Consider the following 144,179-nt stretch of genomic DNA (forward strand, 5'->3'; position numbering starts at 1 on the left):
AGAGAGCAATATCCTTCTGGTCCCACCGAATCGCCGGCCGAACCGCCTTCCGCTGACGGAATTGCTCATCATATCGCAGCCACGCCTGACCCCCATACGCCCTATGAGCCTCCCCAATAGCATCAAAATAACAAAATAACGCCGAACAATTTTCTGGCGCCTTTTCCCCTATCACACTAGCCAATATGGCGAACGCCTGCGACCAATTAACGAACGTCTGCGGGATAAGCCTATACCGCCGCCGTTCCTCCTCGTCCTTTTTACTCTCATCCCGCTTGCTCTTATCCAAATTGAATTTAGCCAGCGGCAAGAGAGAAAAAATTTCAACATATTCATCTTTCCAGATCCGATCACGCACCTCCTGCTTTAAATGCGCCCCCAACGGACCCTCAAAACAAACATACACCTCCCCCCGAGCACGATCGTCCATGCGCACTCGATCGCCGTCCTTCTGTGCCTCAGTCTGCACCGACACCGCGACCGCCTCTCTAACCGCCACCACAGGACGCGCCTGCAACGCTCCCCCTTCCCTGGGGCCTTCCCAAACTACCGCAGGGGACACTTCCGTTACTACCGGCGCCGCGGCCCTATCCAGGCGCCCCACCAGCTCCCGTAAGCAACCCACTAAATCTGCCAAACCCGCTCCGTCGCGTCCGCCCGCGCCACTACCGGCCCCCGATGCTATGCTAGCAGCCCCCCCGCCGACACCCGACATAAAAATCGCTGGATAAGACAATAATGGAGTTATACACTCACCGGGCTGCACAGGCGCTGTGTTCCCGTCAGCCGGACCATCCTGACCTCGACGATAAACGTCCAGTTCACCTTCCTCCAGTTCTTCTCTCGCCGACGACTGTCCCTCCCAACGACCTCTTCGGAAAGGGGATGAGGACGCGCTGACCGATGGGCCGGCAACCTGCCGCCCGACCGCCGGGACCCAGACTTCCGACCGGACCTGTTGCCTCGACGTCGCTGCAGATCTAGTCGTCCGTCTAGACGATCCTGACGAAGCCTGCCCCCTGGCCGGAACATCACCATGCGGGGCGGCCGTACCTTGCTCTCGACATCTTCCATCTGATGGGGGAGGGGTGACAGGGAGCCCAGCCTGCGACTCCCTGCTTACCGCCGGACCCCGTCGCGGCCTGGGATTCCTGCCAGGACGCAGGGCCTGGGAAGGGGCGGTCCTCCCAGCTGCCTGGCCTGCAGCGTCCGGGATCGGGCTCCCTCTGCGACGCCGTGTCCGCGGGACTACCTCCGGACTCAGGCGCTCTGGAGGTCGGGACCGCCGAGAGGGACGGGTCGACACAGCCTGCATCGCCGTCACCCCTGCTACCGCTCTCTGCCTGCCCAGCGCAGGAGCGGTTGTTGCCGACTCCCCCCCCGCCGCCATAGCCATGCTCGTAGGGGGGCCGGGGGAGGGGAGCCTGTCCCTTACAACAGACCCCGAACGCCGTGCCCGACGTGGCGAAACGGCGTCCGGGATCCGCGTTAATGCAGCCACGGTCTCCTCCAGCCATCCGGGACCGTGGTGCACAGCAGCGGCACGCAGCCGCTCTAAAATCAGGGCCTCTGCCATACTAAAAGCCGGGCAACGGGGAGCTTTGCTTCTTGTGTATTACTCCTCCCGCTGCTTCCGGCTCAATGCCGAGAAACAGCGGGAAGCGCAGTAACGGCCCCCCCGTCCCCCCTAGCTCCTCCCCGTCCCTCCTTCAGCTTCTTCACCTTTCCCTCACCTCTTAACATTAACCCTTTCCCTACCAGGACGGTCATGTCGGCTTCCCTTAAGCCTGCAGCTGCGTCCAGCCTCTTCTAGACCATCCTTCATGCACAGTCTTCTCAACCATTTGCATATTGCTGTAATAAAGAACATCTAACAGCCTTGTATGCTACAAATAAGTCGAAAGTGTCCAAGGTCAAACTAGTGAGCTGTGGGGGTTTCCTACCTGAAATGTCTGTTCTAATAAAAATAATTCTGACTTCAAGGCGTGGGACTACAATGAAGTTTATCAGGGCACTCATGCAGGGAATGAGCTTGGGAAGGCTCATTGCACCTTCCAGTGAAAGGCATTTATTTATTGTTAATGGTTACGAGAGAAAGTTGCCAACAATGTAGGGCATGGCACAGAGTAGCAGATGGATGCCGGCTTTCATGAATCGGAGAGGTGGTGATTTACCATTACATAACAAAGAAGGAGAACAACTATTTGGGAAGACGGCACAATAACATATGATGCAGGGCTGTACCTACTTAATTTTACATTAATTGAGTTTGACAATAGACTGTAGAACATTTACACACCAAGTCATTAAGGCTTAAAGGGCTATTCCAGTTTCCGAAAATAAATTCTATTATACTTCGTATAATGAAAAGTTATACAATATTCCAAAATACTTTTATTTTTTACTTCCAACGGATAAAATTCTGTCCATGGTCATGTGATGGACACACAGGTGCACTGCTCGTTACAGTACGGTTGTCAAAACTTGTCTTTTAATGAGCCGGGCAACTGTGTCCATCACAATTTATTCACTGGAAGTAAACAATAAAAGATACTATTAAATGACAGCAAGCAGAGATATTGGAAACCGCAAAGAATTCATACAGACAGTATATAGGGAAATGTTATAACTTTTGAAAATACAGAGATTACACTTTATTTGCTGATACTAGAGAAGACCTTTCATTCACAAAGAAGCTCCACTTGTCAATGCCTGTGTCAATGTACAATTGTGTTGAGTAATATTTTTTTTATATTGTTATTTATACTTATTTTAAATTTTTTGTGCTATCTGGAACTGTCAACAAGCTGGCTAACTTATTATGACATCATTTTTATTATATTGATGGCTTTGGTAAATAACCAAGGTATTCTGGCTTATTAATACATAAGTATCTAAATAGTCCGAATATCAGATGAATAATAGATAATACTTCCATGTCCATTATTCATGTTAATCAACTGGGTTGGATGAGATTACGCTGTCAATGAGGCAATCCATAGCCTAGTAGTGTATACGGTAGACATAAAACGAGAATAACAGATCAGCCAACAGCATCTTGTTGATGGTTTTCAGGTCGAAAAAGGATTTTTTTTTTCTAAACTGCACAGCCTAAAACAAAAACAAACGAAAAACAAATATACATTCACCCCCTCAAATGGGGCTGTCTAAAACGAGAAATAAAGGGTCTGATTTTTTTTTCCAGTTGTCCATGGCCGTGCCTGGAATTGTAACCTAGACTGATTCACTTGAATGAGCTGAGCTGAGATACCAGACTGAACCTATTGATTACAGCGGTGCTGTTTCTGGGGAATAAAGCAGACCCTTTTTTTTCTTAGGCAATTATGACATTGGTCACTAGAATGCAGCTTATAATGTATTATCAACAATAATACAAACTATAACTCAGGACCAGTGCAGAAAAGTAAAGCAATGTATTTACAAAGTTTCTCAACTTTTTGTGTTCAAAGGTAGACATAAAAGTGTGTCTATACTTGTAGAACATGTGTGTGCTAAACTGAAGGAATGTCATCTGAAGTTCTATGCTCTGATGGCAGAATTACAAGGTACATATGATAAATGACTAAGCAGAACAATGAGATATACTGTATTACTGGCCCGCCATTCCAAGCTATGAAAATCCCATGAATACTTCCCTGGCCAAGGAGAAAGGCTAAAATCACCTAGTAATGTTTATCGTTTTTCCTACCTTCAAGCTCTGATCAATCATTAAAGTTCTACTACTTGGCCTTACAGACATGTTATCATCCCCGATAATCTCTAGTACTTCATTATTTCCATGTACCTCTGTCCATTGTACTTCCCAGATTATTATTTTTAACTCCTTTGCAACCATGGTTCATTGAAAAGAGACATTCTAAGGGTCAGTTCACACGCTGCGTAAATACTGCGGATTTTCCGCAATGGAATTTGTTGCGGAGAGACCGCAGCATAATACAGTAGCAGCAAAGTAGATGAGCTAGAACAAATCTCATCCACACGCTGCGTAAATACTGAGCGGAAAAAACGCTCAGAAATTGACATGTGGTGCAGAATTTTAGTCTGCGGCACGTCAATTGTGTTTGCGTGGGGAGGTAAAACAAATAGCAGTTGTTGAGTTTTTAGCGGTGGAATCGCTGCGATTCCGCCACAAAATATTTTTTTTATACTTAGTTATCCAGAAGTCTGTGTTTCCTTCTCCAGGCTGGCCTCCTGGGGTGACGTTTTATCCCATGTGACCGCTGCAGCCAATCACAGGCTGTAGCGTTGGTCACATGAGGTGAAACGTTATCCCAGAAGGCCAGCCTGCTAGCAGGCCGACTAAATGCTGCAGTTTTCCTAAGCGGAAATTCTGGGCGAAAAACTGCACCACAGTTTGGTGCGTTCTTTCGCCGGGAATTCCCTGCAGCCACCAGGACGGATACGCAGTGTAACTTTACGCAGCGTATCCGTCCCGTGTGAACTCAGCCTAAGGGCTCATCTACACGAGCGTGATATACGTCCGTGCAACGCGCGTGCTTTTCACGTGTGTCGTACGGACCTATGTTAGTCTGTGGGCCAGTGCAGACAGTCCGTGATTTTTGCGCAGCGTGAGTCCGTTGCGTAAAACTCACGACATGTCCTATATTCGTGCGTTGTTCGCGCATCACGCACCCATTGAAGTCAATGGGTGCGTGAAAATCACGCATGACACACGGAGGCACCTCCGTGGGACGTGCGTTTTTCACGCATCACTTGTTAAGTGAATGTAAATGACTAAGAAAACTTGTCCAAACAAGCACAAACCAGGAAGTGCTTTATTCTAGAACGTGTTTGGCCCATACCTACCTACACACACAGAAGTGCAGCCATGCCTCGAGCTCTGGATGTAGAGAAATTAATCTGCCTTGTGCAGGAGAGGCCCGAGGTGTGGGACACCCGTGCGGAGTCCTACCATGACGGGTCGGCCAAAGAAGTGGCATGGGACCACATAGCCCAGTCGCTATTCAGGAACGAATGGGATAAAAGAAGCACGCGAGACCGTAAGAGAATTGGTGAGTACATGTATTTCTAGATAAAATGTCATCCATATTCTGTAGTGTGTCCCTGTGCGAACATTTTCCCAAATGGCCACCGTTACTTTTGTGTCGCTGCATTGTCACCTTGTGGAATGTCTTTTCAGTGTAAGAACCGGAAATTTGGTTGAAGTACAGCTGTGTGTGCTGTAACACAATGACTGACCATGTTTTTGTGGTTCATCCTACAGTACATGATGTGAAGACCCGGTGGAGGAGCTGCAGGGATCAATTCCGTAGGGAGTACGGCGACAGAGGCAGAAGTGGAGATGGTGCCTCAAAGAAAAGGAGGTAGCTCTACACTGACCAGCTCATGTTCCTGAAAAATATTATGGAGATGCGAGCGTAAGTAATCCTACTGTCGCCTGAACAAATCTTTGTTTGCACATGTCATGTCCTCACACCAGCATGTTTGTTCGTTGTTGAAAAATTGTTTCTCATTATGCATTTATATTCTAGAACCTCCGACAATCTACACGAATTGGAAGAGGAGCCTGACCATGCGGAGTCCCAAGCGCAACTTCACACCAGTCGCCTGCTGCCCCTAACCCCGGAGCCGACACCTCAGGACCCTGCGCCACTAGTGTCCGGCCCAGCACAAGTCCCAACGGATGAAATGCCACAACATCGTGCACCAGCCAGACGCCGATGCACTCACATGGCTTCCGGTGGTGCGCAAGTGGACGGCAGGGTCCTGGAATACCTGCGTCGTGCGGCAGATGAGGACTGCTACGACTTTTCGTGCCACTACTGCGCAAGGTACCGGACAATAGGCTACCACGCCTCCACTCGGCAATTATCTCCTTAATTGACAGTGCAACACCACCCAACAATCCTCGAGGGGTGCTTCTATGCAATAGAGCATTGGCGAGAATTACCCGAGCCTTCAGTCGGCTCAAATTTACCAGGCCCATCCCAACCGGCCACCCCCAGCGCACGCCAACACCAGTACAGGCCATTGCCTGCCCGCTTTTCCCCTGGTCCTGTGGCTGGCCATGAGTGCAATTTTGCGCAATACAGCAGAGCATCAGAAACCTATGCACCTGCTTTCCAAAGCCACAGCTACCAGGCGTAGCATCAGCAGAACATCCACTGCAGGCCCGTGGACAGCATAGTGGTGCTGAAATGGGCGCCTACACTTCCCCGCCGCATCAATACCAGGACTTGTAGGAGTGCGTGTGGGATGAAGTAATGGTTTTTGTTTCCTGACTTCAGTGTTGGATTCTTATTGTTGTTGCATCATGTTGGTGCCAAGTTAACAATTGTTTTTTCATATGTTTGCACTTGGGGTTTTGTATGGCGTGAACATAAACTCTGCTGCTTAGATTTGCTATTGAGTGTGGACATTCTTTTCTACTCCTCATTTTCACAATGTTTCTCAATCGTCATGTTAGTGTACATTCACACACTGTTTACCAGGGCCCAACATTGTAGCATGCGTTCATTGAGGTATTAGTTCATCTGTTGGGGTTTGGCATTATTCAAAAGATATTTAAATGTTGCGTGAAGTGCTTTCACATTTGATGCACAAAGGACAGTTGGGATTGTATGAGAAATCAATGGTAGAGCCTATGTGTTTCTGATGCAATCACTTGTTTGCCTGATAAATGCCAATTCCAAACCCAAACAGATATAAGCTCGCAACCCACGTCAAGGGTCCTGATGTATTGCAAGTCCCTAACACTACAAGCCCCGAACATAAAAGACAAAACACGGGACACTAAGGACCGTTGGACACAATACTAATAACTATGGCACCCTTGAAATGGCATCGAGCTCCCATGGTACGGCTCCAGCAGAGCTATCAAAATATGCGGCAAAACTTTCCCGCACTCGGAGTGCAGATGTTACAGCTCTCCCTAGTGGAATTGCCGGCACAGTGTTGGTGGTGGCATTTGTTTGTATATATTCAGCATCAAAACTAGCGTCATGTATGCGGCTGAAGTTATGCAGAACTACACACGCTTGGATGATACGTGTCACATTCTGTGGTGACATTTGCATTGTTGTCATAAACACCCGCCACCTGTTAGACATAATGCCAAAGGCGCATTCGACACATCTTCGCGCTCTGCATAGCCGGTAATTGAAGATGCGCCTACGCTCATCCAAGCCCCTTCTTGCAAATGGGCGCATTACTTGCATTGTCAGGGCAAAACCCTCATCTGCAACAATGACATATGGGATTGGTGGGCTGCTGGAGCCAGGGAGGATGGTAGGTTCAGGCACAGCAAGTTGATTATTCATAAGACGTTTACCCATTCTCGACGAGCTAAATATGCGGGCATCAGCAGAGCTTCCATACGACCCAATGTCTACTATGGTAAAACAATAATTACTGTCCGCCAAGGCCAACAAGACTATAGAAAAATACTGCTTGTAGTTATAGTATCTGGAGCCAGTGCGTGGGGGCTTCTTCACACGAATGTGCTTCCCGTCTAGGGCACCAATACAATGAGGAAATTGTGTTGCAGTAAGAAATTCGTCCGAAATTCTAAGCCACTGTTCTGCCGTGGGCTGAGGCATGACCGTGGTCTTTAATCTCTGCCACAGCACGACACAGGTGGATGTCACAATGAAGGAAATGGTGGTCACTCCCAGAAGAAATTCAAAATGTAAAGAATGGTAACTATTGCCTGTGGCCAGAAATCTACATGACAGGAAAAACAGAAACAACAAAGAACACATGTTATGTGTGACTAAAACCAACACCCTCTGGGAAAATCAGCGCCGCATGTTTGTATCCTGGTAGGTGATTCCTGTACGAATCTGCGCAAGCAGCATATCAAACGTGGCCACAGACATGCGGAAAAATTTCTCTGGGTGACGCCGGAGGTCCTCATAGAGGGTATGAAAGTGCCCTTTGGAGGTACGTTGGGCCACAAGAGGATGAACCCAAATCCTCCTTCTTCTACGTGGGTGGTCCTGTAGCATGGGACGCCGTTCGCCAAATCTCAGCGAAATCATCCCCGCTAGCAGCACATGGGCCAGCGAGGACAAGGCATAAATGTGGATTGCAAGACAATTCGCCTGTCAACTGTGTAAAGAAACACTCTTTTTGCTCACGATGAAAAAAGACTCAGAACATGTGCACCCAGCAAGCAGGTGTTTGGCAAGGGTGCCTTTTTGTAGGCTGGCCTCTCATTAACGCCTCCCTCCTTTTTTTACGCGCGTTTAAAACGCAGGCCGCGCGCGCGTAAAAAACACAGAAACGCAGCATATACGCATGGCAATATCTTTGCAGGATGTCAGAATAGCCTACCAGAGCTTCTGTTTTGATGTGAACTGCCTCCCACCCTAATAGATATTTTGCTTGAGGATGCTCCAAAGGTTCTCAATAGGGTTGAGGTCAGGGGAACATGGGGGCCACACCATGAGTTTCTCTCCTTTTATGCCCATAGCAGCCAATGACACAGAGGTATTCTTTGCAGCATGAGATGGTGCATTTGTAATGTCCCCAAAACATTACTAGAAAGATAATGTTTAACAACAAAAATGTCTCTCAGGTATAGTAGTTGGTTAGGTGTCGCCAAAACGGTTGTATTACAACACCTCCAAAATGTTTTTACAAAACAGCAAACTCCATTTAATCATGAAAAACACTAGAGAACAAGGAGTCTTTACGCCATAGTCATAGAAAAATATCCATCTTTATTCTTTATTACATACAATAATATACATATACGAAATATAAAAAAACTCAACAAGGTTCTAAAAAATTAAGGTCTATTTGTGGATCAGTCACAAACAACCATAACAAAAGATGGGTAAGGTAACACTCTTTATCAATACAATTTTCACTGTTATTCAACCCAGGATAGTTTTGACAACCACAGTATATGTAAGATAGTAATGAGTAACAAACCATCACATACTGAAACCATCAAGCCTTATGATGTTAAGTACATATCCAATCTTTTTATTTTTTTTAGTCCTCTGCACAATCACGGACATAGATCAAAAGGAAAGGCAGAAACCTGAGGTAATAAGAAATTATGTTCACCTGGTAACACCAAGGTAAACAGTAAAGTCAGTCTTACCCATGAAGGAAGGAAGCGATACCGGTGAAGCGCGCGTCGGGGTGCCTAAACTACCGTGTGGATCACTCTCATTCCCAAACTTCATGGGTAAGACTGACTTTACTGTTTACCTTGGTGTTATCAGGTGGACATAATTTCTTATTACCTCAGGTTTCTGCCTTTCCTTTTGATCTATGTCCGTGATTGTGCAGAGGACTAAAAAAAAAAAAAAGATTGAATATGTACTTAACATCATAAGGCTTGATGGTTTCAGTATGTGATGGTTTGTTACTCATTACTATCTTACATATACTGTGGTTGTCAAAACTATCCTGGGTTGAATAACAGTGAAAATTGTATTGATAAAGAGTGTTACCTTACCCATCTTTTGTTATGGTTGTTTGTGACTGATCCACAAATAGACCTTAATTTTTTAGAACCTTGTTGAGTTTTTAGAAAGATAATGTGTTGTAATTGTATAACATGACCTTTTTCCAACTATTAGGTACTGTCACTTTTAAAAATAAATGTGAATTTGCAATGCACTGTTTTACAGCCTATGCAGGAGTGTCTTATACAGGGAAGTTTCCAGAAGGTGGGAGGAGCTTAGGAGATAGAGGAGAGTCCTGAGGCAGTTGGAGAAGTCAGTTGTTGAGGAAGAGAGTTGATGAGAGTGAGCAGTTGAGGTAACAGCTAAGTGGAGTTGCTCCTGGGTTTTATCCATCTTAGATCCAGAGACAGGCTGCCTACAACATCAGGCCATAGAAAAGCTCGCAGAAAGAAATTGAACAAGCTGAAGAGAAGTAGTTCTTAACACAGAGGAACCAGAAGCCATTAACACCGCCACCATGTATGTTGGTGAGTCTCATCCGTCATTATACTAGCCCTGTGTCACGGACACTGGGTTTGTGGACCCACTAGGCCGCTCCGCCGTAGCGGGGAGGCAGCTGACCAGGTCACAGTCTATGTGAACGTAAAATGGCAGACAGTAATGCTTGGGTACCTGAATTAGTCCGGGAGGTGGCTGTGGCTTCAGCACGGGTGGAGGCAGGTGCGGCAAGTGGCGCCAGACGTGGCGGGCAGTATCCGATGAGCGGTAGACACTTGACGTGGCAGATGACACTTCACGTGGCAGATGGCACGTGACGTGGCAGATGGCACTTGATGTGGCAGATGGCACTTGACGTGGCAGATGGCACTTGACGTGGCAGAAGACACTTGAACGCGGGTAGACACAGGAACAATACGGAATACAGGAACGGTAACAGGGCACGTGTAACAGCTGGAACGGGAGACACTAAGGGACCATTTGCGAGACAGACTGGGAAAGACTAACAACGCTCAGGCAAGGATTAGAAGGCCAGGGGCCTTCTTATAGACCAGGAAATTGTGGCAGTTGATGATGATGACGATTTCCTAATTGCGCGCGCTGGCCCTTTAAGGCCGGGCGCGAGCATGCGCGCGCACCCTACGGGACCCAGCCAGACGGAGCGGAAGTGAGCGCTGGCATCTCCTAGGAGGGAGACGGAGGCCAGCGCTCACAGATTCATGGCTGCAGGCGTCGGGAGGTGAGTAAACCCGACGGCCCGCGGCCATGGGCGCTACACCCTGACTACCCATGATAGAGGCAGAAATAGCACAGGCCATTACAGAGATTGAACAGATTCTGGATTGTCCCGCATACTATGGGGTCAGCTATGCCCTAGAATTGCCACGGGTAGTATCAGAAGAGGAGCAGAGAGAGAGGGTCACCCACTCCTGCGGATTAGATGAGAAGCAGAAAACTTCGGGGTCTGCATTGTATTGGAAGGATTGAGTTTTACTATAAGGAATTGTACCTCCATTCTATGTGGAAGATTGTAACCGCCATGTTTGAAACTGAAGTAAATTGTGCCGCGAGCTCGCCTGTTCAACTGCCACCTCAGCCTCCTGTCTTATTCTGTAACAAACTTAACCATCAAGCGTATTGTGCCCAGTAAAACTACTGTGAAAGTTTATTGAACCCTGTCTCTTGGAACATATTTATTTCGGGGTACACCACATAACATCCCAGGGGACCGAGAACAGTGTATCCCACAAGCACCACTTTTATTTAGCTAGTTCTGCGGCCCGAGAAGCGGGAGAGAGAAAGGGCGCTGCCGTGACCAAAGGGCGCCAAAACCAATGTCAGCTCCGAGAGCTCCTCCCTCCGCGACTCGGCACCCGCGGTTTACCACACATTGTCATGCATGAAGATAATTTTGCTACGGAAGGCACGGTTCTTCTTTTTGTACCACGGAAGAAAGTGGTCAGTCATAAAGTCTACGTACTTTGCAGAGGTCATTTTCACACCGTCAGGGGCCCTAAAGGGGCCTACCAGCTCTCTCCCCATGATTCCAGCCCAAAACATGACTCCACCATTTCCTTGGTGACGTTGCAGCCTTGTTGGGACATGGTGGCCATTCACCAACCATCCACTACTCCATCCATCTGGACCATCCAGGGTAGCACGGCACTCATCAGTAAACAACACGGTTTGAAAATTAGTCTTTATGTATTTCTGAGCCCACTGCAACCGTTTCTGCTTGTGATCATTGTTTAGGGGTTGCCGAATAATAGCTTTATGCACACTTGCAAACCTCTGGAGGATCTTACACCTTGAGGTTCGCGGGACTCCAGAGGCACCAGCGGCTTCAAATACCTGTTTGCTGCTTTGCAATGGAATTTTAGCAGCTGCTCTCCTAATCCTATTAATTTGTCTAGCAGAAACCTTCCTCATTATGCCTTTATCTGAACAAACCCGTCTGTGCTCTGAATTAGCCACAAATCTTTTCACAGTACGATGATCACGCTTAAGTTTTCTTGAAATATCCAATGTTTTCATACCTTGTCCAAGGTATTGCACTATTTCACGCTTTTCGGCAGCAGAGAGATCCTTTTTCTTTCCCATATTGCTTGAAACCTGTGGCCCGCTTAATAATGTGGAACGTCCTTCTTAGGCCTCATTTACACGAGCGTGTGCATTTTGCGCACGCAAAAAAACGCAGCGTTTTGCGTGCGCAAAAGGCACTTGACAGCTCCGTGTGTCATCAGTGTATGATGCGCGGCTGCGTGATTTTCGCGCAGCCGCCATCATAGAGATGAGGCTAGTCGACGTCAGTCACTGTCCAGGGTGCTGAAAGAGTTAACTGATCGGCAGTAACTCTTTCAGCACCCTCGACAGTGAATTCCGATCACAATATACAGCAACCTGTGAATAAAAAAAAGACGTTCATACTTACCAAGAACTTCCTGCTTCCTCCAGTCCGGTCTCCCGGCCGTTGCCTTGGTGACGCGTCCCTCTCTTGACATCCGGTCCCACCTCCCTGGATGATGCGGCAGTCCATGTGACCGCTGCAGCCTGTGATTGGCTGCAGCCTGTGCTTGGCCTGTGATTGGCTGCAGCTGTCACTTGGACTGAATTGTCATCCCGGGAGGTCAGACTGGAGGAAGAAGCCGGGAGTTATCGGTAAGTCAGAACTTCTTTTTTTTTTTTACACGTTCATGTATATTGTGATCGGAAGTCACTGTCCAGGGTGCTGAAACAGTTTAACTCTTTCAGCACCCTGGACAGTGACTGTCTCCTGACGTCGTGTCCCGGAAATTTTTTTGCCGGGTTCGGTCAAAACGAGTTCGGCCGAACACGGTGAAGTTCGGTTCGCTCATCTCTAAATTCTGACACTCCGTTTGGATGTTTGTAAACAGAAAAGCACGTGGTGCTTTTCTGTTTACATTCAGTTTGACAGCTCTTGCGCGAATCACGCAGTTCGCACGGAAGTGCTTCCGTGCGGCATGTGTGGTTTTCACGCACCCATTGACTTCAATGGGTGTGTGATGCGCGAAAAACGCACGATTATAGAACATGTCGTGAGTTTTACGCAACGCACTCGTGCTGCGCAAAATACACGCATTGTCTGCACTGCCCCATAGAGTAATATAGGTGCGTACGACACGCATTAAAAGCACGCGCGTCGCACGCGCGTATATTACGCTCGTGTAAATGAGGCCTTAAGTAGTTTTCCTTTGATTGGGCACACCTGGAAATCTAATTATCACAGGTGTCTGAGATTGATTACAATGATCCAAAGAGCCCTAAGACACAATACCATCCATGAGTTTAATTAAAAAACTAATAATTAAATCCAATGTGCATAATAATTTGGAACACGGTGTATGGCCGTGAAAAATTATATTTTTTCCAAAAAGTTGTCGTTTTAGCTAAAATAAAATCATTTCCACAAGGAATAAGGGAGAAAAAAGCCTAAACATTTGTAAATAAGTTTCTACTGAGTAGGGAAATACCCCATATGCAGTAATAAACTGCTATTTTGGCACACGGTAGGGCTCAGAAGGGAAGGAGCGCCATTTGAGAAACTACACCCCTTGAAGGAATTCATCTAGGAATGTAGTGAGCATTTTGACCCTATAGGTGTTTCATATATGTTATTAGAATTGGGCAGTGAAAATAAAAAAAAAGAACCCCATCAATTGTAAAGCAACTTCATTAGTGTACGGAAATACCCCATGTTGTCATAAACTGCTGTTTGGTAGGGAAGGAGAAGGAGTGCCATTTGGCTTTTGGAGCGCAGATTTTGCTGGATTGGTTTCTGTGTGCCATGTCACATTTGCAGAACCCCTGAGATACCAGTACAGTGGAAACCCTAGAGAAGTGACTCCATTTGGGAAACTACACCCCTTGAAGAATCCATCTAGGGTATAGTGAACATTTTGATACCACAGGGTTTTGCTGAATTTATTAGAATAGGGCTGCAAAAATTAGAAGTAGTTTAAGCTAACAATTTTTCGTTTTCACAAGGAATAAAGTAGAAAGAGCACCCCAAAATTTGTAAAGCAATCTCTTCCAAGTACTAAATACCCCAAATGTGGTCATAAACTGCAGTTTGGGAACACGGTAGGGCTCATAATTGAATTGAAGGAGCGCCATTTGGCTTTTGGAGAGCAGATTTGGCTGGATTGGTTTCTGGGCGCCATATCGCATTTGCAAAACCCCTGTGGGATTAAAACAGTGGAAACCCCCCTGAAGTTACCTAATTTTGGAAACTACACCCCTAAAGGCATTTATTAAGTTCTGTAGTGAGCATTTTCACCCCACAGGTCTTTTCCAGAAATGCATGTACTGCGGATAATGCAAAGAAAAAAATTTCCCTAGATATGCCATTTTCAGTGGCAAATATGTTGTTCCCAGCTTGTGCCACTTGAGACACACATCCCAAAAATTGTTAAATGGGTTCTCCCGGGTATGGAGATGCCATATATGTGGAAGTAAACTGCTGTTTGGGCACAGTTTAGGGCTCAGAAGGAAGGCAGCGCCATTTGGAGCACAGATTTTGCCTGGTAGTAGTTTTGTTTGAAGTTTTCTTAGTATTTCAGTTTATAATGTGGGCTCATATGTAAGCTGGGCAGAGAACATAAGGGCATAATAAGAGGGTATCAGTGGTGTAACTACCGCTGTAGCAGCCATAGAGGCTGCTACAGGACCCGCGGAATGAGGGGGCCTGGGATGTAAGCCGGCACGGCCCCCCCAATGCACGGAGCTCCGCTAGCAGCCGCTATAGCTGCTACAGCGGTAGCGACGCCACATTCAATAGTGTCTGCGTTCTTCGGACGCAGATGCTGTTGAACACTGTGACAGAGCAGGGAGGTATCTCCCTGCTCCGCCATAGGCTACTGTAACAGTAGCGTAGCTCTAGGGGTCGCAGCAGTCGCAATTACGACCGGGCCCCTAAGCCTGGGGGCCCGTAGCCATACAGCGCTGACCACGCTGGTCCCACTGAATGCTGCAGCTGATGGCTCCTTGCTCCAGCATTCTGGAGCAACTCCTTGCTCTGTCACATTGTTCAATAGCATCTGCGTCCGAAGGACGCAGACACCACTGAATGTGGCGTCGCTACAGCTGTAGCAGCTATAGCGGCTTCTAGCAGAGCCTCCGGGTATGGGCGGGCCCGTGCCGGCTGACAACCCAGGCCCTCATGCAGCGGGCCCCGTAGCAGCCGCTAAGGCTGCTACAGCGGTAGTTACACCAGGAAGACGCGATGTTGTGACGTCATCGCGCCTGTCTGAGCCGGGTCACACAGCACAGACCAGAGGAGAAGGATCCTCCACCCGTCGTGGGAATGGGGATAGGTAAGTAATTATGTTATTATTTTCTATTAGGCCCTATGGGGCATTATACTGGGTGGGGAAGGGGGGCTCATATGGTGGCAGCTATAGGAGCATTTTACTATATGGGGGACATTATACTGTATGGGAGGCATTATACTGTTGGGACAGCTATGGGGGCATTATACTGTGGAGACAGCTATGGATGGCATTATACTGTGGGGGCAGCTATGGGGGCATTATACTGTATGGGGGCATTATACTGTGGGAACATCTATGGATGCATTATACTGTGGGGGCAGCTATGGGGGCATTATACTGTGGGAGCAGCTATGGGGGGCGTTATATTATGGGGGCAGCTATGGGCAGCATTATACTTTGGGGACAGCTATGGGGGCATTATACTGTGTAGGGGAGCTATGGGGGGCATTATACTGCATGGGGCATTATGCTGTGGGGCAGCTATGGGAGGCATACTGTGTGGGGGCAGTTATGGAGAGCATTATACTGTGTGGGAGCAGCTATGGAGAGCATTATACTGTGTGTGGCGAGCTATGAAGGGCATTATACTGTGTGGGGACAGCTATGGGAGGCATTATACTGTGGGGGCAGCTATGGGGGCATTATACTGTTTGGGGCAGCTATGGGGAGCATTATACTGTACATTGGGGGCAGCTATAAAAGAAAAAAAATTTACGCTGCGCACCGCATCTTTGTGATACTTGAAAGTATAGCACTTCCTACAGGGGGCACTGTATATCACTGTCTACAGGGGGGGCTGTATAGCACTGTACAGGGGGCACTGTATAGCACTGTCTACAGGGCAGCTGTATAGCACTGTCTACAGGGGGGCTGTATAGCACTGTCTACAGGAGGGGGTTGTATGGCACTATTTACAGGGGGGCACTATCTACGAATGCGGGCTGTGTGTGGCACCCAGGGGAGGGGGCCCAGTCAAAAGTTTGATATGGGGCCAGTGTTTCTTAGTAACGCCCCTGGAGGGTATAATAATGCGGTAAATAAATAATAAAATTATCCATGGATGTTTGTTACGCTTTGAAATAATCCTTTATGCACAGACCAGTGTCGCACTAATAAATGGTATACTTTACTTTGGTACACACTCTACACCTTCGCAGTTTGGGGAATTTCCCTGAGAAAGTGTTGTCCTGGTATAATGTGGGCACCCTCGCTTCCAGCGAATATGTTTGAGCCCTCTCTTCCTGGTTCCCTTATATAAGGGCCTTGAGAATCGCCTCTTGAAACAGAAGAAATGTTCCCCTCGGTCCTGCACATCGGCATATTTTTTATTTACTGACTTATTTGGAAATGTTTGGCAACCCTGTGCCACACAGCCCTCCTGTAGATAGTGCCACACACACCCATGTAGATAGCGCCACCCCCTCTGTAGATAGCGCCCCCCTTGTAGATAGCGCCAAACAGACCCCCTGTATCCCTGTAGATAGCGCCACACATTCCCCACTGTAGATGACACTACACACACCCGTTGATAACGCCACACCACCTATGTAGAATGCGCCACACTCCTGTAATTAGTGCCACACTTACCTGTTCCCGATCCAGCACCGTCCTCTTCTCCGAAGATGAAGGCCAGGTCTCTTCTGACCAGTCCGCATCCAGCGTGCGTCACAAAAAAAGTCTGAACGGCGTGTGAAGGGAACCGATGGTCCCATTGCCTTGCCAGCAATGTCAATTGTATCCACATCCAAAGGACATGGATACAATTGAGTCCAGGGGCCTTCAGTTTTGTCGCGTTTTTTGCCGCGACTCGTGGCAAAAACGTGACAAAACTGTGATGTGGTCTCCATAACAAACCTAGGCGGATCCGCCACTGGGCATGGACTCAGCTTCTGAGCCCATGCCACCTATTTGTCATAAGTGTACGACATTTTTGCGGGAAGCACTAGTTTTCCATGATGTATACATATGACAAATGTCGGGAAGGGGTTAATGAAGCTCACTTCATATAATAGCAGCACCCAGTGGCGCTAACTACCGCGGTAGCGGCTTGAGGGGGCCCGTGCCGCCAGCCAACATGCCCCCTCATGTGCCTGGTGGCGCCGCTAGCACCGGAGGGGGCCCCAGTGCTAGCGACAGCCAAATACATGCGTTAGCGCTGAATGGCCGGGCATGTTTCGTGCCCGACCATTCAGCGCCTTACACTGACGCTGATTGGCTAGCGGCGCAATGATGTCATCGCTCCGTTTCCGTGCTTGAAAGGCACTGATTGACGGGGCAAGTCATTCTGCCCTGCCAATCAGCGTAATTGAACGACACGTCATTCAGCTCCAGCAGACCTACTCAAAGGAGAGCAGGTCTGCAGTGCCAGCGGACATCGTAGGAATGGGATCATGTGAGTATGTAAAGTTTTGTGAGTGCCATTATCTATAGTGGGGTCTCTATCTACAGGGGTGTCATCTATATGTTGGCCACTATATACAGGGGGGGGGGTCTATATGTGGGGCACTAGCTACAGGGGTGGTCTGTATGTGGGGATGTGGTGCACACTCTACAGGGGGGTCTATATGTGGGGATGTGGGCCACTATATACAGGGGGGTCTATAAATGGAGATGTGGGCCACTATATACAGGGGGGTCTATATTTGGGCCACTATATACAGGGGGTGGTCTATATGTGGACCACTATATACAGGGGGGGGTCTATATTTGGGCCACTATATACAGGGGGGGTGGTCTATATGTGGGCCACTATATACAGGGGGGTCTATATGTGGGGATGTGGGCCACTATCTACAGGGGGGTCTATATGTGGGCCACAATCTATAGGGGGGTCTATATGTGGGGATGTGGGGTACTATCTACAGGGGTCTATATGTGGGGCACTATATACAGGGGGAGCTATATGTGAGACACTATACAGGGGTGGGCTATAAGTAGAGCACTATCTATAGGGGAGCTATTTTTAGGGCACTTTCTATAAGGGTGGGCTACATGTGGGACACTATATACAGGGGTGGGTTACCTGTGGGGCACTAGCTACAGGGTGGCTATATGTAGGGCACTGTCTACAGGGGTGGACTATATGTGGGACACTATATACAGGGGGAGCTATATGTGAGACTATATACGGATTTGGGCTATACGTGGAGCACTAGCTATAAGGGAAGCTATATGTGGGGCAGTACGGTGGCTCAGTGGTTAGCACTATTGCCTTGCAGCTCTGGAGTCCATATGTGGGCACGATCTACAGAGGGCTGTATGTGAGACACTATCTACAGGGGCTTCTATGTAGGTCACTATCTACAGAGGCTCTATGGGGGTCACTATCTACAGGGGGCTATGGGGGCACTATCTACAGGGGGCACGGTGTGTGTGACAGTGTATGGTACTATAATAATCAGGGACACAGTGTATGGCGCTATTATAGTTAGAGGTGCAGTGTATGGTGCTTAATTATATTTAGAGGTAATGAGAATTTTAACTTCGTTTATAGGTGCAGAAATGTTTTAAAAGTGAGAAGCTGAAGACATCTGAGCTGAAAACTGCAGAAATGGGTCATGGACGGTAGAAATCCATCATAGATGTCTGGACCGGAGGTAGAAGAAAAGAACTAGAATCTGAGATGTCACCGGTGAGTCACTTAATGTAAATGCTTATTCTGCCTCTAATCAGCACTGTAGTTACTGTATGATCTGCAGCGAGATGACGGTGGTATGATTAGGATATGATTTTTTTTTGTGAAACAGGATCTCCCAGCATATCCTCACCATTGTTCGGGCCATGCTGGGAGCTGTAGTTTTACGCCGTACAAACCTATACGGCAGGGGTTGCACTAAATTGAGCTGTATTTGTTCTGGTGTTGTATATATGTACTGATCTTGGTTCTGATGCTGTATGTAAGTACTGAGCTTGGTTCTGGTGCTGTATATACGTATGAGATTGGTTTTGGTGCTGTATATATGTAATGAGTTTGGTTCTGGGGAAGTATATATGTACTGAGGTTGGTTCTGGTGCCGTATTTATGTACTGAGGTTGGTTCTGGTGCTGTATATATGTATGGGCTTGGTTCTAGTGCTGTATATATGTATGGGCTTGGTTCTAGTGCTGTATTTATGTACTGATCTTGGTTGTGTTACTGTATGTGTCAGGTCAGTATTTCACACCGAATAACCACCTCTGTAAATTGAAAGCTGAAGGCATGCCTGGAGAGAAGTACACCACACAAGTAATGTTTGGTACAGCTCCTCTCTCAGCCAGGAGGAAGACTGAAAACTTTTTATTCAGAACAAAGAAACACAGAAAGAGACACATGCCTCCTCCCCAGAGATGTGGGAGTGCCCAAGCCCCCACCATTATCTCAGACTCACTCTTCTTGCATTCCAGGGGGCGGTGTCTTCCATAGGTGTGTCCGACATGAACAAAGAACTTGTTATATATGTCAGTATATTACACAAAGAACTGAAATGTATATACATATGTGTGAGGATAATATTTTTCAAACAATATACATAGTATTGATCCCTGACAGTCCCCCCTAAAAATATTATTACTCTATCCCTGAGTCTTGCCTAGCAACCTACCACTGACCACTCGAACCAGGCGGGTAGGGGTTTTGGATTTCTTCACCAGCTTGAGACGAGCTACTCCTGATGAGTAACCCCCCTTTGTACCTGGACTTCCAAGGTGTCGGAGTGGTCCTAACTTTCCCTATTCTCCTCTGGATACAGGATGGTTGTCTTGATATAATCTACAAACCGCTGCTGGCTGTAATATATATATATAATTAATTCAGTCTACATTTTATTAATGGTAACAACTGTCGCACTGTCACTTACTGTCCTAATGGGACTTTTACCCCTGCAGATATAACAGGTCATGGGCAGCACAGTGACCTTCACCTCACACCTTCACATAAAACTCCTCAGATTGTAATTTGCAGCACCGTGGCATATTTACACACATTATAATTATAAACCTCAGACATTATAAACAATAGGGCCTCAACTAATAATCATAATGCTATCACCCTCAGGTTTCGGGTCCCATCAGTTCATTGCCAGTCCTGTACACCATCGTCTTCTTCTTCTCCTGTCTTCTGCTCTTCACTGACTGTCACCCTCAGGGTAACCCACACAATTGTGGAGTCAGACTACGTTGGTGTCCAGTGGGGGAGTTATTATTACCCCCTCCTAGCCACTTACTTATCAAAACACTTGATCCTGCTGATGGATTCACTCAGGTCTTTGGTCTTTACTTTGATCTTTGCTGATGTCATCAGGACTTGATTTGGTCCTTCTCATCTGTCCGACACCGTCTCCTTTAGTTTACGTCATCAGGCTGTACATAGCACCTCATGCTGTGAGCCTGGGGTGAGATCCCACGTTGGCGGATTAGTGGAGTTGTATTGTGACTATCAAACCCTCCGCATCTGTACTCTTCCTCTGGTAAGTTACTTGTCTGGGCGGCCGCTTAGAATTGTGACACTGCCGTCAGTTCATGATAAACGCGTTGTACTGGCTCAGGCTGTGCCTGCCGCATCTCAGTGATGGAGTTCATCGTGTTAAAAGTCTTTTAGTTCATATTTACTGGCACTTGCTGGGGACCCCCAACTCTTGTCAATTGTTAAAATAAATACTAATCTGGTGATAACATCATCCGCATACATTATAAACGTTGTTCTAAGTACATACAATAATGTCAGGCCCTTAAACGACATCAAACACCTTTTTATATATATATATATATATATATATATATATATATATATATATATATAAAAGGAAAAACTTCTCTGTTACAATGGACAGTGCACCTAGAAGATGTGTAATTATTGGGTACTTCATTTGCACTTGGTGATACTCTTTCAGCAGGATTTGTACCTTGATCTCAGCTGATTGCCTAGAACATCTCCACCTCACAGAAACATACACAGATTCCACATGTTTATTTGACAAGTGTCTCAAACCAATTTTTCTTACTCTAATCTGGTTCGTTCTACCTGGTAAGGCCTCTCAAGGTCTGTTCTCTTCGTGTGAGGCGGGTATGATAAGGTTGGCACCGGTCTGCCAGGACTGTTCTGTAGGCAAATCAAACAGCTCTAACAGAATTTAGCAGCGACAGCTGTAAAACCTGGGACATACCAATTAGATCTTACCAAATCGATCCTTGCAGTCTTGGGGCATATGTGAGGTCATACACCATCAATGCACGTGCCATCAAGAGTGCCTTGGGTGTTACCGGTTTACCTTCCTTTATCCGTCCACATTCTGTTAGACTCTGGTTCTCACGCCTTCTGCTCCCAGTTGGACTCTTCCTGTGGAGAACAAGCTTTTCATAGCCTAATCAGTAATTGATCTTAATCAGATAATTAACTTGAAGAAAAACATTAACAATGACAGATTTATGTTAAGCGTTCACACTGGTCAGTAACTAAAACTGATACCTACAAACTGATTCTTCTTTATATACATATCTATACATACACATATACACTGCACAGAATTCTCTGCTCTAAAATTTTCCTTTCACAGCAAAAATAAAAATAAACAAATAAAAATGTTTTCTAATGGGAATATTCCGCTTCTGTACCTTTTATCTGAAGCATGACTCTAATAGTCCAATGCTAAGGCTGGTCTAGAACTTTACATAAAACTTAACCTCCGTATTTAATATTCCCACAACACTTCTTAAATACAATTATTAAACAAACTAACTTTGGAATAACATCTAGAGAACTGCTGATATCTTATTGTACAAACATCAGGTCAATACTTGGGATAACATTGTTCCCCCGTCACTTACACACAACATCTGCAGTGGGGAAGATACAGGCCGGGCTTCAGGCCCACCTGAGAACAGGTCTACACACACGAGCACATTGTCATACACTTCTACCTCGGGTAGTTGTATGTCCTGCAGTCGCTGGGACTGTTAATCTGGCCGGGCTGCACTTTTCACAGGTACCTTTGCTGTTTTACCTATGTCATGCCGTACGCACATCATGCCAGCTGCTACAAACCAAGTGGTGGCATTATTGTATCCAGGGACAAGCCAATTTACTGACACCTGGCTGCACATCTCCTTGTTGTCAGTTCTGTCTTCTCTCGCTCTCTCAATTGGCTTACCCGATGATCCAATAAAGTTCCTACTACCAATGGGCCCATAATTGTGGGCGATGCCAAAAGCGTACCTAGTGTCAGTGTAGATGTCGGCCGTCTTACCTGTTGCCAGGTTACAAGCCTCAGCGAGCACCTCCAGCTCTGCTCCTTGAGATGAACAAGAAGGTGAGAGTGGTTTCTGGGTAATTTACCTGGTGCCTCGTATCCTGTCTTGTACATATTGTATAATAAAATATCTCTTTATTACAAATTTACATTAAAAACCCATGTCACATATAGATAGAACATCTCAAAGGGGGGGCGTCTTCATTCTCTAAAATAAAACCAAATGTTATACACTTCTCAACACTCATCTGATAATCCAGAATACTTTGAGAATCTCACTTTTATCAGATTCTGCAAATACTTGATTAATACAAAAACAAATAAAAATAAAACATTCCTAAAAACTTTACATCAAATTAACAATGTCCAGACAATTTTTGTTTTGCCTTCTCCCTCATCTAAATCCATAAAGACTCGTGTGATTGACATCACTTCTGCCTCCTGTGTAAATTTGCTGGAGGGGGATGGTCTCTTACACAACCATCTACACAGAAAAACCTTAAAATGTAGGTTACTCTCATACACATTTAATCTGGATTACTCATTGGGGTCTCTTACACATTTTTAGATCTCCTGAAACCAAATTAATTAACTCAAAACAAACCAAAATTGTACCTGATCAGTCCCTTCACCATTCCCCCCTTTGTGGAAAGTAATGTAGCAGAGTTCAAAACTACATCTCAACATAACACTAGTTTAACCCCCTGTAATGTACAACAGCCTGAAACAAAAATGACTTTTTCCTGACAAATACATTTGATCTTTACAATGACATAATTTATGTGTGAAATCAAAAACAAAACAATTGTAGTTAGTTATTCAATAAAACAGAAAATATTATCACTGATAACATTAATTACTGCAAACCAATAAACTGTATATAAAAATAGGGAACGGTGGGGGGCACATACATTTTCAAAACCCCGTGTCTCACAGTATCTGTAGTTTAATACATCTGAATTAACATCAAAACCCATGAAATCTGATCACATCATAACACATAAATATTGTAACTTTTATAAACAACAGCGCATGCGCAAAGAGAAGAAATTTATTTAGGTTTGTAGACATTACTGATATATATAGATCTCTCAGCAGTGCATATTGAAATCCCTTTGTCTCATCAGCCCTGCAGACTGCACCCAGTCAGCCCCCTCCTCCTCCCAAACACAGCACACTACAGGGGGGAGGGAGGGGGGTCACACACTCATTTCTCACAACTTCTAGTCTCACAATCTTAACACTTTCAATGCCGGCAAAACAACATACGTATCTGCAATCATTCATCACACCATTGTAAAGGAATTATCTACGTTCAAAACATCAAACATATAATCTGTAACAGTCTAATCTGTCGGCCACCATCTCTATATTATGATGACGTGTTGCTTCATCAGTGAACAGCGTCTAGCATGGAACCTAAAAATAGGAAAGACACTAAAAATGACAAAATTAACAAGGCGATTATTTCATACTGATTTGGTTGGGCCGGGCGTGGCCACATCAGGGGTGGGTGGTGGGGGGCAGCCTCTCCCATTGGAAACACATTGCGCAGCTGTGAGGGGGGGGGGGGGTTTCCCACCCACAATGAGGATACACTCAACATGAGGTACGGAAGCCATTACCGGGCGTCGGCTGGTCCTGTGTTTTCTAATACATATAACATACAATACCTTTCTTATTCCTAACTTCCATTCACTTCACCAAATCATGAATAGGATCGGGTGATCCTGATGATTTGAATATGGACCTTAAACCATCCATTCTAACAGTCTATATTATACACGTAACTTATATAACAATTTTCGGTCTACAACTCTCTGGTCTGGCCACTATATTACCTACAATTTAATACACGACTTAACAGTTTTTTGTTTTTTTTCGTTCTTTTCAGTTTATACACCCCGCATGCGCCTTATCGCATGACTTATCAGTGTTTTTGCACTTCTCACGTCTTATCGCACGTCTTATCAGTGCATTGCACCCCGCGTGCCCGCGTCTCACGTCTTATCACACATGTACTTATGCCCGCGTGCCTATCCACGACTTATCACACATGTACTTATGCCCGCGTGCCCCTGTATAAGACAGGTTATAATACTATCCACGACTTTATATATTGTGTCCGCGTATTTTCTATCTAGTCCCTAATTACCCAGAGGATTACCCGACTTACCCAGAGGATGGTTAGTCGGACGCGACTAAGGTCTCACAGGTTTTTGACCTCACAGCGGAAAATATCACCTCTGTCGCCAGAGATAATCCAGGAAATCAACAAAAGGGTTCTACAGATCGCCACAAGACTGTCCACTAACACAGATAAGACGAAGATTTATAAAATCAATTCGCTTACCGTGTTATTGCGGAGGTGATCAAATTCCTTCAGTGGGCAACTTTGAGTTATCTGTTTCACCCTGTGATTGTCGATTGTCCGGATTTTGATATTTCCTCGAGTGAGGTCCCATCTGGGGTGCCAAATGTCAGGTCCGTATTTCACACCGAATAACCACCTCTGTAAATTGAAAGCTGAAGGCATGCCTGGAGAGAAGTACACCACACAGAGTAATGTTTGGTACAGCTCCTCTCTCAGCCAGGAGGAAGACTGAAAACTTTTTATTCAGAACAAAAAAACACAGAAAGAGACACATGCCTCCTCCCCAGAGATGTGGGAGTGCCCAAGCCCCCACCATTATCTCAGACTCACTCTTCTTGCATTCCAGGGGGCGGTGTCTTCCATAGGTGTGTCCGACATGAACAAAGAACTTGTTATATATGTCAGTATATTACACAAAGAACTGAAATGTATATACATATGTGTGAGGATAATATTTTTCAAACAATATACATAGTATTGATCCCTGACATATGTATGTACTGAGCTTGGTTCTGGTGCTGTATATATGTCAGAGTTTGGTTCTAGCGATGTATTTATGTACTGAGCTTGGTTGTTATACTGTATATATGTCAGAGCTTGGTTCTGGATCTGTAATTATATAGGATATATTTATAATAACAAAATTGCAGGGCAGATGGAATTGTTCTTCATTGTATATTTCATGGAAACCTGTCTGGTAGTGATAACCCCTTGAACCACCACCATGTGGTAATACATGACCTGTCAATATTTCCAAACATTCCTTTGTATGTTTTTTTAAGATGCAGCAAAATCCTTAAAATCCACTTTTAAAACGACGCAAACTATATGATAATTACTCATTAGAGGGTCATGGGGCGGTGCCACTATCCTGAAGAGTCTCATAGTCCTGCCTCCAAACCCACCTTTCCATGTTTGAGTGACATCTCCCTGGCTGATGCAACTTTCTTGGATGCACCATTGCCTTGTGGCACTATACACAAAGGGGGCTGTGTGGCACTATACACAAAGGGGGCTGTGTGGCACTATACACAAGGGGCAGCTGTGTGGCACTATACACAAGGGGGAGCTGTGTGTCACTATACACATGGGGGAACTGTATGGAACTATTTACAAGGGGAGGGCTGTGGCTCTATCTACAGGGGGCTGAGGAGTGTGGCACAATCTACAGGGGTCTGTGTGTGGCATTATCTACTAAGGGGGGGCTGTGCTGCATTTCTACTAAGGGGGGACTAAGTGGCACTATATACAAGGGAGGAGGGCTGTGTGGCACTATATAGAGTGGGAGCTGTATAGCACTATATACAGTGGGGGCTTTATGGTGATATCTACAGGGGGGCTGTATGGCACTATCTACAAGGGGAAGGTGGGGACGCTATCTACAAATGGGGTGTGACACTGTCTATAGGCGGGGCTATATAGCACTGTCTACAGGGGCGCTGTATGGCACATTCTACAGGGGGCACTATTTATAAGGGAGGCTGCTTGTGGCACCCAGGTGGGGCCCCGGTCAAGAGTTTGCTATGGGGCCCAGTCTTTCCTAGTTACGCCCCTGGCAGCACCCCTAGAAAACAGAATATAACTACAACTGCTCTCTTTGTTTACAGCTCATAGTTGTGAATAGGAAGAGAGCGATGTTTGATGTGCACAGGACGATTTGCAAATGCACAAGAAAAAATATTTCCATGTACATTATTTATGTGGAGCAGGAAAATGTGACATATGACGTACGCATGCTCTTTAGAGACTGAGCAGCAGATATTAGTAGTGTAGAACTTGAAATACAGACAGAAACTGTATAACCTATATGCATGCCAACATTACCAATTTACCGTGAATTGGCATCAGCTATTTTATGAAAAGTCTGTATCAAATGTAGTATTAACTCTATCAATTATGTTTTCACTGCCCCATAAGATGCCATATTAACCTAAAGAACTTATTTGAGAACTATGCAGTATTGTGAACTGGAAGGACAGCTATTGCATGCATCTTGAAGGTATGTAGCTGCCATGATAAAAAGGACGCTCATTTCCTATAGTGTTGGACAGCAATCGATCGGACATTGAAATATGTAGAAGCCCACCTAGCACTAGATATTTTGCAAACCCATTGAATAACTATAGAAAACTAGACGTTATGGCAATGAACATGTTTAGCAAATTGAAACTCGGTCAAATGCTGGCTACAGTATCTTAGCCCTGAGGGGCATATTTTATATTGGCACTGCAGAAGATATTGTCACAGTGTATACTGGATGACTTAATGTTATTAACCCCTTCCCAACGTATGACATACTCACATCATAGCTGCGTAGGGGAAGTATTGAGCAGGCTCTCGGGCTAGGTACGCTACATACAACGCAGGTTTTGGCTGTATGTCACAGCCTACACTTTTCTGTAACGAGCAAAAAACGACAACTTGTCCAGCAAAAAAATTGACAGAAAAATAAAAAATGTATGGCTTTTGGAAAGTGGGGAGAAAGAGATTAAAATGTATATCTGAAAAATGGCTGCGGCGGGAATGGGTTAAAGTCATTATCTGTATAAGAACATACTTTATACTACCAGCGGTCATATTGATGCAGAGGGTGCCCTGTACTTGACATAGAGCCAGGGGCGTAGCTAGTGGGGGGGCAGGCGGGGCATGTGACCCGGGCGCAACTTAGAGAGGGCGCCAGCACCACCTCCTCCTGCACTACAATTGTACCTGTGTCTATAGGACACAGGTACAATTAGAAGCAATGAATTGCCGGGTACGTTCTGTGCCCAGCTATTTAGCGCTTTTGTACCAGTGAAGCGACTGGTACCTTTTGTACCAGTGAAGCTTCCGTCGCTGAAAGGCGCTGAATGACAGGCAAAGTCATCCTGTCCAGCTAATCAGCGCCTTTCATAGACTCTTCGTTCAACACCCAGGAGAGCTGCGCAGAAGAGAGCAGGTCTCCATTGCTGCCGGCCGGCGTGGGAGCGGGATTAAGGTGAGTTTGAATAGTTTTGTTTTTTTATTGTAATAAAAAAGTGTGTGGCTGTATCTACAGGCGGGTGGCTTTATCTACAAGGGGGGACTTTATCTATGGGGGGCTTTATATACACGGGGGGGGGCTTTATCTACAAGGGGGACTTTATCTATGGGGGGGCTTTATCTACAGGGGGGCTTTATCTACATGGGGCCTTTATCTATGGGGGGGACTTTATCTACGGGGGCTTTATCTACACGCAGGGGGCTTTATCTACGGGGGGTGTCTATCTACAGGGGGGGCTATATACTGGGGTGGGCTATCTATGGAGCACCATATACAGGGTTGGGCTATATCTACAGGGGGGCTGTATACAGGGGTGGGCGATCTAAGGAGCACTATATACAGGGGTGGGCTATATATACAGGGGGGCTATATACAGGGGTGGGCTATCTGTGTAGCACTATATACAGGGGTGGACTATATGTGGAGCACTATATACAGGGATGGGCTATATCCACAGGGAGGCTATATACAGAGGTGAGCTTTCTGTGGAGCACTATAGGGGGGAGCTATTTGTGGGATACTATATACAGGGGTGGGCTACATCTACAGGGGGACTATATACAGGGATGGGCTATATCTACAGGGGGGGCTATATACAGGGGTGGGCGATCTATGGAGCACTATATACAGGGGTGGACTATATGTAAAGCACTATATACAGGGGTGAGCTATATCTACAGGGGGCTATATACAGGGGTGGGTGACCTATGGAGCAGTATATACAGGGGTAGGCTATATCTACAGGGGGCTTTATACAGGTGTGGGCTATCTGTGGAGCACTATACACAGGGGTGGACTATATGTGGAGCACTATACACAGGGGTTGGATAATGACGCGGGTGGGGAGACAGACAAGTGAGCCCTAATCTACCCGCCACTCAGTCCCTGCCTACTTGCAATGACCCGCCCTAGGTACAACTGGGCAACGGTCCCTACGCTCAATAAGTGCACGACAGACAAACAGACAAGGGTACACAGAGCTAGGGGGAGAAAAGGGGCAGTTGCCCATGGCGCAACAAGAGAAGTGAACAAGCCGAGTCAAACCAGGAGAGTACGAGGTGCCAAACGCAGAGCAGGAGAGTAGTCAGCAAGCCGGGGTCAATATGAAGCAAGGACAATAGTACAAGAAGCTGCAGCAGGGCCAGGAAACCAAACGAGAAGAATCACAAGCAAAGGAGGAACAGGAAAGGCAGGTATAAATAGACAGAGGGCGGGAGCTAGCTCCGTCTGGCCAGGCTGTGATAGGTTCTCCCACTCCTAAGCCTGCCACCCTGAGTGGTGGAAGATGGAGTCAGTTTCACAGACATAGAAGCAGGTGCAGACTGATTATCTATGGGCGTTAACCCCGAAGCTGTGCCTGGCAGATCCTTTACAGTACCCCCCCTTTTATGAGGGGCCACCGGACCCTTTCTAAGTGGACCTGGTTTACTGGGGAAACGAAGGTGAAACCTCCTGACCAATATCCCAGCGTGAACATCCCGAGCGGGTACCCAAGTCCTCTCCTCAGGCCCGTATCCTCTCCAATGGACCAGGTACTGGAGGGAGCCTTGGACCATCCTGCTGTCCACAATCTTGGCCACCTCGAATTCTGCCCCCTCAGGGGTGAGAACAGGGACCGGAGGTTTCCTCGAGGGAGCCAAGGACGGGGAGAAGCGTTTAAGGAGGGAGGCATGGAACACGTCGTGTACTCGAAAAGATGGGGGCAACTCCAGTCGGAAGGAGACAGGATTGAGGACTTCAATGACCTTGTACGGCCCTATAAACCGGGGAGCAAACTTCTTGGACGGGACCTTAAGGCGCAAATTTTTAGACGATAGCCACACCAGATCCCCGACCATAAGCAAGGGGTTAGCAGAACGTTTTCTATCTGCCTGAGTTTTTTGTATGCTCTGGGACGCCTCTAGGTTCTTCTGAACCTGAGCCCAGACTGTGCACAGTTCTCGATGAACGACCTCTACCTCGGGATTGTTGGAACTACCAGGTGAAATGGAAGAGAACCGTGGATTAAACCCAAAATTACAGAAAAAGGGGGAGACCCCTGACGAGTTACTGACCCGGTTATTAAGGGAAAATTCGGCAAGGGGAATGAATGAGACCCAATCATATTGACAGTCAGAGATAAAACACCTTAAATATTGTTCTAGAGACTGATTAGTCCTCTCAGTTTGGCCAATAGTTTCAGGATGGAAGGCAGAGGAGAAGGACAGATCAATCTCCAACTTTTTACAGAAGGCTCTCCAAAACAATGAAACAAATTGTACCCCTCTATCAGAAACAATATTGACAGGGACCCATGGAGACGCAGGATATGTTTGACAAACAAGGTAGCTAACGTCTTAGCATTGGGTAGTTTCTTGAGGGGCACAAAATGGCACATATTACTGAAGCGGTCTACTACAACCCACACCACCGACTTGCCTTGAGATGGAGGCAAATCGGTGATAAAATCCATGGAGATATGGGTCCAAGGTCTCTGGGGAATGGGCAAAGAACATAGTAAGCCCGCTGGTCGGGACCTGGGAGTCTTGGACCTAGCACAAACTTCACAAGCGGCGACGTAGGCCTTAACGTCTTTAGGTAACCCAGGCCACCAATAGTTTCTGGCAATGAGGTGCTTGGTACCCAGGATGCCTGGATGGCCAGATAGTGCAGAGTCATGATTTTCCCTAAGTACCCTTAGCCGGAATTGCAGGGGAACAAACAGCTTGTTCTCAGGAAGGCTCCTGGGAGCTGAACCTTGATCAGCCGCAATTTCAGAGACTAAATCAGAATCAATAGCGGAAATGATTATACCTGGAGGCAAAATACAAGCAGGATCTTCCTCCGAAGGAGGGCTGGCCATGAAGCTACGTGACAGTGCATCAGCCTTAACATTTTTAGACCCAGCCCTATAGGTAACCACAAAGTTGAATCTGGTAAAAAATAATGCCCAACGAGCTTGTCTCGGGTTTAGCCTCCGAGCAGATTCTAGGAAAACCAGATTCTTGTGGTCGGTAAGGACCGTTACCTGGTGCCTAGCCCCCTCCAGGAAGTGGCGCCACTCTTCAAATGCCCATTTAATGGCTAAGAGTTTGCGGTTGCCAATATCATAGTTACTCTCAGTGGGTGAAAACTTTCTGGAGAAGTAGGCACAGGGACGGAGATGGGTGAGGGACCTGGTACCCTGGGACAAGACAGCCCCCACTCCCACCTCGGACGCGTCAACCTCCACGATAAACGGCTCCATTTGGTTGGGCTGAACCAGCACCGGGGCCTAGATAAAGCACTTCTTAAGGACCTCAAAAGCCTGGACAGCCTCAGGAGGCCAGTGGAGGATATCAGCACCTTTGCGAGTGAGATCCGTAAGAGGCTTAGCGATGACCGAGAAGTTAGCAATAAACCTCCTGTAATAATTAGCGAACCCCAGGAAGCACTGTAACGCCTTCAGGGAGGCAGGTTGGACCCATTCCGCCACAGCCTGGACCTTGGCAGGGTCCATGCGGAATTCATGAGGAGTGAGGATTTAGCCCAAAATGGTATCTCCTGCACCCCAAACACACATTTTTCGGTCTTCGCAAACAGTTTGTTTTCTCGAAGGACCTGGATCACCTTCCTGACATGCTCAATGTGGGAGGACCAGTCCTTGGAAAACACAAGTATGTCATCAAGGTACACTACAAGAAATACCCCCAGGTAGTCTCTTAAAATCTCATTTATGAAATTCTGGAAGACCGCGGGAGCATTACACAACCCAAAGGGCATAACGAGGTATTCGAAATGACCTTCGGGCGTGTTCAACGCAGTCTTCCACTCATCCCCCTCTTTGATGCGGATAAGGTTATACGCCCCCAGTAGATCAAACTTAGAGAACCATTGGGCCCCCTGAACCTGATTAAAGAGATCAGGAATCAGAGGAAGGGGATACTGGTTCCTTACAGTGACCTTATTCAAGCTTCGGTAGTCAATGCATGGCCTAAGACCACCATCCTTCTTCCCTACGAAGAAGAAGCCAGCACCTACCGGAGAAGTAGAGGGGCGAATGTAACCCTTGGCCAGGCATTCCTGGATATACTCTCTCATGGCTTCACGTTCGGGACAAGAGAGATTAAATATCCTACCCTTAGGGAGCTTAGCTCCTGGTACCAAATTGATTGCGCAATCATATTCTCTATGAGGAGGTAACACTTTGGATGCCTCCTTAGAGAAAACATCGGCGAAGTCCTGAACAAACTCAGGTAGCGTGTTCACCTCCTCAGGGGGAGAAATAGAATTAACAGAAAAACATAACGTCAAGCATTCATTACCCCACTTGGTAAGGTCCCCAGAATTCCAGTCAAACGTGGGATTATGCAACTGCAACCAGGGAAGGCCTAAAACCAAATCGGACGATAATCCCTGCATTAACAGTACAGAGGACTGCTCCAAATGCATGGAGCCAACAAGGAGTTCAAAAACAGGGGTATGCTGTGTAAAATAACCATTAGCAAGAGGAGTGGAGTCGATACCCACTACCGGGACAGGTTTAGGCCAATCAATCAAAGGCATAGCTAGAGACATAGCAAATTCCACAGACATGATATTAGCAGAAGACCCTGAATCCACAAAGGCACTGCCGGTAGCAGACCTACCACCAAAAGAGACCTGAAAGGGAAGCAAGATTTTATTACGTTTCATATTTACGGGAAATACCTGTGCGCCCAAGTGACCTCCCCGATGATCACTTAGGCGTGGAAGTTCTCCGGCTGCATTCTTGCGCTTAGGACAGTTGTTCACATGATGCTTGTCATCCCCACAGTAGAAGCAGAGACCATTCTTCCTGCTGAAATCTCTACGTTGTTGGGGGGACACGGAGGCCCCGAGTTGCATAGGTACCTCCGAGTCTTCCGGGGAGGAACGAAGCAACGGAACCTTGGGAGGCATCATGGGGGAGTCAGAGGAGAAAACATCAAGACGTTCAAGTCGTCGTTCCCTGAGACGTCGGTCAAGTCGTACCGCTAAAGTCAGAAGAGGGATAACTAACTAGCTGATCTTTCAGGGCGTTCGACAGACCCAACTTAAACTGGCACCTTAAGTCAGGGTCATTCCACCGAGAAGCTACGCACCACTTCCTAAAGTCAGAGCAATACTCCTCAACAGGTCTCTTACCCTGACGTAAGGTCACCAGCTGACTCTCGGCAAAAGCAGTCTTGTCAGTCTCGTCATAGATGAGTCCGAGAGCAGAAAAGAAAAGATCAACGGAGGAAAGTTCAGGGGCGTCAGGAACAAAGGAGAAGGCCCATTCTTGGGGCCCTTCCTGGAGCCGGGACATAATTATACCCACCCGCTGGCTCTCAGAACCTGAGGAGTGGGGCTTTAAACGAAAATAGAGCCTACAACTCTCCCGAAAGGAGAGAAAAGTCTTCCGGTCCCCTGAGAACCGGTCGGGCAACTTGAGGTGGGGTTCAAGAGGTGAGGTGAGGGATACTACCATGGTAGCATCAGGCTGGTTGACCCTCTGAGCCAGGGCCTGGACCTGTAGGGAGAGACCCTGCATTTGCTGAGCCAGGGTCTCAAGGGGGTCCATAGTGGTGTCAGGGACCAGGGTAGACTAGGTATGGGCTTGTGATTATGTAATGACGGGGGTGGGGAGACAGACAAGTGAGCCCTAATCTACCCGCCACTCAGTCCCTGCCTACTTGCAACGACCCGCCCTAGGCGACGGGGTACAACTGGGCGACGGTCCCTACGCTCAATAAGTGCACGACAGACAAACAGACAAGGGTACACAGAGCTAGGGGAGAAAAGGGGCAGTTGCCCACGGGAACACCGTGAGCAACAAGAGAAGTGAACAAGCCGAGTCAAACCAGGAGAGTACGAGGTGCCAAACGCAGAGCAGGAGAGTAGTCAGCAAGCCGGGGTCAATATGAAGCAAGGACAATAGTACAAGAAGCTGCAGCAGGGCCAGGAAACCAAACGAGAAGAATCACAAGCAAAGGAGGAACAGGAAAGGCAGGTATAAATAGACAGAGGGTGGGAGCTAGCTCCGTCTGGCCAGGCTGTGATAGCCACCCTTAGTGGTGGAAGATGGAGTCAGTCTCACAGACATAGAAGCAGGTGCAGACTGATTATCTATGGGCGTTAACCCCGAAGCTGTGCCTGGCAGATCCTTTACAGGTGGACTATGTGTGGAGCACTATATACAGGGGTGGGCTATATGTACAGGGGGCTATATACAGTGGTGGGCTTTCTGTGGAGCACTATAGGGGGAGCTATTTGTGGGATACTATATACAGGGGTGGGCTATATCTACAGGGGGACTATATACAGGGGTGGGCTATATCTACAGGGGGCTATATACAGTAGTGGGCGATCTATGGAGCACTATATACAGGGGTGGGCTATATCTACAGGGGGGCTATATACAGGGGTGGACTATATGTGGAGCACTATATACAGGGGTGGACTATATGTGGAGCACTATATACAGGGGTGAGCTATATCTACAGGGGGGCTATATACAGGGGTGGGCGACCTATGGAGCAGTATATACAGGGGTAGGCTATATCTACAGGGGGGCTTTATACAGGGGTGGGCTATCTGTGGAGCACTATACACAGGGGTGGACTATATGTGGAGCACTATACACAGGGGTGGACTATATGTGGAGCACTATATACAGGGGTGGGCTATATCTACAGGGGGGCTATATACAGTGGTGGGCTTTCTGTGGAGCACTATAGGGGGAGCTATTTGTGGGATACTATATACAGGGGTGGGCTATATCTACAGGGGGACTATATACAGGGGTGGGCTATATCTACAGGGGGCTATATACAGTGGTGGGCGATCTATGGAGCACTATATACAGGGGTGGGCTATATCTACAGGGGGCTATATACACGGGTGGACTATATGTGGAGCACTATATACAGGGGTGGACTATATGTGGATCACTATATACAGGGGTGGGCTATATCTACAGGGGGGCTATATACAGGGGTGGGCTATCTGTGGAGCACTATATACAGGGGTGGGCTATATCTACAGGTGGGCTATATACAGGGGTGGGCTATCTGTGGAGCACTATATACAGGGGTGGGCTATATCTACAGGGGGCTATATACAGGGTTGGGCTATACGTGGAGCACTATATACAGGGCTGGGCTATATCTACAGGGGGGCTATATACAGGGGTGGGCTATCTGTTGAGCACTATATACAGGGGTGGGTTATATCTACAGGGGGGCTATATACAGGGGTAGGCTATCTGTGGAGCACTATATACAGGGGTGGGCTATATCTACAGGGGGCTATATACAGGGTTGGGCTATACGTGGAGCACTATATACAGGGCTGGGCTATATCTACAGGGGGGCTATATACGGGGATGGGCTATCTGTAGAGCACTATACGGGGAGCTATTTGTGGGACACTATATACAGGGGTGGGCTATATGGGGGCACTATCTACAGGGGGCACTACGGGGGGCACTATCTATAGGGGGCACAGTGTGTGTGTATGGGTCACGGTGTATGGTGCTATTATAATTAGAGGTGCAGTGTATGGCGCTATTATATTTAGGGGCGTCGTGTGTGGTATAATGAGAACTTTATCTTTATTTAGAGGTGTAGAAATGTTGGAAAAGTAAGAAGTTGAAGACATCTGAGCGGCAAACTGCAGAAATGGGCTGTGACCGGGATAAGTCATCATAGAGGTCTGGACCGGATGGAGAAAAAGAACTAGAATCTGAGACGTCACCGGTGAGTCACTTAATGTAAATGTTTATTCTGCCTCTAATCAGTAATGTAGTCACTGTATGATCTGCAGCGAGATGATGGGTGGTATGATTATGATATGATTTATTTTTTGTGAAACAGCAACTCCCAGCATATCCTTATCATTGTTCGGGCCATGCTGGGAGCTGTAGTTTTACGCCGTACATACCTATACGGCAGGGGTTGCACTAAATTGAGCTGTATTTGTGCTGGTGCTGTATATATGTACTGCGCTTGGTTCTGGTGTTGTGTATAGAACTATATTGCTTGTAAAATGTACAAATGTTTTTATGCTCGCGTTACATAAAAAGAAATGTGGAAAAGAAATGACACGTCATTGATTGGTAGAGAAAACAAACACGGCGAGTTGGAAGGAGATGTCGGGAAAGAGGTTGGGGGGGGCGCCAAACTGAATCTTTGCCCCGGTTGCTGTAGAACCTAGCTACGCCTCTGCATAGAGCATACTATTTTGGGTGGATGACCTAATTAAAACAGATACCCTTTCAACAAATGTCAGCTGAACTTGCTTGAATTAAAACGATCTGTTGTTTATAAGGGCAGTTCAACTGTCCCCTGATATCTGTCGTAGGGAAAAATAAAAATTGGACATGTTGGATTTCAACATATCCGATCCTTTGTTGACATGTCCTATTTTTCACGGATCGGAGAATCAGGTCAGTTTTCACTGACCCGATTCACCCGCTAAAGTGAAAACTATCGGGTGCCACTCGGATGGCGTGAAAAAGGGCCCGAGTGGCACTCGGTCATGTGCAACTGAACTTAGTTAGTATGTTCTTATCTACCATCCATGTCACATGACTGCATTGGTTTTGCAGCTATACAGAGACAGCACCCAATATCCATGTTCAAATATGTGGTTACCCTGAATATAAAGAAACTATCCGTCCCCACCTCCCACCCTATGAGAATTTACATATGTAGCCACGTGGCTGAATAAACACCCTGAGCTGTATCTAGCGCTATATAGTTACTCTGGATTTAGCTCTAATTAAATCTCATGAGAATAAACAGGCTGCATGCAGATCAGTAAATGTGTCTCTCTTCTGGTCACATTTTCTACTTATTTCCAATAGTGATCCTCTCAATTTTTCATGGATTATTGTTGGGAGTGAATGTGTTATATTGATGCATTTAAAAAAAACATTTAGCGTGAACTGACTAGAGTCCCGAAAACTTGAGTATTTAAAATGCAAAATCCATTTTAGACTATTCCAAAGAAGACAAATATTACACAACACCAACCTGACTGTACACACAGATATTTTTTCCATAGTCCAGCAGTGAGGTAACCCTTTGATCAATTGAGAAATCACTGCAGTCTTTTATAAACACATCAACAGACTCCACACGTCCACGGTACACACAACCTTGTATTAGAGTGGGCATCATACAAGTAACACAAAATGCTATACCATCTGCGGACCATGCTCAGCACTGCCTGGGGACAAAGCAACAGGTCCTTTGTTCGTCATTTATGGTAAGTTGCTATGTTGAAATGCCTCTTTAGTTATATTTGTTTTGTCGTGGAAAGTTTTTTTTTCCAATATTGCATACAATCTTTTTTATTGTAATGTAATTTAAAAACTTGTAATATAGATTGGAGATACATATGTGTGCTGGCCACTCATCTATTACTGCTATAACTATTGCTGGTCAATTGGCTAAACATACTAGTATATGGGGTTGATAAGCCAAGAATTAAAGGGAACCTGTCACGTTGAAAATGCAGTCCAATCTGTGGGCAGCATGTTATAGAGCAAGGGAGCTGAGTAGATTGATATATATTTTTGTTGCAAAAGAGTCAGTATAACTTGTAATTTATTCATTCAAACCTCTGCTCTTTCCTGACTTAGGAGTCTAGTGGGTGGTCCTAATCACTGATTTACAGCTATCTCTGTATTCACACTCCTACAGGAAAGACTGTCAATTAAAGGGCCGCCCACTGGACTCCTAAGTCTAGAAAGAGCAGAGGTTTAAAGGGCTTGTCTAATCCCTATAAATTGATGGCCTATCCTAAAGACTCCTGGGATCCCCGCTGATCTGCTGTTTTGAAGGGGCTGCAGCGCTCCGATGGAGCACTTCAATGGGAGGTGGCTGTTATACTGTGAACCGCCGCTAAAAGCGTGTCGGCAATTCAGAGTACGAGCAGACAAGGAATGAAGAAGAAGCAGTACTCGTAATTTTTTAGGGATTTGACAACCCCTTTAAATTAATAAATTACAAGTCATACTGAATCTTTTGCAACAAAATTATATATCAATCTGCTCAGCCCCCCTGCTCTATAACATGCTGTTTGCAGATTAGACTGCATTTTCAATGTGACAGGTTCCCTTTAAAGAAAATAAAACACATTAGGGAGTCTGAATGAAATCCTAATTCAATACAATGATAAATTCCATTTTGTAAACCAAAGTTTCCCTTTAGAAGTAATTTGAATTGTAATGATTCATTATAGAGCCTTACAGACCCCCTAATAAATCATTTATTAGTTATACCGTTTTCTAAGCTTCATCGCTAATATGTTCAGGCCTAGTAATACATTATGTGGCCAATGTTGTCACTCACATTATGTAGATGGACTGGTAGATGGACTGGTTCGCAACCAGTTGCCAGTGAGAAGAAGATAGTGGCCAGGACTTTGCACTGGATCATGGGCTTCATGATAAGTATATATTTTCCATGTTTCATTTACTATTGGAGCTTTGGTGGGTAGTGACTTTGCGTTGCTGTTTATATTGTATTTGTTACTCAGGAGTAAACAACTACTTGCTCAATACTGAAATATGTGCATTTTTTATTTATTTTTTGTTTCTTTTCCTTTAAACACTGTGCAGCTACAACTCATTGACGATAGAAAATACGTTTATAATACATCAAGGATGTAACTACTAAGGATTGACATTATGTGCCCTTTGCAGCTTTTTATTAAATATTCATACTTTTTCCTAACAGTGTTGACTCATCCTTTACATTAAGGTCAAATAGAAATAGGACATTAAGTTGCAGTGACACAAAGCAGATTGCCTCTAAAATTCACTTTTCAGACCAGTCAGCCTTGCAGAACAATTAACTGTGCGAGGATAAATTAGGTCATTTTCTGATGATTTACCGTTCTATACATTTAAATCTGATTTTAAGAATAATACTAAATACTAAAAAGATGGAAGTACGGTTTATACAGCATGACACCTCCGTGGCATCGGTCATGCTTCTTTCATCTAGGCCTCATGCACATAGCAAAGTCGTGTGTATGGAGCCTATACAGCGGTATATAAAGTCCCTACGGCTCCTTTCTATTTTATATATTCTGTTCTGTATTACATATTACATGGATAGTTTCCCCTAGTGGCAATGCTTCTAGAGGAATATACAGTTAGGTCCAGAATTATTTGGACAGTGACAAAATCTTCATGATATGGGCTCTGCATGCAACTACATTGGATTTGAAATGAAACAACTGAAATGCAATTGAAGTGTAGACTTTCAGGTTTAACTCAAGGGGTTGAACAAAAATATCCTGTGAAACTTTTAGGATTGCAACCAATTTTCTACGCAGCCTCCTCATTTCAGGGGCTCAAAAGTAATTGGACAATGTCATGTCCATGGCCGCGGGCCGTCAGGTTCACTCACTTCCTGACGGCTGCAGCCATGGGTCTGAGAGCGTTGGCCCCAGTCTCCTCCTCAGGAGACGCCAGCACTCACTTCCGCTTACCTCGGCCAGCTCTCGTAGGGTGCACGCGCACGCTCGTGCCCACTCTTAAAGGGCCATCGCGCGCACCTGAAGTTAATGTTAAAATTAGCCCATGAGTACCATGGACTATAAGAAGGGAACAGCCCCTTCCTCCCTTGCCTGAGCGTTGTTGTCGTACCCTAAGTTTGTCTAGTAAATGGTCTCCTAGTGTTTTCCAGTTCCCAGTGTTCCTGTACCTGTATCCTGTATCCTGTATCCCATGCTACCTGGTCAAGTGCCGTGCTGAGCTGTAGTCGTGCTGTGCTGTATTCCACGCCTGTCCTGCTACACCACGCCTGACGTCTGCCTGCTGCCTAAGTCCCAGCCAAGCCTGTCATTGCTACTCTCCGAGCTGCCACAGTTACACTATACGAACTATAGACTGTGACATCCGTCCTGTTGGCCAGCTGCCATACCGTCAAGGTGGTATGGCCCAGTGGGTCCACGCACCCAACGTGACAGACAAATTAACATTACCATAAATAAAATGTTTTTTTTTAATACGTTGTAGAGAATTCTTTACATGCGATGACTGCCTGAAATCTGGAACCCATGGACATCACCAAATGCTGGGTTTCCTCCTTTGTGATGCTTTGCCAGGCCTTTACTGCAGCTGTCTTCAGTTGTTGCTTGTTTGTGGGTCTTTCTGCCTTAAGCTTTCTCTTAAGCAAGTGAAATGCATGCTCGATTGGGTTGAGATCTGGTGATTGACTTGGCCATTGCAGAATATTCCACTTCTTTGCCCTAAAAAACTCCTGGGTTGCTTTCGCAGTATGTTTTGGGTCATTGTCCATCTGTACTGTGAAGCGTGACCCAGTGCCTTTGGCAGCCAAGCATGTCCATGCCATCACACTGCCTCCACCATGTTTTACAGAGGATGTGGTGTGCTTTGGATCAGGAGCCGTTCAAAGCCTTCTCCATACTTTCTTCCTCCCATCATTCTGGTACAGGTTGATCTTAGTTTTATCTGTCCAAAGAATGCTGTTCCAGAACTGGGCTAGCTTCTTTAGATGTTGTTTGGTAAAGTCTAATCTGGCCTTTCTTTGAGGCTGTTTAATTGTTTGCACCTTGTGGTGAACCCTCTGTTTTTGCTCTCATGAAGTCTTTTCTTTATGGTAGACTTAGATACTGATACACCTACTTCCAGGAGAGTGTTCTTCACTTGGGTAGATGTTGTGAAGGGGTTTTACTTCACCATGGAAAGGATTCTGTGATCATCCACTACTGTTGTCTTCTGTGGATATCCAGGCCTTTTGGAGTTCACGAGATCACCAGTGCGCTCTTTTTTTTTTTTTTCCAAGAATGTACCAAACTGTTGATTTGGCCACTCCTAACATTTGTGCTATCTCTCTGATGGATTTCTTAATTTTTTTCAGCCTAACGATGGTCTGTTTCACTTGCATTGAGAGCCCCTTTGACCTCATGTTGTGGGTTCACAGCAACAGCTTCCAAATGCAAATGCCACACCTGGAATCAGCTCCAGACCTTGTACCTGCTTAATTGATGATGGACTAACGCGGGAATAGCCCATTAAACAGCTTTTGAGATAATTGTCCAATTATCTTTTCTCCCTTGACAAACAGGCAGCTACATATTAAAGTGCTGTAGTTCCTAAACCCTTCCACAAATTAGGATGCGAATACCCTCAAATTAAAGCTGAGATTCTGCACTTTAAGCCCATATTAATTATATAACTGTATATTCAATATGTTTTGGTAAACAGCTAAAATGCCAAAACTTGTGTCACTGTCTGAATAATTCTGGACCTAACTGTACCTCTGTAATAAGGCATATAATGGGGCACGCCACTTTTAAATTCAACAGAAAAAAAAAATGTGCATGTATCTATATGAAATCAGAAGCTTGTGGAGGTACAGTATTAAAATATATCAATAGTATAACTGATGCATAGAGCTGAAATCGAAAGATGAGGCACTCTGAATAAACCACCCTGACAATAGTTTACTCTATGAACATTATTATACACAACAAAATTAGAATATCGGTGGACATGTTAAAATAATTCCTATACCGGTAAAGCTGATATCGATATAACTGATTAGAATGCATGGATTTTGACAGTAATGTCATACACAGCATTAAAGGGCTGTAATTTCATAATGTTATGGTATATCACTATGATAAATTCTTATGAGTGGGGTCAGACCCCTGGGACCCCCATCAATCAGGGAAACGAAGGGACAGCGGTGAAGGGGCTGTATTGTAGCTCCCTGCACAGCCATAGGCCGGCTGATCAGGCGAAATCATGATCAGTGGGGGTCCAAGCAGTCGGACCCCTATCCATCAGTTAGTGATCGCATATCCTTGTGATAGGTCATAACTTACTTTAAAGGGAAGGTGTCACAATTTTTTTTTAAATATATTATGGCTTTTAGTATGTAATTAAAATAAATTTTATTTATTTGTGTTTTTGTGTTGTACGTTTTTCTTTTTTCTTTCTTTTACTTCTCTATGGGGCTGCCATTTTTTTTTTCATCTCTGTATGTGTCGATTAACGACACATACAGAGATGGAATACGGCACATACATCCCCATAGAGGATGGGAACGGGAGCCATTCCATTCACTATAGCGTGCGCCGTCGGTGTGGGAACGGCGCATGCGCCGCTCCCACACAGACCAAAAGGAAGGTCTTCGGCAGAGCGACATCTGGCGCCATTTTCATGTGGACCGAAAGCCGCAGCCGTACAGTAAGATGACGACTTCCGGTCGCGGCTTCCGGCCATATGGTCAGACGCAAGGACTAGGAGCGGCGGCGGCAGGAGCAGGTAAGTTATGTTTGTGTTTGTGATGTGTGTGTATGTTCGTGTTATACTGTGTGATTACCACTGTATCTAATCCTCCTACACTGTGCATTCGCTCAAAAAATGGCGGCACACAGTGTAGGAGGTCTGAACATTCAACTCTCTCCTTTCTCTTGGCACTAGCCAGGAAAAAGGAGGGGGGATTGTGTGAGGACACTAGAGCGAGTGTGTCTTCTCCAAATTTGCAGCATAAAGCAATGAGGTTGCTTTACCACATGCCAATGCAGCAATTTTGGGAATTGCTCCCTCTAGTGACCAGCACATGGAAATGTTATAAATTAGAATCTAATTTATAATATTTCCTGACTTGTGAAAAAAATTAAAAAAATTCAAACAATGTGTAATCATTTATATACTAACTGTTTAACTAAAAAAAAAAATCTAGCGACACATTCCCCTTTAATATGCATTACCACTTCTGTTTCAGTTAGCAATAATTTGCTTTACCATTTCTCTGTGACATTTGCCCTGTAACACTATGCTGCAGTTATAGACTTGTAAGAGGAGGTTCCGAATAAATTACAGATTGTTGCAGATCAATGGAATTATTAATTTGACACAGTATGACTTTACAATGCAGCCACTTCACGTAACTTGCTTCTCTTCCATTCGGTCCTTACCAGGGTCGTACGGCCTCATAGGATGCTTAAGGTCTGACCAACTTGGGTTGCACCAAAGTGACTGTCCACTATTAGCCCATACTGCCGTGCCAATGTGGATCTATGAGAAGTCACGCTCTGCCACGGCCTACCCCCCCTATTTGCCAGCACAGGGTTACTCCAGTCACTTAGTATTGGAAACATCCTGCACCTCATGGTTGTTATACCACTACCTTAAATGGATCACAACTACCCTCGTCTGCAGACGTGCAGTATACACATTACATAATACACTGCGCAACCAGTAGTACAGCCCTCAAGCCATGGTGCAGCACACACATAGTTCTTAGTCCAAGTCTGTGATACAAAGGGAGTTACCCCACTTACAGACTGTGAGGCATTGGTTCCTGGCCACTATTTTCCTTGACGTACAGTATGGCTCTATAGACACCTACGAGCTCTGTATTACAGGTCCGTACAACTTGGAGCTTGTATGGTGACATAATATGGCCATGTGCATAAGCACTTATACTGAGAACAAATGGGCCTAATTATCATATAGATTCCTTAACGGTATGCAAAATGTCTGTGCTTGACAGTTCGAAGAAAATAATCAGTAATTCATACTTATTAGGAAGTAGATTCTTTTCTAGAAATAATAAGTCACAATAACTAAACATTTTATAATTGGTATAGTATGTGCATGTCCATTGCCTGGTGTCCAATATACTATAAAGTGCTCTTTGTGGCCAAAGTTCTAGATGACCAAAGGTACCTACATATGCTCCGAGTCTTTAACTGTTTAGTGGTAGTGTATTTACATATGTACCAACGCTAAGGCCTCATTCACACGACAGGGTTTCCCGGCCGGGTGCCGGCCGTTCATAAATCGTCCGGCACCTGGCTGCATTAGGAATAATAGACCCCTAATGGGGCTATTCACGCGACCGATTTTTTGACGGCCGGGAAAACCGGGCGTTAAAAAATAGGACATGCTCTATTTTCGGCCGGGTACCCGGCCGCCCAGCTCCCATAGAAGTCTATGGGGCCGGGTAATACACGGCCATCACCGGAATGTGTCCCGAGTGATGGCCGGGTTTTCCGCCGCTCGCACCTCCTCCTCCTCACTGCGCAGAGTGCATGTGAGGAGGAGGAGTTTATGCCATTCGGACGAATGGCTGTACGCTGTACACTGTGTGGCAGGGCCGGGGTGTACAGCAGGTGGAAGGAAGCACTGCGCTGGCTCCCTTCCCCTGCTTGTTTTAAAAGCGCCCTGGCCCGGCGACACCTTCCATGGCGCCGCTAGCAGCTGCTGCTGCTGCGGCTGCTACTACTGTAGCGACGCCACTATAGCAGAGCAGGGAGGTATCTCCCCGCTCTGCTATGTGCTAGCCCCACTTTAGCTCCATGAAGGAGCGGAATCCCCGTGTTTTCGGGGATTCCGCTCCTGGACAGAGCGCTTGATGTCTCTGTCCATATCTGGGCAGTGACATCAGGGGAAACTCCTGAAGCGGAATCCCCAAACACATGGGGATTCCCCTTAGGAGTTGCCGCTGATGTCACTGTCCAGATCTGCCCGGCCCGGAACGGATGCAAAACTTTATGCAAACCGGCCGGGCAAAATGGCCGATTTTAACGGCCGACACTCGTGCTCGGGCGGGAACCTGTCGTGTGAACCCAGCCTAAATTTGGCAATGTGACCGAGCCCGCTGTACTCTATGTGATTGCTGTATTACTGCTCCTGCTTGTAAATAGAGTACAGTGCGGCCGGTCACATGACGAAGAGTCATGTCGTCATGAAGGAAGACTGTGCAACTAGACTTCTGGTCCCCCGCCAGCGCTATAAAAATCTATTAAAATCTCATAATCAGCGCATCGGGGGACCAGAATGTATATAAGCGAGTGTACTCACATATGCAGTGAGTACACTGCTAATACTTTTCGGTCCCAACATAACCCCTTTAAACTCTGCATGAAATGTTGAGTAACTTTGGAAATACTTTTCCTTATCTTGTACTGTCATTGAGCAATATATGATGCAAAGGAAGAATAATTTAGATGCAGCGCTGAGTTTAAAAGGAAATATCTTCCACTTTATTGAAAAAACGTTTAAAACATACACAAGCACAGAGGGGTGGATGCACATTGACATGCCATGATTAAGACAGAGTGAATCGGTTGAAACGTGTAGGCTCTGTGCATCTACCCCTCTGTCCTTGTGTAAGTTTTAAACGTTTTTTCAATAAAGTGGAAGATTTTTTTCTTTTAAACTCAGCGCTGGATCTAATATTTTCTTCCTTTGCATCATGATTTAACCGAGTGCCACCTCGAGGATTCCTGCGCAATCTGGGATCAAATGTCAAGACTGGTGAGCTGGAGAAAAACTTTATTTTTTCCTACATTGCAATATAGCATTCATCATTCACACAGTGTGAAAGTAAAAATTATGCTGGTTCCTTTTTGGAATCTGAAATATATCTGTACTGCACAGACAGGGTATCACAGTCTGCCGCTAGTGCTCCGCTCACCATGTTCTGACATTCTCTGCCCGGAGCTCCGCTCTCCTGCGCTATCCTGTCCCATTTCCCTCAGTTCAGTGTCCTACCTACCTACCTTCGCCACTGCTTTCCTGCTGTGTCCCCTGCATTGTGCACGTGTGCACTTACTCCTGCTTCTTAAAGCGACAGCGCACACCAAATCTTCTGCTTCTCCAGCCAATTCTCTGACTATGTTAGGAACTCTCATCCTATTACTCAGTGCCTGAGCAATTAGTTTATTGTGCTTTTTAGTAGTTGTATTCGGTATCCTCCAGTGGTTTTGATCTGGCTTGTCTTTTGACCACGTCTATTGTCCCCTGCCTACTCTAACCTCTGCCCGTCTACCGCTATCGACTAAACTCTGCCTGCCCTGACATTTGACCTGTCTGATTATTCCTTCTGCCTACTGTCCTTGTTCCACATCCTGGTGACATAGTTTCTTGCTATTGCTAACCAAGACTTCTCCTAGGGTAGCGACCCAGGAATTTCCCGCAGCTAAGTCCAGATCTCTGTACTGGAGTTAAATGTAGGAGACTGGAGAGTTGGTTAGACTCAAACCCTGGGGTTTTCTCACGAGGGAAATTTATGACATATCCACAGGATATATCCACAGGATATGTCATAAATATCAGATAGATACGGGTCCCACCTCTGGGACACGCACCTATCTCTAGAATGGGGCCCCTAAACCCCATTCTACCTCTGTGTGTATCGGCTGATTTCCGACCATGAAGGTGAAAACAGCGTAGCTCGCTGAGCTACGCTGTTTTCGTAAGCCCCATAGAACTGAATGGTAGTTGCGGAAAATCAGCATAGCTCGCATTCTACGCTGCTTCCGTAACTGCTATTCACTACTATGGGAGTTACGGAAACAGCGTAGCTCAGCAAGCTACGCTGTTTTTGTAACTCCCGACCATAAAGTCAGGAAGAGGCTGGGAGTCAGCGATAGCAGACAAAGCCAGAACGGGGTTCAGGGGGCCCCATTCTAGAGATAGGTGCGGGTCCCAGAGGTGGGACACACATCTATCTGACAATTATGACATATTCTGTGGATATGTCATAAATGTCCCTCGTTGGAAAACCCCTATAAGCCAAATCTGTGGCAACTTGGCGGGTCCACATCCACTTCTAAAGCTGCGTGACATGGGGGCATAGCTAGAGGGGGTGCATAGGTAGCAGTTGCACCCATACTCTGGTGCCCTCTGCCAAATAAAAAAGACACTAGTAGTATAAAAAGCACATTGCAGGCAGCTGGCCCTGTTACAGATTTTCAGGGGGCTGGAGCTTCAAGTTACGCCTTTGTCCGCAGACATTACCAACTTAGTTCTAATTGCGTACGTGTCATCTGAGCTCCCACAATGCACTGCTCTCTACAGGAATCCAGTAGTATTTTAAACGTAGATTTCTGTCTGATTAGAGAATCATATAACTAATGGACGGTATAAGTATTTTCAAAGGTATTCAACATGGTGTGGTGTAAATATGTTATGCAAAACTGAGGTTTACCTGTAAACACTTTATGACATTTAAACTTGAGATTTGGTGAAAAATCCTGTTTGTTCACTTTATAAACCTGCTTTTCAGAAAGTGTATTCTCTGTAGTCAGTAGGACATAGACTTGTGGAGCAAAACAGAAAACGGCAAAAGTCAAAGTACATTACTGAAAAATTTATTTTATAGCATACTATTTAGTATCAGATACACACTCAGGTCGATTTTATAGTAAGGCAATTAACCTATCTATATGTATTTGGAGAAATCCAGGGTACCTGTAGGAAACCTATACAAACTCCATCTAAATGTTGCCCTTGTAGGTATAAGTAGAGAGGGATAAGCTTCCACCCTACACCACGGGCAGCACTTACCTCTCAGTGGAACAAAGTTTCTCCCAAAAGCAGACATTGAGGGACAGTCACCATACTTCTTTCTAGGGTCCGGTGGGGCATGTGCCCAAGGTGCTTGCTGCCAACAAGCCACTGAAAACAAGCTAGGGTGTTTAGATACAGCAAACTGAATCTTTGTCCCAGGGTGAAGGAAAGACCAGCTCGGACTAGCACCTATCTGGTATTGTCACCCAACCAACTCAAACCTAAGGGTATGTTCACATGGCCTATGTTCAGGCATATTTTGAAACGCTCGTATTGCGCTCCAAAATACACTTCCAAATACGCCTGCAAACAGTTTCCCATTGATTTCAAAAGGGAAATACTCTGTGTTGTGCATATGAGGCATATTATTACGCTGCTGAATTTAAAAAATGCCTCGCAAAAATATACGCCCATAAAAAGAAATGGCATGTCACTGCTTGTAGCGTTTTTTGGAGCTGATTTTCTAAAAACATTACAAAAACCGCTTAGAAAAATATGCCTACAAATACTCTTCAAAATACGATTGCAAACACCAAAAACGCTTTGAAAATCAACTCTAAAAACAGGATCCAGAGGTTATTTTCTCTTAAATTCAGCCCCATATTTTTAAATACGTGCAAACTTTAACCCTTTACCGCTGCAGCCATTTTTGGGATTTTCACTTTAGTTTCTTCCTCACAACATTCCAGAAGCCATTACTTTTTTATTATTCTGTCAATATTGCCGTATTTGGGCTTGTTTTTGGCGTGACGAGTTGTAGATTTTCATGGCACCATTTATTGCACCTGTAAATGTAGTGGGAAAATGTAAAAAAAAATAGTGGGGTGGAATGGGAAAAAAAGAGTGATTCCTAAATTTTTTGGGGGGGGTTTAATTTTTACGGCGTTTGCCGTGTGGAAAAAGCGGCATGTTAACTTTATTCTGTGGGTCAATATGATTACGGTGATACCAAATTTATATTGATTTTTTTTTTATGCATTACTACTTTTATAATGAAAAAACTGATTGCAAGGGTATGTTCACACGCAAACTCAAAAACCTCTGAAAATACGGAGCTATTTTCAAGGTAAAACAGCTCCTGATTTTCAGAGTTTTTTAAGGCACCTGCGATTTTCGCTGCTTTTTCGCAGCGTTTTTTACGGCCGTTTTTGGAGCTGTTTTCTATAGAGTCAATGAAAAACAGCTCCAAAAACGTCCCAAGAAGTGACCTGCACTTCTTTTTTGCGGCCGTTTTTCAAAGAACAGCGTAAAAAAAGGCCCATCGGAACAGAAGTTCGTTTTTCCCATTGAAATCAATGAGCAGATGTTTGGAGGCATTCAGATTCTTCGGCCATTTTTTGGGAGTTTACGGCCCGAAAAACGGCCGAAAATAGGCCGTGTGAACAAACCCTTAAGAATAGAATTAGTGTTTTGTCGCCATAACTTTTTATTTCCTGTCGATTGAGCCGTATGAGGGCTTATTTTCTGTGGGACGAGCTCCAGTTTCTATTTGTACATTTTGTGGGTGATGTAATGACCAACAAGCTGCGATTCTGTTGGTTAATTTTTTTTTACGCTGTTTACCGGTTAAATAATGTTATATTGTAATAGTTCAGGCTTTTACGGATGCGGCGATACCAGTTATGTTAAAAAAAAATTGTTCTAGGGGGAAAATAAAAAGGGTTTCATAAAGTATTTTATTTATATACCGTATTAAAAAACTTTATTTAACTGTATTTTACTTTATTACTAGCCCGCCCGGGTACTTGAACCAGTAATCTAGGTGGATCGCTTTCATGATAAACTGCAAGACTAATGTATTGCAGTATATCGTTATACTGACAGTCTCCTATAAAGCTCCTCATAGGAGTACAAAGATGGCAGACCTGGGGCATTCATCAGGCCCCCATGCTGCCATGTTACCATCAGCACCGCATGATCACGGAGGGGGGGCGAGAGGGGGGGCGATGCAACGTCACAGAGACGTGCCCCCCTGTTTTTAATCTGGAAAAACAGTTAAAAAACACGGCGCCACATGGTACAGGTCACAAATTGTAAAGGTAGAGCAATAAGCATGAGTTAATAACTGCTCACCTATTTAAGTTGTGCTGCGACAAGCACAACAATGGTAAGGACGTATGGGGTGAGGCTGCAGCTAGGTTCAATAACCGGTCGCCTGGACAGGGGAACCGCTGGATAGGAATTTAGGTATATGCAAAAAATTAACCTCAATAATAGCGCTGCTAACATCCAAGAAGGGTGTAAAGGATCTGCCAGGCACAGCTTCTGTGTCAACGCCCATAGGTAATCAGTCTGCACCTGCTTCTATGTCTGTGAGACTGACTCCATCTTCCACCACTCAGGATGGCAGGCTTAGGAGTGGGAGAGCCTATCACAGCCTGGCCAGACGGAGCTAGCTCCCGCCCTCTGTCTATTTATACCTGCCTTTCCTGTTCCTCCTTGCTTGTGATTCTTCTCGTTTGGTTTCCTGGCCCTGCTGCAGCTTCTTGAACTATATGTCCCTGCTTCATACTGACCCTGGCTTACTGACTACTCTCCTCCTCTGCGTTTGGTACCTCGTACACTCCTGGTTTGACTCGGCTTGTTCACTACTCTCCTGCTCTGCGTTTTGTACCTCGCACACTCCTGGTTTGACTCGGCTCGTTCACCACTCTTCTTGCTCACGGTGTCGCCGTGGGCAACTGCCCCATTTCCCTTAGCTTCTGTGTACCCTTGTCTGTTTGTCTGTCGTGCACTTATTGAGCGTAGGGACCGTCGCCCAGTTGTACCCCGTCGCCTAGGGCGGGTCGTTGCAAGTAGGCAGGGACTGAGTGGCGGGTAGATTAGGGCTCACTTGTCTGTTTCCCTACTCCCATCATTACAAAGGGATTCCAATTGTTCAAAACAGAACTATATTTATTATACAGACTACGCGTTTCTACGCCGAACTGGCGTCTTCATCAGGTCAAATCCAAATGAACAAACCACCACAATGATTTAAATAATGATTGACAGTACAATTAAGAAACACACTGTGACGGAAAAAACGCCAAATAACAGTTTGAAAACAGAAACTGCTGTGACGTAATGTTAAGCAGAAGCTTGAAGTGAAATTCAATTAAGCATTTACAAATCAACTCTCAAATCAAGTCAAATCAAGTCAAAATTAACTCTCAGGACACTTGAGTAACGTTATAGTGTGTGTATGTGGCTGCACATAGTGATCTAGCTAGATCACTGTGTGCTGTGTAAATGAATGGAGAGAAGTGTATGACGCTGATTGGTCACTGATTGGTCAGCGTCATACACTTCTCTCCACAACGCCCACTTGGTCAAAAAGTAAAACACGCCTAGTTGTACATTAAGAAAGTCATTAGCATAAAGCTAATATAGGTAAAAAATTATCGTTTTTCTAAATAAAAAACACTGCTGTAATCTAAATTACAGCGCCGATCACATTATGTACAATATAGGCCACTTATACTGTAGTGACAGAGCCTCTTTAACCCCTTAACGCCGAAGGACGGATATATCCGTCCTCTGCAGCTGCTAGTTCGTGCAGGAGGACGGATATATCCGTCCTGTGATGGCGCGGGTACTGCCACTGTACCCACGCGATCAGCAGCAGGAGCACGGCTGTTATACACAGCCTGGCTCCTGCCGGAATCTAAGCGCGCTCCGATTCCGGCAGTTTAACCCATTAAATGCCGCTGTCAATAGTGACAGCGACATCTAATGTGTTTGACAGAGGGAGAGAGCTCCCTCTGTCACCCCATCGGCGCCCCCGCAAAGAAATCGCTGGTCGCCGTGGGGTTTCCATGGCAGCCGGGGGCCTAACAAAGACCAGCAGGTCTGCCTTCAGCATCTGCCTGTTAGGTCATGCCAGTGGTGTAATGTCCCCAAGACATTACTATAAAGATAATGTATTGTAATTGTATTTTATGACCTTTTTCCAACTATTAGGTACTGTCATTTTAAAAAGTAAATGTGAATTTGCAATGCACTGTTTTACAGCTTATGAAGGAGTGTCAGATACAGGGGAAGTTTCCAGAAGGTGGGAGGAGCTTAGGGGATAGAGGAGAGTCCTGAGGCAGTTGGAGAAGTCAGTTGTTGAGGAAGAGAGTTGCAGAGAGTGAGCAGTTGAGGTAACAGCAAAGTGGAGTTGCTCCTGGGTTTTATCCATCTTAGATCCAGAGACAGGCTGCCTACAACATCAGGCCATAGAAAAGCTCGCAGAAGGAAACTGAATAAGCTGAGGAGAAGTAGTTCTTAACACAGAGGAACCAGAAGCCATTAACACAGCCACCATGTATGTTGGTGAGTCTCATCCGTCATTATACTAGCCCTGACTACCCATGATAGAGGCAGAAGTAGCACAGGCCATTACAGAGATTGGCAGAGATTGGACAGATACTGCATTGCCCGATTGGACAGACACTGCATTGTCCCGCATACTATGGGGTCAGCTATGCCCTAGAATTGCCGAGGGTAGGATCAGAAGAGGAGCAGTGAGGGAGGGTCGACCACTCCTGCGGATTAGATGAGAAGCAGAGGATTGAGTTTTGCTATAAGGAATTGTACCTCCATTCTCTTTGGAAGATTGCAACCGCCATGTTTGATGCTGAAGTAAATTGTGCCGCGAACTAGCCTGTTCAACTGCCACCTCAGTCTCCTGTCTTATGCTGTAACCAATGTAACCATCAAGCGTATTGTGCCCAGTAAAATCTACTGTGAAAGTTTACTGAACCCTGTCTCTTGGAACATGTTTATTTCGGGGTACACCACATAACACCCCAGGGGACAGAGAATAGTGTATCCCGTAAGCACCACTTTTATTTCACTGGTTCCGCGGCCCGAGGAGCGGGAGAGAGAGAAAGGGCGCCGGCTCCTAGAGCCCACCCTCCCTCCACGACTCGGCGCCCGCGGTTTACCACAGTGGCATGACCTAATAGATTGTCTGTCAGTTTTAAACTGACAGGCAATAATAATGCTTTGGTATACTAAGTATACCAAAGCATTATATATGCAATCAGCAGATCGCATAGTGAAGTCCCCTGGTGGGACTAAAAAAAAAAAATGTAAAGCAGTTAAATAAAGTTTGTGAAAAAAAAAAAAATTACAGTCAAAATCAAATAAAACTACTTTTTTTTGCCCAAAAAATGGTTTTATTTAGTAAAAGTGTCAAAACAAATGACACATACACATATATGGTATCCCCGCGATCGTAACAACTTGAACAATAAAATGAACACATTAATTAAACCGCCGGATGAACGGCGTCCAAAAAAACCGCAAAAAACTTCAAAATTCTCTCTTTTCTCCCGTTCCCCCCATAAAAAATAAAATAAAAGTTAATCTATAAGTCCTATGTACCCCAACATAGAACTAATGAAAATTACACATTGGCCTGCAAAAATCAAGCCCAGATACGGCCACATCGACGGAAAAATAAAAAAATTACAGCTCTTGGAATGCGGCGATGCAAAAACAAGTCATTTTTTTCTAAAAGGCTTTATTGTGCAAACGTAGGAAAACATATAAAACCTTTACATATTTGGTATCCCCGTAATCGTGCCGACCCATAGAATAAAGTTAACATGTTATTTACGCTGCATAGTAAACGGCGTAAATTTATAACGTGAAAATCAATGCTGGAATAGCTGCTTATTTTCAATTCTCTCCTAAAATAAAGTTAATAAAAGTTAATCGATATATTATAAGCATCTAAAAATGGTACAATTACAAAATACAACTCGTCCCGCAAAAAACAAGCCCTTATACGGCTATGTCGACGGAATAAAGAAAAGTTACGACCCTTGGAATGCGACCGTGAAAAAACAAAAAATAATCCTTGGTCATTAACGTGCAAAATGGCCTGGTCATTAAGGGGTTAAGGCATAAAATCAACCACTTTTCCTAAACTGAGAAATATTTAACCAGATAAGCACCTACTTGTTTTTTCCAAACTTTAACCAAGTTAAACTCAAATAGTATAATTTGTCATGTGCCATGTAAGTCAACACAATGTCACACTGTGTCAACAAAGAATGTGCAAACCTATTTTATCTTCAGCCTAAACCTATAGAAATAGTAGCAAATACAGGCTGCTTGTCAGCACACTGTGTCCTCGTGTTCATTCAGTGTCTGAAGGCCTAATCCTCATTCACACGCTTTGGAATAATAGAGAAAGAGTGAACAATTATATCTCAGCTGTCAAGGGGTGGAATATATTAGGCAGCAAGTGAACAGTCAGTTCTTGAAGTTGATGTGTTGGAAGCAGGAAAAATGGCCAAGTGTGAGGATCTGATCGACTTTGTCAAAGGCCAAATTGTGATGGCTAGATGACTAGCTCAGAGGATCTCCAAAACAGCAGGTCTTATGGGGTGTTCCTGGTACTGTATGCAGTGGTTAGAACCTACAAACGTAGTGTAGGGAAGGACAACCGTGAATTGGTGACAGGGTCATGGGTGCTTAAGGTTCATTGGTGCACATGGAAAGTGAAGGCACAAAATGATGAAAAAGTTAATGATGGCTATGATAGAACACTCAGTGCATTGCAGCTTGCTGCGTTTGGGGCTGCGTAGTCACAGACTGGTCAAAGTGGCCATGTTAACCCCTATCCACCACCAAAAGCGCCTACAAAGGGCATGTGAGCATCAAAACTGGACCATGAAGCAATGCAAGAAGGTTTCCTGGTCTGATGTATCCGGTTTTCTTTATATCATGTGGACGGCCAGATGCGTTTTCGTTGGAGAAGTGATGGCACAAGGATGCACTATGGGTAAACAGCAAGCTGGTGGAGGCACAAACATTGGGCAATTATGTGGATGTTACTTTGATGAAATGCCTACCTAAATATTGTTACAGCGCAAGTACACCCTTTAACCCCTTAAGGACACGGCCAATTTTAGCCTTGAGGACAGAGCTCATAACGCTTTTATTTTTTGTACGACGTAGTTGTATGAGACTTTGTTTTTTGCGGGACGAGTTGTACTTTATGTAGGTACCATTTTTTTGGTACAAATACATTATCGTTTAATTTCTATACATTTTTAATTAGATTAAAATGCAGAAAAAAAGCAGTTGCGCAGCAGTTTTAATATTTATTTTTTTACACCATACACTGATCATCATAAATAATGGTATACATTTGTTGTACAGGTTGTTACGGTCGTGGCTATACCAAATATGTCTGTATTATTTCATGTTTTGGGACTTATATTTTAAAAAGTTTATTTATTATAAAAAATGTGTGTTTTTGTGTATTTTATTTACTTTTTATTTATTTATTTATTTACCATTATTTTTTTTTACATTCATTTAACTTTTTTTTTTAATCCCATAAAGGGATTTATCATTTTGATTTTTATTTTGCAACTGTAATGTACTGGCACAGATCTATATGCCAGTACATTAGCCTGTTACTGATCGTACACAGGCAGTTGTTAGGGCATACCTCAGTATGCCCTAACAACAGGAAATATGTTCAGAGAGCCCTGGGGTCCTTCACTGGACCCTGGGCTGTCTGGCCATACGAGTTGTGGGCTTTGATCGCGTCACAGTTATTTTCTGTGACGCGATCAATGTGCAGTCCCCTCTCTTTGAACGCCGCGATCAGCTGTCATCGCGGCGTTCAAAGGGTTAACAGCGGAGAGAAGATGTTTCCCTTCTCTCCGCTGTCAGAGCGGGGCCGTGGCTGTGTATTACAGCCGTTGCCCCGCTCTCGATCGCGCGCACAGACGCGCGCAGGGACGGCTGTCACACAGGACGAGTATGCTCGTCCTAATGCGCGAAGTGCTCGCCGCTCAGGACGAGCATACTCGTCCTGTGTCGGCAACCAGTTAATGACATAGCTATTCCCTAATGGCAGTGTCCTCATTCACGAGGATAATGCACCCTGTTACACTGCAAAAATTGTTCAGGAATGGTTTGAGGGACATGACAAAAAGTTCAAGGTGTGACTTGGTTTACAAATTCCAAAGATCTCAATTCAATCGAGTGTCTGTGGGATGTGCTGGAAGATCAAGTCTGATCCATGGAGGCCCCATCTCGCAAATAACAAGATTTCAATGAGCTGCTGCTAATGTCTTGGTACCAGGGGCACCATCAGAGGTCTTGTGGAGTTCATGCCTCAATGGGTTAGAGCTGTTTTGGCGGCATGAGGAAGACCTACACAAAATTAGCCAGGTGGTTTTAACCCGTTAGTGACTGGCCCATAGTCTTTTTACGTCGGTCACTAACGGGCCTTATTCCTTTGCCATAGACTAAGTCGCGGCATCGGAATAAGTAAACAGAGCAGGGAGCTGTCAAATCTCCCTGCTCTCAGCTGCCAGAGGTAGCTGAGGGCTGGGAGCGTCCCTGCTCTGCCGTGTGAGATCGATATTAGTATCGATCTCACCCGTTTAACCCCTCAGCTGCGGTGCTCAATAGCGAGCACCGCATCTGAGTGGTTTTGGAGAGAGGGAGAGAGCTCCCTCTCATCCCACCGACACCCGGCGATAAGATCGCCGAGTGCCTGTGTCTCCCATGGCAGCCGGGGGCCTAATAAAGGCCCCCAGGTCTGCCTGTTGCGACTGCCTGCTAGATCATGCCGCAGGCATGACCTAGCAGATGCCTGTCCGTTTTAAACGGACAGGCATAATACACTGCAATACAAAAGTATTGCAGTGTATTATAATAGCGATCGGAGGATCGCATAGTGAAGTCCCCTAGTGGGACTAGTAAAAAAGTAAAAAAAAAGTTTAATAAAGTTAATAAAAAAAGAAGTGAAAAAAAAATGAAAAACACACTTTTTCCCCTTACAAACTGCTTTACTATTTAAAAACCAAAATAAAGTTAAAAAGTTACACATATTTGGTATTGCCGCATCTGTAACGACCCCGACTATAAAGCTATTACATTACTTAACACGCACGGTGAACGCCGTAAAAAAATTAAATAAAAACGATGAAAAAATTGCTTTTTCTGTGAATCCTGACTTTAAAAAAATGTGATTAAAAAGTGATCAAAAAGTCGCATCTACTCCAAAATGGTACCAATAAAAACTACAAGTCTTCCCGCAAAAAAAAAGCCCTCATACAACTGCATCAGCGAAAAAATAAAAAACTTATGGCTCTTTAAATATGGAGACACAAAAACAAATAATTTTGAAAAAAAGGGTTTTTACTGTGTAAAAGTAGTAAAACATACAAAAACGATACAAATTTGGTATCGTTGTAATCGTAACAACCCGCTGAATAAAGTTATTGTTTTATTTATACCACACGGTAAACGGCATAGATTTAGGATGCAAAAAAGGGTGGCGAAATTTCAGATTTTTTTCTATCAAAAAAAAGTTAATAAAAGTTAATCAATAAATAATACGTACCTCAAAATGGTGCTATTAAAAAATACAACTTGTCCCGCAAAAAACAAGACCTTATACAGCTATGTCGACGCAAAAATAAAAGAGTTATAGCTCTTGGAATGCGACGATGCAAAAACGTAAAAAATAGCCTGGTCATTAAGGTTTAAAATAGGCTGGTCATTAAGGGGTTAATGTTATGGCTGAACGGTGTGTATATATATATTAGATTATGTTAATGATTGAAGGGGTTGCCCAGTCTTATACAGGTCCTTCTCAATAAATTAGAATATCATCAAGAAGTTAATTTATTTCATTAATTCAATTTCAAAAGGGAAACTCATATATTATATAGATTCTGTACATACAGAGTGATCTATTTCCAGCATTTTTTCTTTTAATGTTGATGATTATGGCTAACAGTTAATGAAAACCCAAAATTTAGTGTCTCAGAAAATTAGAATATCATATAAGCCCAATTTCCAAAATTATTTTTAATACCAAAATGTTGACCTACTGGAAAGTATGTACAGTATATGCACTCAATACAAGGTCGGGGCTCCTTTTGCATGAATTACTGCATCAATGCGGCGTGGCATGGAGGCGATCAGCCTGTGGCACTGCTGAGGTGTTATGGAAGCCCAGGTTGCTTTGATAGCGGCCTTCAGCTCGTCTGCATTGTTGGGTCTGGTGTCTCATCTTCCTCTTGACAATACCCCATAGATTATCCTAGGGGTTTAGGTCAGGTGAGTTTGCTGGCCAATCAAGCGCAGTGACACTGTGATTATTAAACCAGGTATTGGTACTTTTGGCAGTGTGGGCAGGTGCCAAGTCCTGCTGGAAAATGAAATCCGCATCTCCATAAAGCTGGTCAGCTGAGGGAAGCATGAAGTGATCTAGAATTTCCTGGTAGACGGCTGCGTTGACTCTGGACCTGATATAACACAGTGGACCAACATCAGCAGATGACACGTCCCCCCCCCCCCCCCAAACCATCACCGACTGGAAACTTTACACTGGACTGCAAGGAACTTGGATTGATGCCTCTCCACTCTTCCTCCAGACTGTGGGACCTTGATTTCCAAATGAAATGCAAAATTTACTTTCATCTGAAAACAGGACTTTGGACCAATGAGCAACAGACCTGTCCTTTTTCTCCTTAGCCCAGGTAAGACGCTTCTGACGTTGCCTCAAGGAATGCTACAGCTGTAGCCCATGTCCTGGATACGTCTGTGCTGTGTGTGGTGTCTCTTGAAGCACTGACTCCAGCCGCAGTCCACTCCTTGTGAATTTCCCCCAGTTTCTTGAATGGCCTTTTCCTGACAATCCTTTCAAGGCTGCGGTTATCCCTGCTGCTTGTGCACCTTTTTTTACCACACTTTTTCCTTCCTCTCAACTTTTCCATTAATATACTTGGGTATAGCACTCGCTTCTTTATCATTGTCCTTTTGTGGCTTACCCTCCTTGTGAGGGGTGTCAATGACTGTCTTCTGGACAACTGTCAAGTCAGCAATCTTCCCCATGATTATCTAGCCTACTGAACTGTTGGACTGTTGCAGGCGTTTTGTGTTGATTCGCTGATTAGAATGTGACACCATTAGTCTACAATCTTCAACTTTTACCCAATATTCCAATTTTCTGAGAGACAAAATTTTAGGTTTTCATTAACTTTTAGCGATAATCTTCAACATTAAAAGAAAAAAATGCTGGAAATAGATAACTCTGTGTGTAATGAATCTATATATATATATATTATTTTAGGGTAGTAACACACACGCCGTGTCCTGGGTGGATACGCTGCATCAATCTTCGCAGCGTATCTGCCCTGAACACCGCAGGGAATGCCGCCCGATAAATCGCACCATTGTGGTGCGCTTTTCGGCTGAATTTCCACTGCATAAAGTAGCCCCGGAAAATTAAAAAAAAAATGTTCATAGTTACCCCCTCCCTCTTCTCTGCTTGCAAACTAGCCTCCTGGGATGATGTTGCAGGCTATGTGACCGCTGCAGCCTGTTATTGGCTGCAGCGGTCACATGGGATGAAACGTCATCCCAGGAGGCCGGACTGGAGAAGAAGCAGGGAACTCTGGGTAATAACGTTATTGATTTTTTTCGTACTTGCGATTTTTGCTGCTGTGATTCCGCCGCAAATGTCACAACACACACCCCAACATGCGTTTGAGCATGGGAAAACACGCAACAGAAGAGCTGCGATTACGCAGCATTAATTCACATACTGTGGTTGAAGAAACCGCACCGTAGGTCAATTTATTTGCCTTTTCTTGTCTGCATTTTTCCGCAGTGTGATGAAGAGATTTGTTGAAATCTCACCCATACTGCTGCTACTGTAATACACTGCGGGTTTTCCGCAATGAATCCATTCCGCAGTGTTTATGCTATGTGTGTTCGTACCCTTATAGTCTATAAACACCTTTGTGTAACATCCACTGGGGATGTGGAACCACTGGGCTACTCCGCCATAACAGAGTAGCTGCTGGCCAGACAGGAATCGGACAGTCACTGGTAGATAGTACCTCGATGGCAGGCTGGTGCCATCATGTAAAAATTACCATCATGTAACTCTGCTACCTGTCAATTGAAAAGTCATCAACCACAGGGTCTCCCTCTTGACTTTCATTGTTCTCAGCCTTTTGGTTTGTCCTGCAGCTGCTGCCGTGATGAGCAAATGTTATGCCCAAGATAGGAAAAGTAACATAAAGACGATATAACCTGATCCATAATATTGGTGATATCCATAGTGGTTTTTTTTTGTAAGTCTAGAGATCCACAGTGAGAATATGATCTTGTTATTTGAAGAAGGATCTGGCTGTGATTTGATGGGTTTATGCGGGATATTGGGAGTGGTTAGGGGGCGTGGCTTAAAATGTCCCTCTTTTCCGAATTCAAAAGTTGGGAGGTATGCTTCCTGTATATATGTCAACACCCCAGATCTCATCAAGGACTTTGAACGAATGTTCCCAAGCAAGCAAAAAAAGAGGGGGCGTAAAGGCTGCCACGCCGTTGCCCACTGCTTCCATGGCCTCTGCTCCGTTTCCTGCACCCTCCATTCCTTCATGCTTGTCCTGAGCTCCACTCACCCGATCCAGATGCTCTGCAGGCTCTGGGCGTCGTCAGGTAACTGCATCTCTCACCTCCCTCCACGGCCATCATCCACTATGTGCGGCTGCAGCCACTAGAGGGCGCACGTGCTGATTCTTCCCTTTTTAAAGGGCCAATGTGTGTCAAAATCCTAAGACTTCCTATTTAAGGACCCGCCTCCCTCAGATCTTTGTCACCATTTTATCAATTCACTATCTCCTAACTAATATAAAAGGTGCTTTGCTGCTGGTAACTACAGTGTGATTTGTTTTAAAAAAAAAATATTATTTGCAAAGATGTTTGCACTTTGTCAATCTGACCGGCATCCATAGCGGAATAGAGAAATGTTGCATGCAGCTGATGCCGCCAGACACAAAACTGACCCTATATGAAACTGAAATTGCTCAATGGTGTGGACTTAGCCATAGCAGCACATATTTTAACATGTTTTTACATGAAATTTTCTGTTTTATTTACAGGTCTTCTCATAGCAATCTACAGTTGAAAGGTCGTGATCTTTTAACGCTAAAAAACTACAATGTTGAAGAAATTAAGTATCTTCTGTGGATGTCAGCAGATTTAAAGCACAGAATAAAACAAAAAGGAGAGGTGAGAAGTGAATTCTGAATGTGTTACATTAGCCTCTGTTCACATCACATTTTACTGTATGTACTCTGTTGAACAGAATCCGAAAATAAAAAATATATATTTGAAAAGGGGTACAAACCAATGCACATCTATTTCAATCAGTCTGTATATGACTCAATTGTGCAAAAAGAGTCTGGATGGGTTTCAGTTTGCATTCTGAGCTTTAGGCCCCGTGCACACGACCATATAAATCGTCCACAATTACAGACCCATTCACTTCTATTGACCGTGGACACTTTCCCGTATATTTGTGGGAAGGTGTCCGGGCCGTAGAAGTGTACCGCAAATTATGGAACATGTCCTTTTGATTTTTACGGGCCGTGCTCCCATACTTTGTACGGGCGTGTGCATGGGGCCTTAATGTCCATTAAAAAAATGGATTCTAGATGTTCCATTTTTATAGTTAGAGACAATTACATACTGCAGTGTCTCCCAACCTCATAACCATGAGGGAACCCATGAACTCCTACTCCCATTCCTACCTCAAAGACGTTTAGTATATAGGGACCTTATGCATATATAGGACCATCTGCACAAATTGTAGTGTAGGAATATCAATAAAACAACCGACACATAATTCTTTTAAATGTAGAGTTGACCCGGGGGGCGGCCACAGCTTTATTTATTTTTAATAAATAATTAAAATAACTTTTATTATTAAAATAACTTTTATTAACAAAATCAATGACCTAAAAGAAGAGGTCAACAAAACCTGCATGCCAGCCTATTCCTAAGGGCATGTAGGACATAATCTACCACCCGCCAGCAGTGACAGAAAAATACAGATACACACAGAAAGCAATAAAATATACGAAACAAATGCACTAGAAAAGCAAATAAAAGAACTGACTTTGAACACTGAAAAGTCAGAATAAACTTAGTCTCTTATTTTTTTTTAAAATGTTTTAATAGTGTGAACGCATTTACAAATGCGAACACTCAGTACAGTTTTTTGTTTCTTTTGTTTTTTTTTAGAAACTTCCACTTATACAAAATATATAGTTATCTTCCTTCGTTTTGTTTTTTTTATATAACGCCTGTGTGCCTTCAACAAGTAAATCATTCTACAATTCTATATTCTGCCTGAGTTCTGTTTTGCCGAGCACCTTTGAGCAAATCTAAATCAGTTTGCTAACTATACTGTAAAGTGACAGGTCGTGCTACTCTATTCTGGCGAACCCCTGACCAGACTCGAAGGAACCCCAGGGTTCTACTGAATCCAGTTGGGAAACACTGACATACTAATTGAAATAGACGGTCATTTATTTTTAACTGTTTGTATCCTTATCTGCTTTCTTTAGGAACTGGATGGAGTAGAAACACAAAAGCGGATAAATCATAATACATTCCAAATACCTGGATGTAATAAAAGAAATCAAATGACTCATTGACATGTGTGCCCACTTATGAAATGGAAAATTATATTAATGACTAGGACTACATTTTGTTTGTTATGTAGATAATGACTCCAAATACCATAAGGTCACATTCACGTGACGTATTTGTGGAATATTTTTGGTGCAAATGCTGCACTGAAAATCTGCAACAAAGTACAGCATAAGGCTGGGTTCACACAACCTATTTTCAGACGTAAACGAGGCGTATTATGCCTCGTTTTACGTCTGAAAATAAGGCTACAATACGTCGGCAAACATCTGCCCATTCATTTGAATGGGTTTGCCGACATACTGTGCAGACGACCTGTCATTTACACGTCATCGTTTGACAGCTGTCAAACGACTACGCGTAAAAATACAGCCTCGTCAAAAGAAGTGCAGGGCACTTCTTTCAGACGTAATTTGAGCCGTTCTTCATTGAACTCAATGAAGCACAGCTCAAAATTTACGGCTGTCAGAGAAGCCTCGCAAAATGCGAGGAGGAGCATTTACGTCTGAAACGAGGCAGCTGTTTTCTCCTGGAAACAGTCTGTCTTTTCAGACGTAAAAGCCTGCTATCGTGTGCACATACCCTAAGGTACATAACCCCATTTATGTGTTTTCATATGCTGCAAATTATATCCCTTTATGTGCAGGATTTGTTCTGGATTTTTTCCACAAATTTCCCCCTTTGCAAATCTGCAGTGAAATCCGCATGTAACCAAGACCATGTTTGGGCGGGTTCACACATAGCGGAATTTCACTTAAATTCCGCTGCGGACACTCCGCAGCGTTAATCCGCAGCGGAGCCGTTTCTCCATTGACTTTCACTTTAATTTAGCAGTGTTCGTTTACACGATGCGTACAATTCCGCTGCGGAGCATAGGCTGCGGAGCGGAATTTGGTGTCCGCAGCATGCTCTGTCTGTTGCGGAGCAGTGGCGGACTGGTTGCGGACTCATGGCGGAATTTCTCCATTGACTTCAATGGAGAGTCAAAATTCCGCAATGAAGTCCGCAGATCTTATGTGTGCTGCGGAGCGTATTGTTTTTACTACCATGACATTTCTTCATTCTGGCTGGACCTATGTATTTCTAGGTCTACAGCCAGACTGAGGAAGTCAATGGGGCTCCCGTAATGACGGGAGCGTTGCTAGGAGACGTCTGTAAATAGTCACTGTCCAGGGTGCTGAAAGAGTTACGCGATCGGCAGTAACTGTTTCTGCACCCGGGACAGTGACTACCGATCTCAATATACATGTATCTGTAAAAAAAAATATAAGTTCATACTTACCGAGAACTCCCTGCGTCTGTCTCCAGTCCGGCCTCCCAGGATGACGTTTCAGTGTAAGTGACGGCTGCAGCCAATCACAGGCCAAGCACAGGCTGCAGCGGTCACATGGACTGGAGCGTCATCCAGGGAGGTCGGGCCGGATGCCGAAAGAGGGACGCGTCACCAAGACAACGGGCGGTAAGTATGAATTTCTTTGACTTTCACTAGGGAAAGTGCTGTCCCTTCTCTCTATCCTGCACTGAATAGGGAGAAGAGAAGCACTTTTCCTGCAGTCCGCAGCGGCCAGTCCGCATCAATTTTCTGCACATTTTGTGCAGATCCGCTGCAGAATCTGCAACGCAGATTCTGTGCGGCATTGATGCGGACAGTTGCGGAGGAATTCCGCCATGTGTGGTCATGCCCTTTCAGTCCAACTGTATGGTAAAGGTTTGGGACAGATTCTGCAGTGTCTGATGTCTGTATTTCACTCTATGTTAGTTTCTCTGTACGCCAGGTGCACTTTCTCTTTGGTCTGGTCACTGCAGGCTAGCTCAGGGCTCTGGGTTTTCCCAAGGTACTCACATGTACTGTGATCTCTACTGAGGCCTTGCAGCAGGGGCGTAGCTAGGGGGGGGGGCATGTGCCCCGGGCACAACTTAGAAGGGGGCGCCAGCACCACGCCCTCCTGCACTATAATTGTACCTGTGTCTATGCTACACAGGTACAATTAGAAGCAATGAATAGCCAGGTACGTTCCGTGCCCAGCCATTCAGCGCCTTTCTTTGAGTGAAGCGGCACGATACTTTGCGCCACTTGCGTCGTTGAAAGGCGCTGATTGACAGGGAAGCGTTCAACCCCAGGAGACCTGCGCAGCAGAGAGCAGGACTCCATTGCTGCCGGACGGCGTGGGAACGGGATTAAGGTGAGTTGGAATAGTTTGTTATTTTATCGTAATAAAAAGTGTGTGGCATTATCTACGGGGTGGCTTTATCTACAGGAGGGGCTTTATCTATGGGGCGGCTTTATCTACTGGGGGGGTTTATCTACCGGGGGTTTTATCTACCAGGCTGACTTTTACTATGGGGGGCTCTATATACAGGGGGGCTATATCTACAGGGGGGCTATATACAGGGGTGGGCTATCTGTAGAGCACTATAGGGGGAGCTATATGTGGAACACTATATACAAGGGTGGGCTATATGGGGGCACTATCTAGAGGGGGCTCTATGACAGGCACTATCTTCAGGGGGCACAGTGTGTGTGTGTGGGATACGGTGTATGGTGCTATTATAATTAGAAGTGCAGTGTATGGCGCTATTATATTTAGGGGCGTAGTGTGTGGTATAATGATAACTTTATATTTATTTATAGGTGTAGAAATGTTGGAAAAGTGAGAAGCTGAAGACATCTGAGTGGCAAACTGCAGAAATGGACTGTGACTGGGAGAAGTCATCATAGAGGTCTGGATCGGATGGAGAAAAATAACTAGAATCTGAGACGTCACCGGTGAGTCACTTAATGTAAATGTTTATTCTGCCTCTAATCAGTAATGTAGTCACTGTATGATCTGCAGCGAGATGATGGGTGGTATGATTATGATATGATTTATTTTTTGTGAAACAGCAACTCCCAGCATAGCTTTACCATTGTTCGGACCATGCTGGGAGCTGGAAAAATTTAGTGCAAACCTATACGTCAGGGGATGCACTAAATTGAACTGTATTTGTGCTGGTGCTGTATATATGTACTGAGCTTAGTTCTGGGGCTGTATTTATGTACTGAGCACTATTCTGGTTTTGTGTATAGAACTATATTTCTTGTAAAATGTACAAATGTATTTATGCTCGAGTTACATAAAAAGAAATGTGGAAAAGAAACGATATGTCGATTGGTAGAGAAAACAAACATGACGAGAGGGAAGGAGATGTCGGGAAAGAGGTGGGGGGGGCGCCAAACTGAATCTTTGCCCCGGGTGCTGGAGAACCTAGCTACGCCTCTGCCTTCCATATCAAGCTGTCTCTCCCTCTGTGATGCAGCTTCTGTGGCAGGCCAGTTCTCTCCCTGCAAAGCAGCTCCTGTAACAAGCTGTCTCCCTCTCTGCAAAGCAGCCCTGCACATCCACATTCTGTCCAAGCGAAATATCGGTCCCTGGAAACAGCCTCTCCAGTTACAGTGCCTTCTATAGTAGGTTACAAATAAGCAATTATTTGTCTCTCTCTTAGGCCGTGTTCACACATAGCGTAAATACTTCGGATTTTCCATACATTTTGTAGCGGAAAATCTGCAGCATAGTACAGTAGCAGCAAAGTGGATGGGATTTGAACAAATTTCATCCATACACTGCGTAAACGCTGAGTGGAAAAAAACGCTCAGAAATTGACCTGCGGTGTGGCTTTTTTAGTCCGCAGCATGTCAATTGTATTTGCGTAAACGCTGATTATTAGTTGTGGGTTTTCCCCATTCAATTCAATTGGGAGGTAAAACCCGCAACAAATAGCAACTCAGAAAAATTAAAAATAATAATCTTATACTTACCCAGAATTCCGTGTTTCTTCGTACAGGCCGGCTGCATGGGATGACGTTTTATCCCATGTGACTGCTGTTTTTCGGAATTCCCTGGGGTGACCAGGGCAGTTACGCAGCATATCCACCCTGTGTGAACAGTGCCACTGTGGTGTACAGAGCCATAAAATAAATGCCAAATTTGGGTGAAGCTTTTGACATAGCAGACGATGCAATTGCTATGGACCCCAACAGCACATAAAATAAGTCTAAGGCCTCATTTACACGAACGTGATATACGTCCGTGAGACTCGCGTGCTTTTCACGCGGGTCGCACGGACCTATACAAGTCTATGGGGGCATGCAGACAGTCCGTGAGTTTTGCTCAGCGTGAGTGCGCTGAAAAAAACTCACGACATGTTCTAAAAATCTGCGTTTTTCGCGCATCACGCACCCATTGAAGTCAATGGGTGCGTGAAAACCACGAAGGTCGCACGGAAGCACTTCCGTGCGAACTGCGTGATTCGCGCAAGAGCTGTCAAACTGAATGTAAACAGAAAAGCACCACGTGCTTTTCTGTTTACAAACATCCGAACGGAGTGTCTTAGAGATGACCGAACCGAACTTCACCGAGTTCGGCCGAACTCGTTTTGACCGAACCCGGCAGGAGACAGTCACTGTCCAGGGTGCTGAAAGAGTTAAACTGTTTCAGCACCCTAGACAGTGACTTCCGATCCCAATATACGTGAACGTGTAAAAAAAAAAAAAGTTCTGACTTACCGATAACTCCCGGCTTCTTCCTCCAGTCTGACCTCCCGGGATGACAATTCAGTCCAAGTGACAGCTGCAGCCAATCATAAGCCAAGCACAGGCTGCAGCGGTCACATGGACTGCCGCGTCATCCAGGGAGGTGGGGCCAGATGTCAAGAGAGGCACGTCACCAAGGACGCGTCACCAAGGCAACGGCCGGGAAGTTCTCGGTAAGTACGAACCTCTTTTTTTTTAAACAGGTTACTCGATATGGTGATCGGAATTCACTGTCGAGGGTGCTGAAAGAGTTACTGCCGATCAGTTAACTCTTTCAGCACCCTGGACAGTGACTGACGTAGACTAGGCTCATCTCTATGATGGCGGCTGCGCGAAAATCACGCAGCCGTGCATCATACACTGATGACACACGGAGCTGTCAAGTGCCTTTTGCGCACGCAAAACGCTGCGTTTTTTTGCCTGCGCAAAACGCACACGCTCGTGTAAATGTTGCCTAAGACCCATTTCAGATTTGCAGTTTATTTACATGTATTGTCTCATGATTACACTGCTCCAGTACATGGTAGAGAGTATCTTAAGTTTAGCCTTTTGCAATAGAGCCCTCATTACCAGTTACACCTCTAAACTGTCAATCGTTTTCCAGTCTCAGTTTCCAATTATTTCACTGGTAAATAATTTTTACCCACATGTCACTGTATTATCCAGGATTTATCCATCTGTTTGGGGCATTTCGGAGACCTGAAGAGCACTCAGGGTCATTAGCCCGGCGCAATACATAGGACAATCATATAACGTCATCCAAGAGACAACATCAGCATGCAATGTGAAATTCGAAGGTGCTGACATAGTCACCACCATCATGCTCGGATGTCGATGAGATAAGCAAGTGACAAGTCACCTGCAACCGAGCCGGTGTTTTGATTGGTATTGACTTTAACCAGTTCAGGACCGAGCTATTTTGCGCCTTCAGGACCAGACACCGTTTAGCCATTTTTAGCACGTGTTAGTTAAATGGCTATAACGTTTTTATTTGTTGGGCTAACGACGTGATTTTTGCGAAGTTTTTTCCGTAGACAATGCAGGTTTCATTTTTTATCGTTTTTATACACACCTTTTTTGCTATTTTAGAATTTTTATTCATAAAGTTTGAAAATAATAGTAAAAAAATAAGCTTTTTTACGTTTCAGCTATTTTTTTGGGGTAATAACATAGTTTTACCCTAAAATAGACCTTTTATTTGTGATCGTAATTGTCTACCGTAAATTTTAATATATTACATGTCTATATTAGGGTAATTGGGTCAGCGCTAGCGTTACAACAATGATTGGCGGGGGGAACGTTTTTTTTTGGGGTGGGTATTTTATGTGTATTTATTATTTCATTTTTTTTTGCACTTTACTTTATTATTTTTTTATTACTATGCTCTGTCCCCCAAAGGTCAAAAAAGACCTTTGGGGAACTTTATATATATTTTTTCTTTCTTTTACACCATCTTTTCCACTGGAACTGGAACTGCACAGCAGCCCCAGTTACAGCGGAAATCAGCCCTCATAGTGACTATTGTCACTAATAAGGCTGTGCTGGGTCTAGTAAGACCCAGCAGCAGTCTGTCAGTAACGGCACCCGGCGATCATGTGACCTGTCACATGATCACCGGGAGGAATAGAGACAGCGCCGCTGCTGCTGCCTCTATTCCTATACACAGCGTTCATTGAACGCTGTGTAAGAAGAAATCGGAGAAGACAGAAGCAGTGAAAGCTGCTTTTATCCTCTCCTCAGGGTCCCCGGCAGTCACTGACAGCCGGAGACCCGACATTCAGCTGCCCGATCGCGCGGGCAGCAAGTTAAAACCCGAGCCGTAAAAAGTCTATGGCTCGGGTTTTAAGGACCCTGACCGCAGGCCGTAAATATACAGCCAGCGGTCGGGAACCAGTTAATCTCAAATGTAAATTCCGAGCACTACGGCTGTTATATGTTGTGCATCTTCCACTGTGGAGATTGTAACTTTGATGTGGATTTTTATAGCAATGTTAGACCTTATTCACATGAGCGTGTCTGATATGTGTCCGCAAAAAACGGAATGTTTTTGATCCATATGAATGTCTGTGTTGCGTCCGTGTGTCATTTATTTGTCTCGTCTGTTTTTCTTCTCTTCAAGCACATCCTGGTCTCACTTTTCTTTTTTTTCTGCATTTCTTTAGCAACTAATCTGTGAAAAACAGACAGCACATGGTCCGTATGCTGTCCATTTTTTTCATGCACTTATAGATTTTAATGGGGTGTCTGGTCCGCAAAAACGGACCAGAATAGGACATGCTGTGAGTTTCTCACTATGGACACCCACTCCGTGAAAAAACATGGATGGGTGAATAGCCCCTGTTGAATTGCAATGGTTAGCCTGCTGTAGGGCTGCGCGATTGCGGCCTAAATAAAAATTCCGATTAATAAACCACTGTTTAGGCCACACCCCTTTTTGCATGCCACGCCCCTATTTACATATTACGCCATTGAATCAATATTTATCCCCTGAGCTTGCTGTATACTACTGTATATAATACCCCAACACAGTATATTGCCCCCATAGTGCTCCCCACACAGTATAATGCCCCCCATAGATGCCTTCCATTCAGTATAATGCCCCCAAAGTTGCCCCTACACTGCCCCAATAGTGCCTAATAAAAATAATAATATACATACTCACCTAACCTCGTTCCAACGATGAGTGGAGGAGATCTCTCTGCTCCTCCAGGCTGTGTGGCTCGGCGCAGACAGGAGCGATGACGTCACTGCCTCGCGACCAGCGATATATAGTAAATAGAACAGGGACCTTACGACCCCCTGCTCTACAATTGCATTCAACTGTATCTGCTTCCTGAAAATGCAGTAACAGTTTAAATCGGGAATTTTTTTAAATCTTTTTTAAATAACGACATGCACAAAATGACGATGGTTAATTGTGCTGAATTTCGGTTTAGATTATTTTCGCTTAATTACCCAGCCCTAGCGTGCTGTATCTTTGTGTGAATAAGGCTTTAGGGATTGTCTGCTGCTGTTCTCTTTGGTACCTCGATATGGTCAGTAATGTAAATATTACTACACATATATATAGAACTATGGTGACTATGATAACAAGTGACATGTCTGTAAATTGAGGTTTCAGTGGTTAATTGTCCTTGTCCTCGGCTGCACAACATTTGTAGGTAGGGATAAATTATATATATTTTTACATTATTACCCCATGTATTATTTGTAAACATATTATAAAAGGAAATACATTGGTGCATTATGCTAAAACCATGCTATGCTCTGAGGTGCTTTTTCCATAACCAGTCGTTTTAAACTTTTGTAAAATGGTCAAATAACATTTATTGAACCAAGTCAATAGAAATGGAAAAAATGCATCTGTAATATGGATCCATATTTTATATTTGTACTACAGATCAGTGTTTGTGTCTGCAATATCGCCATCAGATATTTATTGGCCACATACTGTAGTGCCCCCATTATCGAGGAAGGGAGATTGTCAAGGGGCAAACACAAGGTGGCAGGGGTTCTGTGGGGGCCAGACATTAATTGTCAGGGGCTCTTTGGGAGGAGAGGGGATACAAGGTGGCAAGCAGGGGTTCTGTGTTGAAGAGAAAAAATTACCATAAAAATAGCCATAGCACTGAAGCTGTTGTCTGCACAGAAAAACCGCATACAGGTGGCAGGGCCCATTGAATCGGTGTCTCAGCGCTACATATACAGGTGGAAAAAAAAGAAAAAAACAAGTAATCTTGTGACCATCACAAAACATCCGCCCATGTAAGATATTGTTTGCAAGTTTCCCATAATGAAACTGCTAGCAAGTCACGGTAATGCTGCAATTTTTACTGCAAATCGTGGGTGACGCTGTGTCGCCATGAAGCCCTAGCATTAAGAACAAAACACTGACCAATACTGTTCCCTCCATGTAGTTCTGGGGGCACAGGCTCAGATATAGCATCTCTCCAGTGCAATGAGTCTAAAAACAATGGTTGCTAGACCTCTGTGAGATTGACTTTAGGCTCATGCACATGGCCATATTATGGCTTCGCGCATTAGCCATATATTTTTATCCAAGGACGAAATCGGATGCTGTCTGGGAAATTTTGCCCGAATTATGAACTGACCAAATTTTGCTCATAAAAGGTAATTGAAAAATGCTATAGCTACAAAGTAGAGCAGGAGGTTGTTTACCAATGATCTGATTCCTGTATTATAGAAGAGCCTGCTATCAAATATAGATAATATAAGGGCCATGCGAATTGTACATTCCCCACTCGAGCATGTTCACACAGACCATTATAAGAGGCAATGTCAAGAGATCATTTCTATAGCTCCAAAAAATAAAAAAAAACTAGGACCACTGTGTCCTACTTCACCAGATGCATCTGTATGACAGCACAGGTATGTTTATCTTGGTGTTCTCAGCATGTTTTATCTCATAATGCTTTTGTTTTATTTCTAGTATCTGCCATTACTGCAGGGAAAATCTCTTGCAATGATATTTGAGAAGAGAAGCACCAGAACTCGACTTTCCACTGAGACAGGTAATGAGATCTTTTTTAAAAGAAGCATAGCTTATAGCTACCCTATAGACTATAAGGGTATGTTCACACGGCAGCGTCCGTAACGGCTGAAATTACGGGGATGTTTTCAGGAGAAAACATCCCCGTAATTTCAGCCGTAACGGTATGTGCAGGCGCTTGAACGCCGCGTCCATTACGGACGTAATTGGCGCTGCTTTTCATTGGAGCCAATGAATAACGGCTCCAATTATGCCCCAAGAAGTGACAGGTCACTTCTTTGACGCGGGCGTCTATTTACGCGCCGTCTTTTGACAGCGGCGCGTAAATATACACCTCGTGTGAACAGACAGACGTCAGCCCATTGCTTTCAATGGGCAGATGTTTGTCAACGCTATTGAGGCGCATTTTTCGGACGTAATTCGGGGCAAAAACGTAATTAGTGTGTGTGTGAACATACCCTTAGGCTGGATTCACACGACCATGTTACGTCCGTAATGGACGGAACGTATTTGGGCCACAAGTCCCGGACCGAACACACTGCAGGGAGCCGGGTCCCTGCCTCTCTATGGAACTACTGTCCCGTACTGAAAACATGATTACAGTACGGGACAGTTGTCCTGCAGCGAGGCAGGGACTCCTAGCATCGTACATAACTATGATGCTAGGAGCCCGGCTCCCTGCACTGTGTTCGGTCCGGGACTTCCGGCCGAAATACGTTCCGTCCATTACGGACGTAACATGCTCGTGTGAATCCAGCCTAAATGTCCTGGTGGTTCACACCTATCTCTGCAAGGATGTTTTAAAACATTCTGCAGAGTTTCCCCTCCATTAGAGCTCCATGATACTGCTGTCTCTCGACAGCTGTGATCACAGAGTTTTACTCGATGACCAGTCAGCATGCTCAGGGCATGTCATCATTGTGGTATCTAGTCACAGCGAAGTATAGCTAGTATACAAACTTTTGGGGTGGTTCCACACACAGCGTTTTGCTGCATTTTTCGTGGCCCATACAGTATAATGCCCCCATACAGTATAATGCCCCCATAAGTGCCCCATACAGTATAATGCCCCCCATACAGTATAATGCCCCCCATACAGTATAATGCCCTCCATAGCTGCCCAATACAGTATAATGCCCCCATACTGTATAATGCCCTCCATAGCTGCCACATACAGTATAATGCCCCACACAGTATAATGCCCCCCATAGCTGCCCCATACAGTATAATGCCCCCATACAGTATAATGCCCCCCATAGCTGCCCCACAGTATAATGCCCCACATAAAGTATAATGCCCCCATAGCTGTCCCATACAGTATAATGTCCCACACACAGTATAATGCCCCCCTTAGCTGTCCCATACAGTATAATGCCCCCATACAGTATAATGCCCCCTCAGCAGCTGCCATATGAGCCCCCCTGCCATACCCAGTACAATGCCATCATATGTATGTACCGAATAGAAAAAAAAATAACAATTACTTACCTATCCCCGTACCCACGACGGGTGGACATTCTTCTCCTCCGCTGCACTATGCTGTGAGTGACTAGGCCCAGACAGATGTGATGACGTCACGACATCGCACCTGCCTGTGCCAAGCCGCTGAAGGCACTGTCAATCCTGGGGCAAGGCTCCCAATTTGAACCCAACTGAATGGGCGTCCTGAGGGGCCCCAGGCTTAGGAGCTCGGTCATGTTGTGACCGTTGCAACCCCTATAGCTACGCCACTGCCCGCTCTGCTCCTGACAGCACAACCCTATTAGTGACAATAGTCACTATAAGGGTATGTTCACACGAGGGCGTCCGTAACGGCTGAAATTACGGGGATGTTTCCGCCTGAAAACATCCCCGTAATTTCAGCCGTAACGGCATGTGCAGGCGCTTGAACGCCGCGTCCATTACGGACGTAATTGGCGCTGCTATTCATTGGAGTCAATGAATAACGGCTCCAATTACGGCCAAAGAAGTGACAGGTCACTTCTTTGACGCGGGCGTCTATTTACGCGCCGTCTTTTGACAGCGGCGCGTAAATTACGCCTCGTGTGAACAGACAAACGTCTGCCCATTGCTTTCAATGGGCAGATGTTTGTCAACGCTATTGAGGTGCTATTTTCGGACGTAATTCGGGGCAAAAACGCCCGAATTACGTCCGTAATTAGTGCGTGTGAACATACCCTCAGAGGGCGTATTTCCCCTGTAACTGGGGCTGCTTTTACAGTTACAGTGGAAAAACAATGTGTAAAATAAATAAATTAAGTCCTCCAAAGGTCTGTTCTGACTTTTGAGGGACAGACCATAATAATAAAAAAATAAACGTAAAATAAAGTGCAAAAAAACGTAATAATAAATACACATAAAATACCCGCCCTAAAAAAGTCACAAAAATCACATAGTTAGCCCAACAAATAAAAAAAGTTATAGCCGTTTAACTATCGCATGCTAAAAATGGCTAAACGGTGTCTGATCCTGAAGGCTCAAAATAGCCCGATCCTGAACCAGTTAAAATGTCCTCAGGTCACCACCTACCAAAAAATGTTTCGAGAAAGACAGAAAACAGCTAAAAACAAGCACTACACTCTAAGGCCTTATTCACACGAACGTATAATACGTCCGTGCTACGCGCGTGATTTTCACGCGTGTGGCACGGACCTTGGTTAATAAATGGGGCCATTTAGACAGTCAGTGAATTTCACGCAGCATATGTGCGCTGCGTGAAACTCATGACATGTCCTATATTTGCCCGTGTTTCGCGCTGCACGCACCCATTGAAGTCAATGGGTGCGTGCAAATCGCGCTCGGCACACGGAAGCAATTCCGGGTGCCGCGCGTGATGCGCGCTACAGTAGTAAAAACTATGAATGAAAAGCAGAAAACCAGAGTGTCATCATGATGCCGGCTGCGCGAAAATCACACAGCCGCGCACCATATGCTGATGACACACGGACCTTTTGCATGCGCAAAACGCAGCGTTTTTTGCGCGCGCAAAATGGACATGTCCGGGTGAATAAGGCCTTAGGGTATGTTCACACGCAGTGTTTTCAGACGTAATTCGGGTGTTTTACGCCTCGAATTTCACCTGAAAAAACGGCTCCATTACGCCTACAAACATCTGCCCATAGCTTTCAATGGGTTTTACGATGTTCTGTTCCCACGAGCCTTTATTTTACACGTCGCTGTCAAAATATGGCGCGTAAAATGACGGCTCGTCAAAAGAAGTGCAGGACACTTCTTGGGATGTTTTTGGAGGCGTTTTTCATTGACTCCATTGAAAAACAGCTCCAAAAACGGCCGTAAAAAACGCAGCAAAAAACGGGAGTTGTTAAAAAAACGTCTGACAATCAGGAGCTGTTTTTCGCCTGAAAACAGCTCTGTATTTTCAGACGTTTTTGGTCACTACGTGTGAACATGCCCTAAGGGTATGTGCACACGCTAGCTTCCTTTTACATCTGAAAAGACAGACTGTTTTCAGGAGAAAACAGCTGCGTCGTTTCAGACGTAAAAGCTCCTCCTCGCATTTTGCGAGGCGTATTTGATGCCTGTAATCTTGAGCTGTTCTTCATTGACTTCAATGAAAAACGGCTCAAATTCCGTTTCAAAGAAGTGCCCTGCACTTCTTTGCCGAGGCAGTCATTTTACGCGTCGTCGTTTGACAGCTGTCAAACGACGACGCGTAAGTTACAGGTCGTCGGCACAGTACGTCAGCAAACCTATTCAAATAAATGGGCAGATGTTTGCCGACGTATTGTAGCCGTATTTTCAGGCGTAAATCGAGGCATAATACGCCTCGTTTACGCCTGAAAATAGGTCATGTGAACCCAGCCTGAGGGTATGTTCACGCAGGCTTTCTTCTGTAAGGCAGATAAAATCTGCCTCAAAATTCCTTCAGGTTTTTTAAGCCATTGAAGCTAATGCAAAAGACACAGGCAAAAAAGCAGTCCAAATGAGTGCCGCAGGTTTTTTCTGCCTCCAATTTCAATTGGAGGGCAGAGGTGAAAAACACTTGAAGACCATCAGCCCCCACTCACTGTAAAATGACCATCAGCCCCCACTCACAGTATAATGATCACCAGCTCCCCACTCACAGTAAAATGACCATTAGCCTGCCACGCACAGATGCCCCCTGCAGATAGTGTCACACAGCCCCCTGCAGGTAGTGCCACTCATCCCCCTTGTAGGTAGTGCCACTCAGCCCCTTTGTAGGTAGTGCCACTTAGCCCCCTTGTAGGTAGTGCCACACAGCCCCCTTGTAGGTAGTGCAAGATTCCGGTCCTTCAGGGAGCTACAGTGGCGCTATGTATAGGAAGGGGGGGATGGGGGTGCTATCTACAGAGGTGGGGGTTCTATCTACAAGGGGGCTGTGTGGCACTACCTACAAGGGGGTGTGTAGGTAGTACCAAACAGCCCCCTTGTAGGTAGTGCCACACAGCCCCCTATAGATAGTGCCACACCAGCCCCCTTGTAGGTAGTGCCACACCAGCCCCTTGTAGGTAGTGCCACACAGCCCCCATGTAGCTAGCACCCCCCACCTCTGTAGATGTCAGCCCCCACCCCCTCTTCCTATACATAGCGCCACTGTAACTCTCTGAAGGTGCGGAATCCCCCTGTGGTCGGAGATTCCGCTCCTGCACGGAGCGCTTGATGTCTCTGTCCATATATGAACAGTGACCTCAGGGGCAACCCCTGAAGCGAAATCCCCATCCACAGCGTTGTCGACGCTATGACCGGGGATTCCACTCCAGGGGAAGTCCATGACGTCTTTGTCCATTCATGGATAGTGACGTCAGGGGCTTCTCCTGAAGCTGAATCACTGGCCACCCCGCTGTGAACGGGGATTCTGCTTCAGGAGTTGCCCCTGATGTCACTGACCACATATGGGGCGGCCGCAGGCTGATATTACTAGGCTGGGAACTAACAAAAATAATGGGCCTTCCCACCCTGATAATGCTAGGCTTTATTGTATCTGGCTGGTTATGAAAAGTGGGGGGACCCTATGTAATTATTATTTTTTTTTTTTCATAACCATTTTTCCATTTTCATAACCAGCTAGATACAATAAGCAGCCGCAGCCTAGCATTACCAGGGTGGGAAGGTCCATTGTTTTTGGGCTTTCCCAGCCTTACAATACCAGCCTGCGGCCGCCCCAGTGCTCGACTATCAGTTCAGGTGGTCGGGTACTGGAATGTACCCGGCTCTTCCCGACACCCCTGGTGGCGGTGGGTACCGGGGTAATGATGGAGGAGTTAGTGTTAGCTTCTTCACCGACTAACACTGAGCCTGGCCTTAGTGATGGACGATGTCTATCAGACAGCCGCCATTACTAAGGTAGTACGAGTAGTTAAAAAAAGACACCAACAAAAAATATTTTATTGAAATAAACCCCCGCCCCACAGCCCACGTTAACCATTTTATTAAAAATAAAAACGCTGTCATTGAAGTAGTTCTAGAATCCGAAGTAGTCCAATTATCGAACGTGTAAAAAACACACCAAAAAAACACATTAGTAACACTTAGGGTGGATTTACACGAACGTGTAATACGTCCGTGCAATGCGCGTGCTTTTCACGCGCATCGCATGGACCTATGCTAGTCTATGGGGCCGTGCAGAGTGTCATTGATGTTTGCGCAGCGTGAGTCCGCTGCGTAAAACTCATGACAGGTCCTATCTTTCTGCGTTTTTCGCGCATCACGCACCCATTGAAGTCAATGGGTGCGTGAAAATCACGCGCACCACACAGAAGCACTTCCGTGGGACGCGCGTGATTCGCGCAACAGCAGTCAAAAGTATGTTTGCAAACAGAAAAGCACCATGTGCTTTTCTGTTTACAAACATCCAAACAGAGTGTGATAATGATGGCAGCTGCGCGAAAATGACGCAGCCGCACATCCTATGTGATGACACACGGAGCTGTTAAGTGCCTTTTGCGCTCGTGTAAATCCGCCCTTAGGGTTTGTTCACAAGGCTTAAACGGTAGCACTGAGCATTTCTTGTAGGGTCAGTTCACACGTTGCGTAAACATTGCAGATTTTCCGCAACGGATTTCATTGAGAAAAATCTACAGCATAGTACAGTAGCAGCAGAGTGGATAAGATTTGAAAACATCTCATCCACAAGCTGCAAAAAAACTCACTGAAAAACCGTTCATAAATTGACCTGCGGTGCGTTTTTTTAATCCACCAGCATGTCAATTTATGCTGCGGGATCACTGGTTTTCCCCATTGAATTAATTGGGAAGGTAAAACCTGCAACAATTAGCAAATGTTGCGATTTTTGCGGTGGAAAAGCTGCGTTATCGGGGCGTCAGCACTAAAAGTGCCTAGGGCAGCACAAACTCCAAATATGGCCCTGGTTACAGCTATTTGTTAGAAAGCTATTCTCCGCAAGAAATTATATACAGTCAATCTCTAATCGATTAACAGCCATCAAGCAACAGGTACCACAAATGGTCTGATTCACAATTCTCTCTGGCGCTGATTGAATGATAAGGTCACTACCTCTATTATGGCTCAATTATAAGCACAGGACTCTTGCAATAAAAGGAGACAAATAACCGAGATTCTAGCAAAAGTCGTTCTGAATTTTCCAGTAAATGTAGCTATAGTAAGAAGTAGTCTGCTGAAATAAAAACTGTCCATGCAATGTATTGTTTATTCGAATCATTGTTTTTATTGAGTATAGGAGAATTACATAAAACAGTTACACATTATGGATATTAAAAAAGCTAATTATGTTGTTTTTGAGATTACAGTGGTGTCACTATTGACAGCTGATACCTGCTGCTAATGGCAGGGGCTCAGAAGCTGAGCCCGCACCATCAGTGTGCCATACAGGTACGGAATTTTGCGGGAATCCTTTCCCAAATGTCATGCACAGTTACGTCAAATTTATAGAAGTGATTATTAAAACAGGATTGATTACTAGATAGGATAACCAGGATACACCATTCACCCAAAACACTAAGGGTCAGTTCACACGGAATTAGTTGCGGAAAATCCGTAGCATGATACAGTAGCAGCAAAGTGGATAAGATAGAACAAATCTCATCCACACGCTGCATAAATACTGAACGGAAAAACACTCAGAAATTGACCTGCGGTGCGGAATTTTATTCTGCAGCATGTCAATTGTATTTGCGTAAACATTGCTTATTTGTTGCCGCTTTTCCCCATTGAATTCAATGGGGATACAAAAAAACAGCAACAAATAACAGTTGTTGCGGTTTTTGCAACGGAATTGCAGCGATTCCGCCGCAAAAAACGCAACTCAGAAAAAAAATTATTTTATACTTACCCAGAAGTCTCTGTTACTTCCTCCAGGCCGGCCTGGGATGACATTCATCCCATGTGACCGCAGCAGCCAATCACACACTGTAGAGGCGGTCACATGGGATGAAACGTCATCCCAGGAGGCCAGCCTGCTAGCAGGCCGACTAAATGCTGCAGTTTTCCACGGCAGACACCCTGGGCAGTTTAGTGCGGTTTCTCGCCCGGAATTCTCTGCGGCCACCGGGGCGGATACGCAGTGTAACTTTACGCAGCTTATCCACCCGGTGTGAACTCAGCCTTAAACTAATGACAGGTGAAGTGAATAACATTGATAATATCGTTACAGTGGCATCTGTCATGGGGTGAGAGATATAAGGCAGTAAATGAACAGTCAGTTCTTAAAGTTAATGTATTGGAAAGAAAAATTGGGAAAATGGGCAAGCATAAGGATCTGAGCGATTTTGACAAGGGTCAAATTGTGATGGCTAGACAACTGGGTAAGAGTATTTCCAAAACTGCAGATCTTGTGGAATGTACCCAGTATGCTGTGGTTAGCACCCACTAAAAGTGGTCCAAGGAAGGACAACTGGTGAACAGGGTAATGTACATCCAATGCTCATTGATGCGCGTGTAAAGCAAAGGCTAGCCCAGCATGTACAATCCCACATAAGAACTACTGTAGCCGAAGTTTTGCTAAAAACGTTAACATTAGATGTGACAGAGAGATGTCAGAACACACAGTGCATCACAACTTGCTGATTTTGGAGCCAAGTAGCTAGGGTCAGGTCAGAGTGGGCACGTGAGCATCAGATCTGGACCATGAAACACTGGAAGAAGGTGGCCTGGTCTGATGAATCACGTTCTATTTGACATCATGTGGACAGATGGGTGCGTGTGCGTCGCTTACCTGTGGAAGAGATGGCACCAGGATGCACTATGGGAAGAATGCAAGCTTACAGAGGTAATGTGATGCTCTGAGTAATGTTCTGCTGGGAACTAGTCTTCATGTGGATCTTACTTAGACATGTCCCACCTAAGCAGACCAAGTACACCTCTTAGTGGCAACCATATTCCCTAATGGCCGTGGCCTCTTTCAGCAGGATAATGTGCCCTGCCACACTGAAAAAATTATTCAGGAATGGTTTGAGGAACATGGAAGAGATCAGTGTGCTGACTTGGCCTCCAAATTCCCCATACTTCAATCCAATCGAGCATCTGTTGAATGTGCAGGAAGGATCCATGGAGTCTGATCCATGGAGGCCCACCTCGCAACTTACAGGATTTAAAGAATCTGCTGCTAATGTCTTGGTGCCAGATACCTCCACAGGTCAGAGTTGTGTTGGTGGCACGGGGAGACATACACAATATAAAGCAGGCGGTTTTAATGTTATGACTGAACGGTGTATAAAGATGCAAAAAAATTACAGAAACAAAGTATAAAATATATGGGGAAAATACTACATTAATAGTCTTCTGTACTCTCTGTGAGTACTTTCTAAAACCAAATCTAAAAAAAATTGGTTCTGTAACTAAAGGGGTTCTTCATATAGTAAAAGTATAATTCCTGCACTTTAACTTAGTTCAACCTTCCACCTTGTCGAAGATACATGAAACACAAATAGATCCAAGCACCGGAGCTTCCCATAAAACGTAGCATTTGTTTGTCATGTGATAAAAAGGCAACGTTTCGGAAACCCAGGGCCTTTTTCAAGACATGACAGAAACAATAGGGGTTCTCAATGAATTTGTAGCTAATAACAGAAAAAATCAGCATGTACGGTACTCCAACTATTATTTATGCTGCTAAGATTCAGTCCTAGAATGTTGACATTAGCAATTGCTACAGGGCAGATATACTTTGCTTAAATGTGGCTTCTCCTCCATAAAGAGCAATGTACTGTCCTTACAGAGCAAGGAGTGAATGTCAAGAATGTAAAGAAATGTTTCCCTGCCTTGCTGACAAGATCATTTTATATTAGTATGTCAGAGGAATAGGTAAGCCCAGTTAATTCAGCAATATTTAAAAACTTCTGGAGAACCCCTTTTAGGCTAGGTTCACACCACGATATATACATTTAACATGCCTATAGAATATCATCAACTAAATGTATGCGAAAACAGTGTATTTTTGGCATCTGCTTGGCTGGTACACGTTGGTATACTTTTGCCTTAGGCTTCTTTCACCTGTGTCAGGGCTCCGTTCCGACGCACCGTCGGAGCTTTCCGTCGGAACGGAGCCCTGACTGACACAAACAGAAACCAGAGGTTTCCGTTTCCATCACCATTGATTTAAATGTTGACGGATCCGGTGCCAATGGTTTCCGTTTGTCTCAGTCGTGATTTTGACAAAATCAATAGCGTAGTCGGCTACGCTATTTATTCTGTCAAATTGACAGAACCCGATCACAAGATCGCAAAGGGAAGTCCCCTAGTGGAACAAAAAAAAAAGTGAAATAGTTAAATAAAGTTTATTAATAAATTAACTGAAAAGATTACAGTAAAAATAAAATAAAACCACTTTTCCCCCAGTAAAATTGTAAAGAAACAAACACAAAGATATCACCGTGATCACAACGACTCGAACAATAAAGTTAACACCTTAATTAAACTGCCGGATGAACGGTGTCCAAAAAAACCCGCAAAACACATTCCCATTCCCCCAAAAAAATTTAATAAAAGTTAATCAATAAGTTCCATCTACCCCAAAATGCTACCATTAAAAACTACACCTTGTCATGCAAAAAACAAGCCCACATATGGCTACATTGACGGAAAAATAAAAAAGTTACAGCTTTTGGAATGGGGCAATGCAAAAATAAGTAATTTTTTTTAAAAGGTTTTTTATTTTGCAAATGTAGGAAGACATATAAAACCTTTACATATTTGGTATCCCAGTAATCATGCCGACCCATAGAATAAAGGTAACATGTTATTTACGCCGCATAGTGAATGGTGTAAATTTATAACGCCAAAATCAATGCTGGAATAGCTGTTTATTTTCAATTCTCTCCTAAATGAAAGTTCATAAAAGTCAATCAATATATTATATGCACACAAAAATGGTGCAATTGAAAAAATACATCTCGTCCTGCAAATAAAAAAAAAGTTACTACACATGGAATGTGGGGAGGGAAAAAACAATCAATAATCCTTGATCATTAACGCGCAAAAAGGCCTGGTCATTAAGGGGTTAAAGGGGTTGTTTGGGATAAAAATAAGGGCAGTGGCGTAACTATAGGGGTCGCAGCAGTTGCAATTGAGACCGGCCCCGAAGCCAGGGGGGCCCACAGGCCCCCGCACCACATTAATGAGAAGTTACTATAGTAACTGGGGCCTCTGTAATAAACTACATGGGCCCCCATTACTATAGTAACTGACAGTGCTTACATTCCTCCTTCCGGAGCGCAGCGGCGGTCCTGACATCACAGTGCTATGTGCTGCGCATAACATCCTGACCCTGGGGGGAGTCAGGACCTCCGCTGCGGCGGAAGAGGAGGGTAAGTTTAATACCACTGTCTGCTGGAGCTGATGGGTCGGGGTCCGACTCCCTGGACCACCGCCAATCCGCTGTTTTGAAGGGGGTGCAGCACTCGTATGAGCGATACTTCCCCTTCATTCCGGTCACTTTCTCACACTGAATCGCCGACACAGACGTGAAGATAGGCCATCAATGTTTAGAGACTGGACAACCCCTGGTTCATACCCGGCTCTTCCTGGTCCCCCCTGTATATACATACACGCACACACATTTTTTTGGGGGGGTATATGTATTGGGGCTATTTCCCCTGACGTTTCAAGACCTTAGTGAAGCCCTAGGCTGCTGGTGCTGCATCGTTGGGTCACTTAGGAGACCCAGCGATGCAGCTGAAAGCTGCAGCCTGTCGTCCATGAGGAGTTTGGGGGGGGGGGCAAGAATAATCTTTGCATCGGGGCCCATGAGCCTTTAGCTACGCCCCTGAAAAAGGGTCTGCTTTTTTTCCAGAAACCTTGACATTCATGTCCATTTACTTTTTCTGGTATTCAGAAACCGTGGCATTCATGTCCATTGACTTTGTCTGGTATTCAATTCAGTCCTATTCACTTTGGCACTGTATCTGGAAATGAAAGAAACACTCCACGAGAAGCTGATACAAAGTGTTATGCCTGTAGGGACAGTGCATGACTTCTATTTTTGGTGTTCATTGAGTCATGCACCGCCCCCTCATGCCCTCCACTAGTATAAAACTATGTATTAGGGTTTTCCATAGTCTTCCTTTAAGACGACCATTTTTTTCTAATCCTGTACAACCCATTTAAAGGGAATGTGTTGCTAGAAAAATTATTATTTTTTTTTTAGTTAAACTGTTAGTATATAAAGGATTACACATTGTTCTACTTTTTTTAATTTTTTCACAAGTCAGGAAATATTATAAATTAGATTCTAATTTATAACATTTCCATGTGCAGGTAACTAGAGGGAGCAATTCACAAAATTGCAGCATTGGCATGTGGTAAAGCAACCTCATTGCTTTATGCTGCAAAATTGGGGAAGACACACTCGCTCTAGTCTACTCAAACAATCCCCCCTCCTTTATCCTGGCTAGTGCCAGGAGAAAGGATGGGGTTGAATGTTCAAACCCCCTACACTGTGTGCCACCATTTTTTGAGCGAATGCACAGTGTAGGAGGATTAGATACAGTGGTAATCACACAGTATAACACGAACATACACACACATCACATACACAAACTAAACTTACCTACTCCTGCCGCCGCTGCCGCTGCTCCCTCCGCTCCTAGTCCTTGCTTCTGAACATTTGGACGGAAACAGCGACCGGAAGTAGTCATCTTACTGTCCGGCCGCGGCTTCCGTTCCACATCAAAATGGCGCCGGATGTCGCTCTGCCGAACACCTTACTTTTGGACTGTGTGGGAGCGGCGCATTCGCTGTTCCCACACAGACGGCGTACACTATAGTGAATGGAACGGCTCCCGTTTGCATTCTCTATGGGGAAGTATGTGCCGTATTCCATCTCTGTATGTGTCGTTAATCGACACATACAGAGATGAAAAAAAAATGGCAGCCCCCATGGAGAAGTAAAAGAAAGAAAAAAGTACAACACAAAAACACAAATAAATAAAATTTACTTTAACTCCTTAACGCCGAAGGACGGATATATCCGTCCTCAGCAGCTGCTAGTTCACGCAGGAGGACGGATATATCCGTCCTGTGATGGCGCGGGTACTGACACTGTACCCACGCGATCAGCGGCAGGAGCACGGCTGTTATACACAGCCTGGCTCCTGCTGCAACTGCCGGAATCGAAGCGCGCTCCGATTCCGGCAGTTTAACCCATTAAATGCCGCTGTCAATAGTGACAGCGGCATCTAATGTGTTTGACAGAGGGAGGAAGCTCCCTCTGTCTCCTGATCGGCGCCCCACAAACGGGTCGCCGTCGGGTTTCCATGACAGCCGGAGGCCTAACAAAGACCCCCAGGTCTGTTTTCCGTAACTGCCTGTTAGGCGATGCCGGAGGCATGACCTAACAGGTTGCCTGTCAGTTTTACACTGACAGGCAATAATGCTTTGTTATACTAAGTATTCCAAAGCATTATATATAGCATATAACTTTTAAAAAAAAATGTCAATCAGTTAAATAAAGTTTGTGAAAAAAAAAAATTCGTCAAAATCAAATAAAACTACTTTTTTTGCCCAAAAAGTGGTTTTATTTAGTAAAAGTGTCAAAACAAATAACACATACACATATATGGTATCCCCGCGATCGTAACAACTTGACCAATAAAATGAACACATTAATTAAACCGCCGGATGAACGGCGTCCAAAAACAGCGCAAGAAACAACGCCAAAATTCTCTCTTTTCTCCCATTCCCCCCATAAAAATAAAATAAAAGTTAATCTATAAGTCCTATGTACCCCAAAATTGTACCAATGAAAACTACACATTGGCAGGCAAAAATCAAGCCCACATTCGGCCACATCGATGGAAAAATAAAAAAATGACGGCTTTTGGAACGCGGCGATGCAAAAACAAGTAATTTTTTTCTAAAAGGGTTTTTATTGCGCAAACGTAGGAAAACATATAAAACCTTTACATATTTGGTATCCCCGTAATCGTGCCGACCCATAGAATAAAGTTAACATGTTATTTACGTTGCATAGTAAACGGCGTAAATTTATAACGTGAAAATGAATGCTGGAATAGCTGCTTATTTTCAATTCTCTCCTAAAATAAAGTTAATAAAAGTTAATCAATATATTGTAAGCATGGAAAAATTGTACAATTACAAAATACAACTCGTCCCGTAAAAAACAAGCCCTTATACGGCTATGTCGACGGAATAAAAAAAAAGTCACGACTCTTGGAATGCGACCATGAAAAAACAAAAAATAATCCTTGGTCATTAACGTGCAAAATGGCCCTGTCATTAAGGGGGTTAATGACATAATAAAATCAATAACATATAAAAAAAAATATTTTCGTGACACCTTCCCTTTAAGGTCAGGGCCACTTTTTGTATGAAGACATTGCACATTTGTTTAACCAATAGGTACCTTCAGTGCATAGATTTAATTCTCATGCTTGTATGTACGTCTGGAAGGAAGCAAATATGCACTTATTTCCCTGGGGTTTTCAGAATTTCTCAGATAAGAGGTCTCCGCTCTGCATAACTGCAGCACTTTTCTTTGCGACACTTCAGTTTCCAGTTGAAATTATCTTACATTTCTATAATATACTTACAGGATTTGCTTTACTTGGAGGACATCCTTGTTTTCTCACCACGCAGGATATTCATTTGGGAGTCAATGAAAGCCTGAAGGACACAGCAAGGTCTTTTTCATGTTGTCTGTTCCCCACACAATTATCTGTTTGTAAGAGAAATGCAGTTTTGTATTAATCCAAGCTACATCTCCAAGGTTTTCTATATAGAGTTGTGCTTCCAATTAAAAAAAAGTCAGAATAATAAAATAACAGCAACCAGTAGAATCTATGTATTATACATGATTTAATGCTTTATATATCGATGTACAATAGGTAAAGCTGTGACCATGAATCGGCGGTATTGTAATCACAAAAAACATGTAGACTTATTATAAAAACTAATAAAAAAAGCAAGTAGCGGTCCAATCAAACCGGTCCTATCAAACCGGTCCCGGCAGGGCCGTATTGAGGGTGGTGGAACCCCAAATATCACAACCATTTATAGAGGTGGCCACACATGCTGGATAGGATTACCGACCGGTCATCACCCATTTTCCTATAAGGTGGGGGTCCCAAAGGTAAACAGTTTATACAATACCCAGAGAAATTGTGACTGCCAGGCCTACAAGGTGAATGGCAGGGTAGGTCCAATTCCTTGCACCTGCCAGACAAACGGTTATCCTGATTGGGTTAAGATTTGCCTGGGAAAAAAGGGTGGTTGATGGAGGTCCCCTGGTCCCTAAGGTGGCAGAGGCCCTATGTGTGCCCTCCATATAATCCTGCCCAGGGTCCCTGTTTTAATTGTCTAACAAGCTCTAGAATAAAAATAACTGATTTCTTATCGGCAATGAGCCGTTTTCCATTTAACCTAGCTGTTATAAATAAGCCCCATTATCATGACTCAATTGTTAGTTTGAGGTGGGTTAAAGAGGTTTTCCAGGAAGTAAAATTTGATGGCCTATCTTCAGGATAGGTTATCAATAACTGATAGGTCTGTGACTCACCGGTATTGGATCATTTTCTCCCATTGAACTGAATGGGAGAAAAGGCTGCAATACCTGTGAATAGCCGCTAAATGCGTGTCGAAGATTCACAAATAGCTGATCGGCGGGGATCCCGGGAGTCGGACCCTAACCCATCAGCTATTGATGGCCTATCCTGAGGTACTGGCTGGAAAACCTCTTTGGGTATGTGCACACAACCTCTTTTCAGACGTAATGGGGGAGTTTTACGCCTCACAACGCCTGAAAGGATGGCTTCAATACGTCGGCAAACATCTGCCTATTGCTTGCAATGGGTCTTGCGATGTTCTGTGCAGATGAGCTGTCATTTTACGCGTCGCTGTCAAAAGACGGCGCATAAAATTACGGCCGCGTCAAAGAAGTGCAGGACACTTCTTGGAACGTAATTGGAGAAGTTTTTCATTGACTCCAATGAAAACCAGCTCCAATTACGTCCGTAATTTCAGACGTATTTGGCATTGTCGTGTGCACATACCCTAAAAGTGTTACTCTTGGTTATTCCACTCATCTTTTATTGAAAGCGTCATATCATGACATCATCGTCACATGGTTTACATAGGGCGTACCGAGCATACTTAAAATACAACACTGCCACATCAGCACCCTTTAAAGTTAATGTCCACCCTTGAACAACATTTTGTTTTTATTTTTAATTTAAATAGGTCAACAATAATGGGCTGATTAATATCATATATAATATATCCTTATAGTGGTCGGCCAGCCAATAAGAATTGATGCACTAGAAGCGGCTTCTCAGCACCACTGAAGGCATTAGATGAACAGTCTGAGAGGGATTCAAAAGAACACCAGAGGGCGCCGCAACAAGTCTGTAACAGAAATATCAAGACAGGAGTATTTTTTAAATGATTCGTGGGACAAGACCTTTAACTCTATGACTATGCAGGAGATTTGAAACTCCTGCCACTATAAAGATATATTAAGGAATTAATCAGCACAGAATATTCAACCTATAAAAAAAGACATGGGGAGGGGAATTTCTTTACACTATTACGCCAGTTTTCTGGCATAGAAAAGTTCCAAAAGGTAGCAATTTGCATTAAAAATGTGGACTTTTAGGCCTCTGACGCTGCCTTCGCCACTTTTTTAAAAAGGGTCGTGGCTTACAAAAAAGGGACGGCCGCTGAGAAATCTATTATAATTTATGCCAGAAAATTGGTGTAATTTCTAGCCGAAATCTAGATTTTACTCTGTGGGGTGTAGCTAAGTAGAGGCCCATGCCTTGCCCCTTTAACAGACTAATCCCCATTAGACTAACCCCCATCAGACAATAAAAAATATAAAAATGACTATATCCTCTTCCCTACGAGTCCACCTTAGGCTCTCACAGCTGGCCATGGCTCATACAATGTACTGACACTGGGCAGCGCCAGGACGTTGTATGTGACGCAGCACTCAGGACGTTCAAGGGGTTGTCCACTACCGGACAACTGATGACCTATCCACCGAATAGGTCATCATTTTATAATCGGTGCGGGTCCGACACCCGGACCCCTTACCGATCAGCTGCTCCGGCTGCCTGTGGGCACCGGAAGTTATTCCACAGTATGCAATGTCCGGAGCCGAAAGCAGTTGGCTTCATACATTGCATAGCGGCCATGCTGCAGAACTGCAACTCTGCTCCTATTGACTTGAATAGAAGCAGAGCTGCAGTACTGCAGCTCGGCCGCTATTTTGTGACCAGAGCCATCTGTTTCCGGCATGGACGTCCGGCGCCCGGAGGCAGCTGGAGCAGCTGATCAGTGTGGGGTCTGGGTGTCAAACCTGCACGATCATATACTGATGACGTATCCAGTGAAGAGGTCATCAGTTGTCTGGTAGTGGACAACCCCTTTAAGTTCTGTGTCCCATATAATACCCTGACGCTGCCTGGTGTCAGGACCTTGTATGAGCCGCAGCCGATAGTGAGAGAAGAAGAAGCGTAAGGTATACATATTTTTTATTTTATTTCCAGTGAGAAAGGGGGAAATGGAAGGGGTATGGCCGCGGTCATTGTGCCACATCTGTGGCGCACGACCAGCGGAAAGATGCAACAGATTTATATAGAGGAGTACGCCTCTTAATAAATCTGTCGCATTTTACTCCAGCAGAACAGAAATTTGAGACTGGAGTATGAAAACAGTCTTAGTAAAACTGCTTCACGGTGTCACAAGACATTCACTTTATAGATGACCTAGTATCATAATCATGATGTGTTTGTCACTTAAATTAAACATGATTCCTATGTCTTTTTTTTTTCCATAATAATATTATTATTTTTCTGACATATTATTCTTCCACTAGGGTTCTATCTGGCATGACAGATGCTGTTCTAGCTCGCGTTTATCACCAGTCAGACCTAGAACTCTTGGCTAAAGAAGCGTCAATTCCAATAGTGAACGGATTGTCTGACGACTATCATCCCATTCAAATACTAGCGGATTATCTTACTATTCAGGTTAGTCGCAATGACGGCTGCATATTTTGTTTCCACAAAGGATACTTTAAAGTTGCTAATCAGGTCTGAGGCATACAATCCGGGGAATTCCTTCGAAAAGTTAGTACAATCGGCGTGGACTGAATAAAAATCAGGCTTTTCTCAGTGGGAGTTATGTTGCAGTTCTCTCCGTTGCTAAGCAATTCCATACTGTGACTAATAACCACTGCAAGCACATCAATCCCCGCACGTACTGTCCTATAGGAGATGGTAGGAGAGCTTCTCTAGAATGAAAAACATTGTTCATTTGAACTGCATATCATTTGTATAAATTGGTGCAAAGTCATACATTAATTTAAATGGATTTTCCTGTACCTTGGCTATAAAGAATTATGTTGTCACGGAAATGAGTTATTTTTATACTATTACGCTTTATTAAGCCACACGATTTTGTTATGGTGGGGATTCATGATTTTCCAAAAATGCATCTTATGGATCACTTCTGTGTATTGTTACATTGGTATGACAAAAGGAGAGTGGAGAGAATCCAAAGCCAAAAGATAGTATGTGTTGTACAAGTCCTCAGAAGGGCTCTGTCCAACCAGCCCATATATCAAAACAGCAAATAGAAAAAACTGTAGACAGCACTCACGTCTTGATGTAAAAATTGAGAATTTTAATCCAGTCATGCGACATTTCGGCTAACAGCCTTTCTCAAGCACAGTACTTAAGGAAGGCTGTGAGCGGAAACATTGCATGACTAGATTAAAATTCATTTGTTTTGCTTTAAGATGTGAGTGCTGACTACAACTTGTCCTAATTTAGATTATATTGGTAGGGCTTCTGGACCTAACACCCGTACAGCAGTAAAGGTAATGAAGAGATGATCGCACATGCACAATCACTTCTCATATATAGTTACTGTACATATATAGATTGAAACAAGACACAGGTCCATCAAGTTCGACCTCTCTCAATCTGTTACACGTCATTCATTGCTTGATTAATTATAACCCTCAATGCCATTCGTCAATAAATAGTCATCTTGCCTTCTTTAAATGCTGACATAGTATCTGCCATCACTACCTCTTGGGGTAGGGTATTCCATAGCTTGACCACTCTAACTGTAAAGAACCCTTTTCTATATCGATGTCTGAAACGTCTTTCATCCAGACGAAATGGCTGTCTCCTTGTCCTTTGTAGAGTCTTTGAAAAGAACAGATCATGTGCTAGTTCTCTGTATTGACCACACATATACTTAACCATGTTAATAAGATCACCTCTAAGACGTCTTTTATCCAAGCTGAACAAGCCCAATTTCTCTTGTCTTTCATTGTAAGCGACACCTCCCATCTCATATAATAATCTAGTCGTGGCCTTTAAACCCTCTCCAATTCTCCTCTGTACTTTTTACTATGTGGAGCCCAAAACTGAATTCCATATTCAATATGTGGCCTTAAAAGGGATTTATAGAGGGGTAATATTACATCTAAAACACAGGTGTTTAATCTCTCTTTTTGGACATCCTATTTGCTTTTGCAGCTGCTGCTTATATGATATTAATTAAATCAATGGGAGTTACGTAAAAGTGATAGCACTTACAGATTTCATAACTTCCCCTGGCTATAATTTAGGCTGGGTTCACACGACCATGTTACGTCCGTAATGTACGGAACGTATTTCAGCCGGAAGACCCGGACCGAACACAGTGCAGGGAGCCGGGCTCCTAGCATCATAGTGATGTACGATGCTAGGAGTCCCTGCCTCGCTGCAGGACAACTGTCCCGTACTGTAATCATGATTACAGTACGGGACAGTAGTTCCACGCAGAGGTAGGGACTCCTAGCATCGTACATCACTATGATGCTAGGAGCCCGGCCCCCTGCAGTGTGTTCGGTCCGGGTCTTCCGGCCGAAATACGTTCCGTACATTACGGACGTAACATGGTAGTGTGAACCCAGCCTTAGAGTTGCTAGCTTATGTGCTATCCTCTCTCCACTTAAAAGAGCAGGAGAAACTGTTTGTACATTAGAATGGTGAGGGTTCCTAGCTCCTTCACCTACATCTATGGCACCTACTGACGTGTTTTACTGACATGTTGAAGGTTGGTTTCTGACATCCGTAATTAAGCTGCATTTGATAATCCATTTTTGACCGCAAGAATCGTATTCCCCTTCCCTTGCTGAGGTTCTACTAAGCTGAACTTGGATCACCAAGGGAAAATGGACATGTTGCTTTACCTGTGCTTCAGTATATTAAATTACTGAGAGCATTTACTGTATAGAGCATATAGCATTTACTGTAAACACAAGAGAAAATCATTCTAACTCTATGATCAATGTAACACTAGACTTACCTACGCACTTTATAACCTATAAAAGAATGTTTCACCAAATTTGCCAGACGTCCATCCATTTTTAAACACATCTGTTCTTGTCAGAAATATTCTATCGTTTTAAATGCTAGGCAAAATGTGGTGTAAAAAAAGCCTACAGTAAATGTAGTATATGTAGTTATAAATGGTGCACTTTCATACTGTATAGAGGAGAAATGAAAAAGGTTAAAAAACAGGCCATTAAATGGGCTGGGAGGTCTCGATTACAGTGAAAGGCTAGAAAAATTGGGCTTGTTCAGCTTGGGAAAAAAGGTGTCTTAGCAACACATATAAGTATATGTGTGGTCAATACAAAGAATATGCACATGACTTATCAATTCCAAGAACTGTGCAAAGAATTGGGGGACATTCTTTACAAGTGGGAAAAAGTGATTTAGACATAAATATAGGAAAGGGTTCTTTACAGTTAGAGTAGTTAAACTATGAACTACACTTCCCCAGGAGGTAGTAATGGAAAATACAATGCCAGCATTTATATAAAATGCATTGAGGGTTATAATTCATTCAACAATGAATGATATATGAATAATTGAGGGAAACTGTCCAACTGTCACGAGGCAACACTTGACTAGGGGATATGTGTTATCCTTCATCTGGGTCAAACTGCTCGGTCTGAGAAAGGTTCAACTTGATGGACATGTGTTTTTTTGTAACCTATGTTACACTAAGATTGTAGACAGTTCTGTTTAACGGGGAAAAAAAATTGCTAGCAGGATAAATACCCTGGATTAAATGACTCACTTCCTTTTTGTATAAATTATGAATCTCATTGCTATTAGTCATAAGATAATTATCTTAAAGTCTGTTATTGATGATGCTTTTACTACCTTGTGGCAGGAGATTCCACAGTTTAAGAACTCTGACTGTAAAGAACCCCTTCCTTTATCGATAAGCTAACACCTTTCCTCCACATTCCAAATTCTTGGAATAAAAAGTTTATATGCTAAATCTTTATATTGACCTTGTCTATATTTGTACATGTTAATAAGTTCACCTCTAAAGTATCTTTTCTTCAAGTAGAACAAGCACATTCTTACCAGGCTTTCATTGTAAACAACACCTTCTACCCCATTTTATCTTTATGAAATAACTCAATTTTTAAAATGATGCCGGTGCATCTATCACCCCCTGCAATGCATAGATGCAGCGGATCCGACACAGCTCTGGCACATAGAGTGGAGGACTCTCCTCTTTGACGTCAATATTCCCTTATAGGGAATATGGACAAGAGTTGTCGTCCGGAGACAAACCCTTTAAAACCTAGTTTCTTGCCTTTGAACCCTCTCCAGCTGTCCTATATCCTTTCTGCAGTGTGGTGGCCATAACAGTATCCTCTATACAAGGTGGAGTTTTATAACAGATTTATATAAGGAGACGGAAATTCAATGGTCCACATACAAATTATGTAACAACCAAAATGTCACTAGATAATATTTCCGAATCTTGACAAGTAAGTCATGCGGTACTGAAGTGGATACAATTCATAGCTGCTTTAGTAGTCTATAGTATTACAAAACGAGCCTCAGTAGTAATAATGTTCTATAATGATAAATTATAACACTAATGATCTTCTACACAGGAACATTATGGCTGTCTCAAAGGACTAACTATTTCCTGGATTGGCGATGGAAATAACGTCCTGAATTCTTTCATGCTGAGTGCTGCAAAATTTGGAATGAATCTGCACATTGCAACACCAAAGGTAAATGTCATAATGTGTTCAATGGGAAGCTCAGCTTTCTTTATGGCAGTACTGTCCAATAATTAAGAAAAATTGCAGATGTGTTAAAAGATTTATTTGACAACAATGTGTTGTCAGGTCGCACTTTTTCTTAATATTTAATATCAATAAAGTGTATGGAGTTTGGTAAAATGAGAAGAGAGCTGAAAGAATACATTGGAGGGTCATATTGTATTATAACTTTGATTGAAAACAACATTCTATGATTTAAACCGCTTACAAATTTTTACTTGGGGCATGGTCCTAAAACGAGTTGTTCATTTGAATAATCCCTATTTGTTAGACCCGTCCCCCTGTGATAAGCTGTAATATGTGGGGGAACTCAGCATAACGTTTTCAAAGTTTTGGGTCCCCTCAATTAACTCATCCTTCTTTCATCAAGATATTTCTAATAGCTTGACCGCCCTAACTGTAAAGAACCCTTTTCTATGTTGATGTCTGAATCGTCTTTCTTCCACTCAAAATGGATGCGCCCTGGTCCTTTGTAGAGTCTTTGGAAAGAACAGATTATGTGCTAGTTCTCTGTATTGACCACACATATACTAATCATCCCTATTTGTTGCTATTTTTTTTTTCAGGGTTATGAACCAAATTCCTCAGTTATTTCAGCTGCTAAGCAGTTTTCAAAAGAGGTAAATCTATTACTTTTAGCACATCTTACGTAGGAGTATTTGGTATCGTACACCACACTATGATGCTGACAGTATCGACAAAATCCAGTAGCACTGTCTGCAATAAAACTGGTTCATGCGCTAAAGATTTCTACATAGGGCACACTTCATTATTTTATCAATAATCATTTCATTAGTCGTCTTCCAGCAATTGCTGCTATGCGCATCTGTGGCCATTATAAAATCACTGATATCAGCATTGCTCAGTAATATATAGAAAACTCTCTGTCTACACATATTTCTGTCTTCTAGTCTGGCACCAAACTGCTTATGACAAATGATCCCCTAGAAGCTGCCAGTGGAGCCAATGTGTTGGTTACAGACACGTGGGTGAGCATGGGACAAGAAGAGGAGAAGAAGAAGCGTCTGCAGGATTTCAAAGGCTACCAGATAACAATGCAGGTACATGATGGATGTTGTTGGTATTTCTATGACAAGATGTAAGCATTTAATTCTGTAGAGAAAAGGAAGGATCCGTTTTTGGCAGTACATTTCTCACTCCCTCCATGATGGTTTCTTACATGAGTGAGTCGTGCCACCCTTTGCAGTGTACTTTATTAAGCTCCAACACTTTGTTTCTAATATCTCAGGAACTAGAAATGTAAAAGGTAAAATAGTGATAATGGGGGGAAGACATTTTTCTGACCTCCTGTCAGTTATTGCCATTGGAGAACACTATAGTCAGCATACCTCCCAACCGTCCCGGATCCGGTGGGACAGTCCCGATTGCTCACCGCTGTCCCACCGTCCCGGGCGGTCTGAAAAATGTGCCGTTGGGCGCTGCAGCTGTATCAAAACAGCTGATCGCTGCAGCGATCAAAAGAAGGCAGGAGTCTTGCAGCGGTGTTCTCACTGGGATCGATGCCGACACGGGAGTGAACCAGTCCAGTCACCTGACCTGTCATCTGACCTCACCGGTCAGGTGACAGGTCAGGTAACTGGACTGGTCCACTCCCGGGCCGGCATCGACACCAGTGAGAACGCCGCCGCAAGACTCCTGCCTTCTTCTGACGGTGAGTGAAAGCAGAGCGGAGAGTGGCAGCAGTAGGGACAGCTACCTCTTATAAGGGGGTTGTATTGTGCTACCTACAGGGAGCTATCTACAGGGGGGCTGTGTCTGGCGCTATGTACAGGGGGGCTGTGTGGAGCAATCTACAGGGGGGGCTGTGTCTGGCGCTATGTACATGGGGGCTGTGTGTGGCGCTATCTACAGGAGGCTGTGTGTGGAGCTATCTACAGGGGGGCTATGTGTGGAGCTATCTACAGAGGGGCTGTATCTGGAGCTATCTACAGGGGGGCTGTGTCTGGCGCTATGTACAGGGGGGCTGTGTGGAGCAATCTACAGGGGGGGCTGTGTCTGGCACTATGTACATGGGGGCTGTGTGTGGCGCTATCTACAGGAGGCTGTGTGTGGCGCTATCTACAGGGGGGCTGTGTGTGGCGCTATCTACAAGGGGGCTGTGTGTGGCGCTATCTACAGAGGGGGCTGTGTGTGGAGCTATGTACAGGGGGGCTGTCTCCGGCACTATGTACAGGGGGGCTGTGTGTGGAGCTATCTACAGGGGGGCTGTGTCTGGAGCTATCTACAGGGGGGCTGTGTGGAGCAATCTACAGGGGGGCTGTATCTGGAGCTATCTACAGGGGGGCTATGTGTGGAGCTATCTACAGGGGGGCTGTGTCTGGCGCTATGTACAGGGGGCTGTGTGGAGCAATCTACAGGGGGGCTGTGTAAGGCGCTAAGTACATGGCGGCTGTGTGTGACGCTCTCTACAGAGGGGCAGTGTCTGGCGCTATCTACAGGGGGGCTGTGTGTGGAGCTATCTACAGGGGTCTGTGTGTGGAGCCATCTACAGGGGGCTGTGTGTGGAGCCATCTACGGGGGGCTGTGTGTGGAGCCATCTACAGGGGGCTGTGTCTGGCGCTATGTAGAGGGGGGCTATGTCTGGCACTATGTACAGGGGGCTGTGTGTGGAGCAATCTACAGGGGGGCTTTGTGTGGAGCAATCTACAGGGAGGCTGTGTGTGGAGCTATCTACAGGGGGGCTTTATCTGGAGATATCTACAGGGGGCTGTCTGGAGCTATCTACAGGGAGCGATGTGTGGAGCTATCTACAGGGGGACTGTATCTAGAGCTATCTACAGGGAGGCTGTGTCTGGCGCTATGTACAGGGGGGCTGTGTGTGGAGCAATCTACAGGGGGGCTCTGGTGGATGATTTTTCCATTGACCGGTAGCAGAGTTACACAACTGGAAAAAAAAAATCCCCATCATGTAACTCTGCTACCTGTCAATTGAAAAGTCATCAACCACAGGGTCTCCCTCTTGACTTTCATTGTTCTCAGCCTTTTGGTTTGTCCTGCAGCAGCTGCTGTCGTGATGAAAAAATGTTATACCCAAGATAGAAAAAGTAACACAAAGACGATATAACCGGATCCATAATATCTGTGATGTCCAGACAGTCTAGAGATCCGCAGTGACAATGTGCGCTTGTTATTTGCAGAAAGATATGGCCGTGATTTGATGTGTTTATGCGGGATATTGGGCGTGGTTAGGGGAGTGGCTTAAAATGTCCCTCTTTTCCGAATTCAAAAGTTGGGAGGTATGAAGTTAGCCTCTATTCAGCCTGAAATGACCGCTTATAGACAAAACTTCAACTGCACAACAAATGGAAATGCAGTAAGATTATAATAAATATCCATTCACAAAATGAACCTTTTTTTAATTTTAAGCTTTTCTTGAGGATATGTTCACACAGCTTATTTTCAGCCTCCAAACATCTGGCCATTGAATTCAATGGGAAAAACGGCGATTCGTTCTGACGGAGCATAAAAAGAAGTGCATGTCTCTTCTTGAGCCGTTTTTGGAGCCGTTTTTCATTATGTCAATAGAAAAACAGCTTCAAAAACGGCCGGAAAAAACGGCTCAAAAAAATGTTTGATACTTTAAAAATGGCTGAATATCAATCGCTGTTTTCCCATGAAAACAGTTCTGTATTTTACAGCCGTTTTTACTTGAAGGGGTTTTCCCATGAGAGACGTTTATGACACATCCACAAGATAAGTCATAAATGTCAGATAAATGCGGGTCCCACACCTATCTCCAGAACGGGGCCACCTAAACCCCATTCAGCCACTCTGTGTTGCGGCTGAATGAGGTGTTTTCTGACCATGAAAAAGGTTATATGGTCGTGAGTTACGTAAACAGCGTAACTCGCGGAGCTACACTGTTTACATAAGTCTCATAGAACTTAATGGTAGTTACGGAAACAGCATAGCTCGCATGCTACACTGCTTCTGTAACTGCCATTCACTACTGCTGGAGTTACGGAAACAGCGTAGCTCAGCGAGTTACGCTGTTTATGCAACTCACGACCATATAATGTTTTTCATGGTCGGAAAACACCTCATTCAGCCGCAACACAGAGCGGCTGAACGGGGTTTAGGGGACCCCGTTCTGGAGATAGGTGCAGGTCCCAGAGGTGGGACCAGCATCTATCTGACATTTATGACATATCTTGTGGATGTCTCATAAATGGCTCTCATGGGAAAACCCCTTTAAGCGTGTGAACATACCCTAAAAACACAGGTCCAAAAATGGCTGCAAAAAGGTTTGATGCTTAAAAAATGGCTGAAATCAGAGGCTGTTTTCCCTTGAAAACAGCTCCGTATTCCCTTGAAAACAGCTCCGTATTTTACAACCGTTTTTTGTTTTGCGTGTGAACATACCCTGGGGCTTCAAATGAGGCGTTTTTTATAGTGTTCAATGGAAAATCAGCTCCAAAAAAACACCTCAAGAAGTGACATGCTACTTCTTTTTACGAAGCGTGTTTTTATGTGTCGTTTTTTTAAAACTGCGGCGTAAAAAGACACCCTGTATGAACTAAATGCAGTTTTTCCCATTGATACCGTTTTTTCAGGCGTATTTTTCAGGCGTATACCTTAAAACACAGCGTGTGAACATACCCTTACATGATTCGTTTTTTAAATATTTGCGCTAAAAAAACGCGTTGTATGCACTGTAATGCGTTTTTCCATTGATGTCAAATGGCATGGATAGCATGCATTTTGACACGTTTGCCGGCATGTAAAACGCGGCAAAAACACGTCAAATAAACGCCGTGTGAACAAGGCCTTAGGAAGTCAGAATGAAAAAAGTTACCCAGTTATTCATCTTCAGTCTGATTTTTTTTTTATTAACTTTGACTTTTTTAATATGTAGACAATTAATACTAATGATTTTACTATTGCAAATACTCATCCCAGCACTCCTGACAAATTAGGTGAAATAAGTAAGGACTTTATTATCCCATATGCGCTATTTCTATGTCTATATAACACATTTACTCACACAGAAGTTGTTTTAGGGGAGGGGAGGGCTCGTAAGTAGACAAGGAGCAATTTACTCCTAAGCACACTAGAACTAAAGCTTCTACATATTAAATGCATACAGTGAAAATTGTCATTGCCATGATTTATCCTAAAAAAGAAGAAAAAGAACCCCCCACACAAACACACATACACACACATGGTAGAGTACACCAATTGAAAGGTACCTTTACATAAAATATTAAAGAAGATAAGATTATAAATTTATATACAATTTAATAGTGAATAAATGATAATCTGGCCCCTTAATCTATTTCACAAGTATATAATATTTTGACTAGAGGATATAATATATTTAGGCCATTGGCTAGAGCAGTGATATTCCCTGAAAATTTTTCCCCCATAATAGAACCTCTACAACTAGCCAATCTCTGCTGTAAAAGTAGCTGCTGTTGCTGTCTTTCAGGGAACCCCAAACCAAGTTCCAGGGAGCCTCTGGGCTCCATGGGAGCCTGGGTGGCAAACAGTTGGCTAGAGACTTGCTGAAGCAATAAGTGTGTTTTGTCACCTACTAGACTGTAGTGCTGATTGCACATATTGATGAGCTACAACCCCCCCACCCCCCTCTCCGACACAACACTCAGGTTTACCTGGAGGAGACTTTTTTTTCTTGTTTCTGGGGTGTGGATGAATGGAACTTGTTTTTTATGTATAATAATCGTGCTTTCTTAGTTTATATTTTATTTCATTACACAGACAGCAAAATTGGCAGCACCCAACTGGACATTCCTTCATTGTTTACCAAGAAAGCCAGAAGAGGTCGATGATGAGGTTTTCTATTCTTGTAAATCACTTGTTTTCCAAGAAGCAGAAAATAGAAAGTGGACAATTATGGTATGATAAAAATTTTAGGAATAAAAACTATTAGTAAAAAAAAATGTAAACTGCAAATTTACAGTGGACCGATCAGGGGTGGGATTCAAATTTTTAACAGGTTCACTGTTTTGCTGACAGAGACATATGAGCCCAGGGGATGCAGGTCGCGGTCTTTCTCGGTGTATCGCGCAATGGAAAATTATTCTAATAATCAAATAAAACAATTACAATATTCCAAATACACCCTCTATTAAAGTGGACTATACATAGAGAAACTCCCTGTCCAGAATGTTTAACTTGATTGCCACACTATGTATATAATTACATAAGCGTACATACTTACCTACCCACACTCATTATATGAAACTTACCCATTACGTATAGACCCATTTCAATATCGTAAGCATGCTCAGCCCATTTAGTTAGGCTGTGAACTGTGCAAAGGGTGGAGGACAGTGCGGCGTGCACATTAAGTCGCGACAAATCTCCTGGCTAATGCACATACAGGAAGTGTCAGAACTATGCCAAGTACATAAATACAGCACCAGAACAAAGCTAAGTACATATATACAGTGTTAGAACCAAGCTCATTACATATATACAGTACCAGCACAAAGCTCAGTACATAAATACAGCACCAGAACTAAGCTCAGCACATATATACAGCACCAGAACAAAGCTCAGTACATATATACAGTACCAGAACAAAGCTCAGTACATATATAGACAGCACCAGCACAAATACAGCTCAGTACATATATACAGCACCAGAACAAAGCTCAGTACATATATACAGCATCTGCACAAATACATCTCAGTACATGGATCATTTGCAAATTCAGCTTTTCAGGGCAGTTTTTGATACCGATGATCTATCCACAGGATAGGTCATCAGTATATGATCGGTGGGGGTCCAACACCAGGGCCCAGCACCAATCAGTTGTTCCGGCTGCCTCCAGCACCATAAGTTATGCAGTGGTCAGTGCTGGAAGAGTAAGGCTCCAACCACTGTATAGCGGCCGTTCTGCAACACTGCAGTTCTGCTCCTATTCAAGTGAATAGGAGCATAGCTGCAGTACTGCAGCACAGCCGCTATACAGTGTTCGGAGCCTTCTGCTTCCAGCACCGACCACTGCATAATTTATGGTGCCGGAGGCAGCCGACACAGCTTGCTGATCTTGTGGGGTCTGGGTGTCGGACCCCTCTCCAATCATATACTGATGATAAAAACCACCCCATGTCCAGACAACCCCTTTAACCCCTGCCATATAAGTTTGTTCGGCATAAAACTACAGCTCCCAGTATGGCCTGAACAATGGTAAGGATATGCTGGGTGTTCCTATTTTACAAAAAAGAATGATACCACCCATCATCTCGCTGCAGATCATACAGTGATTACGGTACTAATCAGTCAAAGGGAGAAGAAACTTTTACATTTAGTGACTCACAGGTGACTTCTCAGATTGGAGTCGTTCTCTCTCCATGACGACGCCTTCTGGCCACAACCCATTTCTGCAGAGTTTGCCCATCCGATATCTTTGACAAAGATAAAATTCTCATGGTGCCACTCTCTATGCCCCTGAATATAATAGCATCATACACTGTGCCCCTGAATATAATAGCACCATACACTGTGCCCCTGAATATAATAGCACCATACACTGTGCCCCTGAATATAATAGTACTATACACTGTGCTCCTAAATATAATAGTACTATACACTGTTCTCCTGAATATAATAGTACTATACACTGTACCAATGAATACAATTTTGTTAAATATTGTGAAGTAAAGCACCACACACACACACATACACAGTGCCCTCCTGTAGATAGCCCCACTCACAGAGCCCCCTGTAGATAGTGCCATTCCCAATGCCTGCTGTACATAGTGTCCCATATAGAGCCACCTGTAGATAATGCCACTCACAATGCCCCCCTGTAGATAGTGTCCCATATAAAGCCCCCTGTAGATCGTGCCCCTCATAGTGTCCCCTGTAGTTTGTGCCCATCATAGAGCCACCTGTAGATAGTACACCTCATAGAGTCCCCTGTAGATAGTGCCCCTCATAGAGCTCTCTATAGATATTGCCCCTCATAGAGCCTTCTGTAGGTAGTGCCCCTCATAGAGCCCCATGTAGACAGCTCCCCTATGAAGTCCCCTGTAGATAGTGCCCCCAAAGATAGTGCCCCCAGAGAGTCCCCTGTATATAGCGCCCCCCAGAGAGTCACTGTAGCCTCCTGTTGATAGTGCGCCCTGAAGATTGTGCTCTCAACACTGCCCACTGAAAAAAAAATAAAAAAATTACATGCTCATCTGTCCCCATTCCCACACAGTCCTCCAGGTATGCAAATCTGGTCAGAGACCAGGCCTCATCCAGCAGAACGTCATTGCGCCAACTGCATCATTGCTAAAGTGCCTCACTAGGCAGCGCTAGACTATAAAATTGCATGCAGGTGTCGGGTTCTGGGTCCCTCTTCACCCCGGTTCTCCAAACCAGCTGCAATTTTAACTGGTTCGAGAGAACCAGGCCACTATGGGGACTAATTGTTATGGCCACGTCTTCAGCTGCTACCTCTCGTTTCCATCAGTGCATACTTACCTGTCCCCAGCGTCTTCTGGCTCCCGGCCGAAGTCGGACATCTCCCCTGTCCATGCTGCTTCCGACCTCCCCACCAGTGCTCTGCTTCAGCTCCTATGTCTGCCAATGGGGTATAGGCGCGCTGATCTCTCCTATCTTAGAGGGCAAGCATGCGCCAAACCACCCAGCTTTCCAGGGAACAAAAAGTACCCTTCCCGTTTGCCCTGGGTCTGAGAAATTAGGTTTGTTAGAAGCTAGTTTCCCTGCTGGATTACCTTTTGGGTTACCATTGCCAACTATGCCCGAACATTAACTACATCTTGTCTGCCGCCTGCCCTTCAGCCCATCCCTTATTACGACAGAACTCTGCCTTACACTTCTGCCTTGACCTCCGGCTCGTCTTTATGTGAGTGACTGTCTTTTACCTGCCCTGACCTTTGCTAGTCTTGATCGTGTTCTTTCCTAATGTTTTTTGCTACATAGTCTGCTCACATCAGCCATTGCTAACGGAGGCTACTCTAGGGATCCCTAGCAGCCAAGTTCACATCTCCGTATGGAGGTTAAAGGGTGAATACCTGGGGATCCCTTTGACTCTGCTCCCTGATTTAGCCCCACAAATAAATCCGTTGGCAACACAGTGTGTCCACACAACCCTCTGTTGGCCTTGTGACACTGATCCATCCACTGTATATTGGTGTAAGTTTCTTATCGACCTGAATAGAAAGTCTATACAGATCAGGCCCTCTTATTGTGGCTCTAGGCCCAAGAGATTTTTACAACCAACACCATTAGGGGAACTGGATGATCAATCCACTGTACTAAAAAAAGAGCACCAAGCTCTAATTAGATGTTTTAGAAAAGTGTGACCTCATTATTGTTAGACCCTGTTCACATCTGCACTAAGTTTTTTATTATTCTGTTCCGTCATAGTAATAGAATGTAAGTAAAGATCGTGAAAACCGTGAGGAATTAATACAGAAATATTTGGGAAAATGGCATAACATTTAATTATAATTACTTGCTGGAACTGGAATACCCCTTTAAATATGATACATTTTGCATTATAATTGGAGAAAATTTCTATCTGAATTTGTTAACTATTTCTGGTCTGATGAGATTAATGATTATTGTGTAGCTAGATTCAATAAGTTGCTGTCGAACCCTTTTGCTAATGTTGGACTATGAGACTTACAGCAGAGAAATTCTGGTTTCCATGAGGATACCATCTGCAAGTGATATGGCACTTGCTGGCAGGTCCATCCATCAGCAGGAACTACAGATAGAGCAGAGCTGAAACTGTCATGTGGTACAACTCATGGAGAGATCATGATGTTTGGTTTTCTACAGGATTGCATGTAAACTTACCAAGTTCACTGAGTTTTATTGCACTTTAGTGAACAAAATAAAATATTAATATTACATTTATATCTGATGGGGGCCATTCTAAATAAAAATAAAAAAACACCTTAAGGCTGCAATAAAGTAAGTACAAAATTGTGGTGCAGTTTTTCGGGTGGAATCTCCACTGTGGAAACCAGCGCTTGAAAAAAAAGGTACCCCGGGCCGTTGTCATGACGACGAGTCCCTCTGTTATCCATGCAGTCCAGCCTCCTGGGATGATGCTGCAGCCCATGTGGGATGAAACGTCATCCCAGCAGGCCGGCCTGGACGGACAACAGAAGAAGGAAGCATCACTATGTATTAACTTTGTTTAATTATTTTACACAAAAAAAAGGGTTTAATTTTTTTTCTTATTTGCGACTTTTGCGGAAAAATCACATCGTTTCCTCCGCAAAAGTCGCAACACTTGGCTATTTGTTGCAGGTGTTACATGCCCATTGAATTGAATGAGGAAAACCTGCAACAGAAGAGCAATGAATCTGGAGCATAAATTGACATGCTGCAGATTTAAATTCGACACCACAGGTCAATTTATTAACTTTTTTTGGCTGATTTTTCCGCAGCGTGTATATAAGATTTGTTCAAATCTCATTCACTTTGCTGCTATTGTAAATGCTATGGAATTTCTGCACAGAATTCCGTTGCGGAAATTCTGCAGCGTTTACGCTACGTGGAAACCCAGCCTGATAATAATTTGAGATTTTTCTGGTGCTAGGGGGCAGTGTAAGAGCCCTGTGTAGCCATTCTCTCTGCTGTTAATCCTGTACATAGCAGGTAATGCATAGTAAATTGTTGTAAATCTCCATGAGTGTCTGAAGTGGTTGTTTTAATTTCTTCTATACCTAATCGCAGTATTTTCGAGTAATGCGTCTTTTTGCTCCTCAGGGTGTGATGGTCTCTTTGTTGACTGAATACTCGCCACAGATGCCAAGGCCTACATTCTAATTCCTCACACATTTCAGCAGGATGGTAATTGCAGTGAAGAAGCAGACCGATTCTCAAGAATGAGCCTCGACTTACGGGCTCAATGATAATGAATAATTGTCTATCTACACAATTCTTTCCATATGGTAGACAATAAGGGTGAGTTCAGACATAGCGGAATTGTTACCGGGTTTTTTCGGTGCAGATTCTGCACTGAAAATCAGAAACAATTTGCAGTACAATACATGTCGATAGGGTTTTGAAAACCCCCTCTACATGTGATGGGAAAAATCTCCAGCTGGTAAATCTGCAGCATAATACAGTGCTAGCAAAGTAATCGAGGTCCCAAATAATCTCATCTACACGTTTGAGAATTTTTCTGCACATAAATTGACTTGCGGTGCGGATTTTAACATCTGCAGCATGTCAATTTATCTTGTGTTTCCGTCTCAGAAGTGTATCTGACAAGTTTTTAAAAGACCCACAAAAGTCCGCAGAATAAAATTCGCACCTATTTCTGCATCAATCTGTACCTATTTAGTGTGGATTTTACCTGCGGAATTACCTTCATTTGTCTGCGGATTTTCTGCATCAAATTCTGCAACATGTGCATATAGGCTTACAGCAATTGTAATCATTAACATCAATAAAATCATGTTTAAACAATAACATATTCTGTTTATTTTTTTTGTATGCAATGATCATCCAGTACAAGTGTGTAGCTGTGGCCGGAGGGTTAACTGACTATATACTAGTCCTTCTCAATGAATTAGAATATCATCAAAAAGTTAATTTATTTCAGTAATTCAATTAAAAAAGTGAAACTCATATATTATATAGATTCATTGCACTCAGAGTGATCTATTTCCAGCATTTGTTTCTTTTTAAGGTTGATGATTACGGCTAACAGTTAATGAAAACCCAAAATTTTGTGTCTCAGAAAATTAGAATATTAAATAAGCTCAATTTCAAAAAGGATTTTTAATGCCGAAATGTTGGCCTACGGAAAAGTATGTACAGTATATGCACTCAATACTTGGTCGGGGCTCCTTTTGCATGAATTACTGCATCAATGCAGCGTGGCATGGAGGTGATCAGCCTGTGGCGCTGCTGAGGTGTTATGGAAGCCCAGGTTGCTTTGATAGCGGCCTTCAGCTCATCTGCATTGTTGGGTCTGGTCAGAGCGAAGCATGAAGTGCTCAAAAATTTCCTGGTAGACGGCTGCGTTGACTCTGGACTTGATATAACACAGTGGACCAACACCAGTAGATGACATGCCCCCCCCCCCCAAACCAACACTGACTGTGGAAACTTCACACTGCACCATAAGGAACTTGGATTGATGACTCTCCATTCTTCCTCCAGACTCTGGGTCCTTGATTTCCAAATGAAATGCAAAATTTACTTTCATCTGAAAACAGGACTTTGGACCACTGAGCAACAGACCAGTTCATTTAAAGGGAATGTGTTGCTAGCAAAAAATGTATTTTTTTTTTTAGTTAAACAATTAGTGTGTAGGTGATTAAACATTGTTCTAATTTTTTTTATTTTTTTCACGAGTCAGGAAATATTATAAATTAGATTCTAATTTATAATATTTCCCAGTGCTGGTCACTAGATGGAGCAATTCCCAAAATTGCAGCATTGCATGTGGTAAAGCAACCACATTGCTTTATGCTGCAAAATTGGGAAAAACTCACTCGCTCTAGTGAGCTCTCAAAATCCCCCCCTCCTTTATCCTGGCTAGTGCCGGGAGAAACGAGGGGATTGAACGGTCAAACCTCCTACACTGTTTGTCGCCATTTTTTGAGCTAACACACAGTGTAGTAGGTTTACATACAGTAGTAAACACACACTGAAACACGAAGATACATAGAAATCACTTACCTGCTCCAGTCGCCGCCGCTCCCTCCGGTCCCTCCGCTCCATCTGCTGCCGCTGCTCCAAGTGCACAAGTCCGGAAGCCGCGACCGGAAGTAGTAATCTTACTGTCCGGTCCACAGGAAAATGGCACCGGACGGCGCACAGTTCAACTTTGACTATGTGGGAGCGGCGATTGCGCCGTTCCCACACAGACGGCGTACACCATAGTGAATGGAGCGGGCCCCCGTTCGCATTCACTATGGGACTGTAGCTGCCGTACTCCATGTCTGTATGTGTCGTTAATCGACACATACAGAAATGGAGTAAAAATGGAGTAAAAAATGGCAGCCCCCATAGGGAAGAAAAAGTGTAAAATAAAAAAAAGTAAAACACAAACACACAAATAAATATAAAAGTTTTTAATAAAAGACTAAAATCAAACTGATGTTAAAAAAAAATTTTTTGGACACTGTTCCTTTAAAGGCTTAGGAAACCTTTGCAGGTGTTTTTGTGGTGATTCACTGATTAGAATGTGACACCATTAGTCTACAATCTTCAACTTTTACCCAATATTCTAATTTTCTGAGAGACTAAATTTAGGGTTTTCATTAACTGTTACCATAATCATCAACATTAAAAGAAAAAAATGCTGGAAATAGATCACTCTGTGTGTAATGAATCTATATAATATGAGTTTCACTTTTTGAATTAAATTACTGAAATAAATTAACTGTTTGATGATATTCTAATTCATAGTATGTGCCTCAAATGGATGTCAATGGGGCCTAACAAGCTACTCAGCCCTGTTTGTAAATACCCTGATCAAGGCAACAGCAGGGAACTATATATTTGCCCTGGGTGAAGGGAAGCATACCTATGGCTCTGATCCAGTATATATTTATTTAAAATCAAGCCCATAAGGCCTTATTCACACGAGCGTATTTCACGTCATCAACGTGTATCCGTTGCGTGAATCTCACTGCATGTCCTATTTTGGTGCATTTTTGTGCACCACGCAGCCCATTGAAGTCAATGGGTGCGTGAAAAAAATGGACAGCACACGGACGTCATCCGTGTGCTATCCGTGATTTACGCAACAGTTGCTAAAGAAATGATGAGAAATAAAACCACCTCCTGCAGTTTTTTTTGCTGACATAAACAACCCATGACATACGGAAACATACGCGCGTAAAATGCTGACGCGGTGCGCACAGGGATGCCACACGGAACTGCAATGCAAGAAAAACGCTGTGAATCTAGCCTAAAGTACTTACGTCTGGTTCCGTGGACCCCTTTTCAGTGGGTTATGCCTAGGAAGAAAGATGTCAGTCCGCAGCTCATGAATATGCTGGACTATGCTGCAACAACTTAGACCTAAGTGTAGCTAAAATACAGCATATTTTCACATAAATGACACATGGCTGAAATCTGCGTGCCTGTCACTACTGCATGCTGCTCTCACAGAGGTGACAGATTCACTTCAACATAGTTGTTCAGCCGTACGGTGGACTGCGGAATTCTGAAATATCCCTGCTATAAACTGACATTGACAGTATTCCTAATTCAGCAAAACTGAAAAAAGAAACCATCAACCACGATTGTCCTTTAAAAAGCTTGATCAGTCTTCATTATGTCTATAGCATACATCAAGGGCTGTTAACATGACAATGATAATGGATGAGAAAGATCCTTATGGCCATCGTTCTCCATTAAGACTCTCACAGCGGTGTCATATTAGCCTCAACTTGAGATAATGAAATTTACTTTCATCTTCTAATCATCTTCTTTATCTTTGCAGCCGTACATTGAAAATTACAATGGCTCGCCGTGCATGCTAAACCTGACTTATTTTATACATATCTTCAATGGCAAAATTACAAAATTTATGCCAATATTCTCTTGACTGAGGCACAAAGTGAAAAGGCGCCTACCCCTCTCCAAACTGTGCTATAATAATAAGAGATGTAAGCCCCACCCTTAAATACGTTGGTCCCACCTTCTTTACTACTTATGGTCATACCCTCAAGACAATATTGATAGCACCAACCTCATAACACTCCCCACAGTACTAAACTTAGTGAAATAGTAAAAAAGCATATCACCCTTACATGTTCAATGCTCCCATTCTGCCCCCCACCCGCTACCCCCAATGTCAGCAGACAGGAACTTATGTGCAAGAGCTTTTAGCCTGGACCCATATTTACAGTACAAATTGTTGCTGTGAACCCTTTGAGAAGTTTAATTTGTAGACTCCAAATAATGTAAAATTGTAGGGCTATAGAAGTACATTCTATAAACAAATTAGAAGTGTAGAAAAATTATAGAAAAATAAAGGTTGTTTGCAGTTCTATTCTTAGAACGTATGTGTGAACCGGCTGTAGGTGGTGACGGATCTCAGATGTGTGACTTCTCCAAGTAACTGCAATCATTTGACAAGTGCTAGGAACTTACATCTTGATTTATGGATGAGTTTAGGATGCCAAATCCACATGTTTCATACCAAATTATCTAAAGTTAATTGGCCTAAGTGATAAACAGTCAGTAAAAGAAAGGGATGGAAAGAATAAGGCAATATAGAGGCAAGAACTTAAAAATGTAACTTTTATTATAAACAAATATACTTAAAATAAATGTATATGTGTTATAATACAGTTGTGAATATCTTGATGGTGATCAGATGATGTAGACACTTCGTTTCTTTGTTATAGTATATCTGCCATCATTGTTCAAGTGGTGTACACCTAGGAGTGAGAGCAATACCAGTAAGGCTACATTCACACGACAGTGAAAAAAAATGGCCATTAAAAACTGATCAACTGTCAGTCTTTCATGGCCATTTTGTATCAGTGTGTCTCCAAACTTTCATCCATTTCCAGTCCGTCTTTCCATTTTCACTCCTTTGCCATCCGTTTTTCACGTTAAAAAACTGATGGATTTAATTTGACCGTTTTTTTTTGTCCAAACCGCCTGAAAACACCACAATGCCCATGTAGATAGTGCTGCAATGTCCCTGTAGATCGTGTCCACATAGATAGTGTTAGGAAAACGCTTGTTCCTTAACATCACCTTGACTACTGTTCTAGCTTCTGGGCGGTTCTGGTTTTACCTTGAGCCTATCTCTTTTCTCTGTCCTTCTGCTTATCAGGTTTAGGGTTAGTATTTATACCTAACTTCCTCCACCTGTTCTTTGCTTGTGAATTTCCTGTCTGCATGTGTTTTAATCAAGCTACTTACCTACACCCTTTACCTCTGACTTCTGGACTTCTTGAAAAAAGACCTCGGTGTATATTTGGATAACCCTTTGTTTACAAATTTTCTGCCGATCAGAGTTGTGACGGATGTGAGGTTGCGGATTTATTTGCATGCTTTCTCCCGGAAGTCTCCAGCAGCCTTTTGGGAATTGCTCAACTTACAATTCCACAACAGATAGTGCCACAGTGCCTATGTTGATAGTGCCAGTGCCCATTTAGATAGTGCCAGTGTCCCTAGATAGTGCTACAGTGCCCATGTAGATAGTGCCACACCGCCTGTAGGTAGTGCCAGACATCCTCCCCTGTAGATAGCGCCAGACACCCTCCCCTGTAGGTAGCACCAGGCACCCTCCATTGCGGCTCCCTCTAGGAGCGGAATCCCCAGCCAGAGCGTTGTCGACACTCTGACCAGGGATTGCTCTCCAGGATATTTTCCTGATGTCACTGTCCATATATAGATAGTGACGCCAGGGGCTACTCCAGGAGCTGAATCCCCTAGCCAGAGCATCGGCAATGCTCTGGCTGGGGATTCTTCTCCAGGTGGATCCCTTGACGTCACTGTTCATATTTGGACAGTGACGCCAGGGGCTCTTCCAGGAGCGGAATCACCGTGGGGATTCTGCTCCTGGAGGATTCCTTGATGTTACTGTCCATCTAGGGACACTGACGTGAGGGACTCTCTCTAGGTGCGGAATCGCTGGCCATAGCATTGCCGACGCTCTTGCCGGGGATTCCGGCAGTGACGTCAAAGCCTTCCCTGGGCTCAGCACTTAAATTAGCGCTGTTCCCTGGGAGTCCTCTTGGCCAGGATCAGTTTTTAATGGCCATCACAAGGATTGATTCCTGAAAAACGGCCGTTAAAAAATGATCCATTTAGTTCTATGGGGGCCGTCTGGCTGTGAAAACGGCCAAAAATAGGACATGTCCTATATTTTGACGGCCAGTATTCACGGGCCGTTAAAAAAATGGGCGTGTGAACAGCCATAGAACTAAATTGTTCTGAAAACAGTCGTGTGACAGCCGTTAAAAAAACGGCCGTCACACGGCCATTTTTCACTGTGGTGTGAATGTAGCCTTGGCCTATAGAATGATTAATATTCTTAAGTTATAAAAAGCAGCTCAAATTCTTTGCATCTCTCAGAATTTCTTACTACATTGGTAAAGCTTGTGCTATGTTTTATTCTTCTCCGCTGATCAGCCATAACATAGAAACCACTGACAGGTGAAGTTAATAAAATTGATTATCTCCTGACAATGCCAGTTGTCAAGGGGTGGGAGATGTTAGGCAGCAAAAGAACAGTCAGTTCTTGAGGATCTGAGCGACTTTGACATGAGTCAAATTGTGATATCTAGATGACTGGGCCATAGTATCTCCAAACTGTCAGGTCTTGTGGGGTGTTACACAGTAGATAATACCTACCAAAAGTGGTCCTAAAACGGGCAACCTGTGAACCTGCGACAGGGTCACGCACATGGGAAGCGAAAGTTAGCCTGTATGGTCTGATACCAAAGAACAGCTACATTTGCCCAAATTGCTGAAAAATATTAATGCTGGCTATGATAAAAAGCTGACCCTGCCCACTGCCAAAAAAAAGCCTACAATGAGCATGTGAGGAGGAGAACTAGACTAAGGAGAAAAAGAAGGTGGTCTGATGAATCACGTTTTCTTTTACATCATGTGGACGGTCGGATGCATGTGTGTCTCTTACCTGGGGAAGAGATGGCACCAGGATGCAGGATCAGAAGAAGGCAAGCCGGCAGTGGCAGTGTAATGCTCTGGGCAATGTTCTGCTGGGAAACCTTGGGTCTTGGCATTTATGTGGATGTTACTTTAACACATACCACCAACCTAAACATTGTTGCAGACCAAGTACACCTACATGGCAATGGTATTCCATAACGGAAGGGGTCTTTTTCAGCAGGATAATGTGCCCTGCCACAATGTAAAAATTGTTTAGGAAGATTTGAGGAACATGACAAAGCGTTCGTGTTGACTTGGCCCCCAAACTCCCTAGATACCAATCCAATTGAGCATCTGTGGGATGTTTTGGAAAAACATGTCCGATCCATGGAGGTCCTCGCAACGTTTTTGGTGACAGAACCACATGACACCTTTAGAGGTCTTGTGGAGTCCATGCCTCGATGGCTCCGAGCCGTTTTTGATGTCACGAGGGGACCTACACAATATTAGGCAGGTGACTTTATTGTTATGGTTGAACGGTATAGATATTAATCTATGTAATTTGTATACAAAATGTAACCCAAAGTTATCTGCAAGTGGCCTTTCCACAAACTGAAAGTTACCCATAGGCAATTTTCACATGGGCATATTTTGGCCAGCATTTTGCATCAGTATTTGTAAGCCAAAACCAGAAGTGGAACCTACACAGAGAAAAAGCATAGTGGAAAGATAAAAACGTTATGGCTGTTGGAAGGCGGGGATGAAAAACAAAAATGAAAATCCGAAAATTGTCTGTGCCTCCAAGGGGTTAAGTGACAGCTGCAGTCCAAGATTGCATACAACTCAACAGACTTATTTGGACTTCAGCTGTAGTTTAATAGTTAAAATCAAAAACTAGCGCTACAAAAAGTCTAGGTATAGACCTGGTCTCAAACTTCTAAATGTTGCTACATTTTCACACTGTGGAAGCAAGTGAAAATTTACACAGCAACTTACTACATAGCATAGTGTGAAATATCTCAATTTAGTGCTGTACTGCTGATCCCGTACAGAATAAACAAGGCTCCTGGTGACCGGGTTTGTCGCAGTAATATTAAATCTGCTGCACCTTTGATTTTCATGTCAAATATTGAACAAATGCCATTTGTTATGTTAGCACTGATAATATTCTTGGTAGTTTGGTATTTTATTACGCTAGTTTTGAATAGCTTTTTGTGTTATTTGGTGTATACAGTTATTGTGAACCACATAAACAAATTATGGTAAGAACATAGTTTATTACAAAAAAATGTCTGTTTTAGAATTTATAATTTAACTAAATACCTCTTCTAGGAGCCCTCATATATTAGTTACAGATGCAGGATTGGTTACTAATGGAAATTTAATTTTATTCAAAAATATTTTATCTTTCTAGGGTAGTAACTAGGGAGTTCTGGGCCCCCTTACTAGGAACACCCCTACCAGATCAGAAATATATATAAAAAAAAGAAAAAGCCTTAAGAGTGGCAAAAAATGCTGCAGCCAGATGTTCGTTTGAAGTCAATAGGGAAATATAAAACTCACATGGCATTTTTTAGGTGCCTTTTTTTTTTATTATGTCTTTGGCATTTTGTTCAGCTTTTCTTCTTTAGACCTCCACAGGTTTTTGACCCAAAAAAGGCCACACAAAAAGTGTGTGTGAAGAAAGCTTTACTCACTGCTCCTCCATCAGGAGGCCCGCACCGGATCCCCTCAGGCTCCCACATCAGGGAAGATGTATGCAACGCAGTACACAACATCCGCCGGCGCAACCTTGAATGCAGCGTGGCACAGACCACCTGATGTGGCAGCCTAATGGGTTGTCTAGTTTAGAAAACCCATTTTCAAATACCCTGATAGAGAATACGGAGTTAAGAGTAGGGTCCCCCTTTGGGATCCTCATCTATTAGCCAGAGAGCAGCTAAAAAGAGCGTTCCTTTCTCTGAAGGGCCAAGCATATTCATGCTCTACATGGATAGCCGATTGGTTTTGTGTCGATTTCCTTGGCGTCTTATCAATAATCTAGTCTCTTAAATCTTTTATCTTTTTAGGATTTGTGCATAACTTGAATTAGGCCTCATTCACACGGCAGGGTTTCCCGGCCGGGTGCCGGCCGTTCATAAATCGGCCGGCACCCGGCTGCATTAGGAATGATAGACCCCTAATGGGGCTATTCACACGACCGATTTTTTGACGGCCGGAGAATCCGGCCGTCAAAAAATAGGACATGCTCTATCTTTGCCCGGGCACCCGGCCGCCCGGCTCCCATACAAGTCTATGGGGCCGGGTATTACACGGCCATCACCGGAATGTGTTCCGAGTGATGGCCGGGTTTCCCGGCGCTTGCGCTCTATCTCCTCCTCCTCACAGCGCAGAGTGCATGTGAGGAGGAGGAGTTGATGCCATTCTGACGAATGGCATCGCTGCACACTGTGTTGCAGGGCCGGGGTGTACAGCAGGTGGAAGGGAGCGCTGCGCTGGCTCCCTTCCCCTGCTTGTTAAAAGCACCCTGGCTCGGCGACACCTTCGATGGCGCCGCTAGCAGCTGCAGCTGCTGCTGCTACTACTGTAGCGACGCCACTATAGCAGAGCAGGGAGGTATCTCCCCGCTCTGCTATGTGCTAGCCGCACTTTAGCTCCTTGAAGGAGCGGAATCCCCGTGTTTTCTGGGATTCCGCTCCTGGACAGAGCGCTTGATGTCTCTGTCCATATCTGGGCAGTGACATCAGGGGAAACTCCTGAAGCGGAATCCCCGAACACATGGGGATTCCCCTTCAGGAGCTGCCGCTGATGTCACTGTCCGGATCTGCCCGGCCCGGCACGGATGCATAACTTTACGCAAACCGGCCGGGCAAAATGGCCGATTTTACCGGCCGACACTCGGGCTCGGGAACGACCCGGTCGTGTGAATCCCGCCTTAGGACTGACTCATTTAAATGTACACTTCAGGTTGACCTATTGCCTTGGGTACATATCTTTTGAGTCATCTCTTTTCTCCTTCTTCTTCTTCTCATATGACACACACCAGACTTATCTGGGCAATGATGCAGGCACAACTCCCTATTGACTGTTGTCTGTAACAGACCTACAACTTTCCATGCCCACACCTCTCCTGCTGAACTGGAACTTGTTCTCTCTCCACCAATGTGTTCAGAAATAATAGCTGCATGCAGTGGTGTAACTACCGCTTTAGCAGCCATAGTGACTGCTACGGGGCCCGTGGCATGAGGGGGCCCGCCGTCACGGGCCCCCTCATGCCCGGTGGCACCGCTAGCTATCGCTGCTACAGTGGTAGCGATGCCCCATTCAATAGTATCTGCACCCTTAGGACGCAGATATATTGAACACTATGGCAGAGCAGTGAGGTATCTCCCCGCTGTGCCATTAAAGGGGTTGTCCCACAAAACACATGCATCCCCTATCCACAGGGGTTCTGACCGCTGGGACCCCCAGTGATAAGGAGAATGGGGGACTGAAAGTCCCCTGAAGTGCTCCATGAGAAGCATGGGACTTCTGGGGTCTGTGTCCGGCTTGTTTGTTCGGCAGCTCCACGGAAATTAATGTAGGAATGTATAATGTAGGAATGTATCAACACCCTCCGCCGGAGGGAAGGAAGGGTTATCGAATAGAGGAGTCAAGGGACCCGGGCGATGAACAAGGCCCGTAGTACCAAGGATCCGTTCCCATACCATGAGAAACTGACGTGTGAGGAAAGGTAGGGAAAGAGTTTGTCTCTGATGGACTGACAGCCACGGCAGAGAGGATAATGCAAGAGGAGACATAGCCTTTTCAATGTGCACCCATTGCTTACCTGTTTCCGAACGGAACCAATCCACTACTCTCATAATCATCGCAGCTTGATGGTATCGTTTAAAGTCTGGGAGACCCGCGCCCCCGTCTACATTTGGCCGGCTAAGGACAGCAAACCGGATACGAGGCTTAGAGGAGCCCCACACAAACTTGGTTATGGCCCTATGTAAAAACTGGATGGTACGGCAATAGGGACGGTCTGGAAGATATATAGAAATTTGGGCAAGATATACATTTTAACCGCATTGATACGCCCAAACCATGACATGCGGTTCCCGCCGTATTCCGCCAATTCCTTCAGGGTACGCTGTAGAATGGGCGTATAATTCAAAGCATACAGATCTGACTGTTGCATGGGGATATGTACCCCTAGGTATTTTAAGGACGTAGATTGCCACTTGAACGGAAAAACCTGAGCGAGATGGGCAGCCAGAGGGGGATCCAAAGAGATATTAAAGGCCTCCGATTTAGAGTAATTACATAGTTACATAGTTACATAGTTAAGTACGGCTAAAAAAAGGCACATGTCCATCAAGTTCAACCAAGGGACGGGAAAAGGGAAGGAAAAATTTCTACACATAGGAGCTAATATTTTTTTGTTCTAGGAAATTATCTAACCCTTTTTTAAAGCCATCTACTGTCCCTGCTGTGACCAGCTCCTGCGGTAGGCTATTCCATAGATTCACAGTTCTCACGGTAAAGAAGCCTTGTCGCCTCTGCAGCTTGAACCTTTTTTTCTCCAGACGGAGGGAGTGCCCCCTTGTTTTTTGAGGGGGTTTTACAAGGAACAGGATTTCACCATATTTTTTGTATGTGCCATTAATATATTTATATAAGTTAATCATGTCCCCCCTTAGTCGTCTTTTTTCAAGGCTAAATAGGTTTAATTCTTTCAATCTTTCCTCATAACTTAAATTCTCCATGCCCCTAATTAGCTTCGTTGCTCTTCTTTGTAATTTTTCCAACTCCAGGGCATCCTTTCTATGAACTGGAGCTCAGAACTGAACTGCATATTCTAGATGAGGCCTCACTAATGCTTTGTAAAGTGGCAATATTACATCCCTGTCCCGTGAGTCCATGCCTCTTTTAATACACGACAATATCCTGCTGGTCTTTGAAGCAGCTGATTGACACTGCATGCTGTTATTGAGTTTATGATTTACAAGAACACCCAGATCCTTCTCAACAAGTGAATCCGCCAGTGTAGCTCCCCCTAGGACATATGATGCATGCAGGTTGTTGGTACCCAGATGCATAACTTTACATTTATCTACATTAAACTTCATCTGCCAAGTGGATGCCCAAACACTTTGTTTAAATCTGCCTGCAATTCATGAACATCTTCCATAGACTGAACTATATTACATTGCTTGGTGTCATCTGCAAAAATAGAAATAGTGCTATTAATCCCATCTTGTATATCATTAATAAATAAGTTGAATAATAGTGGTCCCAGCACTGAACCCTGGGGTACACCACTTATTACTGGGGACCATTCAGAGTAGGAATCATTGACCACAACTCTCTGGATACGGTCCTTGAGCCAATTCTCAATCCAATTACAAACTATATTTTCTAAACCTATAGTCCTTAATTTACCCATTAGGCGTCTATGGGGGACAGTGTCAAATGCCTTTGCAAAGTCCAAAAACACTAAATCCACAGCGGCCCCTCTGTCTAGACTTCTGCTCACCTCTTCATAAAAACAGATTAGGTTAGTTTGACAACTTCTGTCCTTAGTAAACCCGTGCTGGCTGTCACTTATAATGCTATTTATTGTCACATAATCCTGTATATAGTCCCTCAATAGCCCCTCAAACATTTTCCCCACGATGGATGTTAAGCTTACTGGTCTATAATTACCCGGGGAAGACCTAGAGCCCTTTTTGAAAATAGGCACCACATTTGCGCTGCGCCAGTCCCTTGGCACTATACCATCAGCTGCTCTTTCTTCTGTTGTATATACAGAGCTAAAGAACCCATTTAGTAACTCTGCCTTCTCTTGATCCCCTGTGATCAACTCCCCATTACCATTATCTAGGGGTCCTACATGTTCAGTCCTTGGCTTTTTAGCATTTATATACTTGAAGAATTTTTTGGGATTTGTTTTACTATCCTTGGTCACCTGCCTTTCATTTTGTATTTTTGCTAATTTTATTACATTTTTACAGATTTTATTAAGCTCTTTATATTTTACAAAGGCTACAGCTGTACCCTCAGATTTGTATTTTTTAAATGCCCTTTTTTTGTCATGTATTGCCCCTTTCACAGAAGGTGTAAGCCATGTGGGGTTTAATTTGAGTCGTTTATACTTGTTACCTATAGGAATAAATTTTGCACTATAATAACTCAAAGTAGATTTGAAAATCTCCCATTTATCATTTGTTCCATTATTTGGCATTAGTTCTTCCCAGTCCATATCCTGAATTGCAGCCCTCATCCTGGGGAAATTGGCTTTCTTAAAATTAAATGTTTTTGCCCTCCCAGCCTGCGTTTGTTTTTTACAGTATAGGTAAAATGTAACTATATTATGATCACGGTTACCGAGGTTTTCACGAACATTGACATTCCCAACAAGATCTGCATTATTAGATATGACCAGATCCAACAGAGCTTCACCTCTAGTCGGGTCTTGCACAAACTGGCCCATAAAATTTTCCTGCAACAGGTTGAGGAAATGTCTCCCCTTTGCAGTTGAAGCTGAACCATGACACCAATTAATATCCCGGAAATTAAAATCTCCAATTATCACTACAGTACCCGCCTGTGCAGCCCGCTCCATCTGTTTATGTAGCTGAACTTCCATCTCCTCAGTTATATTGGGGGGTCTATAGATTACACCAAAAGTAATTTTTTCAGTGTTTACCTCCCTTTCTAGTTCCACCCACAAGGTTTCAACCTCCTCACAGTATTCACCCACTATTGTCTCTTTCAGACTCGCCTTCATATCATTTCTCACATACAGACATACACTACCACCTTTCCTATTTGTCCTGTCTTTCCGAAAAAGTGTAAAACCCTGTAGATTTACAGCCCAGTCATGTGAAGAGTCCAGCCATGTTTCAGCAACACCAACTATATCTATATTTTCTTCCAGTATCAAGGCCTCCAGCTCCCCCATTTTGCTTGCTAGACTTCTGGCATTTGTGAACATACACTTTAACTTGCCTGTCAGTTTTTCACTTTTATTATCAGAAATGTGATTTGACATTAGTTGGGCCTTTTTATTTACACTGATGTTTTGTAACGAAAGGATCTCCTTATCTTGTTGTCTAGTCCTCTCCCCCACTTTAAAATTACTTAAATGACCAAAGCGCTCAAACTCCTCCGTCAAAGATGGCAAAGAAATCATGGGAGTTGTGATGTATACCAGGAGGTCATCCGCGTATAACGCCAATTTATGATGCTGTGAGCCAACGCGTATACCATTAATATTAGGGTTGTTCCGCAGTGCCACGGCCAGGTGTTCCATGACCAAAACATACAAAAGAGGCGAAAGTGGGCACCCCTGTCTCGTGCCATTAGCAATAGACAGAGGATCAGATAACAGTCTGTTGACACGAACTCGAGCTGTAGGTCTATGGTATAACGCCATTATCCTATCCACCGTAGTGGTGCCAAGGCCAACCTGCATCAGAACACTGCGGAGGAACACCCAATGCACTCTGTCAAAAGCCTTTTCGGCATCTATCGAGAGTAAGCACATCGGTATCTTACGGGTTTGGCAGAATGACGTCAAAAGGAGGGTTTTGTTAGTGTTATCCCGCGCTTCCCGACCACATACAAACCCCACCTGATCATCCACGATCAAGCCAGGCAGTACCGGGGATAAACGAGAGGCAAGCAACTTTGAGAAAAGCTTCACATCTACATTGATTAGCGATATGGGCCTGAAGTTTGCGCACAACGTTGGATCCTTGCCTGGTTTTGGTAGGAGAGTTATATAAGTCTCGAGGGATTGAGGCGCAAAGGGACACGAGGAGGACACCGAGTTAAAGACTTTCGTCAGAAAAGTAGCCAGTTGATCTTTAAATGCCTTATAAAATTTGTTATTAAACCCATCGGGCCCCGGGCTCTTGCCCAATTGTGACTCTCCAATAGCACGCTCCACTTCGGATTCCAAAAAATCCTCCTCAAGCTCCAAAGCCACCCCCTCCTCCAAGGACGGCAACACAGTATCATGAACATAACGGTCGATTTTATCACGTAACGCCTCTCCCTGCATATCATGAAATTGGCCTTTAATATTGTATAGCGCCGAGTAATAGTGTTTAAAGCAGTCAGTAACACCAACCGGGTCATGAACTTGGCCGCCCGAGGGGGATGAAACTTTAGGGATATATGACGCTTGTGTACGGGGATGCAGCATCCGTGCCAGAGACCTACCGCATTTATCCGCATATTCGCAGGAGTGCTTGCGCATCCGATCCCTGAACCGAGCGTGTGACTGATCTATCAAAGAACATAAGGATTCTTTCGCTGTAGTGAGCTCTGCGAAAATCTGCGAGGATGGAACCTGTTTATGACAGGATTCCAGATCCCGTATCTGAGTCAAGAGACGTGCAATAGCAAACCCCTTTTCGCGCTTCAATCGTGCCCCATTTTGTATCAGTACCCCTCGAATGACACACTTCAGTGCCTCTCACTGGAGTGGCAAGGGAGTAGCTTCATGTTCATGAACCTCAAAGAAACCGGTAAGTGAATTTTTAATGGCCGCCACGCATACTTCATCCCGTAGCAAATTGGCATTACGTTTCCAGGATTGGAAATTAGGCAACGAGTTAGGAAATGTAAGGGTCATAAACACAGGGGCATGATCCGACAAAACGATAGGGCCCACTTCAGAGGTAGGATGCCAGGTAAGCAAGTGGTGGCTAACCAAAAAAGCGTCTATCCTACTGTACATGTTATGCAGTGGGGAGAAATAAGTGTATTCTCTTTCCTGAGGGTGAAGAATCCTCCACACGTCAATCAACTGCATGGAATGCATCACAGTTTTCAGTGCCCCCAAATGCGACTTAGGGACAGCAGACCTGCCCGAGGAGGTGTCAAGTCTGGAATCAAAAGTCAGATTAAAATCACCTCCAACAATTAAAACGCCCTCAGTGAACTCCTCCAATTTCCTTAAAGAGGCTCTGTCACCAGATTATAAGTGCCCTCTCTCCTACATAATCTGATCGGCGCTGGAATGTAGATCACAGCAGTGGTTTTTATTTTGAAAAACGATCATTTTTGAGCAAGTTATGAGCAATTTTAGATTTAGTTTCTTAATGCCCAACTGGGCGTGTTTTTACTTTTGACCAAGTGGGTGTTGTAAAGAAGTGTATGAGGCTGACCAATCAGTGACATACACTTCTCATTGTTCCAGCCCAGCATGATCCACAGCACAGTGAGATTGTGCAGTGAAAGAAGCTGGGCTGGAACAATGAGAAGTGTATGAGACTGATTGATCACTGATTGGTCAGCCTCACACTTATTTACAACACCCACTTGGTCAAAAGTAAAAACACGCCCAGTTGGGCATTAAGAAACTAAATCTAAAATTGCTCATAACTTGCTAAAAAATGATCGTTTTTCAAAATAAAAACCACTGCTGTTATCTACATTCCAGCGCCGATGTAGGAGATAGGGCTCTTATAATCTGGTGACAGAGCCTCTTTAAATACAATCGGCCCACTCGTGCCTGGTCCTGATTGGGGAGGTACAAATTAGCCAGAGTAAAGATCTTATTACGTATAGATAGCTTGAGAAAAACGTATCGACCATCCGGGTCAACCAGAACATCAAGAATTTTATGAGAGAGTGACTTATGAATACATATACTGGCACCCTTGGACTTGGATTCCGGGTTGGCACTGTGGAACCAGACCGGAAAATATCGATTCGTGAACTGTGGCGTATGGCCCACCTGAAAGTGGGTCTCTTGTAGGAACAAAATATGTAGCCGCTCTTTATGCATGTTATATAAAATTTGTGAGCGTTTTTCTGGGACATTAAGCCCCCTAGCATTAAAGGTACAAACCTTCAATTGTGCCATCGCCACCTCTCACTGAAGGAACTCGTAGAGCAATGCACTAAGCAGAGGCGAGACTAACAAAAACAGGACAAACAAGGAAGGGAGACACGACCATAAAGACAAACAGAGAGGTGAAATAGTCACCCACTCCTTGATCTACTCAAGGAGAAACAATCCAATATACACCGGATATAACCAGTGAGTCCCTAAGAGGAGAAGTGTCAGGACAAGGTCTAGCCAGCGCCCCGCACCCCCCAACCCAGTACAAATATCACACATCTAAGAACCAAAACATGAATGGAAAGAAAATCAAGGCAATTAGCTCAATATCACAAGAAAATGAAGTAATGGCCGACATTTTATCAGGATCAAACAGAGATGCCAGCATAACAAGATATTCCTGGAGATGTACACATTTACCGCATGAATGTACAGGCATATAATTAGTAAAAACGTAGGTAATCGCATAACATATATAGTGCAGTATTACTGGCAGCTGAGGAACATTAATTAATCACGGGCAAATGGCCTATCTGATCACCTGCAGCCCCCACCTAGAGCGGAAGAACAGACATAACGGGGTGTTACATGAAACACATCAGACCATCGCCTCCCAAGATATAAGCAGTAACAATTGAACTTAACACGTCAGAAACAATAATGACAGGAACCTCATGGAGACGCAGGATGTGTTTGACAAACAAGGTAGCTAACGTCTTAGCATTGGGTAGTTTCTTCAGGGGCACAAAGTGGCACATCTTACTGAAGCGGTTTACTGCAACCCACAGCACCGACTTGCCTTGGGATGGAGGCAGATCGGCGATAAAATCCATGGAGATATGGGTCCAAGGTCTCTGGGGAATGGGCAAAGAACATAGTAAGCCCGCTGGATGGGACCTGGGAGTCTTGGACCTAGCACAAATTTCACAAGCGGCGATGTAGGCCTTAACGTCTTTAGGCAACCCAGGCCACCAATAGTTTCTGGCAATGAGGTGCTTGGTACCCAGGATGCCTGGATGACCAGATAGTGCAGAGTCATGATTTTCCCTGAGTACCCTTAGCCGGTATTGCAGGGGAACAAACAGCTGGTTCTCAGGAAAGTTCACGGGAGCTGAACCTTGATCAGCTGCAATTTCGGAGACTAAGTCAGAATCAACAGAGGAAATAATTATACCTGGGGGCAAAACACAAGCAGGATCTTCCTCCGAAGGAGGGCTGGCCATGAAGCTACGCGACAGTGCATCAGCTTCAATATTTTTAGACCCAGCCCTATAGGTGACCAAAAAGTTGAATCTAGTAAAAAAACAACGCCCATTGAGCTTGTCTCGGGTTTAGCCTCCGGGCAGATTTTAGGAAAACCAGATTCTTGTGGTAAGTAAGGACCGTTACCTAGTGCCTAGCCCCCTCCAGAAAGTGGCGCCACTCTTCAAATGCCCATTTAATGGCTAAGAGTTTGCGGTTGCCAATGTCATAGTTACTCTCAGTGGGCGAGAACTTCCTGGAGAAGTAGGCACAGGGACGGAGATAGGTGAGGGACCTGGTACCCTGGGACAAGACAGCACCCACTCCCACCTCGGAGGCGTCAACCTCCACGATGAATGACTCCATTTGGTTAGGCTGAATCAGCACTGTGGCAGAGAAAAAGCACTTCTTAAGGACCTCAAAAGCCTGGACCACCTCTGGAGGCCAGTGGAGGAGATCAGCACCTTTGCGAGTAAGATCCGTAAGAGGCTTAGCGATGACCGAGAAGTCAGCAATAAACCTCCTGTAATAATTAGCAAACCCCAGGAAGCACTGTAACGCCTTCAGGGAGGCAGGTTGGACCCATTCAGCCACAGCCTGATCCTTGGCAGGGTCCATGCGGAATTCATGAGGAGTGAGGATTTGACCCAAAAATGGTATCTGCACCCCAAACACACATTTTTCGGTTTTAGCAAAGAATTTGTTTTCCCGAAGGGCCTGGAGCACCTTCCTGACATGCTCAATGTGGGAGGACCAGTCCTTGGAAAACACAAGTATGTCATCAAGGTACACTACAAGAAATACCCCCAGGTAGTCTCTTAAAATCTCATTTATGAAATTCTGGAAGACCGCGGGAGCATTACACAACCCAAAGAGCATGACGAGGTATTCGAAATGACCTTCGGGCGTGTTAAACGCAGTCTTCCACTCATCCCCCTCTCTGATTCGGATAAGGTTATAAGCCCCCCGAAGATCAAACTTAGAGAACCATTGGGCCCCCTGAACTTGATTAAAGAGATCAGGAATCAAAGGAAGGGGATACTGGTTCCTTACAGTGACCTTATTCAAGTTTCGGTAATCGATGCACGGCCTAAGACCACCATCCTTCTTCCCTACGAAGAAGAAGCCAGCACCTACCGGAGAAGTAGAGGGGCGAATGTAACCCTTGGCCAGGCATTCCTGGATATACTCTCTCATGGCTTCACGTTCGGGACAAGAGAGATTAAATATCCTACCCTTAGGGAGCTTAGCTCCTGGTACCAAATCTATTGCGCAATCGTATTCTCTATGAGGAGGTAACACTTCGGAGGCCTTTTTAGAAAAAACATCAGCAATGTCCTGAATAAACTCAGGTAGAGTGTTCACCTCCTCAGGGAGAGAAATAAGATTAACAGAAAAACATGACGTCATGCATTCATTACCCCATTTGGTAAGATCCCCAGTATTCCAGTTAAACGTGGGATTATGCATCTGCAACCAGGGAAGGCCTAAAACCAAATCGGACGATAATCCCTGCATTACCAGTACAGAGCACTGCTCCAAATGCATGGAGCCAACAAGGAGTTCAAAAACAGGTGTATGCTGCGTAAAATAACCATTAGCAAGTGGAGTGGAGTCGATACCCACTACCGGGACAGGTTTAGGCAAATCATTCAATGGCATGGCTAGAGACATAGCAAATTCCACAGACATAATATTAGCAGAAGACCCTGAATCAACGAAGGCACTGCCTGTAGCAGACCTACCCTCAAAAGAGACCTGAAAGGGAAGCAAGATCTTATTAGGTTTCATATTTATGGGAAATACCTGTGCGCCCAAGTGACCTCCCCGATGGTCACTTAGGCGCGGAAGTTCTTCCGGCTGCTTATTCTTACACCTAGGACAGTTGTTCACTCAATGCCTGTCATCCCCACAGTAGAAGCAGAGACCATTCTTCCTGTGGAGCTCTCTACGTTGTTGGGGAGACACGGAGGCCCCGAGTTGCATTGGTTCATCCGAGTTTTCCGTGCAAGAACGAAGCAACGGAACCTCGGAAGCCATCATGGGGGAGCCAGAGGAGAAAGCACAAAAACGTTCAAGTCGTCGTTCCCTGAGACATCGGTCAAGACGTACCGCTAAAGCCATAACCTGATCTAGGGAGTCTTAAGAGGGATAGATAACTAACAGGTCTATCAGGGCGTTCGACAGACCCAATCTAAACTGGCACCTCAAGGCAGGGTCATTCCACCGAGAAGCTACACACCACTTCCTAAAGTCAGAACAGTACACCTCAACGGGTCTCTTACCCTGACGTAAGGTCACCAGCTGACTCTCGGCAAAGGCAGTCTTGTCAGTCTCATCATAAATGAGCCTGAGAGCAGAAAAAAAAAATCAACAGAGGAAAGTTCAGGGGCGTCAGGAGCCAAGGAGAAGGCCCATTCTTGGGGCCCGTCCTGGAGCCGGGACATAATTATACCTACTCGCTGGCTCTCAGAACCTGAGAAGTGGGGCCTTAGACGGAAATAGAGCCTACAACTCTCCCGAAAGGAGAAAATGTCTTCCGGTCCCCTGAGAACCGGTCAGGCAACTTGAGGTGGGGTTCAAGAGGTGAGGTGGGGGGTACTACCAGGGTAGCATCACGCTGGTTGCCCCTCTGAGCCAGGGCTTGGACCTGTAGGGAGAGGCCCTGCATTTGCTGAGCCAGGGTCTCAAGGGGGTCCATAGTTGTGTCAGGGACCAGGGTAGAAAAGATATATGGGCCTGTGATTATGTAATGACGGGGTAGGGAGACAGACAGGTGAGCCCTAATCTACCCACCACTCAGTCCCTGCCTACTTGCACGGCCCGTCCTAGGCAACGGCGTACAACTGGGCGATGGTCCCTACGCTCAATATGTGCACGACAGACAAACAGACAAGGGTACACAGAAGCTAAGGGAAGTGGGGCAGTTGCCCACGGCAAGACCGTGAGCAACCGAGTCAAACCAGGAGTATACGAGGTACCAAACGCAGAGCAGGAGCGTAGTCAGTAAAGCCAGGGTCAAAATGAAGCAAGGTCAATAATAATAGCAGGAGCAGCAGAGCCAGGAAACAGGAAAGAATCACAGGCAGAGACAAGCAGGAAATGAAGGTATAAATAGACCGAGGGCGGGAGCTAGAACCGTCTGGCCAGGCTGTGATAGGTTCTCCCACTCCTGAGCCTACCAGCCTGAGTGGTAGCAGATCAAGTCACTCTATCAGACTTAGGAGCAGGTGCAGACTGATTAACCACGGGCGTCGACACAGAACCTGTGTCTGGCAGATCCTTTACACTTAGGGTGCTAACTCACCCCTTGGATCTACATGACATGACTTTGGTTAACTTCGAAGCACTCACTGTTTTGTCTTTATTTCTCTTCTATATCTATGTGAATACCGCTAATGGGAGATTGGTCGGAGCAGTACCAGTGTACAGTATACTCCATATCAAATGTGAATACAGAGTTGTGTCTGAGTTACACAATCTTACAAGGTGAGAGTCCGTGATTTGGGTGAAGGGCCTCACAACTTTCCAGATGGATACTGTCCCATGTCCTACTTGTCCTTTGTCCCATAGCTCAAAGCTAAAAACAAATGTCAGTTTATCATCGGTTGTTGAGAAACGACTGCAAAACTGGCAAATTCTATTGTCATAACACTGCTTATTTCACTATTTTCTGATTTACTAATATACTACTAAAACAGAAAATAGCCTATTTTTGAAATTATAGGTTATCACAGGATATATAAAAAATATTTTACAAAATATTTGTTATTTTATGTGACTATCCATATAAAAATAGAAACAAATACCCCAATTTTCACACTGGCCATTACAGCACACACACACACACACACACACACACACACACACACACACACACGCACACGCACACGCACACGCACACACACACACACACACACACACATACACACTAAGCTGACATTTCCTGTTGTCAGCAGCTTACTTGTCTGCTTTGCTGTTTAGAATGGCACAGAGACAGCAGGGGACAGGGGATTTTGTATTACTATTTTCTTGTACTGCTGGAAGCCTAGATAAGGCATCTTTGCATCACTATACACACAGATAAGACTCTGTATGGATCTCTCCTGTCAAAATCTGTCTCTGTGGAAGGTGGCTGTACTAGTCTATTGTCATTACATTACATTTCATTAATTTCAGCAGCCATAAAGCACACACACCCTGATTCACTGTCTATACAGACAATACAGGAGGGAAGCCCCCAGGAAAATTATTAAAAATAAATAGCTCCAACATTTGGAAAAAAATAGTATGTGTTAAATATATGAACATTTTTAATATATATTATAAGGGGAAAGTGGCATCATCTTCACCTTCCATCAGCCTGTAGTTCATTTTCCCTGCCACTCTGTAAATGTTCAGAAACCTCCTAAGTTACTAAAAAGTAATTTGCAACTGAATATAAGGAAGAGAGGGAGAGGGATGGGCAGGAGGGGTATGTAGCTGCAGTCACTCTACTTTAGCTTCAATGTAAGACTTAGCTGCTAGGGGTGGTAAGAAGAAACAGGGGGAGGCATTTGAATAAACACAGTAAACAGCAAACAAGGAAGAGCTAGCGGAGTTAAAAAAAAATTGGATTTACCTCTCATCTCGCCTCAAATGTTGTTGCCTACTTAACAGTCCACAAGCTTTCGTGATGGCTAGGGACACTAGCTTCTCCTTTTACTGTTTCCATTAATTTTACTGGTTGCAGCTCTCAAAATGCATTGTGTTATAATAGTGTATAGAGGGGCACATCACTACAAGAAAGTCTGTGATGTCCTTTGACATGCAGTGCCAAACTACAAATTAGAAAGTGAATGTAATTTAAGGAAACCTGTATTATCACTATACTTATTATAATTATTGATATTATTATTATTAATAATAATAATAATAATAATAATAACAACAACAACAATATTATGTGATTCTTACTTCCACTGCATTATGAAAATGAAATTCTGATTTAGAAAAAAAATGACGTTTACTGCAACCTATTCCCCATAGGTCTAATAATTTGTAGATCATTTCGTGATTTGTATCTTCAAAAACTTTTTTACTGCATGCCTCTGGGAACACCAACAAATTATGAAATATTAATATTCTCAGCATTCATTTTATCATTTGTGCCCAGCCTTCCTTTAAAAAAACAAAACATTAACTGTCGTAGTCTAGACTAGGTTTACAACAGTATACATGCTGGTTGACTGTATGCAATGTGAAGCTGAAATACTCCATAAAATAAAAGATAAGCTGCTGGCTTCCATTGTTTCTATTTTTATTACTTTTTACAGCCTCATATTTATTTTATTTGTCTTTAAATAATGTCCACCACAATGTTATTTTTAAACCCATTGCAAATATGCAGGAATTGTACAGCTTCTACTCTAGTGCCTTCCCAATGCAGACAGGCAATACACCGCGTTCCAAATTATTATGCAAATGTTATTTTTCGCTGATTTTCCTAAATAGTCGATGCAAATGACAGTCAGTATAATCTTCAAGCCATCATCCGTTGGAGTATAATGCAAATTTTATTGAACAAATCTCCTAATGATAACAGATTTTTTTTTAGAAGTAAAAAACTCAAAATGCGCTGTTTCAAATTATTATGCACAACAAAGATCAAAACATTTTAAAGGTTGTAAAGAGAACTAAAATGGTAATTTGTTGAATTTGCAGCATCAGGAGGTCATATTTACAGAAATCAAAAGCTCTTTCAATAAAAAAAAACTTAACAGGCCAAGTTACATGTTAACATAGGACCCCTTCTTTGATATCACCTTCACAATTCTTGCATCCATTGAATTTGTGAGTATTTGGACAGTTTCTACTTGAATATCTTTGCAGGATGTCAGAATAGCCTCCCAGAGCTTCTGTTTTGATGTGAACTGCCTCCCACCCTCATAGATATTTTGCTTGAGGAAGCTCCAAATGTTCTCAATAGGGTTGAGGTCAGGGAAACATGGGGGCCTCACCATGAGTTTCTCTCCTTTTATGCCAATAGCAGCCAATAACACAGAGGTATTGTAATGCATGAAGATATTTTTGCTACGGAAGGCACGGTTCTTCTTTTTGTACCACGGAAGAAAGTGGTCAGTCATAAACTCTACGTACTTTGCAGAGGTCATTTTCACACCGTCAGGGACCCTAAAGGGGCCTACCAGCTCTCTCCCCGTAATTCCAGCCCAAAACTCGACTCCGCCACCTCCTTGCTGATGTCGCAACCTTGTTGGGACATGGTGGCCATTCACCAACCATACACTATTCCATCCATCTGGACCATCCAGGGTTGCACGGCACTCATCAGTAAACAACACGGTTTGAAAATTAGTCTTCATGTATTTCTGAGCCCACTGCAACCGTTTCTGCTTGTGAGCATTGTTTAGGGGTGGCCGAATAATAGCTCTCCCAATCCTATTAATTTGTCTGGCAGAAACCTTCCTCATTATGCCTTTATCTGAACGAACCCGTCTGTGCTCTGAATCAGTCACAAATCTTTTCACAGTACGATGATCACGCTTAAGTTTTCTTGAAGTTTCCAATGTTTTCATACCTTGTCAAAGGTATTGCACTATTTCACGCTTTTTGGCAGCAGAGAGATCCTTTTTCTTTCCCATATTGCTTCAAACCTGTGGCCTGCTTAATAATGTGGAACGTCCTTCTTAAGTAGTTTTCCTTTGATTGGGCACACCTGGCAAACTAATTATCACATGTGTCTGAGATTGATTACAATGATGCAAAGAGCCCTAAGACACAATACCATCCATGAGTTTAATTGAAAAACTAATAATTAAATGTTTATGACACTTAAATCCAATGTGCATAATAATTTGGAACACAGTGTAGGTTAAATCTCATTTAAGGTGTACATATCCTTTTAGGTAACTTCTTAGAATAATATACCTAGATGGAGAACACCAAAAAAAAAATCCCCAAAATATATGTTGTAAATATACATCCCTATTGGTATGTAATGTCTAAAGGGGGACGGGCATACAAGCTCATAGTAAACATGGTGGAAACGGTGGATAACCCGCTGAATGAAACAAATACCTAAAGATCGGAGTCTGACACACCAAAGATCAATTAAAAAGATATAAATGTATTGAATCATATATATATAAACATAACAAACACATTAAAAACATAGAGATGATTGCCACCACAGTGCGGATAGACAACCAGATAATAAAGTACAGAAGATAGCACTGTATAGGCGATGAGAGACAGGGCTGTATAATGTATGACACAATGAACTGAATGTGCATAAATAAGGGCCACATAGACCAAAGAAGCCCGCTCCCCTGTCGTCAATTAAGACTATACATAGAACGATAATCACAGCAGCCAAATTTATATAGACATGGTATGGTACAATAGTGGATGTAACAGTGCATACACCGATATATTACCTCTGCACAATGTGCTAGAACCCCTTACCCATGTCAGGAACCACACTGTCTGGCGTCAACCCCGACGCGTGTTTCGACCCGGGAGCCTTCGTCTGGGGGTGGTGTCAGAAAGTGCAAACTGGCCATTTAAGCCCACATTGACCAATCACAGGTAGAAAACTCACCTGTGATTGATCCAATTCAAAAAGTATGACGCAGCCCACAGCTATTTAGTCCAGTGTGTCAACATCCGGGGCACGGCACCGGAAGCGGAAGACGCATAAACACGTGTTCTACAATCCAGTCCGGCCGAGGATGCAGAGACCCGGACCGAGAGGCTGCGCATGCGCCCAAGGGGCGAAGATGCGGTAACCGGAAGGGACAGATTGACATTATGGTATTAAGATAAATAAGTAAATGTATGCGTCAACACTAAAAAATTATACATTGTACTATTGATCTTTGGTGTGTCAGACTCCGATCTTTAGGTATTAACTTCTCAGAATAAGCGGTCATGTGTGTGTAAATGAGGAATAACAATATATCTGGCCATTGTATGTCTTGTATCTTGCATTTTTCCAGCAGTTTTCCCCCTCTGAAGGCTCTATTGCTAATTGTCAGTTTTCTGTGAACTCATCTCCAAAGAGGGCAGAGCCTAACTGCTGTCTTGTCTCTGATATACTGCACATAGAGAAAATAGAAGATTGTGTTCACCTATCTTTCCATAGCACACTCCCAGAAGCAGTAGGTTTCCATTTCCATCACCATTGATTTCAAAGGTGACAGATCCGGTGCCAATGGTTTCCGTTTGTCTCAGTTGTGCAAGGGTTCCATCATTGTGACGGAAACAATACCGCAGTCGACTATGGTACCGGATCTATCACCATTGAAATCAATGGTAATGGAAATGGAAACCTACGGTTTCCGTTTGTGTCAGTCAGGGCTACGTTCCGTCGGAATGGAGCCCTGGCGCAGATGTGAACGAAGCCTAAGTGAACAGAGGAAAGGAGTCTGACAAGTGGAGAGAGATGTATTTTTCTGTAATAAGATATATTAAAAAGTTTCTTATCTTCGCTTGTACTATTGATGAATGTAAGTTGTTTATAGACATGGTGTAAAGGATCTGCCAGGCACAGCTTCGAGGTTAACTCCCATAGGTAATCAGTCGGCACCTGAGTCTATGTCTCTGAGACTGACTCCAGCTTCCACCACTCAGGCTGGCAGGCTTAGGAGTGGGAGAGCCTATCGCAGCCTGGCCAGACTCAGCTAGCTCCCGCCCTCGGTCTATTTATACCTGCCTTTCCTGTTCCTCCTTTGCTTGTGATTCTTCTCGTGTGGTTTCCTGGCCTTGCTACAGCTTCTGACTATTTGATCCTGCTCCATACTGACCCTGGCCTACTGACTACTCTCCTGCTCTGCGTTTGGTACCTCGTACACTCCTGGTTTGACTCAGCTCGTTCACCTCTCTTGTTGCTCACGGTGTTGCCGTGGGCAACTGCCCCATTTCCCTTAGCTTTGTGTACCCTTGTCTGTTTGTCTCGTGCACTTACTGAGCGTAGGGACCGCCGCCCAGTTGTACCCCGTCGCCTAGGGCGGGTCGTTGCAAGTAGGCAGGGACAGAGTGGCGGGTAGATTAGGGCTCACTTGTCCGTTTCCCTACCCCTATCATTACACATGGATACCCTCTTGAAAAATACAAAAGCTTATCCTTGTCTTTTTATTCATTTACATTTTAGAGTTGCAATATGTGCAAAAATCCAAATAGATTACAAGTTCTCTTTAACAGCAGGTGAACACAAGCCAACTGGCTGAATATACCATTGCCCACCAGCAATAGGTCCCGTATACAGTGGAGGAAATAAGTATTTGATCCCTTGCTGATTTTGTAAGTTTGCCCACTGTCAAAGTCATGAACAGTCTAGAATTTTTAGGCTAGGTTAATTTTACCAGTGAGAGATAGATTATATAAAAAAAAAAAAAGAAAATCACATTGTCAAAATTATATATATTTATTTGCATTGTGCACAGAGAAATAAGCATTTGATCCCCTACCAACCATTAAGAGTTCAGCCTCCTCCAGACCAGTTACACGCTCCAAATCAACTTGGTGCCTGCATTAAAGACAGCTGTCTTACATGGTCACCTGTATAAAAGACTCCTGTCCACAGACTCCATTAATCAGTCTGACTCTAACCTCTACAACATGGGCAAGACCAAAGAGCTTTCTAAGGATGTCAGGGACAAGATCATAGACCTGCACAAGGCTGGAATGGGCTACAAAACCATAAGTAAGACGCTGGGTGAGAAGGAGACAACTGTTGGTGCAATAGTAAGAAAATGGAAGACATACAAAATGACTGTCAATCGACATCGATCTGGGGCTCCATGCAAAATCTCACTTCGTGGGGTATCCTTGATCCTGAGGAAGGTGAGAGCTCAGCCGAAAACTACACGGGGGGAACTTGTTAATGATCTCAGGGCAGCTGGGACCACAGTCACCAAGAAAACCATTGGTAACACATTATGTCGTAATGGATTAAAATCCTGCAGTGCCCGCAAGGTCCCCCTGCTCAAGAAGGCACATGTACAGGCCCGTCTGAAGTTTGCAAATGAACATCTGGATGATTCTGAGAGTGATTGGGAGAAGGTGCTGTGGTCAGATGAGACTAAAATTGAGCTCTTTGGCATTAACTCAACTCGCCGTGTTTGGAGGAAGAGAAATGCTGCCTATGACCCAAAGAACACTGTCTCCACTGTCAAGCATGGAGGTGGAAACATTATGTTTTGGGGGTGTTTCTCTGCTAAGGGCACAGGACTACTTCACCGCATCAATGGGAGAGTGGATGGAGCCATGTACCGTCAAATCCTGAGTGACAACCTCCTTCCCTCCACCAGGACATTAAAAATGGCTCGTGGCTGGGTCTTCCAGCACGACAATTACCCGAAACATACAGCCAAGGCAACAAAGGAGTGGCTCAAAAAGAAGCACATTAAGGTCATGGAGTGGCCTAGCCAGTCTCCAGACCTTAATCCCATCGAAAACTTATGGAGGGAGCTGAAGATCCGAGTTGCCAAGCGACAGCCTCGAAATCTTAATGATTTACAGATGATCTGCAAAGAGGAGTGGGACAAAATTCCATCTAACATGTGTGCAAACCTCATCATCAACTACTAAAAATGTCTGACTGCTGTGCGTGCCAACAAGGGTTTTGCCACCAAGTATTAAGTCTTGTTTGCCAAAGGGATCAAATAATTATTTCTCTGTGCACAATGCAAATAAATATATATAATTTTGACAATGTGATTTTTTTTTTTTATATATATATATAATCTATCTCTCACTGGTAAAATTAACCTAGCCTAAAAATTCTAGACTGTTCATGTCTTTGACAGTGGGCAAACTTACAAAATCAGCAAGGGATCAAATACTTATTTCCTTCACTGTATGTCACTATCAGGGTTAAATGCTGTATATAACGCTAATGACTACTACTAGGTGTTATAGGCTGAGTAAACCACCAGTATAGCACTGAATACACCCCTGCACACCAAGGAACAATTACTGAGACCTTGACTGATGTAGAACTAGGCAATGGATGATGTATAACTGCAATAAGCAATCTTCATTCTACTTTTAGAACGGTGGGGTCTGAGCATACCTACACAATCACCTTCATAGGACTGGCAGCTCATTTGCACACAAAAGTTCTTAGAAAGGCTTATTCAGACATTAGAATTATGGTTCTATGTTCCAAAATTAGGATTAGATATTACCAGAGATACTAAACCCTAAACCACCTTATGTGAAGCAGTGTGATGTAGTACATGTGAGATGTGGTATTCATACTATGGAGGCAAACCATGCAGGCCCCTAGAAAGAGGGGGTCCAGCCCAGGTTGTCCACACACCCTTTTCTTTTGGGTAGCAAGAACATGTACAGGTTCCCCTCTCCAGAGAAACTGCAATGTTAACAAAAAGGCATGTGGGGAATTGGCACAAACGGTCACGAAAAATGCGTAGGGGGCGAAACAAACCCTGAACCATTCTGAACTGGGTGGCATAGCCCAGCACCAAAATGGCAGGGCCCATTTTAAACTTTCTTGTGGAGCCCCCCCTCCCTCCGGTGTACACCACTGACCGTGAGTATATTGGAAGAGAATTTTGCGGTCTTCCCCATGGGAACCAATAAATTTGGAAACCCCACTTTCATAGTTCAGTTCTTTGAACTTGACATTTCCTTTATCTGTGCAGACGGTCTCATATATTACACAACTATACATATTTTGGCTGCTGCTCAAGTAAAAGAAGTTATGCTGCTTTAAGCAGCATAACCTCTTTTACTTGAGCAGCAGCCAAAATGCTTACTACAGTTCAGTGGGAGCCCACTCCCAACTGAATGGGGCCCCATGAATTCTAGTTCAGTTCTCTGATATGTCATTTTTGTACCCCACTAGCATATAAGCAAAAAACATGAAGTGGTATTTAACCCCTTCCCGACATTTGTTGTATGGATACGTCATGGAAAGGCAGTGCTTACAACAGATGGTGCAGTCGGTGCCACCATCCCCTGGTGTCAGCTGTATGTTACAGCTGACACCCTGCAGTAATGTAGGGGACCGAAGTTAGCTGCGATTCCCGCCATTAACCCTTAAATGCAGCGGTCAAAAGCGGTCACTGCATTCAAGGCATTTGTAGCTCATCGCCACCCTGGCAACGAAATTTGCCGGCGTGTCGGTGGCTGCGATCACAACTGGAGGCCTAGTACTAATACTGGCCTCCCAGTCTGACTAGTACGGGAGACTTCCTGGCTCCACCCCTTAGGCAGGGCCTAAAGGGCTTCCGTAGCCGACGGCAACATAGCGCCTGAGCCGGTGTCATCAGTGGTGGTTGTCAGCTGTATGTTACAGCTAACAACGTCCTGTAACAGCAGGTCCTGGGCCTAGCTCTTGTACCCTGCCATTAACCCCTTAGATGCAGCTATCGAAAGCGATCGCTGCATCTTAGAGGTTGGTAGCAGATCGCATGCAGGGCTGCCGACTGCTGCTATGGCAACAGGAGGCCTAACAATCTGCCTCCTGCTCTGCCATTATGGAAGCCAATTAGGCCCCGCCCGGATTCGAGGCCTAATCGGCTTGCTGTCAGTGAACGACTGACAGATCTAATACATTACACTACATAGGTAGTGCAATGTATTAGAAAATAAATCAGACAGTTGGACCTTCAAGTTCCCTAGTGGGACTAAAAGTTTCAAAAATTAAAACACAATCGCCCTTTTTCCCTTATCAAGTCCTTTATTATTGAAAAAAAATAAATAAACCATACATACTTGGTATTGCCACGTCCATAACGGGCTGAACTATAAAAACATTATGTTGCTTATTCTATGGGGTGAACGGCGTAAAAAAACAACATGAAAAACTATGCCAGAATCTCTGTTTTTTGGTCACTTTGCCCTACAAAAATTGGAATAAAAAGTGATCAAAAAGTTGTATGTATCCAAAAATGGTACCTATAAAATACTACAGCTTGTCTCGCAAAAAACAAGCCCTCATACAGCTCCGTCGAAGAAAACATTTAAAAGTTATGGTTCTCACAACATGGCGACAGGAAAAATACATTGTTTTTACAAAAGTAATTTTATTGTGCAAAAAGTTGTAAAACATAAAAAAGTGCTGACCCGCAGAGTAAAGTTTCAACATGTAATTTATAATGCATGGTGAACGCTGTATAAAAAAAATAATAAAAAACTATGCCAGAATAGCTGTTTTTTGGTCACCTTGCGTCACAAAAAATAGGATAAAAAGTGATCAAAAATTCCGAAAATGATACACTAATAATAACTACAGCTTGTCCCGCAAAAAACAGCCCTCATACAACTATGTCTATGAAAAAATAAAATTAGTTAAGGCTCCCATAAGTCAAGAAAGAAAAAATATGCAGTTGTTTAGGCCCGAGGGGAACATTTCTTCTGTTTCAAGAGGCGATTTATCAAGGCCCTACAATTAGGGAACCAGGAAGGTTAAGGCCGAAAAATATCTGCTGGAAGCGAGGGTGCTCGTTTTATACTGGGACAACACTTTCCCGGCAAAATTCCCCAAACTGCAAAGGTGCCAAGTGTGTACCAAAAGGGGGATAAGAAAGGGCACCATTTATCAGTGCGACACTGGCCTGTGCATAAAGGATTGCTTCACAGCATAACACACATCTATGGATTATTTTATTGTTTTTTTTACCCCATTATTATACCACCTGACTATGCCCCTGATGTACTATCTGTCTTACAAGCAGATACATTTAAATTTTGCAAAATATAAATTTTTGCGATTTTGTGCAAAATTTTGGTGTTTTTCACAATTAAATACTGAATGTATCGATCAAATTTTACCACTAACTTAAAGTAGAATCTGTCACAAGAAAACAGTCTCAGAATCGCTTGGATAGGTAAAAGCATTTCAAAGTTGTCACCCCATTAGGTGGCACATGTCAGATTTGAAAAATAAGGCTCTGTCAAGGTCAAAAGTGGCTGCAGCGGGAAGGGGTTAAACCTGTCTATGTATAACATGGAATCTTTAGTGACATGGAGATTGTTTCCATTGAAGCAAAATATAATTTAATACATACTTCCATTGGATGAAATAACTGTGTAAGGACAAGTCATACATTTATCATCTGTGTCTTGTCATACGAAAATATGGAGACTGACATTATATACGGTAAGTTCCAAGACATAGCCCTATGCCAACAAATGATCTGTCTTTTGAGTGCCAGGCACAGAATGGCATTGTACATATGTACAGTATAATTACAGTACATTTTGTACACCTTCCTGAGCAACACAATAATTTCAATGGCGATCAGAATACAAGCTCAGTCTGCATTCAGGCAGCATATCAATATGATTACTCGTCTCAGTTCACAATTACTGTATTTAGTTCAAGCTTTGATTTTTATCCTTTGATGGATAATAGAGGGAATATCTTGTCTGCACTGGTAAATGAAAACAATAATTCAAGTCCTAATATGAGACTACACGACATCTAGATAATCAGTCCCTATACTATCTGTCAGCCTGAAAACAAATGACCATTAGATGAGCCTACAAGTCACACATTTTTTGGAAGAATTCATACAAGTCCTTGGCATGTTATTCGATTTCTTACTGTATTGATTAGAAGCACTTCTCAGGACTTTAATATTGATGGTCTATCCTTAGGATAGGCCATCAATATTTGATCAGTGGTGGTCCAACTCCTGGCTCCCATATCGATCAGCTGAATTATGGACCCAGAAAAACATCATACATAAGTTTGTGAATGCGTCTGGTACTCCATCTCAGTTCCATTCACGTGAATATGACTGAGCCCCCTCTATTACTCTGTCACGGCATTACTTAAAGGGGTATTCCCATCTTAAACATTTATAGCATATCCACACGATATGCCCCAAATGCCTGATAGGTGCGGGTAATTCCTCTGCTACCCTCACCTATCAGAACGTGGCTTCCTTTACCCCTGTTTGCAAATTTGCGCCTGGCACACGTCATATAGAGTATAGTGGAAAAGTAAAAAAATGTATGGGGCTTTTCAAAATAGGGAAATACTTGATCACTGTTAGCTTTGAAGCAAAAGTCATGGCATGACTACTATGTAAAGTTATTGACAGTGCAATAAAGGATGTATAGCAAGTATATATGGGAGCACTCCATTAGTCTAAAGCAGGGGTCTCAAACACGTGGCCCGTGGGCTGCATGAGGCCCCTGAGGCTATCATCTGCGGCCCGCGGGGCACAGTAGCTCCCTCGGGAAAGGAGAAAACAGGCAGAAGGAGGAGCCGGCGCTCCTTTAAGACGTCCCAGAGCAGGGCTTATACTAGTGCTCTGTCCGGGACTCCTGCTCTGAGGAAGCCCCTAACAGCACTGTCCATATATGGACAGTAATGTCAGGAGCACAGCTTGAGTCCCTGTCAGAGGGCTAGAAGCAGCTCTGCACCGGGACTCCAGCTGGGGAAGCCCCTGACATCACTGTCCATATATGGACAGTGATGTCGGGAGCAGAGATGGAGTCCCAGGCAGAGCGCTAGTATCGCTCTGCCCGGGTCTCCGGCTCTGGGCTTCCACAGAGTTCCGGAGCAGAGTCTATGTCAGGAGCACTGGTATAGGCTCTGCTCCGGAACTCAGGAGAATCCCCTGACATCACTGTCCAAATATGGACAGTGATGTCAAGGGAAAGCCCAGAGCCGGAGTCCTGGGCAGAGCGCTACTTGCACTATGCCTAGGACTCTTGGCTCTGGGTTTGCCCCTGACATCACTGTCCATATATGGACAGTGATGTCAGGGGATTCCCCAGAGTTCCTGAGCAGAGCCTATACCAGTGCTCTGCTCTAATCTGGGACACCAGCACATTCCGGTCCAGGAGGATCCCCTGACGTCACTGTATTATTATTATTATTATTATTATTATTGTAATGTAGTATTATAGTAATGTAGTAATGTTATAGTAATGTAATATTATTATAGTAATCTAGTAGTATTATAGTAATGTAGTATTGTTATAGTAGTTTGAACTAATTACTTAACAATACTTTTGTATTATATAAGATTTGAAAGTAATGCGGCCCGTCAACTTCACATTTTTTCTATGTGCGGCCCATTTACCCAGTCGAGTTTGAGACCCCTGGTCTAAAGAATGTTAAAAAAAAGTACTTCTTCTCAGTGATCGGACCAGACAGGCTAGCCTTCGCTGCCCACGCATATCCATAAGCCTTGGGCACCCATGACCCTGTTGGTAGTTCACCGGTTGTCCTTCTTTGGACCACTTTTGGTAACGAATGCATAACAGGAACATCCCACAAGACCTGCCATTTTGGAGATGCTCTGACTAACCCAGTTGTCTAAACATCACAATTTGGCTTTTGTCAAAGTCGCTCCGATCTTTAACCCTTTCCCGACCCATGACATGCCAGTACATCATGGAGCGGGGGCTGTGAAGTTTGGAGCGGGCTCATGCGCTGAGCCCTCTCCATATGCTGCAGGTGTCAGCTGTGTATCACAGCTGACACGCTGCCCTAATGGCGAGGAACAACGATTGAGCTGTTACTGGCCATTTAACTAGTTAAATGTCGCGATCAATAGCGACTGCAGCATTTAAACCTTAGTAGAAGGGTGCGTCCCCCTCCGACAGTCCAACGGCCCCCCAGAACGCGATCGAGGGGCGCCGATGGTTGTCATGGCAGCCCGGGGGCCTGATGAAGGTCCTCAATCTGCCTTCTGTCTGCCTCTGCTAAGCCATGCCTCTAGCAGGGCTTAGCAGAAGCCTGTAAAAATTACAATATACTGCAATACATTTGTATTGCAGTGTATTGTACCAGCGATACATTTTCCCCCAAGCACAATATAAAAAAATAAAACAAAAATTGGTATCGCCGCGTCCGTAAAAGTCTGAACTATTACAATATACTATTATTTAACTCGCACGATGAATGGCATACTTTTTTTTTTACAGAATTGTTGTTTAAACATTTTTAATAAAAGTGATCAAAAAATCGTATGTACCAATAAAATGGTACCAATAAAAACTACAGCTCGTCCCCATTGAATTTAATGGGTAAAAACCCGCAACAAATAAGCAGCATTTACGCAAATACAATTGACATGCTGCGTAATAAAACTCTGCAAATTGCTGAGCGTTTTTTCTGCAGCGTGTGGATAAGATTTGTTCTATCTCATCCATTTTGCTGCTACTGTATTTACTGTGTATTTACCGCACCTAATTCCATTGTGGAAAACATGCAATATTTACGCAACGTGTGAACTGACCCTAAACCTCCGGAAAAAAAAACCCTGATGGTCTGTGGAAAAATTGACTTGCATGAAACTGGTCCTTGGTTAAAAAAAGGTTGGGGACCGCTGCCCTAGGGGACTTGAACCAGCGATCATTAGATCATTACTAATGTATTGCAGTATATTGTCATTTTTACAGCCAGAGGCAAGGCTTAACAGGAGATGAAGAAAGAAGAAAGGCAGTCCTGGGGGCCTTCATTAGGCCCCCTGGGCTGCCATGAGAACCATCATTACCCCCCGATTTAGTCGCGAGGAGGCGATGAGCTGTCAGAAGGGGGCGCCCCCCTCTTTCTAATGTCTTAGATGCTGCGATTGTGATTGATTGCAACATCTAAGGAGTTAAACAGCCAGGAACAAAACGATCGCTGTTCCTGGTCATTAGTCCTGGATATCAGCTGTAATACACAGTTGACACCCGCTGCTTATGGAGCGGGCACAGCGGATGAGCCCGCTCCAAATATCGCGTGCTATTACGTCGTGGTGCGTGTAGGAGTTAAATTGTGCTCTTCAATCCAAGAACCCTGGAGTAAAATTCTACTTGGGTTATGATGAGTCTTTAATCCTGTGTATTCATGACTGCTGAAATCTTTTTCAAATTCCTTCCAAACTATTTAGAAACATAAGCTTCTTCCGACTCATTAGCAGCTCCTGGTGAGTATGTAGTTGTTGGACTGTGAGTAATTTTCTCTAGGCTGTGACATTCATATGTGCAATGAGAGGTCTATCGCATCTAAATTCAGACTCTGGCTGTGAAAATAACAGACAAATATTGAAAAGACGTCCTGTACAAGTCATCTGGAACAACGAGAAATACATATCTGTGGTTTCTAAATGATTTGAACTGTAAAACCTGAGTTTCAATAGCTGGCTGGAAACTGTTCATTAAAAATGTAGCCGCTCTGCATGTGTATTTTATATTGTTGAAAACGTATGGGGCTATGAACAACAACTTATTGACTACGGTTATTCACAGGCAAAAGACTGTGATAAGTAATCAATTTCTTATTTGTTTATGTGAAGCTATAGCATACTATATTACACTGTGCATATTTAGCCCTTTATTTGACGGGCTCTAGAAAAGTCTGCCCCCTAATATGCCATCACTGACACCTTTATGCAACAGCTCTCCCCTGTATGCCACTACTGTCCCCTGTATGTCATCATTGTCCCTAGTATGCCATCACTGTCCCTAGTATGCCATCACTATATGCTACCACTCTGTGCCCTGTATATCACTGTCCCCTGTATGCCACCAATCCGTCCCCTGTATGCCACCAATCTGTCCCCTGTATGCCACCAATCTGTCCCCTGTATGCCATCACTGTCCCCTGTATGCCGTCACTGTCCCTTGTATGCATCACTGTCCCCTGTATGCCATCACTGTCCCCTGATAGCTATCACTGTCCCCTGTATGCCATCACTGTCCCCTGATAGCTATCACTGTCCCCTGTATGCCATCACTGTTCCTAGTATGCCATCACTGTATGCTACCACTCTGTCCCCTGTATATCACTGTCCCCTGTATGCCACCACTCTGCCCCTTGTATGCCACCACTCTGCCCCCTGTATGCCACCACTGTCAACTGAGTATGTCACCATTCTGTCCCATGGGTATGCCATCACTGTCCCTTGGGTAAGCCATCACTGTCCCCTTTGTGTCACCACTCTACCTCCTGTATGCAAAACATACAATGAGCTCTAGAAAACTCTTGTTGGTCAGTTCTTTAATTTTTCATGAAACATTAAACATTTGCAGGATGATAACCCTCCCAGCAGAGGAGACGTAGACCCAGGGCCGCCATCAGGGGAGTATTAGGGGTACTTCTGTAAGAGGCCTAATTGAAAGCGGGGCCCGGCAACTGCCACGACTTGCCTTTGGTAGAAAAAAACAGGCCCCTGCAAAGGGGCCTGTTCTTTTCACCAAAATAATGTTGTGAGCTGCGGGCCCCCCCCTCGTCATGGGGGCCGTCAAACACTGCGCGCTCGTGCGCGCGCTGCTCGCTCTCTCACGAGCCCGCCCGCAGGAGTCCCTCAGTTGCCGCCTGGTCTTCATGATGATGCAATATTGTGTGGCAGCAAATTATTACTGGCTGCTGGTGGAGGGCATCTACCTGCACATCCTGCTGGTGCTGTCTGTGTTCTCCGAGCAGCGGCTCTTCAGCTTCTACCTGTGCATTGGATCGGTGTATTCATGGCCTTCAGGACAAGTCTCCCTAGAAAACCTACGTAACACGTTTAAATTTCCTGTGAGTGGTGCAGCACCCCAGCCTACTGTATAATGACATTCCGCAGCTTTCTGTCTTCCTGCTTCAGTTCCTCATGATTTTCAAGATCTCTACCTGCTGTCTGTGAATGAGAACATTAAAACCAGTCCTGGCTTATTACTTTCACAGCTGATGGTCTTGTTACAATGTATCAGTGTAGATAAGAGCCATCTGCCTGGAGTCCAGCACAGGAGAGGGGTTTGTGCTGTTGCTGCGTTTAGCTCACAGATGATTGACTGATCCATTGTAACAAACTTTCTTATATACAACTTTAACAACTTTTATTGTTTGTTTATGTTCCCTCTAAATTGTAAAGTGCTGAGCAATATGTTGACGCTATATTAATAAAGATTATTATTATTATTATTATTATTATTATTATTATTATTATTATTATTATTAGCTGTACTCAATGTCAAAGAGCAGCTGCAATAGAAAATATTTTAGGGTGTATAAAAAAATAAAATCTTTGATTAATGTAGTATTTCCCCTCTATAAACTCTTTATAAGACCACACTTATATGGAATTCAGTTTTGTGCTCCACATCGTAAAAATGATATAGGAAAACTGGAGATGGTGTAAAGGTGGGCAGCTAGATTGTTTGATGGGATAAGAGGTTTCTTTTACAATGAAAGGCTAGAAAAATCAAGCTTATTCAGCTTGGAAAAAGACACCTTATTGGTGATCTTATTAGTATTTATAAATAACATGTATAAATATATATGTGTGGTCGACACAAAGAACTGAGACATCATTTACTCATTCCAAGAACAGCACAACGAACCTAGCGACATTCTTTACGTGTGGAGGAAAGGCGATTTAGACATCAATATAGGAAAGGGTACATTACATATGCACTTGGTTGTCTTTCCTGTGCCCCACCATAATGCAAAGTGTTACTTTGGCCCAAAGATCAGTTAATTAATACCAAGACTGTAGCGCCCATGGCCGCGGGCCGTCGGGTTTACTCACCTCCCGACGCCCGCAGCCATGGATCTGTGAGAGCTAGCCTCCGTCTCGCTCCTAGGAGATGCCAGCGCTCACTTCCGCTCCGTCCGGCTGGGTCCCGTAGGGTGCGCGCGCACGCTCGCGCCCGGCCTTAAAAGGGCCAGCGCGCGCAATTAGGAAATCGTCATCATCATCAACTGCCACGATTTCCTGGTCTATAAGAAGGCCCCTGGCCTTCTAATCCTTGCCTGAGCGTTGTTAGTCTTTCCCAGTCTGTCTCGCAAATGGTCCCTTAGTGTCTCCCGTTCCAGCTGTTACCCGTGCCCTGTTACCGTTCCTGTATTCCGTATTGTTCCTGTGCCTACCCGCGTTCAAGTGTCTTCTGCCACGTCAAGTGCCATCTGCCACGTCAAGTGTCTTCTGCCACGTCAAGTGCCATCTGCCACGTCAAGTGCCACCTGCCACGTCAAGTGCCATCTGACACATCAAGTGTCTTCTGCCACGCCAAGTGCCATCTGCCATGCCAAGTGCCATCTGCCACGTCAAGTGCCATCTGCCACATCAAGTTTATTCTGCCACACCAAGTGCCATCTGCCACGTCAAGTGCCATCTGCCACGTCAAGTGTCATCTGCCACGTCAAGTGTCTACCGCTCATCGGATACTGCCCGCCACGTCTGGCGCCACTTGCCGCACCTGCCTCCACCCGTGCTGAAGCCACAGCCACCGCCCGGACTAATTCAGGTACCCAAGCATTACTGTCTGCCATTTTACGTTCGCATAGACTGTGACCTGGTCAGCTGCCACCCCGCTACGGCGGAGCGGCCTAGTGGTTCCACAAACCTAGTGTCCGTGACAAAGACAAACATACCAGTGTCTTATGAAAACTTTTATTAAAAATACATAATAGGATATGCAAATTTGTGGTTTGTGAATGTATAATATTCAGAACTTTCTCTCCACATTTAAAAGGGTGTTTGACGAGCCAGGTCGGGCATCGTCAGCAGCTTCCTCTCTTATCAAGCTCCAGCAAGGAACCTCCACTGTAGGTCAATACACCATTCAATTCCGAACCCTGGCTACAGAATTCCAGTGGAATAACAAGACTCTAGTATCTACCTTCTGGGAGGGTCTAGGGGGCCAAATCAAGGATGAACTTGCTGGTCAGGACCTTCCACCATCCTTGGATGACTTGATCTCTCTTGCCAATCGAATTGACATTCGTTTTCGTGAGAGACAACAAGAATCTGCTCGGGGCCATCGGACATCACGGTTGGCACCAACCTTCCAACGGCCTCTTCTTGCCTCATCTTCCTCTTGGTCGGATGAACCTATGCAGGTGGAGGGAACAAGACTCACGCCTGAGGAGCACCAGAATAGACGCAAGTTGAACTTATGTTTATACCGTGGTGGAAAAACACACTTCCTCAAGAACTGTCCAGTAAGGCCGGAAAACTACAACACCTAGGGCAAGTAGGAGAGGCTACCCTAGGTGGAGTATCACCCTCTCAAGAGATGACCATACAAGCTAAACTGTCCTTTGCAGGAACCACTTTCTGCATCCAAGCCTTTCTAGATTCTGGATCCGCTGGGAATTTACTGTGCCAGTCCCTGGTTAATCGCTACAAAATCCTAGTTCAAGAACTAACCCAACCTTTGTCCATTGCTTCTGTGGATGGGAGGTTTCTAAAGGAGACTATCTTATCACCGAGCCCATTTTCATGTTAACAGGGGCGCTGCACAGGGAACGTATCTCCTTCTATGTTTTAAAGAACTCTCTGAACCCTTTGCTACTGGGTCTACCGTGGTTGCAGAAGCACTCTCCTGTTATTGACTGGACTGGAGGTCAAATTACCCGCTGGAGTGACTTCTGTCACCAACATTGTCTACAATCAATTCGCCCACCCATGCCTCAGTCTACAGAACCTAACTCAGCAGGACTTCCTACTCCATATAAAAGCTTCTCTGATGTTTTCTGCAAACAACAAGCTGAATCGCTGCCACCTCACAGGCCATACGACTGTGCCATAGACCTGGTCCCCAATGCCACGCCTCCCATAGGTAGAGTCTACCCTTTGTCTTTGCCCGAGATGGAGGCCATGTCTCGGTATATCCAAGAGAATCTGGAGAGAGGATTCATCCGTAAGTCCTCCTCTCCTGCTGGCGCAGGGTTTTTCCTGGTAGCCTTCCATGTCCCAAGATACTAAAGACTTTGTTTCAGTCTGCTCCACCTGCTCTCAGAATAAAGTCTCCCATTTAAGACCTGCCGGTCTTTTAAATCCTCTACCCGGGCCTGACTCTCCTTGGTCGCACATTGCCATGGACTTCATTACCGTTCTGCCAAGTTCTGCTGGGTGTACAGTGATCTGGGTAGTCGTGGATCACTTTTCCAAAATGGCGCATTTTGTACCCCTTCTCGGCCTTCCTTCGTCTTCCCGACTGGCTACACTGTTTATCAAGCACATCTTTCGCCTTCATGGTCTTCCCAAACATATTGTCTCTGACAGAGGAGTACAGTTCACATCCAAGTTCTGGAGAGCCTTGTGCAAACTGCTGGAGGTTAAACTTGACTTCTCTTCCGCTTACCATCCTCAATCCAATGGTCAAGTAGAGCGGATTAATCAAATACTTGAAAATTTCCTCCGAAATTTTGTGTCTCCACGACAAGACAACTGGGCAAGTCTTCTTCCATGGGCCGAATTTGCCTACAACAACCATACGGGGGATTCTACCCGCTCTTCTCCTTTCTTCTTGGTGTATGGCCAGCACCCAGGAATTCCTCTACAAGTCTCTGTGCCTTCTGAGATTCCAGCGGCTAACATGGTCCACCGTGACTTTGAA

The 144,179-nt window shown here is 44.3% G+C and overlaps 1 protein-coding gene across 6 annotated transcripts; it reads left to right on the forward strand.

The window, feature by feature from the left end:
- Positions 1-9,855: 9,855 nt before the first annotated feature.
- OTC (ornithine transcarbamylase) lies at positions 9,856-103,663 on the forward strand. 6 transcript variants are annotated; one of them, XM_075853956.1, is made up of 10 exons: positions 9,856-9,931; positions 60,024-60,153; positions 70,599-70,680; positions 84,667-84,754; positions 87,949-88,102; positions 92,056-92,178; positions 92,796-92,849; positions 93,141-93,290; positions 97,969-98,106; positions 102,956-103,663. In XM_075853956.1, exons 2-10 carry the CDS (start codon positions 60,112-60,114, stop codon positions 103,013-103,015), a joined length of 891 nt encoding a protein of 296 aa, XP_075710071.1. In that variant the 5' UTR covers positions 9,856-9,931; positions 60,024-60,111; the 3' UTR covers positions 103,016-103,663. The 6 variants fall into 6 exon arrangements, with proteins under 6 accessions (XP_075710071.1, XP_075710066.1, XP_075710068.1 ...); XM_075853951.1 differs by lacking the exon at positions 9,856-9,931 and adding an exon at positions 36,878-37,043; XM_075853953.1 differs by lacking the exon at positions 9,856-9,931 and adding an exon at positions 51,202-51,412.
- Positions 103,664-144,179: the final 40,516 nt, after the last annotated feature.

Source organism: Rhinoderma darwinii, chromosome 2 (assembly GCF_050947455.1).
Source record: "Rhinoderma darwinii isolate aRhiDar2 chromosome 2, aRhiDar2.hap1, whole genome shotgun sequence".
NCBI classification, from domain to species: Eukaryota; Metazoa; Chordata; class Amphibia; order Anura; family Rhinodermatidae; genus Rhinoderma; species Rhinoderma darwinii.

Excerpts from the sequence above, each read along its gene's own strand:
- OTC (XM_075853951.1), top strand. The coding sequence starts at position 36,970 with ATGCTATACCATCTGCGGACCATGCTCAGCACTGCCTGGGGACAAAGC. Across the intron at positions 88,103-92,055 it reads CGGATTATCTTACTATTCAG|GAACATTATGGCTGTCTCAA; the intron begins GTTAGTCGCAAT and ends TCTTCTACACAG. Across the intron at positions 92,179-92,795 it reads TGCACATTGCAACACCAAAG|GGTTATGAACCAAATTCCTC; the intron begins GTAAATGTCATA and ends TTTTTTTTTCAG.